Source organism: Marmota flaviventris, chromosome X (genome assembly GCF_047511675.1).
Source record: "Marmota flaviventris isolate mMarFla1 chromosome X, mMarFla1.hap1, whole genome shotgun sequence".
Taxonomy (NCBI): domain Eukaryota; kingdom Metazoa; phylum Chordata; class Mammalia; order Rodentia; family Sciuridae; genus Marmota; species Marmota flaviventris.
In genome coordinates this window covers 18049746-18193924 of record NC_092518.1, presented here as the reverse complement: position 1 = coordinate 18193924, position 144179 = coordinate 18049746, and the positions used below count along the sequence as shown (strand labels likewise).

The window sequence follows — 144179 nt, the reverse complement described above, 5'->3', positions numbered from 1 at the left end:
TTGGTGAAGCCTGTGGAGACTTTCTCAAAACAATGTTTTAAGTGTATAAAATAAAATCCATTACAAAAGAAGTGAATTACACTCACATACAACCTGAAGATATGAGTAAATACATTTATGGTAAAATGTATGTGCTCCTTTATTAATGCATAAAATAATAGAATTTGGCAGTAGGACTAATAAGTAGTCTAATTTTGAAGTAATTATGAGCATAAATGATACTTTGTGATCTCTAAAACAAATGAAATGTCTTATGAAAACATCTACAATTTCTATTTGCTACAGACTCATAGATGTTGCTAATATTACTGTGGTTTCATGTCCATATTCATACTTTTTTAAAAAATATGTTTTAGTTGTAAATGGATCTTTATTTATTTATATGTGATGCTGAAGATCGAACCCAGGGCCTCACACATGCCAAGCAAGTGCTCTACCACTGAGCCACAACTACAGCCCCCATATTCATACTTTTAAGAAATATTCCATTTCAGTTAGAAGTCAGAGAAAATTAAGGTGTAGGATTTTTTTCCTCATTAAGTTCATGGATCCTCTGAAAGTGTTCATAGACCCTAGGTTCTGAATCCTTGCTCTAATGGAAGCTCTTCCCCTAGAAACAGAATAAATAGTCAATAGCATTACTCCTAACAGTGTATGTTATATGAGCAAGTCTACAGGTGATGGTCAAGTTTGCTTACAGTGTACATAGAGGTCAAATTATTGAATGGGCGGTTAACACAGCAACTTAGAAAGGAGTTATTTACTAGGTGTGCATTAATCATTTAATCCTCAGAATGACCTCATTGGTAGCTAGTGAGGTTAACTCCTATTTTCAAATAAGGAAACAGAAGGTTAATATAATTTGCCAAGGTCATACATTTAGTAAATAGAAGGGCCAGGATTTGAAACTAGGTAGTCTGGCTCCAGAATCCATTGTCTTAATCACTAAACCTGTATAACAGTTTTAGAGAGCTAGTTAGGAAAAACTAAGGCCAAGGATACCATTTATTAATATTGTACCTTTAGGGAAATAATTACAACTAAATCCTTAGGAGATAGCCCTTCTATAGATTGGGAACTTCTCAATAGAGATCAGGGATTATTGAATTCCCTGTAGTTACCTGTTATCTGTTGTATTGAAACAGATAACAGGTAACTACAGAATTATCCCAAAATGATCTCATTCTAGGTTGCTGGAATCACAGATCAGCTCGGACTGGTGCAGAGTGGAGAACTTAGCTTCCTATGGGACCAGTGGCTCCCTTCTCCTGACTGGAGGCCACATAACTTCTTCTTCTTCTTTTTTTTTTTTTTACAGTAGGTGTGTATTTATTTATTTATTTATTACTTTTTTTAAGTTATACATGACAGTACAAAGTATTTTGACATAGCATACATACATGGAGTGTAACTTCCCATTCTTGTGGTTGTACAAGATGTGGATTTCACTGGCCATGTATTCATAAATGAACATAGGAAAGTTATGTCCAATTCATTCAAATACAGTAGTATTTCCTATTCCCATCCCTCCTCCCTTCCCTTCATTCATCTTTGTGTAATCCAGTAAACTTCTATTCTCCCCACCCTCCACTTATTGTGAGTTAGCGTCTACTTATCAGAGAGAGCATTCAGCCTTTGGTTTTTTGGAGTTAGTTTATTTCACTTAGCAATTAGATAGTCTCCAATTTCATCTATTTACTGGCAAAAGCCATAATTTCATTCTTCTTTATGGCTGAGTAATATTCTATTGTGTATATGTACCACATTTTCTTTATCCATTCATCTGTTGTAGGGCACCTAGGTTGGTTCCATAGCTTAATTATTGTGAATTGAACTACTATAAACGTTGATGTGGAGGCCACATAACTTCTAATGGATTTTGTTAAGAACTATGATGGCAACTGGATGCAGTGGTACACATCTGTGATTCCAGCTACACAGGAGGCTAAGACAAGAATTGCAAGCTCAAGGCCAGGTTCATCAACTTAGTGAGACTGTTCTCAAAATAAAAATAAATGAATAAATAAGAAGGGCTGGAAATGTAGCTCAGTTGTAGAGTGTCCCTGTATTTAACACACACACACACACACACGTGAAGGTTCTAAGATTTTACCCTATTTGCAAGCTAACACGTTAGCCTGCCACAGTTTCATGGATGCTGGCAGAAGACACAAGAATATTGGGCCAAAAACAGAGGACTTGGTTACTCACAGCACAGATGACAGCAGGAGTTTCAGATTTGCATTGCTTCCTTTGTCCCTCAAGTTCCATGGGGACATCACAGAGGTAGACCCAGGTAGATGCTGCACATGCAGTAGATGTGGGTCAAAGCTGAAGAAACCAAGTTTAGGAAACACCAATAAGGAGGTTGCAAGCAAATCTGCCCGGCTGTGTTCTCAAGGAACACAATATTTTGGTTACACTGGTCGACACACAAATTTGTTCTTGGCCCTCCAGGGAAACAGTTCTCTCTGTCTCCTAAGACTGTTCACTGTACAAGCTTCCTTGAAAAAGTTAGCCCAGATTAAAAGCTGTCAGTGTCTCTACTCACAAGATATGCAAAAGCACAAGAAACCATGGATAAGAGCTTCCCAGGAGAGTTGAGGGACTGGCATCTGGAATTCCTAAACAACTCCTTTAAACACTAGTATCTGACTCCAGACTGCCTGGAAGCTCAGCAGTTTGTATATCCCTTCAATGATAAGGTGTTTTTCTCAGACTTTGTAAGAGTAATAAAGGATGGGTCTCTCTATTGGAACATGGATACTCACTATGCATTTAGGAGGGAGCTATGGCACTGGCACACTTCTCTAATGGATAACAAGAGGAAGGGGACCTGTGCCTTCTCTTGCTACCCTGGTGTTGTAAGTTTTCCTCTCTCCCAATAATGCCTATAACTTAATTCATGCCCAGCCCTGCTGCATGGCAGCTGAGACCCATCCAGTCTTAAAACAGTGGACAAATAAAAATAACAGGACAGGGGCTGGGGATGTGGCTCAGTGGTAGAGTGCACACTTAGCATTCACAAGGCACTGGGTTCGGTCCTCAGCACCACATAAAAATAAAAAATAAAGATATTGTGTCCATCTAAAACTAAAAAAATAAATAATTTTTTTTTTAAAAAATACAAGACATCTAAGAGTTCCCAGCATCCAGAAGGAGGAAGATCAAACAGGACAGGTACTCAGAAAAACAGAATTGCTAGAGGAAATATATAACAACTAAAAAAATAATAACATTATGATTTGAAGAGATTCAGGGTTGGGGCTGTAGCTCAGTGGAAAAGCGCTTGCCTAACATGTGCGGGGCACTGGGTTCGATCCTTAGCACTTCATAAAAATAAACAAATAAAGTAAAGGCATGCTGTCAATCTACAACTAAAAAAAAAATTAAAGATTTAAAGAGATTCAAATACAGCATTCGGGACTGAGGGAGTTCCAAAGATATGAGACTCCTGTGCTAAAACTGTGATAATATAGGGCAAACTGTCCAGACCTAATCACCCTATATACTTTCTCCCATACACATACAACTTTCTGTAAGTAGATTTCATGACTTCAGATGGTTTTGGGGGAGCATTTTTTTGTTTTTTTTTTTTTTGGTTGGCTGGGTTTTTGGTACTAGGGCCTCACACATCGTAGGCAAGCACTCTACCACTGAGCTATATACCCCTAGCCCATAATGTCAAATTTTAAAATACAACAGATGAACTAAAAAAGAGGATGGCTACTAGGAAATCCAGGGTAAGTAACTCGGGTAAAGGGGGAGAAATATCTCAAAACATATTATCTCAAAAATGTGAAAGATGGAATTATGAAAACAAAGATAAGAAACTTGAAGGATAAAGCTAGGAGATATAATAAACAAACGTAGGACATCAAGGAGAGGAAACTGATGGAGGATAAGCACGATGAAGCAAGAAATAAGTTAAAATTTTCTTGAACAAAACAAAGTCCTCAGTTTACAGATTGAAAAGGTGCAGTGAGTTCCCAGTAGGTTCCATGAGAATGATAGTAGATAATCCACACACTTTAGTACGTTATGTTAGTACTCAACAAATAATGATTTCCTTCCCCTTCCCTAACATGGGTGAACAGATTGTACCTCCCTAACTCTTGACTTTGGGTTTGTTCATGGGACACACTTTGACCATTGGAATGTTAATGGATATGGTACAAGCAGAAACTTGAATTATATCTGCATAGTTGAGCTCACCACCCTGTGCTTCTGCTTTCTCCCATGAAAATAACATGCTTTGAGAGGCTCCTGATCAAAGGAAGACGAAAATACATCAAGTAAACCTGGACCCAATCTGAAGCTTAGAAGTAAGCCGAGCCTAGATTTATAGATGTGTGAGTAACAAACAAGTACATGCATATTGTTTAATGCCACTGAGATGTTTACAGTAGTTTGTTATGCAGCATTATTATGACAATAGCTGGCTGACATATACTTAGGCAGATTTTGGTAAAATTTTGAACTCTCAAAAGTGAAAAAATAAATCTTAAGCTTCCAGTCAGAAAAAATAATCTATCCACAAATTTTTAAAAAGTAAAATGAGTATTGGACACCTCATACACTATATTTGAAGTCCTAGGAAGTAGATCTTCTACTGGCAGTAAAAGATTGCAATCTAAGAATCTCATACCCAGTCAATATTTGATTTATCCATTAGGGTTAAAAAGAGATTTTTTTGAGGATTTTTAATAAATAAAAAATTAGCAGTCATATGATCTATTTGAGAAAAATATTTAAGAAATTCAAATCAAAAACAAAGGAACAGGGCTGGGGTTGTAGCTCAGTGATAGAGCGCTCGCCTAACATGTGTGAGGCCCTGGGTTCGATCCTCAACAGCACATATAAATAAATAAATAAATTAAATAAAGGTATTGTGTCCATCTACAACTAAAAATTTTTTTAAAAAAAGGAACAAAAACAGAGGCCTCAAGTACTAAAGTTTAAATAGATGATTGTATTTCTGAAAATATATAATATGTAGCTTAACCTAAATTGATCATGAGTGAATACCTTAGAACATGTGATATGAGTACTAAATAAAGATCCTTAAATTACAAGAGGTTCCTGCAAAGGAAATTTTAATAATAATCTAGAAGTAAATTATCTTTGGAAAATATAGGCATTGGGTATGGTGGAATGGAGAGGAAATATTTGAAAGTTCTCAACTAGGGCAAGAATGGGAATTGAAATAGTCTGGAAATATCATTTTATTTCAGTAAGGAGTACAAGGAAAAATAGATTGTTGTTGTGAGAAAATAGTTGGGAGCCCTGCTTTCAAATAATGGTAACAAAGTACACATTCCAGATAATAAAAAGTTGCCATTAAGATAATGGAAAAATACAACGAAATTTCCAAATTAAACCAAGGCCAAAAAACAGAATGGACAATAAAATCAACAAAAATAAGGAAAAAATATCCTGGCATGGTGGTGCATGCCTGAAATCTCAGCAACTTGGGAAACTGAAGCAGAAGGATTGCAAGTTCAAAGCCAGCCTCAGCAACTAAGCAAGACCTGTCTTTTTTTTTTTTTTTTTTTAGTACCAAGGAGTGAACTTAGGAGTGCTGGACCACTGAGCAACATCTCCAGCCCTATTTTTTATTTTATTTAGAGACAGGGTCTCACTGAGTTGCTTAGCACCTCACCATTGCTGAGACTGGTTTTGAACTCACAATCCTCCTGCCTCAGCCTCCTGAGCCACTAGGATTACAGGCATGCACCACTGTACCCAACTAGAAAGACCCTGTCTCAGAATTAAAAACTTAAAAGGGCTGGGGATGTGGGGATGTGGTTAAATACCCCTGGGTTCAATTCCTGGTACCAAAAAAAATTTTTTTAACTAAGGAAAAATTAAAAGAGGAAACATTAAAGTAAAATGGTATAGCATAAACACAATATGGAAAGCATAAAATCAAGCATATCAATCATTTGAGTTAATGTGGATGTACTGAATTCTATTGAAAGACAGAAAATATCAAAATCAGTTTTTAAAAAACAAAAACCAAATCCAGCTATACAATAATTTATAAGAAATAAAAAGACCTGGGAGTATAGCTCAGTGGCAAAGTGCTTGCTTAGCACAAGGCCCTAGATTGGATGTGTGCATGTGTGTGTGCGAGGCAGCACACATACACACACATATACACACACACACAAAAAAAAAAAACCTGGTAGGCCAGTGTCATTAAAACATACACACACCAAAAAAAAAAAAAGAAAGAAAAGAAAATTATTATTAGGAAGGGAGGAATGAAGATGAAAGAATTTACAGAGAGCCAGATCTGGTGGCATACTCCTGTAATCCCAGTGGCTCTGGAGGCTGAGGCAGGAGGATTGAGTTCAAAGCCAGCCTTAGCAATTTAGCACCCTGTCTCAAAAAAAAAAAAAAAAAAAAAAAAATTAAAGGGCTGGGGATGTGGCTCAGCGGTTAAGCACCTCTGGGTTAAATTCCCAATCCAAAAAAAAAAAAAAAAAGAATTTACAGAGACTGAAGAGGGACATTAAAAAATGATAGAAGGCCAGGCACAGTGGCACATGCCTGTAATACCAGCAGCATGGGAGGCTGAGGCAGGAGGATCGTGGGTTCAAAGTCAGCCTCAGCAACAGCGAGGTACTAAGCAACTTCAGTGAGAAATAAATAAATAAAATAAAATACATAAATAAATAAATAAAATACTGTCTCTAAATAAAATACAAAATAGGGCTAGGGATGTGGCTTAGTGGTGCCTGTGTGTTCAATCCCCAGTAATAAAAAAAAAAAATGACAGAAGGACAAGTTGAGGGTATGGTCAGTGGTAGAGCACTTGCCTAGTATGCGCAAGACCCTAGGTTCAATCCCTGCCACTGCAAAGAAAAGAATATGACAGGAGCAGGGCTGGGGGTATAGCTCAGTGATAGACTACCTACCAAGCCATGTTCCAGGCTCTAGGTCTGATCCCTAGCAGTACAAAGGGAAAAAAAAAAAAAGACAAAAGGCACAATTTAAGAAGGAACCTTGTCACAGACTTGTATGCATTGAACAGCATAAACAAAGAAGAGAGTCTAGGATCAGAATCAAATCTTGCAGGATCCCCACAGTTATACGTTGGGAAGAGAAGAGTAAACTGGAAAAAGAGTACCAAGAAATAGAAAAAGGAAAGGTGGGAAATGGTAATAGCAACCCTGTGCCCTGGGAATCCCCCAATCTACAGGTAAAAATGGCCCCCACAAGAATGCTCCAACTGACTTTCCACCCAGGGCCAGCTCTGGGTCAGAGCAAACAGGCTGTGCATGACAACACTCCCTTCCCTGTGGGGATGCTGTGGAAACACAGGATTTTGCACGCAACTCTCCATTCTCCCTGCATCTGCAATTTGTAACAGATTGTAATTTAGATGCAGTGCAGAATTCAGTTCTTTTATCTAAATGGAAGTTTCATAGTCTTGGAGTGTTGTTAAGAAAAGAACAGCTGCCCATTGTATGGGGGACATTGTGGAACATACCAGTATGGAGAAATAAAAAGATGGTGCTCCATTATTTCCCATTAAAAGATCCACTTAATTTCTCACACTTAAAAAGTCAGCCCATGTTAAGACAATGTAATGTTTCTTACCCGCTAAAAATCCCCTTTTCTCTTCTATCCACTAATTAAAAAATCTATGCTTATTGTCAAGTTTAGAAATAATTTTAGGGAAGTTTTTCTAACATCCATAAGAACTATAATACTGGTCAAATCCCATTTCTTTTTTTTAAAAAAGAATTTTTAGTGTAGGGCTGGGGTTGTAGCTCAGTGGTAGAGCTCTTTACCTCACATGCATGAGGCACTGGGTTCAATCCTCAGCACCACATAAAAATAGATACTTTTTTAAACAATTTTTAGTGTAGATGGGCACAATATTTATTTTATTTCTTTATTTTAATATGGTGCTGAGGATGGAACCCAATATCTCATATATGCTAGGCAAGCACTCTACTACTGAGCTATAACCCCAGCCCCCACATATATTTTTATACACACATAATGGGCTTTCTTCAGCCTTGGTTCCTCCAAAGACAGTGGTGCTCAGGTACCCAGGTTATTATAGCAATGTCATTTGTTACTTCTGACTCATAGGCATGCCTCTATTCCATACTCTAAGAATCTCCAAGAACTAGGTTCGTAGAATATCTCTTTAGGGAGATTTGTGTGGTACGGCATTATCATTTACTATGTCTTCTCATCCCAGCCCAAGCCCCTGAAAGATCTACTTAACATCAGACTACATGGAATAATCTTCCCTCTGAGCAACCATTCCCTAACAAAATGAGTGCACTTGGACCCCCTCTCTGGGATTAGTATAGACTGTCACTTATTCCTAATGGGGCTCACTCCTCAACAAGGAAAATAGCCACTGGCCCTTCATGGCTAGACATTGTCTTAACCAGGGCTGGGACTAGGGTGAGGCAGGTGAAGTACTCACTCTCAGGTTCATGCAAATACAGAGTCAATTTAAAAATAATAATAATAATTTATTCATTCATTTTTTAAAAAACCATTCATTATGGAATTTTTTGCCTTGTTTTTCAAAATATTTCATTATTTTTTGTCTTAATTACTGATGGGTTTTGGTTTTTTATTTTTGTTTTTGGCACTCAATTGAATTTTGCATTAGGGGCTGGAGATATGGCTCAGTTGGTAGATTGTTTGCCTAGCATGTATAAGTCCCTGGATTCAATCCCCAACACCACCAAAAAAAAAAAAAAAAAATTGCACTAGTACCTTTCTCAACCTCACTTTAGACCCAAGCCCTGGTTCTATCCATCAAATTCTTCTACCCCTTATTCATATAAAGCATTGGTATATGCCTCATGCCATGAAGCCACATCTATTATACATCCCTCCTGGACACCCAAGTTCAGCCCTGAGCTACATGTAGATGATTGCTGCCTAGTTGTAATCATGCTATTCACCATAATTATGTAGTATGTTTTATTTTTATGAACAATAGTTTCATAAACAATTTTCCTTGACATAGTGGAGAGATATTTTTAAATATTTCTACTGGAGCCAAAAAAAAAGAGCTGGGGATATATCTCAGTAGTAGAGTAATTGCCTAGCATGCACAAGGCCTTAGATTCAATTCCCAGTAATGAAAGAAAGAAAATGAGACAGAAAGGAAAGAAGAAAGCATGACATTTGAAAATGGTGCCTATTTTTTTCCTTAGCATTTTTTCTGATGCTAATCACCTGGCAACAAAGACCCATGCAGATGCCTACTGAAGAAAGTCCACCAGAAGTCCACACCAAATTAGCTTCATTTAGCAAGCTGTAGCCAGAAAGAGGACACTGCAGGGAGACTGCAGGGCATTTCAGTAAGAGGGAAAGGATTTAGGTAGGTGTCAAGGGATTCTAAGGAGAGTTTAAGGGAAGAGAGAGCATGTTCTGAGCTCCATATTATCAGAAGGCAGAGGTAATCAGTAGTTGGGAATCTCAATTTTTAATTGAGGGGTGAGAAGATTAAGACAGAGCTAGAATTCTCATTGGTAAAAGAGCATAACTGTGTCCTGGTTGGGAGGAGTGGGTGTTAATCATTTACCTGGTTGAAGAATGGCCTTTTGTCTATTTGGTTCCAAACATGGCCTTGAAGTGGACTTCTCTGACATCATTTATTTCCCATGAGTGCTATTAATGTTCAGCCAGGAATATCACAACCTCATTGCAAGCAGGGCTGTTTTTCACTTTCTTAGATCCTCCTTCGGGACAAGGACAGTCAAATTGAGCCTGTGGGACATTAATCTGAGGGGTCCAGGTTCACATGAGTCAGGGTATTCTTCCCTTGAACAGCTGCATAGGCCACCAAGGGAACAATTTTGGTTCTTCATGAATGAATGTACCAGAAGATCCTTGGAGTTTACTCTGACATTTTGGGGACACACTGTTTCTACTCTGTATCTGCTGGTGTCCTTTGATAGCATCTGCATTTCAATTATGCCTTTTCCAACATCCAGCTTTTCTGAACAGATGCAAACAATGAATCTTAACTTTATTCCTTCCAAATGCAGATCCTGAGGTGACAGCTCATACATAGGTAGTTCACATAGGATGCATCCCTTTTAGCAAGGGTAGCTCAACTGCATAGGGGGCCCAAGTGAAATTCTGTAGAAGATTCAGCCCAGAACACTCACCTAGATCCAGAAGAGTCTTTATCCACTGGCCCACCCTCCACAGTCAAGATTTCTCCCTGAGCATTAACCACATCACCTTTCCAAGAGTGTGGATATGCCATAGTGGCTAAGAGGCTCCCATTAGTTGTCCCCCACCTGGCAGATACTAAACATTTCATTAGTATTTGAGGATGAATGGATAAATGGAAAAAATATTCCAGCATTCTGCCCCTGAGACTTTTCAATGACTTCTCTGACCACCTCAAGTCCCAAAGAGGCTGTCTCACATTGACCTGACCTACATGCCTTTCCCTAGATGACTCCCTTTGCCTCTTAGCTTTTCTATGAGAAATTAGCTAGTTTCACCTGCCTCTCCCAAGGTGTAGCCCCTCGAGGCCCTTTTGTCCTTGGGGTGAGGGAAGGTGCTCAGCAAATGCATCTCCCACAAACCAGACCTACTTGCAGCCATGTCGTGAAAAGGAAATTAAAAAGAAAAAGAAATCCTGTCCCATGCTATGACATGGATGAACCTTGAGGACTCTATGCTAAATAAGTTCGTCATGGAAGGACAAACACTGTATGCTTCCATGCATATCAAATATCTAGAATAGTTAAAATCACAGAAACAGAAAGTAGGAAGGTGGTTGCCAAGGGCTGAGAGGAGGGGGAAGGAGGAATTAGTGCTTACTGGATATTGAGTTTCTGTTTTGCAAGATGAAAAAGTTCTGAAGATCAGTAGCACAACAATGAAAGTGTACTTAACAGTACAGAACTGTACATTTAGAAATGGTTCAGATGTTAAATCCTGTGTTTTTTTACTGCAATAAAACATAAATTTAAAAAGAGAGAATAAAGGGGTTGGGGATGTGGCTCAGTGGTAGAGTGCTTGCCTAGCATGCACAAGGCCCTGGGTTCAATCCCTAGCATTGCCCCGCCCCCAAGGAAAAATACAGAGAAAAGGAGAGACCAGCTTTCTTGTGCCACTGAGCAATCTGCACACTCTCTTGGAGGCTCTATCTGATCAATGTACCTTTTCTTTTTTAAATTTTTTTTTAGTTGTTGATGGACCTTTATTTTATTTATTTATTTATATACAGTGCTGTCAATGTACCTTTGCTTTTAGCACCAAAACTCTGGACAGTAAAGTTGAAGCATTCAGTAGTTTAAGAAACACAAGCCAGAATTAAAAAGGAGCCCAAAGTGTAATGGCTGAAACTAGTAATATACATAAATAGCTGGACCATTTTTTCACTTGTTCAAAATTCTCTTCTATTTGGGAGTAATTTTCTCCCACTTCAAACTCCCTCATTATATACCCTTTCATTCAAAATGTTACTTATCTCTTCTCTTGTAATTTAACCATCCACTAATTATTTCTGATATGGAAACATATATTACTAAGTGAAACTCTTTTGAAGAGCTGAATTAAACAGACAATGAGTATATTTCTCTAATTTCTTGTCTAATGGTTAATAGAATTACCAACAAAGAACTTTTTTGAAGTCTTAAAAACTATCTGTGATAACATTTTCAGTGTAAACTAAATTTAAAAAAAATTTTTTTGGAGGGCTGACATAGAGCCCTTGCTTAGCATGTGCAAATCCCTGGGTTCAATCCCCAGCAGGGCAAAAAATAAAATGAAAATGAAATAAATTTAAAATGTTTTGACTAGACAGAATTTTACATCTCAGCAAAGTGAAAAAATGACAAAAACAATACATATATATTGCCCCAATAATATTTGCAAAAATGACTTCATAGTCTACAAATATGTGATGCAATTTTCTTTTAAGTACAATGGACACTATGGAGATAGGAGTTCCAGTCTTGGGTCTTCTGATTACTACCTAAGGGACTTCTGGCAAAAAAGGAAGTGACTGAGTGGAAGTCTACATCTTCCACCAAATATGAATCTGTTTATAACACAAATGACAGAAATTGGATCAAGAAAATAAAAGCAGGGCTGGGGATGTGGCTCAAGCGGTAGCACATTCACCTGACATACGTGTGGCCCAGGTTCGATCCTCATCACCACATACAAACAAAGATGTTGTGTCTGCCGAAAACTAAAAAATAAATATTAAAAAAATTCTCTCTCTCTCTCTCTCTCTCTCTCTCTCTCTCTCTCTCTCTCTCTCTTAAAAAAAGGATCTGATCTTCAATTTAAAAAAAAAGAAAAAGAAATTTTATTTGAAAAGGAGAATATCAGTGTGATGGGACATGAAGTCATATTCTTTTCCCTGGATGGTTTTCTCTGTCATCACTGCTATCTCACCTTCCCTAGAATTCAAGGGACTGTATCATCAGAGTAATTTATGGACCACTTAACAAAAACAACCCTCTTAATGATGTCAGAAGTGAGCAAGATCAGCTAAGACTTTCCAGCGTTTGAAGTTGAAAGATAAACAGTGATTGGATCCAAATTAGACCTTATTTATAAACTTGAAACAGAACTACATATGTCAACTGTCCTTGTTGAATCCAACACCATCTTTTATTACGCTCAAGAAGAAACTTTAAAGATCTGAGGGTTGCGAGTCTCCATTCCCTCCCTGTCCTCACAAAATAAAAGCTTTCTCAGCCTATGGAATCACAGTGTGGTAAATTATATCAAAGGCCTGATTCTCCACCCTTCCCTGTATCCATACCCTTTGTCACCCTAATTTTGAAGCACTCTCTCCCTGTATGGCTCCACCAGGTGCAGGGCCAGCTGCATGATTTGTGGATCCCAGTGCAAAATAAAAATATGAGTTCCCTTACTCAAAATCAGGAACTGAGTTGCCATTATAACTATTAACATATAAAACTTCTTCCTTTCTTCCACCCTCTCTCTCTCTCCACTTCTCATGGTTTTTTGTTTACTATTTCATGTCTTTCTAAGTAAAGAAAAAATAAAAATAATAAAGAAAAATTTAAATTACCAGCATAAATCTTTACAGTTCATTTTATATTTTCCAATAAGTGACATCTGAGAGTGGGACAGCTGTGTAAAGATAAACATGCTACTGGGCTAAGAATTCCTAAAGAATGGACACAGTGGCATTTTTATCTCTAAGTCTCTAGTGTTATATATGGTGCCTCATACACAGTGGGAAAGCAAGGTAGGGAGGAAGAAAAGGAGGTTTATAATCAGTTTTGCCTGTGAGAATGTGGAGAAATAGGCACACTCATACACTGATGGTGGGAATATAAAAAAGCTGCTTCAGAAAACACTTTGACAGATCTGCCAAAAGCTACAACAGGCCTAGGTCTATAGCTCAATGATAAGAGTACTTGTCTAGGACGGGCAAGGCCCTGGGTTTGATTCTCAGCACCACACAAACAAAAGTTAAAACATAGAGTTACCATATGATCCAGAAATTCCACTACAAGGTATATACCCAAGAATGAAAACATGTTCACACAAAAATTTGTACATGGATCTTCATAGCAGCATCATTCATAATAGCCAAAAATGGAAACAACCCAAATGTCCATCAATGATGAATGGATTAAAAAGGTAGTATATCCATACAATAGAACGTTATTCTTCCATTAAAAAAAAAAGGAAGGTTTCACTAATTTGCAGACCTACCAAAAATGTAGGAGTGAGATTCCTCAAAAAACTATGAATAGAACCACCATATGACCCAGCTATCTCACTCCTTGGTACATATCCAAAAGATTTTAAATCATCATATTACAATGACACAGCCACATCAATGTTTATAGAAGCTTAATTCACAATAGCTAAGCTATAGAACCAACATAGGTACCCTTCAACAAATAAATGGATAAAGAAAATGTGGCATATATACACAATAGAATATTACTCAACCATAAAGAAGAATGAAATTATGGCATTTGCAGTAAATGGATGGATCTGAAGACTATCGTGCTAAGCAAAATAATCCAATTCCCCCAAACCAAAGGTCAAATGTTTTTGCTGAGATGTGGAAATTAATCCAAAATAAGGGTGGAGGGGTTAAAAAAAAGAATAGAAGAAAGATTAGTGGTGTTTTAGTCAGCTTTTTTTGCCACTGTGACCAAAAGACCCAACCAGCACAACTATAGAGCAGGAAAAGTTTATCTGAGGGCTCACGGTTTCAGCGGTCTCATTCCACAGACACTAGGTTCCATTCCTCAGGGCTCAAAGTAAGGCTGATCGGCAGAAGAGTGTGGCAAAGGGAAGCAGTTCACATGATAATCAGGAAGCAGAAAGAGAGAGATCTCCACTTGCCAGATACAAATATATACCCCAAAGCCACGCCCACAATGCCCAACCTCCTTCAGCCATACCCCACCTGCCTTCAGCCACCACTCAGTTAATCCCATCAGAAATCAATTCACTGATTAGGTTAAGGCTTTTGTAACCCAATCATTTCTTCTCTGAACCTTCTTTTTTTAAAACCTATCAGTTTTTTTTTTCTTCTCTGAACCTTCTTGCATTGTCTCACACATGAGCTTCTGGAGGATACCTCACATCCAAACCATAACAAGTGGAGTAGACAAAGGGGAAGGAAGGGATGGGAGGAGTGATGGGATAGGGAAAGACAGTGGAATGAATCTGACCTAACTTTCCTATGAACATATATGAATATACCACAGTGAATCTCACCATCATGGACATCCATAAGACACTAATTAAAACAAAACTATAAGTAAATAGCAGAAAAATCAGTACAGTAGAGGTAAATGAACAAGAAGAGGACGGGGGAGGGAAGGGAACAAAAGGAAAGAGAAAGGGAAAGAAAGGGGAAGTACTGGGGACTGAATTAGAACAGATTCTATCCCATAAATTTATAATTATGTCAAAATGAATTCTACTATCATGAATAACTAAAAAGAACCAATAAAAAATAAAAATATGAAAAAGAAAAAACACTGAGTTATGATTCATAATATGACATGGATGAGCATTAGAAAAATGCTAAGTGAAAGAAACCAGACACAAAGGGCTCCATATTACATAATTCTGTTTATATGAAATGTCCAGAATAGGCAAATCTATACAAACAGAAAGCAAATTAGTGGTGATGAGAAGTTGGATGGAGGAGACAATGAAGAGTGACTACCAGTGAATACAGAGCTTCATTTTAGAGTGATGAAAACATTCTGGAACTAAAGTGGTGGTGATTGCACAACTTTGTGAATATACTAAAAACCACTTCAAACTGAAAATTCTTGATATATGAATTATATCTTGATTTAAAAAATCATCCCTACCTGAATCCATTTCTTACTGGTGGTGTAACCTTTGAAAAGTTATGTGTTACAAAACAACAAATGCAAATGAAGACTTTATGAGGCCAATAGCCTTTATTTTTCATCTACAATCTAGAAAGCAGCAGAGGGACTTTACTTCCTTTACTTTAATGGCTTCCCAAAACACATGCACCAGCTCCTTCAAATCTGAGTTATGGAAATTTCTGACATGCAATATTGAATAAAATTAGGAAATATAATGAAAGCCCATGGGAGATTATTAGCCCAAGCTTTAAAGGTTCAAATATGTTTATTTTGTTTATCTGTTTGCTTATGTTGCTTATGCTTCTGTTTTAAAACTCCACAGTTAAGAATTAAACTTGCTCGAACTCAGTGGCACACACCTGTAATCCCAGCTGCTTTGGAGACTGAGGCAGGAGAATAGTGAGTTCAAAGCCAGCTTCAGCAAATTAGTGAGGTGCTAAGCAACTCAGTGAGACTCTGTCTCTAAATAAAATACAAAATAGGGCTGGGGATGTGGCTCAGTGATCAAGTGTGCCTGAGTTCAATCCCCAGTACCAAAAAAAAAAAAAAAAGAATTAAACTTGTCCAAGGGAAACTATTATTCAGTATCTCCTTCTCATAGCAGAACCATATTTAAGCACAGAATTATTTCAAGACAATTTGCCTACTCAATGTTATTATCATAATAAAAGTATATCTCAATCTTCAAAAAAAAAACAACAAATTGTCTGGGGTTGTGGCTCAGTGGTGGAATGCTTGCCTAGCACGTGTGAGGCACTGGGTTAGATCCCCAGCATTATGTTAAAAAAAATTATATATATATATATATATATATATATATATATATATATACACACACACACACACACACATATATATATATATATATATATATATATATATATATATATATATATATATATAACATAACTTGAGGGTCGGCAATGTGTTTGGCTGACTCTGCTTCAGTATTCTTTTAGGTCATTCTATTCTCTCACATACAGTTTCTGGAAATTGCAATGTTAAAGTTACCTAAACAGAGGCCAGACCAATAAAATCACAGGAAACAGAAAAGGAAAACAAAGTTATGTGTCATCTCTGGAACTTCAGTTTCTTTAACTATAAAATAGGGAGAAATAATATTTAATATATAGAACTGTGAAGATAAAATTAGATATAAATGTAAAGCAATTTGCCCTTTGCAGTCTCCCAGCTCTTTACTGTTAGCCTCTACCCTCAGTCTCAGGGAGGATGTCTTTGGGATTTGGGGAAAAGTGACATAGTGGGTCCCTCATTCTTCCTCTACTCCAGAGGAAGTTGTAGAAGAACAGGAGGAGTAAAGGGACCAAATTTCTCTTCTCTTGAGTGGATTCTCTCCCTCTCACCTCTCAGATGGAGCTGAGTATACCCTTTGCTCGGAAGAGATCAGGTAAGACCCAGGGGAAAGAAGCCAGGACACTGTCTTCCCAAGTTTAACCAGTCTCTAGGCTACAAGGGCAGAATAACAGGGGCTCTTAGGAATTTCTGCTTGGTTCATCCTCCCTCAGCACCTCAGTGTGGAATAAAATATGAATTAGTATGCATGATCACACTGGACCCAGACACATGGCAAGAATACAGTTCCAGAGAGGAGAGGGTAGTCCCAAGGTCCAGCATAGCCAAGGCCATCTAAAATAGACTTGTAGAAGCAGAGAATACAATAGTGATTGTTGGGGCTGGGAGGTGGGAGAAATGGACAGTTGCTGTTCAATGGGTATAGTTTCATTCATGAAAGATGCCTAAGTTCTAGAGATATGATATACAACAAACAGCCTATAATTAACAATATGATATCATAGTCTTAAAAAGCTATTAAGAGGGTAAATCTCATGTTAAGTGTTCTTATCACAAAACAAATGAAAACTAAGGGGCACAAAGAAACTTTGAGAGGTATTGAATAAGTCATTACCTTGATTGTGGTGATGGTATCCTAGGCATTTACAAACTCATCAAATTGTACACTTTAAATATGTGCTATTCTGGGAGCTGGGGGTATAGCTCAGTGGTGGGGCACTTGCCTGGCATGTATGAGGTCCTGGGTTCAATCCTCAGCACCACATAAAAATAAATAAATAAAAATAAAGGTATTGTATCCATCTACAACAAGAAAATAGTATTTTTTAAAATATGTGCTGTTCTGAATGTATCAATTATACTTCAAAAAAGCTGTTAAAATATCTAAGGGTACAGTTCAGGAGTGATTTCACGTTTCCACCAGAGGGTGCTATCTGCTTCCTTGGTAGCTATAACTGTGTTCTATATGAAACACACCTGGAATTAACTGGAACCATGTGACTAATTTATTACACCACCATCTCTGAATATCAAAATCATATTGTTTTCCTTCAGGCTCCATCACAAATGTTGCCACTGCCATGAAAACTTTTCTGAACTGCTTCCTTTCCTACACTCCTGCCAAATATGTCCTACCTTCTGAATTGTCAAAACACCTTTTATCCTTTAATGTGGCATTTACCCCTTTCTACCTAGTACTTAGCTATTTTGATATCAGTTGCTGCATTGGTTCCCTAGGGTTGCCATAACAAATAACCATGAACTGAGTGGCTTGATACAATAGAAATTTATTCTCTCACAGTTTTGGAAGATGGAAGTCCAAAATCAAGGTTTCCTCTGAAGGCTTCAAGGGAAAATTGATTCCCTTCCTCCCTCCTAGCCTCTGGTGGCAGCTGATAATTCTTGCCATTTCCTGGCTTGCAGATGCATAAGTTTCTCTCCCTCTATCTTCACATGGCTGTCTTTTCTCTGTGTCTCTTCATCTTCTGTATTATAAGGACACTGTTATCAAATTTACCGTCCACCCTAAATCTAGGAAGATATCTTCCTGAGATCCACCACTTGATTACATCTGCAAAGGCCATGTTTTCAAATAAAGTCATATTCATAGGTATCAGGGACTAGGTCTTGGACATAGATTTTTGGGGGGTGGGGGCATGATTCAACCCACTACTGTTGTCATTAGCCCAAGCTCCTTGAGATCAAGATCTACACCTTGCTCATATTTTTTTTTTTATCCCAGATGGCTGGTATGATGCCTTAAACACAGAAATTGCTCAATATGCTTGCTAAGTTAATGGGTGAACGGATTGATGGTGGCTGGTCAGATGAAAGATATTGTCTGAACTGTTAGATAGATACCTAATACAATCAGAATTGGGAAGTGTGTCTTAGAGATTCATGTACCTTATACCTCATTACGGGTATGGCTCAAAAAATGCAGTGCACAGCACTCGTTGAAAACCCATTGCATGACTTCATAGCCATGTAGCTTTAAATGGAAAATTTCTCCAAATCCTTGCAAATATATCCCAGATGAAGCCTCTTTGGCCTTCAGAGATTTAGGTAAACTTGGCCAAAACCCCAAGTGTCACAGACAATGAGGATCCACAGTCCTCCCTACAATTTCTGCAAATTCCTGACTCTACTTCATGGTCCTAATTTGTTGTCCTCCATGTGTTCTTGATTCCTTCCCTTGCCAAGGGTCAGACCCTTTCCCAGTTGTTGCACAAGATCCCCAACCCTCCCCATACAAGTATGCTGTGAGTTTAGAACTTTGCTAAACTTTAGGGGCTTACACAGTGTACCCCATAGTCTTTGGCCATCTTGTTCACTCCATTTTCTCTTCACTTTAACTTTTCTCTCCTCTCCTTTCCTCCCCGCTCCCCCTCCACTCCACTCCCCTCCCCACTCCCCTCTCCTCCTCCTCCTCCTCCTCCTCCTCCTCCTCCTCCTCCTCCTCCTCCTCCTCCTTCTTCTTCTTCTTCTTCTTTCTCTCTCTCTCTCTCTCTCTCTCTCTCTCTCTCTCTCTCTCTCTCTCTCATTCAAAACACAAAATTTCTTTCTTCGGTTCATCCCAGACAATTCTGCTCATACTTAGACTCCTTGCCATCTCAGATTCTACTTTAAATGGGCTTATTTGTGAAATTTTAAGGCAAGAGGAGGAGAGAGAGAGGAAGAAGAAGGGGGAGAAGAATTGAGACCTTCTAGGAGGAATTCCTATACCAACTATCAAAATAATATTTTATTTTCCTGTGTTTTATAAATATTAATAATAGATTAAGTTGACGTTCTTTGAGTAGGGAGAAAACTTTAGCAACAGCCTTTGGTCCACTTGCTGTAGATCCCTTGGCCTTCTTACCAGAGTGAAGCAATCCTCTTCTCAAGTTTACATTTAATTCTAATTACAACCATCATGATGATTAAACCTCCCCTTTTGTCATTGTCTTTTCTTGGCATGATTTTTTTGGATCCACTTGCATGCTATAGACCATGTGCAAATCACAGAGGGTCTGTGTTTTTTAACTGTGGTGAAACCATACACAGTTTTTTGTTTATTCCCAGAATCAGTTCCAAAACAGCTGTTAAATGTTTATCCTTGGATCTGTCCTCTTATTTCAGAGAATTGTAACAGCAGCATCTTCTGCTTTTCATTTTCCTAAAGAAAGAAAAAAAAGAACTCCCCAAGTTGGGGCACTGTGTGTAGGTGCTAGTTAATGACTTATTTCCTCTCATTTCCTTAATCAGGAAATTTCATACTTGAGCGGCTGCAGGGTTCCCATTAACATGCTTCTGACCTAAGCCAAGCTGTGTGGAACGCCCGACCATGAAAACAGCTGGCTTTGCAAGCCACTGAGTGTTCCAACCAGAGCCAGCCCAGGAGCTGCCATTTGACACAGTGGTGAGAAAAGCAAGTACATTTTTCACGGTCGGAGATGGTTCCAGCTCCAGTCGGCTCAATCAGCTGAAAAGTCATACATTAAGTCGTCAACCAAGTGGGTAGTTTGGACATGAGTTGGCTGGTGAGTTTTGCTTTAGGGAGATTTCCCTATGAAAAACTGGCATTGAATGATGGACACATTTAATATCTTGTGGTATGAAAAAGCACTCAAGAAAATAAAGACAAATTGTACCTTTTCTTGGTTCAAGGTATTGCTTGGTTTAGAATCATTGCTTGAAGGCTAACAGCTGATCAAAATGGCCATTATTAAATATCATGAGGTACATTTAAATTGCTTTTTACCAGTGATTTTCACACCACAGCTCTATATTGAAATAATCTGAAGAGAGCCTTGGGAAAAAAAATACTGGTAACTGAAACCAACTCCCAATTTGTTGATGCATTGGTCTGAAGTAAAGCCTGGGCAGTGATGTTTTAAAACTGCTGCCAAGCCAGGCATGGTAGTGCATGCCTGTAATCCCAGCAGCTTGGGAAGCTGAGGCAGGAGGATCAAAAGTTCAAAGCCAGCCTCAGCAATTTAGCAAGGTCCTAAGTAATTTAGCAAGACCCTGTCTGAAAATTAAAAAAAAAAATTAAAAGGGACTAGAAATGTGGCTTAGTGATTAAGTGCCCCTGGGTTCAATCTCTGGTACAAAAAAAAAAAACTGCTGTTCAAGAGGTTCCAATGTGCAGCCAGGGTTACAGCCAGGGTTAGGCTGTGATTATGAGAAACACAGCCACAGACACCCTTTGAACCCAATACGTGATGTGTGGGGTACACACATTGCACATGCAGCAAACTGACTCATTTTATAATTGCCTGCCTTTTGAGAGGAGTTTGTTCTCCTATCAGAGATAATTAACCCATAACAAATAATCTTTGGCAAGCCTCACACTTCTGCACAGTGTCTAACCACCCCACCCCACCCCTGCCAGGAACATGTAAACTTAATTTTCTGGCCACACCATCTGTTAGAAACCAAAGCCCTCCCTGGCCAGTTCAGACTGTCCTAGTGGAGTGGCTCCTGAAACATAGGCATCTCCCATTTGAGTGAATTATGGTCCTCCCTTTCTCTCTTCACCTTACATCAGGGAGATGGCACCAAAACTGTGACACAATGAAACTCTTAATATCCTGATTTTCCAAACTGGTCTTTGTCTAGCATCTTCCAGTTCAAGAGTGGCCCCCAAGGGGCTGGGGTTGTAGCTCAGTGGTAGAGCACTTGCCAAGTACATGTGAGGCCCTGGTTCAATCCTCAGCACTGCATAAAAATAAATAAATAAAATATAGATATTGTGTTCATCTACAACTATGAAAAAAAATTTTTTTTAAAAAAGAATGGTCCCCAGATCTATCCTTTTATTAAATCAATTACTTGGTCCTGTCCTTGACTCTTTCCTACCCCCCATCCTTCATGCTTAACTCCTTTCCTTCCCCTCACAGTCAATCAGCTCAATCTCCAAGACATAAATTACATTCACCCACTTTTTGCCACCTCCATGGTCACCTGCCTGTTCCATGCTACTCCCACCTCCCATGCTGATACTGCCATTGCCTCTCACCTGCATTAGCCTTCTCCCTTCTGCTTTTGCCCCATTCAAGCCATTCCACACCTGGAAGCCAGAGGGATTGTTTTATATGGTAGTTTAATGAACATTTTCCTGCTGAAAGCCTTTCAATAGCTTCTTATTTCAAGTGGCATAAAATCCAAACTCCTCATCATGGACCCCAAGGCCCTCCTGGACCTGGCTGCTACCACTTATGTCTGAAACCTGAATCATACCCCTCTCCTTTCCTCTCCCTCAGTAGGCTCCAGTCCCACTGACCATTTACTCCTATAGGGAGCATGACACCTTCTCCCCTGCTCAGTGAATTCCCTCTAGCTTCCCCCTTGGCCTGCAGCACCCTTTCTTGGGCACCTCACATAGCCTACTCCCTTTTCTCCTGCCAGTCTCACCTTAAGTGTTACTCTTCTAAGTGGCCCTCTCTGACTGTTTTATTTCTATCATAGCATACTATTTATTGCCTTTCCAGTAGCTACTTAATTTATTTGTTTTTCCTCTGGAATTGAAATTCCATGAGGAAAAGACCTTCTATTATCCTTCTATTATTAGGGGTTGTGTCCCCAACCCCTAATAACATATCTGGCACACTGTAGGAACACATCAAATATTTATCAACCCAATGAATGAATGACTGGGAAAGGAGCAGAAGGAATGGACTGGATAATCCACTTCTGAGGCAAACCTACTCTGAATGATTAGGGTTGATTGCAGCTTTGGAGGGGGAGAGGGAATGTCAGCTTTTATTGAATATGTTCACTATGTCCATTAGTTATGGCTGACATGTTTGTCACTCAAGTCACTCTTATAATGTATCAATTAGGGCTCTAGTTACAAGTAGAAGAAATCAACTTAAGCTGACTTAACCAAAATGAGAATTCATTATTGTATAAGGCTGTTGGACTTGTGACTCCTTCACAGTGAAGATTTAGAATGGGGGCCAGCCTAGCATGTGCGAGGTGCTGGTTTCAATCCTCAGCACCACATAAAATAAATAAATTAATTAAATAAAGGTATTATGTCCAACTACAACTAAAAAGAAATATATATATATATATATATATATATATATATATATATATATATATATAAAATTTTTTTTAAGATTTGGAATATGATTTAAATTAAACTTAAGTTGTTGGGAAGTTGGGGAGTAGTGTCACCCTCCCTGTCTTTCTCTGCAATTGGCATTCTGCATACCTGCTCCTCACTGTTTCTGAGCTTTAATATCTCTGCTGTCCTAGACCCCAGATGGAGTTTGAATCTCACAGAATTGAACCTCCAAATCTCCTAGGAAACAGATTCTGATTGCTGTTAAGTGTTCAACTCTGGACAATCATCCGTAGCCAATGAGATACAGATATATGTAAGAACACCCCCTCCAAAGGGAATTACTGTGCAAAAATGGGAACATGGGTAAGGGAGTTTAGAAGGTCAATTCCTGTGCATGGGGGAACCACTGGCTTTTTGCCTAGGTAGATGCCCCCAAAATATATCCACTAGGGGAGTTATCTACTGAGGAATGTTCAATCTCAGACCCTCCTGAGTATCTTTTCTGTCTGCCCCTTATAACCAGTTTACATCCAGAGGATCCCAGGATCAGAGCTGATTCTGAAATTCCTGGATGATGCCCAATGTTGAGCTGGCATCCTATGGGGAAAGAAAGAAGGGAAGAAGAGAACTGTTTTTATTGCCACAGAGAAAAGAATTAGATCAAAGAAAAAATATTTTAAGCATCAAAGCATGATACACTATTTATTTTTTAATTTTTTGTTGACACAGTATAATTACACATATTAGTAGGATTCGTTGGTATATATTCCCCAGTACCTCCCTTTTCCCCTCCTCCCCTCATCCCCCTGGTCCCCTTTCTCTACTCTATTGATGTCCTTTTGATTTTTTTAAAAAATATTATTTAGTTGTAGTTGAACATAGTACCTTTATTTGATTTATTTATTTTTATGCGGTGCTGAAGATCAAACCCAGCACCTCCCACAGCCTCACACGTGCTAGGCAAGCACTTTACTGCTGAGCCACGACCCCAGCCCCTCCCTTTGATTTTCATGAGACATTATTTATAAGAGGAGAATTAGATTAAGAAAAGAATAGGTATACGGGCTGGGGTTGTGGTTCAGCTGTAGAGCACTTGCCTAGCAAATGCAAGGCGCTGGATTTGATCCTCAGCACCACATAAAAATAAAATAAATAAAACAAAGATATTGTGTCCAACTACAACTGAAAAACAAAATATTTTTTAAAAATTAAAAAAGAAAAGAATAGTTATATATTAAGGCTGAAACCTTGATATATTATTTTAAGTTGTTGCCTTTGAATCATTTTTTAAACTAAATGACTCAGCCACCAAGAAGTTCTTTTGTTATATGATCAATCTTACTTGATTGCTAATATAGCAAGTTCAAATGATGATATATTTCTGATTAAATGTCATAGGGATGAAACAGCCTGTTTCTCTGCCCTTATGTTCAGTTTTATGGAGCATTATCCTCCAACACGGGTGCTTGAATCTATAGAAACAGATCCATCAATGTACTTGAATAAAACATAAGTGGTTGAATTGGGTGTGGATTTTTAGTTTCTGTGCAATGATGCCATACAAGATAGAACAATAGGAATATTCAAGGAAAAAACAAGATAGATAAAAACAATATGGTATATTGGTTAACAGTCTAGCTTTGTAGTCTAATGATTCAAATCCTGGTTTCTGCCTCTTAATTAGCTGCATGAACTTCAACAAAATATTTAATTTCTTATAAAATGGGAATGTTAACAGTTCTTGCCTGTGAGGAGTTGGATGAAATTTACTTGAAACAAAGGAGTGTATTGGAGATCATGCTTCATTGTGAGCAACAAATTTCTGACTAAATAATGGTTTCTGCAGACCACCAGATTATGTTTTCTCACTCACCAGAGGAAGGTAGTCTAAGCCTTGTTTAAGGAACTCAAAGATTTTAGAACTCAGGTATTTTGCAGTTCCCCTGATCTTTCTCTCATAATACCAACATAATTGCTGCAGCCTCAGCACCATGATAAAAACAATATGGGGCCAGGATATAGCTCAGAGGCAAAGCTTTTGCCTCGCATTCGCAAAGCCCTGGGTTCGATCCCCAGTTCCACAAAAGAAAAGAAAACAAAAAAGAACCCCACCAAAAACAAATAAAAAGAAGGAAAAAAATGTGGTATATTGGTTAACAGTCTGGCTTTATAGTCCAATGATTCAATCTCTGGTGTCTGCTTTTTAATTAGCTGTGTGAACTTCAACAAGAGAAGATATTGTGTTTCAATATCTAGCAATGGCAGCCACTTGTGAAAAGAGTGCTTAGCATAGTCCCGGACACTTAAAAAATGATCAGTAAACACTGACCACTGTCATTGCTACAGTTTTTCTTGTCTCTTCCAATGTAAGTTACTTACTTGGCATTCTGGTTTGTTGAGTGCTGAACCTGGAATCAGAAGACCTGGGTTCAAATCCTGACTTGGCTGCTTGCTATCTTCTCTGGACTTCAGGATGAAAAACTGGGAAGGATTTAACCTGCCTCGGAAGTCTGTTGTGTAGATTAACTGACATAACGATCTTGAATAGGCCAAAAGCATTATTTCACACATACTACATACACAGTATTAAAACTGAATCTCCAGCAGAAGCAACCCCAATGCCCATTAGTATCAGTTTCCTCAAGCTGCTATAACAAAATTCCACAGACTGGGTGACTGAAAACACGGAGATTGATTCTCTCACAGTTCTGGAGGATTTGAAGTCTGAAATAAGGGTGTAGCATGGGCATGCTCATCTGAAGACTCCTTGCTTGCCTTTACTCTGTCTGGTGGTGACTGGAGCTCTGTGGCCTACAGCTGCCTCTATCATCACCTGGCACCCTCCCTGTGTGTTTCCTGTCTCCGAACTACAATCACACATTTCTAAGGAGTTATTGTACCAAGTAATAAATCAGATGACAGTTTTTGCACATTTCTCAGAATGTCCTCTTTGCAGCCATAACTAAAAAGGAAAGAGAAATGAGAGACACCAAACCCCACCTGAACTTTCCAAAGCACGGACAATTGGATCAGTAGTACAAGTTTTGCTTTTAATTACTAAAAGGTGTGGGTTCTGGAAACCACAAATGGATGAGCTAGATATGGATCTTCAGCACAATTTTAGCATGAATTAATAGATGGTGAACCAGGGCTGGAGGTGCATTATATATTTAGCAGGCATAAGGCCCTAGGTTCAATCCCAAACACCAAAAACTAAAAAATATAGTTGACCAGTAGGGGTTCACATGAATTAATTTCTAATAGGTCCTACCTGGAGTGATGGGATTAACATTAAATAAGCAGTTGGAGGAGCCTAGATTCTAGCGCTAGTTTTTCCATTGACTTGTTACATAGACGCAGATAACTTCACTCTCTCATCCTCAGTTTCCTCACCTGTAAAACATTTAGCTTTCACTCTCTTGAAGATTTTTTGCAGCTCTAGGGTCCTAGGGTATACATTTGAAGTCACACCAGTTAATTTTCTTTGGGGGAAGCATCTCTTTTGGGGGGGGGTGCTATGTTTATTAGCCACTTTTTCTATTTTTATTGTGGTAAATAAACATAATTATAATTTTAACCATTCATAAATATACAGTTCAGTGACATTAAATACATTCAAAGGTGTATTACATAAATAGTTGTTATACTGTAAGGTAATTTTAGTGTGATCATGAAAAATCATTCAGAGAAGCTGGGCATGGGGATGCATGCCTGTAATCCCAGCGACTTGGAAAGCTGAAGCAGGAGGATCTCAAGTTTGAGGCCAGCCTCTGCAACTTAGCAAGATTCTGTCTCAAAATAAAAAAAAATAAATAAAAAGGGCTGGGGATGTAGCTCAGTAGTAAAGTGCCCCTAAGTTCAATCCCCAGTACCAAAAAATAAAAATAAAAAAATACATTCATGCCATGGTAACCATCACTACTATCTATACTCAAAACTTTTTCATCGTCCCCAATAAAAAACTCTGTACCCATTAAACAATGATTCCTCCTTCCCTCTCCCCCACCCTTAATAATTTCCATTCCACTTTCTGTCTTAATGAATATGCCTGTTCTAGGTACTCATATAAGCAAAAATCATACAATACTTATCTTTCCATATGTGGTTTATTTTGCCAATCATGACATTTTCAAGGTTCATCTGTGCAGTAATATATATCAAAATTTCATTCATTTTTTAAAATATTTTTTAAAGAGAGGAGAGAATTTTTTAATATTCATTTTTCAGTTTTTGGTGGACACAACATCTTTATTTTTTTGTGGTGTTGCGGATCGAACCCAGCACCCCACGCATGCGAGGTGAGTGTGTTACCGCTTGAGCCACATCCCCAGCCCAAAATTTCATTCTTTTTTATGGCTGAATTATATTCCATTATATGTATATACTACATTCTGTTTATGCATAATTTGTTCCTGGACCCTTGGGTTGTATCCACCTTTTTGGCTACTGTGAATAGTGCCACTATGAACATTAGTGCACAAATATCTGTTTGAGTCTCTATTTTCAATTCTTTTGAAAATATACCTAGAAGCAGAATTGCTTGATCATGTGGTAGCTCTATGTTTAACCTTTTGGGAAACTGCCAAGTTATTTTCCACAGCAGCTGCATCATTTTCCATTCCCACCAGCAAAGCACAAGAGCTCTAATTTCTTCACATCCTCACCAACACTTTTTTTTTTCTTTTTATAGCCATCCTAGCAGGTTCAAATTGGCATCTCATTGTGGTTTGTGTAAAAACATTTCTAGATTGATCAATTAGGAAAATGTTGTCTATTTTGTGTATGTGCTTCAAAAGATGTTGAGCATCTTCTTGGACAGGAGGGAGACATGATTTCTCAGTTGATTAAAGAATTTTAATCAGAGGGAGATCAAAAATGGTATGCCCCAGGTTGGCCCTAGTCAACTGTTTTATTATTTTTATCAACAACATGAATGAGGACATAAAACCTGTAAAGCTAAAATCCTGGAGGAAGACCTATTAAAGTAATTTTTTTAATCCCACAGAACTGGGTGAACTGGGCAACAGGTCAAAAGACATTGATGAAATTCACCAAAGAGAAATACAAAATTCCAATTTATGTCCAAAAGAGAATGTCCCCCAATATGCCACTCAGAACCTCAGAGTATGACTTTATCTGGAAACAGAGTCTTTGTAGATGTAATTTGTTAAAATGAGGACATACCATGTTGGGGGAATGGGGATAAATCCAGTATGACTATTGTCCTTGTAAGAAAAGGAAAGACACAGAGACGCAGACACACACACTGAAGGAGGATGGCCACAGGCAAACAGAGGCCACAACTAGAATGCTGTAGCTGCAAAACCCAGGAAGGCCAAGGGCTCTGGAAGCACCGAAAGTTGGGGGTGGAGTCAAGGAAGGGATTTTCTTCTAGAGCCTTCATCCCTACTAACAGCTTGACTTCAAACTTCTAATGGGACAGAATAAATTTCTGCTGTTTTAAGCCCAAACAACAAAAACGAAAACAAAACCTGCTCTGTGTTCCCTGTGTGTACCTCTTTATATGTCCCTCTGGATTTTTATTGATTTCACTATTTTTTCTATATGATGTTCCAAAGAAAGTTTCTCTGGGTCTCTCTTCTTCCCTCCATCTCTGTCTTTCAAGAGGTAATATTTCTTTTTTGAGGTGACCCTTTCCTGGCCCCCATCAGACCCCAAATCAGCAGGCCATTACTTCTGTTTCCAGTTGCCCCAGAGTTAAATACAAACATCTGTTACATTAACAGAAACAAAGAAGACGCAAATGGAACTGAAAGAAAGTTTGCCTAATTTGTAAAATAAAATGACTTTCGATCCCAGCAGCTTATGTATTATTCTTGTGAGGGCTGGTTTACATCGATCATCTTTTCCCTGGCAGTCAAGTGTGGAATATGGTAAAGTTAGAAATGTAATTGTGTAGACATAAAAAATTGCATCTCGATACCCATCATTGGGACACTTTTCTCAAGATGCTGTCTCCGTGTCCTTCAGAGCAATAACGATATCAATTGAGAATGTAACAGAAGCAACTTAAATGTTATGCCTCGTTTACTTTGGGTAAGCCTGATATGCCTCAGACATAAGGTTCTGTCAGAGAGGCTGGAAACACTTCAAGACCATTAAAATAAAATACCAGCCATTCCTGCTGTTCAAATATTCTTCAACTTCTAATTTAAGGCACCAACACCTAAGAATGTAATTGTGTTATTCTCTCTGATAGCTGGAATCTATCTAAGCCAAATGCCTGGGAATTATGGTCTATTGGGGCTACAGGAGTCCAGAAGACAAATGAGGTGGATAAAACGTGTTATTTTGTACTGGCACGTACTACATTTGTGCTCCCTTACCGTTTATGTGTTAAAATGTATTCAAAGACTAAAGTGCCTGAAGTGTCTTTCCTTGGCTGAATTGAAGAAGAGGTTGGGGAAATGCAGAAACCACCTCAAGATCTAAACTTCCAAATCTGAGAGAGACAGAAAGACTCACACACCTGCACTCAGAATTATTTTCCACACTAAATTTTCTCTCGAGTTGATTGTCCATTTTTGAATGAGGAAGTTGTCATCTAGATAAAGCAGTTCCTCTGAAACTCACAATTCTCTCCCTGATGAGCAAGTGAGACCACAGTTGGAAAAAAGGCACACTGGATCAGAAAAGGGCAATTTTAAAAGCAAATGCTGTGAAAGGTGAAGCTTCCCATCACACGGGGAAATTATTTCTGTTTAATGCCTGCCTCGGGAGGGGTACACTTTAGGTTCAGGGACCCCATTGGCACATCAGGGCTTTGACTGGGGCACAGTGCCAATTCAAACTGTCACAGAGTACGAGGAGGGGGGGAAAAAGCCCAAATCAGTTTCTATTCTTTAATAGAAAGCAATACTGTAGTTTAAATTAGCAAGGCGCTGCTGAACCACTATTTAAAATGCGTTTGCACTGACATCCCAAGAAAGGATTTTTTTTTCTTGTTTAATTGCACTGTCAGTGTGGAACGCTTTCACTTAAAACCATTCTGAGGTAGACCTTTTAATAGAAAGTGACAATTTAAATTGCCATGATAGCAGCGTAAATGGTGCTTAAAGTCATTACTAAACTGATGTCGCAGTTGGCTCCAGACCAGTTTGTTAAAGCTGAAGAAAAGGTGTTGGAGGAAGGGAGGAAAGTAACTAAACGGTGAATCATTAATTCCTTTTATATTCATTGTAATAACATTAGCTGTGATGAAGTCATCTGTCTCCCAATGGATGTAATGTACATTTCTATTGAATTCCACATTATTCCATTCTAACATTGCCCTGATTAATGCCTATTACTGAAGAATTGCTCCAGTCACCAGCACTTATTTCTCTGCAGTTACTTTGTTTTCTTGTCCCCACTCCCAGGGCCCAAAGAGAGATGCTGCGGCTTCCATTTGCTGGTTCAAGTTCTAAAGCACAAGTGCTAGATTTATCCAGTGCCTTTCTTTAGTCTTCCGGAAGTAAGCTACATTCTCCTGGCCGCCCTTGGAAATGACTCTCACTAGCTTTCAAGGAGTGCCATCCACAGAATGGAACACATTATGTGAGAAGAGGTCAAGGCCATATGACTGGTGTTATTGGTCAAACCTGATTAGTTTAACCAAATCAACTGGTTTGCCACACCAACGTGGAAACATCTGGGGGCCCAGTGGGTGGGGGTGGGGCACCATAAAATCTGGGCAGTACTGGATCTTTAAGTCTGGGGAGATGCTCACAGGAGAGTGAAGATTGAGTTTGGAGCACTGGGGACACTGGGAGGGATGGTGGCAAAGGCTGGAAGGGATGAGTGAGGAACAGAGAATCCCAGACATGAGTTGGGCCCAACTCAGTCACCTTTGCTGTCTCTCACTCATTTGTGTTGTTTCTGAAACTTCCCTTAAAAGTAAATCACTTGGGCTGTGGTTTTGGCCCAGTGGTAGAGCACTTGCCTAGTACATGCAAGGCGCTGAGTTCGATCCTCAGTAACACATAAAAATAAATAAATAAAATAAAGGTGTTGGCCATTTGACCCAGCTATTCCCCTTCTCGGTCTATTCCCTAAAGACCTAAAAAGAGCAGGCTACAGGGACACTGCTACATCAATGTTCATAGCAGCACAATTCACAATAGCTAGACTGTGGAACCAACCTAGATGCCCTTCAATGGATGAATGGATAAAAAAAATGTGGCATTTATACACAATGGAGTATTACTCTGCATTAAAAAATGACAAAATCATAGAATTTACAGGGAAATGGATGGCATTAGAGCAGATTATGCTAAGTGAAGCTAGCCAATCCCTAAAAAACAAATGCCAAATGTCTTCTTTGATATAAGGAGAGTAACTAAGAACAGAGTAGGGACAAAGAGCATGAGAAGAAGATTAACATTAAACAGGGATGAGAGGTGGGAGGGAAAGGGAGAGAGAAGGGAAAATGCATGGAAATGGAAGGAGACCCTCAGAGTTATACAAAAGTACATACAAGAGAAAGTGAGGGGAAGGGGAAAAATAATACAAGGGGGACAAACGAATGTCAGTAGAGGGGGCAGAGAGAGAAGAGGGGAGGGGAGGGGAGGGGAGGGGGTATAGTAGAGGATAGGAAAGACAGCAGAATACAACAGTCACTAGTATGGCAATATGTAAATCAATGGATGTGTAACTGATGTGATTCTGCAATCTGTATATGGGGTAAAAATGGGAGCTCATAACCCACTTGAATCAAATTGTGAAATATGATATATCAAGAACTATGTAATGTTTTGAACAGCCAACAATAAAAAATTAAAAAAAAAATAAAGGTGTTGGGTTCATCTACAATTTAAAAAGTATTTTTTAAAAAAAGCTAAGTCACTTGATTTTTTTAGGCACAGTAGGTAAACCAGCTTATTATAGAAACTACCATTTTAAAATACACTGCACGTTCTGTTTTACTATGTAAAAATTACTTCCAAGAGTCAACAATTGTAATTGGGCTCACAGTAGAGAAACATACTTCACATTTTAAACTTCAAATATTATTATTAAGACAGAGTTTCTGAACAGTTTCCTGAAGTCATACAATGTAAGGGCTCTAGCCGGGTGTGGTGGTGCATGTCTGTAATCCCAGTGGCTCTGGAGGCTGAGGCAGGAGGATCACGAGTTCAAAGCCAGCCTCTGCAAAAAGTGGGGTGCTAAGCAACTCAGTGAGACCCTCTCTCTACATAAAATATAAAATAGGACTGGGGATGTAGTTCAGTGGTTGAGTGCCCCTGGGTTCAATCCCTGGTACAAAAAAAAAAAAGGGCTCTGGGAATGGCTTTCCACCCCAAATTTTCCCTAAATCAGACATTACAATTTCTAAAAATTCCATAATTCAAAATCAGAAATCATAGTGATAATCTGGGTCACATCACTGGATTCTTAATTTTGGTATGGGGATGAGTTACAGAGAGACCAGGAAAACTACATATGAATTTTTATGTATATATGTAGGTGTGCACTACTAAGTAGAGAGAGCTAACTTCTTCCATCAGGATTGCAAACCCAAAATAGTTAAGAACTACCTAATCCACTCTTGCTTTACTAAAAACTAGAAAACAGAAGCTCAAAGAAGTGATTGAGTTACCAAAATCAAGCTGATAGCTATTGAACAGCCTACAGAACCCTAGTCTCTTGATTTCTGGTCCAAAATTGCCATGTAATTTTTTACAATTCTTCTTCCTTTTGCAAAACATGGATGGTACAATGCTGTGTTTTCCTGAAAGCCACTCTCCTGGCAACCTCAACTCTCTAGAACACAGCTCTCCCTGGCAGGGGCAAAAGAGGCTGTAGAGCCACTGAAATTGCTGTCGCAGAGCTCATGCACTTTGGTTCACTAAAGAAACCCCTGAGAGATTGTCAAACACACCAATCGTTTATTCATCCATTTGTTGAACAAATAGTTATTTAACTAAATAAATATTTCATAAATAATGCTTTATTCTTAATTCTGACAAATTTTGTCTAATTTCACTGAAAATAAAGAAGTTAGATGAAAGAGGATTACAAAAAGCAGAGATGTTGATCCAGAATTGCAAGATTAGATATTTGCTTACAGTCTGGCAGCACATGGAGACCATGAAGAGCCATTGTCATATAGCAATAACGTTAATCCAGGAAGCAGGCCATAAATGACTTCTCCCATGGTTTCTTTGTGAACACAGAATTGATCAGAGTGCATTTTAGAAAGTTCTTCATTTAAAGGATTAAAATATATGCCATGAGATGAAAACAGCTCTATACAAAAACTTGCATGCAAATGCTCATAGCATCATTATTCATAATAGTCAAAAGGTGAAAACAACCCAAATATCCATTGATAAATAAGTGGATAAACAAAATGCGGTATATCCTTACCAGGGAATGTTATTTGGCTACAAAAAGAAATGAAGTACTGATACATGCTACAATGTGGATGAACCTCGAAACCATCATGCCATGTGAAAGGAACCAGACACAAAGGACAATATTGTATGATGCCATTTACAGGAAATGTCTAGAATAATCAAATCAATACAGACAGAAAGTAGAATAGTGGTTGTTTAAGGCTGGGAAGGATGGGGATGGGGAGGATGAATAAAGGGTTGATAACTAAAGAATAGTGTTTCTTTTTGACATGATTCAAATGTTGTAAACGTGACTATTGTGAAGATTGTGCCCATCCATGAATATACTAAAAACCATTGAATTGTATCTTTTGAATGGGTGCTGTTATTTTTTAAATGTATCCCATGTGAGTCTTAAGCCTAAGCTTTAGCCTTGTGGAAAATTGATTTTTCCCTTTGGAGCCAAATTCTGAAACATCATTGTTCTTGGAGAAGGGATAACACATGAGGCCAATTCACAGCAGGCAGTGTCTGTTTTGTTGTAGCAAGAAAGGCCACAGGGAAATCCATGGGAGAATGCAGAGTGCCAAAGGAACTATCAAAGAATGGAGGAGAGAAAAGAGCTTAGGGGTGGGGATACACACACATACACACACACACACACACACACACACACACACACACAGAGAGAACACAATATCCTGTCAGAGGATAAACTTGGATTTTGGACTCTTGCCAGCTAGCTACCACCTTAGCCACCTTAGTAAAGGTAATTCTTGAAACAGGGAGGAGGAGAAAATGTGATATAATTAAGCTTACTGTGTTTTGAAAGGCTGAGTCATTGGACAAAACCAGGCCCTGGCATCCTGAAAATGGGGTAGGTGGTCTCATGTTTAAAGGTCAAAGAAAAGAAAGTACTTGGTTGGTTGGGTAGTATTGTGTAGCGGAGGAGATGATCTAACAGTCTTAAGAGAGGGTGTGGGAGGGTATAGCACCTCCATTGTCTTCAGAGGATATAGGATGAGATCTCTGATACTGTTGAGATCCCCAAGACTGAAAAGGGGCAGTAGCTGTGTCTCACAAAGTATGAACACTGAGGACCACCTAAGCCCAACACCTCTAGGCTTTATTCCTAATTAACATCAGTTTTGCCCCAGCTGCTTCTCTACATTAATTCAGGGTACTCACTAAATAAAGGTAAACCTGGCTCCATGTAGCTAGGCCCTCCAGCTGCCCTGAGTAAGGTAGGTTTGGCCCATGTTTCACATAAGGTGTCTCCTGCCCACATTGCTGTCATCCTGACCCAGATGACTACACATCCGACACCAATCACTTCTGAATGCAATACATTGCAGAGAAGCAGATGGAGCTGTGGATCTGTGTCCAATATTATTATTGTCTTTGTTATCTGGATTATTGGTATAGCTTTTGTGTTCCTGATTAGAGTGGCAGCTCATTGAGGTCAGGGGCCCAGTTTCATTTAAACTTTGATTCTCAACAATTTCTAGTGCCTAATAAGGGGCCAGTAAAACACTTTATGTATTTATTTTTTAATATTTTTTAGTTGTAGATGGACACAATATCTTTATTTATTTATCTTTATGTGATGCAAAGGTTTGAACCCAGGGCCTCATGCATGCTAGACGAGCACTCTACCACTGAGCCATAACCACAGTTCAAAAACACTTTAAATAAAGGCTTTTTTTTTTCTCTAAAGCACATAGTGGATGCTAAATAAATATTTGTTAATTGCCAAAAATACTACTCCATAGTCAACCCCTCATCGAAAATACAACAAAACAAAACACCAATCTCCTCAGTGCCTCTGCTCACCCTGACTCTGCCTCTGGCAGAATAACTTTCTAATGCCAGGGCATAGGTATTAAAATTCTAAATACATTGGCTGGGGAACCATAATGTGTATTTGTAAGGGTTCATCAGAGAAATAGAGTAGAAAGAGAGAGGGAGAACAAGAGAGAAAATAAGATAGAGAAGTGGAAAGAGAAAGAGAGAAGTTGAGGTAAAGAATTATCTCACATGATTGCAGTGCTGGCGAATCTAAAATCTGCAGGGCAGGTTGGCAGCCTGGAGACCCAGGAAAGAGTTAATGTTTCAGCACAGGTCTGAAGGCAGTCTTTAGCATGATTTCTTCTTCCTCAGAGGACCTCAGTTTTTTTTTTTTTTTCCTCAAGGCCTTCAACTGACTGAATGAGGCCCACTCACATTATGATGGTAATCTGCTTTGTTCAAAGTCTGCCAAGAAGGTGGTTTTTTGAGAAAAAAACATCTGCAGAATTGAGAGAGTGATCTGTGCAAACAAACATCTAGGGAAGAGAAATCAAAGTAATGAGAAGCCAGAGTGCAAAGGCCTTGAGATAAGATTGTGCCAGACAGGTTAGTAGAAGAGATCAGAATTCCAGTGGAATATGGAGGCTTGTGGGTCTTAATAAGAACTTCAGCTGGGTGTGGTAATGCACATCTGCAACCCCAGTTACTTGGGAGGCTGAGGCAGAAGGATTGCAAGTTCAAGGGTAGCCTCAGCAATTTAGCCAGATCCTGTCTCAAAATAAATAAATAAATAAGGCTGGGGATGTAGCTCAGTGGTAGAACACCCCCAGCATTCAATCTGCAGTACCAAATAACAATAATAAGGACTTGGGCATAATTCTGAACCAAATGGAGGGTATGGGTTAAACAAAGGAATGACAATAATTTTCCCCCTTTTAATACAATTATTGGCTGCTGTGTTGAGAAGCAACTGCAGCAGGGCAAGGACGGAAGCAAAGAGACCAGCTGGGAGGCTATTTCAGTAATCCAGGTGAGAGGTGACGGTGGTCTGGATCAACATGGTAGAAGTCAGGGGAAGGTAAAGGCAATGGTTAAGATAAAATTCTCTGCAATTTGAAAATAAATCAGAAAGGTTTGCTGATAGAATGGATATGTGTTCTGAGAAAAATGTGGAGGTCTTCTGCAACTAGGACAGTTTTAGTAGACAGGTGGAAACAAAACCTGATTAGGTGGTTACATGGGAGATTAGAAGCAGAAAAATTGTAAACATTGAACAGTGGCAATGATTGTAAGTATTTAATAAAGAAGAAACAACAGCAGATGTGTGTGCTGATAGGAATGGTCCAGTAAATAGGAGAAAATCAGTGATGCAGTAGAAAGGGAAGGATTAACACAGCCATGTCCTTGAGAGGCGATAGAATCTAGCACACAGGCGGAGGGACTGTTCTTGGCCAGGAGCATAAACAAGTCATTCATCTTAGTGAAGTAAGAAGCAAGGTCAAGCTCAATGGACAGAGCGCAGATAGGAGAAAAGTTGAAAGTTTGATAAGAGAGTTTTTTTTTTAAATCCAGTATTATACGAATAAAACAAAATGTGGGGGGAAAAACAAAGCACACTTAGATAATTTTTAAAAAAATAAAAATCCAACATTAAATTTTGCTTGAATTTCTTTAAGTTGAAAGTGAGCTTTTTATTCAATAGTTAGAACACAAGACATACAGAGAGCCAATAAATGAGCTAACCAAAGACTTAAGTTCAGGGTAAGATCAGTATTACAGAGAGGGGGAAGGATAAAGTGGATATGACCCCAAGATCCTAGCAAAGAGACAAGATGTATCCCAGAATGGACAAAAGGTTTATGAGGTAGGAACCAGGGGTACTAGTAATTACCATATTGGCCAGACTTGGACCCTATTGTAAAGTCTGTTAGTGCCTCCAAGTAACAATAAATGAAGGGCATTCCCTCCATCCTGCCATTTGCTCCCTCCAAATGAAAAATGCGATATAAAGGGTGAGGTAGACCAAGAAGAAACATTTGTTCATGGGGCACCCCTGAATGGCTGGTTCAATTCCTCCACTAACATGGGAGTGAGGTAGGCCTGGGGAATGCTATAAAACAGGAAAGAAAGAGCTCCTTGTATGAAAAGGTTGTGGCTCTCAAGTGTTGTCCTCCATCAACAGCATCAATTTCATCCAGAAAATTGTTAGAAATGCAGATTCTCAGGCCCCACCCCTTGAAATTTTATGTTGAACCTTAATCTCCATTATGGTGGAATTAAGAGTTGGGGCCTTTAGGAGGCAATTAGAATTAGTGCATTAAAAAGGAGGGAACTAGCTTGGAGCCTTTTTGCTCAGCAGCCTTCTGCCATGTGAGGATGCTGCTATGAGAAGATGCCATCAATGGAGCAGGTCCCCACCAGACACTGAACCTGTCAGCACCTTGATCTTAGATTTCCCAGCCTGTTTTTCAGAATTGTAAGAAATATATTTCTTTTCTTTATAAATTAGTCAATGTCAGGTAGTTTGTTATAGCAGCACTATGAAACTAAGACACTTACTAAATCAGAAACTTTGAGAGTAGGGCCCAGCAAGCTTTTTTTAACAAGGTCATTGTGATGTCCACCAAAGTTTGAGAAACACTGCTTGAAGGCAGCTTGGAAAAGTTTCCATCTGCTCTTATCCAGTACTGCCACCTATTGGGCAAGCTCTTCACAAGCTGTGAAGTTAATATAAGCATTAAAGAGAAAAGAACATTTCCTTTTTATTTTTCTATTCTAAACAACTTTACCAATCAAAAGAAAAAAAAAGTTCTTATGACCCTTTGCATTATGCAAGTACCCATTTTACAGTGACCACATTTTCCAAGGTAAACTGGAAACACCGTCTGACCAGGCATAAACAGATGACAGATGAAGACAATCTACCTAATATTTGAAATTACTACTATCTTGGGGAATCTTATAAATTTGTTATTATATCACAAATTAGTCATTCCATGGTTCTATATGCTTGAACTATTTCTACTTTTCAGTGATTATAATTAATAAAGCAAGTAGTACCTTTGTATGATAGACTTGGGAATAGTTATTTCTTTGGGATTATAATTTCTAAAATAAAATTTCTAGCCCAGAATGCATAGTATCACAGCATTATTTTAACTTCTACATTTTTAAAACATAATCCAAATGTGTTCATAAAAGAGTTGGTTGTGTTAAAGTCATCACATGTGTTATTCTGTGATCATCATAAATTATGTTTATGAAATCTTGCCAAAGTTCCTGGCTTCTCAGCATCTTTGGAACACCCTTCCTTTGTCAGTCCTACCTCCCTGATAGAATCCAGAAAACTTGCTTTCTCAGCTTCCCTTGCAGATAGTTTTCATATGACATAGAGCTCATCCATCAGATAACCCAAACTCAGACTGATTCAAAGTGAGAAATATTGAGAAGCAGGAAACATATAGATTGCACTTTCTGGTGAGAGTGGCATCAGCATCTAGCATTCAGAGGTTCTGGAACCTGCTTTTAGTCTCATCAGTACAACCTGTGAATCCATGGTCACTGGTGTTCACTGACCACTTGAGTGTGGTTTGAGGATTACTGCTCCCTGAGTAGTCATGAAGCCTAACACTCTGACCCTTTCAGAAATCTTCAAACTTTCTAATATTCTTTAATATACTCACTCCCTGCCTGCATGTTTGTTCTACTACTGTTGGTATGCAACGATCACCCTAGAATTTAGTGGATTCTGTGAATTAAAGTAGGGTTTCTCAACCTCAGCATGATAGACATTTGGGACCAGATAAGTCATTGTCATGTGTGGCTATCCTGTGTCCTGTAGGATGTTTAGCAGCATCTCTGTCTCTACGTACTACATGCTAATAGTAGCCCAGCTTTAAGTTATGACAACCAAAAATAATATCTACAGACATTGCCAAATGTCCCCTGGGGGCAAAATCTCCCAGTTGAGAACTATTGGCTGAAAACAACAATCAAGTCTTAGGGAATGCCTTGGCTAGAAGGTTCTAGGTTAGAGTGTTTTATGTAGTTGTGGTGAAATGGTGGTTAAGCTGGACTAGTGGAGACTGAAGCAGCTGGGGATTGGATAGTAATATTTTTCTTATCACATAGTATCTTAGGGCCTCTCCACATGGTCTCCTTGTACCAGTTGATTTGGGCCTCTTCTGGTGACCTTAAGTTAGTTAACTACTTATATGAAAGTTCAGTGCTCTAAGCAGTATCTCAAAAAAGTGAGTAATGCCTTTCATGACCTAGTCTCAGAAGCCACATGTTCCCACTTCCACCAGTCATAAGATTCATGGAGAGGACACAAACTTCATCTCTTGATGGGAAGAGTATCAAAGTAACATTATAAGACCATGTGGGATGAGATGTTCTTGACGCTTTCTTTGGAAAATCTGATTTGTCACAGTGATCAACAGTACTAACCATCAGGTAAATGCAAATTAAAACCAAAAGACAAGACTCCAAATCCATTAGGATGGCTAAAAATAGAAAGACTCATAATACTAGGTATTGGCAAGGATGTGAAGCAATTGCTTATAGAAATATAAATTGGCGCAACCACATGAAAATTTGCTTGACTGTATATATTAAATGTATGCCTACTCTAGGACCCTAAGTTTGTACCCAAGGTAAATGAATGCACATGTACACCAAAAGACAGAAACAAAAATGCTCATAGTTTTATTCAGTATAATTAAAAACCAGGAAAAAACCAAACACCTATCAGGAGAATGGATATATAAGTTGTGATCTATTCATCAAAGAGAATGTTACACTACAACATAAAAGGACAATTTATGACACAATAAGGAGAAATCTCATAGTCATTGTTTCAGTGAAGGAAGTTAGACACATACACATGGTATAATTCCATGTACATAATGTTCAAAAAACAGGAAAACCAATCAGTGGTGAAAGAAATCAGAGGAAATGGTTACTTCAGGTGGGTGGAGGGGATGCATACTGACAGGAAAGAGGCACAAAGAATTTCTGGAAGGCTGGGAATAATCTATACTTGATGTAGGTGGTGATTATAGAAGTGTACATGTATATAAAAGTTAATTAAGGTATATAATTGTACTAGTGCACCTTAAGTGCTTAATTTCATTCCTCAGTAAAAAGTAGAAATAAAATGCCTTTTCTGTGTAAAGTATCTGGTGGGTTCTGCCAATTACAATTAAGATCCTCACCTAAGAAAGATGGTGACCCTTGCCAGGGCAAGGGCCAGGCTCACCCTGCAGCTACAGTGCTCCTTTATGGTCAACTCCTTTTTAAAAAAAATTCTAGGCCCACTAGAAAACCATCTCTGCTCAGGATGTAACCAGGAGAATCTTCCTAGAGGAGATAAATACTCAAACACTATAACCATACCGTATTAAAAATTTAACAACAAAAAAATGTGATTCAGTGAATAGAAGATTATACACAGCTGGACGATAAACTAGGAAGCCAAAATGTTGCTTTGAGAAAATTTCCCAGAACACAGCACAAAGAGATAAAGGGATAAGAAGACTAAAAATAAAGACACATGAAGAAAAGATTCGGTAGTTAGAAGATTCCTCTAAAAGGATTTCAAGAAGGAGAATATTGAATCAATATTTGAAAAAAATAATAGTCAAGAAGTTCCCAGAACTAAACCAAAATACCCAAAATACAAGTCCTTAGATTGACAGAGACCACTGAGAGCTAATCAGGATATTTTTTAAGCCTACTTCTAGATTCTCTGGTAAAATTTCAGAACAAAAAGGATGAAGGAGATATTCAAAGATGGCGGCGAGGGGAGTGCATTGCCCCCGTGTGCTGCTTCACTGTGTGGGAGTATGACAAGTCAGGACAGCTAAAGGATATCTTGTTAGGAATTTCCAGCAATAGTGGGGTGCTCTGGAACCTGGAGGAAGGATTTCCATCACACGAGGATCGGCTACGGGGACTCAAACGCGAGAGGTTTGTCGCACGGAGGGTAACACTGCTTATTCAGCAAATCGCCCCACGGCTAGAGTCTGCAGCGCGCGCTGGGAAACGAGGAGATAGGGACTCAGGGATACAGCGCTGCAGTTTCTGCCAGCCGTGCAAGCACCGTACTCAGGGCTGAATTCTGGGTTCAAGACTGGGGAAGGAAGCAGTCCATCTCGGTTCTCCACACCGGTCAGACCACAGAGGAGGTCAGCAGCCACCATGTTGGAAAGCTGACGTCACCATCCCTGTTTTCGACTGACAGCAGCTCATTCAGCCATAGAACAGGTAATTTCAGGCTGCAATTCGCCTGCGGCTTGCAGACAGATTGCTAGGGTTCAGTGCCTGGGTGCTTCTTAGAACCTGATCTTATCGGAGCGAACACCGAGCGCGGGGCGGCCGAGTTCCGGCTCCCGGAACCGTCTCGGAACCGCCCTGGCCCAGGGCTGCGGAGCCTGCGGAGGCTGCTTCTTGGACCCTGCTCCTATCAGAGCATACACCAAGCACTAAGCGGCCGAATTCCGGCTCCCGGAACTGAGCCCGCGGGGACTGCTTCTTGGAGCCTACTCTTATAGGAGCTTACACCGAGCACGGAGCGGCCGAGTTCCGGCTCCCGGAACTTCCCTGGCCCGGGGCTAGGAGCCCGCGGAAACTGCTTCTCGGTCCGGGTCCTGCTGAGGGCCGGTCAGGACTCACCCGTTGCTTTGGTTGCCCGGCAAGGGGAACGAAATGCTGCCATTCGCATAGGATACCAACATGGCAGAGATCTGATGTCATCAGAAAGCGGCGGAGGAGAGAACTTCATCAATACCAGCGGTGACATAAACAGTTGGTCTCCTGGTAGGGGGGGTGAGGCACAGTCACCCGAGTCTCCTCAATTTGTCGTCGAGCCAGAGGGGAGGAGCCGGGCCGCCGCCAGCGCCCGGAGCAGGCCCAGCAGCTCGCCAGCGTGGTGACCACGTGACCCCAATTGGAGAGGGGGCGGAGCGGAGCCGCCACCAGCACCCGCAAGGTGGGCAGACCCGCGACCCAGTGGTACATGGGCGTGGTAGGAGGGGCAGGGCAGAGCCGCGGTTCGCGCTTGCAAGGTAAACAGAACTGTGACAGCCTGGCGGGTCAGGCCCAGTGGCCTGCCAGTGTGGTACACACGTCACCCCAACTGGAGTAGGGGCAGAGCAGATCCTTCTCCCACTCCCGGATCAGGCCCTGCCGGTGTGGTGGTCACGTGACCCCAATTGGAGTGGGGGCGGAGCGGAACCGCCACCCATGCCCACAGGGTGAGCAGACCTGTGACCAACCTGCAGATCAGGCCCAGAGGTCCGCAGGCGTGGTAGGAGGGGCAGGGCAGATCCGCCGCCCGCGCCTCCAAGGTAGGCAGACCTGCAACAGACCGGCGGATCAGGCCCAGGAGCCTGCCGGCATGGTACACACACCACCCTAATTGGAGTAGGGTCGCCGCCCGTGCCAGGAACAGGCCCAGCGTCCTGCAGGCGGGGTAGTCACGACACCCCAATTGGAGTAGGGGCAGAGCAGAGCCTCCACCCGTGCCCGAAAGGTGTGCAGATCTGCGACCGACCAGCGGGACAGGCCCAGTGGCCTGCCGGTACGACAGACACGTCACCCCATTTGGAGTAGGGGCAGAGTAGAGCCGCCGCCCGCGCCTGCAGGGTAGGCAAACCTGCAACCGACCGGCGGATCAGGCCCGGTGGCCTGCCGGCGTGGTACACTCGTCACCCCAATTGGAGTAGGGGCAGAACAGAGCCGCCGCCAGCGCCCAGAACAGGCCCAGTGACCTGCCGGCGTGGTAGCCACGACACCCCAATTGGAATAAGGAGAGAGCAGAGCCGCCGCCCGCGCCTGCAGGAAAGATACGCAAGCAGTATGAAAAGACAAGGAAAGAAAGGACCACAAGCAATGCAGGTCAACGCAACTTTAGAAGAGGTAACAACTGCAGCAGATGGAATGTCAGATAAAGAATTCAGGATATACATGCTTCAGATGATCTGGAGTATCAAGGAAGACATTAGACAGCAAAATCAGACAATGAAAGATCACTTCGACAATGAATTACGCAAACAAATCCAGGAAGCAAAGGATCAACTATACAGGGAGATAGAGGTTATAAAAAACAAACAAACAGAAATCCTAGAAATGCAGGAAGCAATAAACCAACATAAAAACTCAATGGAGAATACTACCAGCAGAGTAGAACACTTAGAAGATAGAACATCAGACAATGAAGACAAAGTATTTCAGCTGGAAAAGAACATAGACAGCTCAGCAAGACTGTTAAGAAACCATGAGCAGAACATCCAAGAAATATGGGATAACATTAAGAGACCAAACTTAAGAGTCATTGGGATACAGGAAGGTACAGAGCTCCAAACCAAAGGAATGAGCAGTCTATTCAATGAAATAATACGAGAAAACTTCCCAGACTTGAAGAATGAGACAGAATACCAAATCCTAGAAGCCTACAGGACGCCGAATGTGCAAAATCATAAGAGATCCACACCTAGACACATTATAATGAAGATGCCCAACATACAGAATAAGGAGAGAATTTTAAAAGCTACAAGAGAAAGGAAGCAGATTACATTTAGGGGTAAGCCAATCAGGATAACAGCTGATCTTTCAACACAGACTCTGAAAGCTAGAAGATCCTGGAATAACATATTTCAAACACTGAAAGAAAATGGGTTCCAACCAAGAATTGTGTATCCAGCGAAATTAAGCTTCAGGATGGAAGATGAAATTAAAACCTTCCACGATAAACAAAAGTTAAAAGAATTTGCAGCTAGAAAACCATCTCTTCAAAACATCCTTGGCAAAACATTACAGGAAGAGGAAATGGAAAATAACAATGAAAACCAACAGTGGGAGGTAGGACAGTAAAGGGGGGGGAAATAATCAAAGAGGAAAACAAACCATGTTTAGTAACAGAAATAAACAAATATGGCTGGAAGAACAACCCATATCTCAATAATAACCCTAAATGTTAATGGCTTAAACTCACCAATTAAGAGACACAGGCTAGTAGAATGGATCACAAAACAAGACCCAACAATATGCTGCCTACAGGAGACGCATTTGATAGGAAAAGACATACATAGGCTGAAGGTGAAAGGTTGGGAAAAATCATATCACTCATATGGACTTCGGAAACAAGCAGGAGTGTCCATACTCATATCAAATAAAATAGATTTCAAGCCAAAGTTAATCAAAAGGGATAAAGAGGGACACTACATACTGCTTAAGGGAACCATACACCAACAAGACATAACAATCATAAATATTTATGCCCCAAACAATGGTGCAGCTATGTTCGTCAAACAAACTCTTCTCAAGTTCAAGAGTCTAATAGACCACCATACCATAATCATGGGAGACTTCAACACACCTCTCTCGCCACTGGACAGATCTTCCAAACAAAAGTTGAATAAGGAAACTATAGAACTCAATAACACTATTAATAACCTAGACTTAATTGACATATATAGAGTATACCACCCAACATCAAGCAGTTACACTTTTTTCTCAGCAGCACATGGATCCTTCTCAAAAATAGATCATATATTATGTCACAGGGCAACTCTTAGACAATATAAAGGAGTAGAGATAATACCATGCATCTTATCTGATCATAATGGAATGAAACTGAAAATCAACGATAAAAGAAGGAAGGAAAAAGCATACATCACTTGGAGAATGAACAATAGGTTACTGAATGATCAATGAGTTATAGAAGACATCAAGGAGGAAATTAAAAAATTCTTAGAGATAAATGAAAACACAGACACAACATATCGGAATCTATGGGACACATTGAAAGCAGTTCTAAGAGGAAAATTCATTGCTTGGAGTTCATTCCTTAAAAAAAGAAAAAACCAACAAATAAATGATCTCATACTTCATCTCAAAATCCTTGAAAAAGAAGAGCAAAACAACAGCAAAAGAAGTAGAAGGCAAGAAATAATTAAAATCAGAGCTGAAATTAATGAAATCGAAACAAAAGAAACAATTGAAAAAATTGACAAAACTAAAAGTTGGTTCTTTGAAAAAATAAACAAAATCGACAGACCCTTAGCCATGCTAGCGAAGAGAAGAAGAGAGAGAACTCAAATTACTAGCATACGGGATGAAAAAGGCAATATCACAACAGACACTTCAGAAATACAGAAGATATTCAAAAACTATTTTGAATCCTTATACTCCAATAAATTAGAAGATAGTGAAGGCATAGATAAATTTCTTAAGTCATATGATCTGCCCAGATTGAGTCAGGAGGATATAGAAAACCTAAACAGACCAATATCAATTGAGGAAATAGAAGAAACCATAAAAAGACTACCAACTAAGAAAAGCCCAGGACCGGATGGGTATACAGCAGAATTTTACAAAACCTTTAAAGAAGAACTAATACCAATACTTCTCAAGCTACTTCAGGAAATAGAAAAGGAGGGAGAACTTCCAAATTCATTCTATGAGGCCAACATCACCCTGATACCTAAACCAGACAAAGACACTTCAAAGAAAGAAAACTACAGACCAATATCTCTAATGAACCTAGATGCAAAAATCCTCAATAAAATTCTGGCGAATCGGATACAAAAACATATCAAAAAAATTGTACACCATGATCAAGTAGGATTCATCCCTGGGATGCAAGGCTGGTTCAATATACGGAAATCAATAAATGCTATTCACCACATCAATAGACTTAAAAATAAGAACCATATGATCATCTCGATAGATGCGGAAAAAGCATTCGACAAAGTACAGCATCCCTTTATGTTCAAAACTCTAGAAAAACTAGGGATAACAGGAACATACCTCAATATTGTAAAAGCAATCTATGCTAAGCCTCAGGCTAGCATCATTCTGAATGGAGAAAAACTGAAGGCATTCCCTCTAAAATCTGGAACAAGACAGGGATGCCCTCTCTCACCACTTCTGTTCAACATAGTTCTCGAAACACTGGCCAGAGCAATTAGACAGACAAAAGAAATTAAAGGCATAAAAATAGGAAAAGAAGAACTTAAATTATCACTATTTGCAGATGATATGATTCTATACCTAGCAGACCCAAAAGGCTCTACAAAGAAATTATTAGAGCTAATAAATGAATTCAGCAAAGTGGCAGGATATAAAATCAACACGCATAAATCAAAGGCATTCCTGTATATCAGCGACAAATCCTCTGAAATGGAAATGAGGACAACCACTCCATTCACAATATCTTCAAAAAAAATAAAATACTTGGGAATCAACCTAACAAAAGAGGTGAAAGACTTATACAATGAAAACTACAGAACCCTAAAGAGAGAAATAGAAGAAGATCTTAGAAGATGGAAAAATATACCCTGTTCATGGATAGGCAGAACTAACATCATCAAAATGGCGATATTACCAAAAGTTCTCTATAGGTTTAATGCAATGCCAATCAAAATCCCAACGGCATTTCTTGTAGAAATAGAGAAAGCAATCATGAAATTCATATGGAAAAATAAAAGACCCAGAATAGCAAAAACAATGCTAAGCAGGAAGTGTGAATCAGGCGGTATAGCGATACCAGACTTCAAACTATACTACAGAGGAATAGTAACAAAAACAGCATGGTACTGGTACCAAAACAGGCGGGTGGACCAATGGTACAGAATAGAGGACACAGAAACCAATCCACAAAACTACAACTATCTTATATTTGATAAAGGGGCTAAAAGCATGCAATGGAGGAAGGATAGCATCTTCAACAAATGGTGCTGGGAAAACTGGAAATCCATATGCAACAAAATGAAACTGAATCCCTTTCTCTCGCCATGCACAAAAGTTAATTCAAAATGGATCAAGGAGCTTGATATCAAATCAGAGACGCGCTGTCTGATAGAAGAAAAAGTTGGCTACGATCTACAGTCGGTGGGGTCGGGCTCCAAATTCCTCAATAGGACACCCATAGCACAAAAGTTAATAACTAGAATCAACAAATGGGACTTACTCAAACTAAAAAGTTTTTTCTCATCAAAAGAAACAATAAGAGAGGTAAATAGGGAGCCTACACCCTGGGAACAAATCTTTACTCCTCACACTTCAGATAGAGCCCTAATATCCAGAGTATACAAAGAACTCAAAAAATTAGACAATAAGAGAACAAACAACCCAATCAACAAATGGGCCAAGGACCTGAACAGACAATTCTCAGAGGAGGACATACAGTCAATCAACAAGTACATGAAAAAATGCTCACCATCTCTAGCTGTCAGAGAAATGCAAATCAAAACCACCCTAAGATACCATCTCACTCCAGTAAGATTGGCAGCCATTATGAAGTCAAACAACAACAAGTGCTGGCGAGGATGTGGGGAAAGGGGTACACTTGTACATTGCTGGTGGGACTGCAGATTGGTGCAGCCAATTTGGAAAGCAGTATGGAGATTTCTTGGAAAGCTGGGAATGGAGCCACCATTTGACCCAGCTATTCCCCTTCTTGGTCTATTCCCTAAAGACCTAAAAAGAGCATGCTACAGGGACACTGCTACATCAATGTTCATAGCAGCACAGTTCACAATAGCAAGACTGTGGAACCAACCTAGATGCCCTTCAATAGACGAATGGATTAAAAAATGTGGCATTTATACACAATGGAGTATTACTCTGCATTAAAAAATGACAAAATCATAGAATTTACAGGGAAATGGATGGCATTAGAGCAGATTATGCTAAGTGAAGCTAGCCAATCCCTAAAAAACAAATGCCAAATGTCTTCTTTGATATAAGGAGAGTAACTAAGATCAGAGTAGGGACGAAGAGCAGGAGAAGAAGATTAACATTTAACAGGGATGAGAGGTGGGAGGGAAAGGGAGAGAGAAGGGAAATTGCATGGTAATGGAAGGAGACCCTCAGGGTTATACAGTGGAGGGGGTAGAGAGAGAGGAGGGGAGGGGAGGGGAGAGGTGGGGAGGGGGGAGGGTGGAGGATGGGAAAGGCAGCGGAGCACAACAGACACTAGTATGGCAATATGTAAATCAATGGATGTGTAACTGATGTGATTCTGCAATCTGTGTATGGGGTGAAGGTGGGAGTTCATAACCCACTTGAATCAAAGTGTGGAATATGATATGTCAAGAAATTTGTAGTGTTTTGAACAACCCACAATAAAAAATTTAAAAAAATAAAAATAAAAAAAAAAAGGATGAAGAGTTGGACTGGGGTTGTGGCTCAGTGGTAGAGCACTCACCTAGCATGTGTGAGGCACTGGGTTCGATCCTCAGCACCACATAAAAATAAATAAATAAAGATATATTTTTTAAAAACGATGAAGAGCTATCTAAACACTCTTCTAAAAGCAAAAAGACATGGGGAAAAATGAGAATGGCATTGTCCTGAGATTTGCCATCAGCAAGACAGATGCAAAAATGTTGACAATTACAGAAGTCAAGTAAGGGACACTTGAGGGTTCATTATTTTATTCTCTCTACTTTGCTGTATGATTTGAATTTTTCATAATAAAAGGTATTGTTTTCTGTTTGGGTTGTTATGGATACAGAAGCTAATAGAGTAATATTTGTAAAGTACTAAGGGAAATATCTTTGAACTTCAAATTATTTTTTTTAAGAGAGAGAGAGAGAAGATAGAGAATTTTTTTAAATATTTACTCTTCAGTGGACACAACATCTTCATTCTATTTTTATGTGGTGTTGAGGATCGAACTTAGCGCCACATGCATGCCAGGCGAGCACGCTACCGCCTGAGCCACATCCCCAGCCCTTGAACTTCAAATTCTGTATCCATTCTTGAATATTGTCCTTCAAGAATAATGGAAAATTGTGGCATTTTCCTATTAAAGTTCTCAGAAATTTTATCATACCAGATGCTCCAAGGGAACATGGACTAAAGAAAAAAAAACTAAAAGAAATAGTGGGATGCAAAAAGAAATGGAGAGCAAAGAAATCAATGATACATACAGTAAACTTAAATTACTATTGCTGATAAAAAAAAAAATCATACTCTTGGGCCTGGGATTGTGGCTCAGTGATAGAGTGCTTGCTTAGTATGTGTGAGGCACTGGATTCGATCCTCAGCACTGCATGAAAATAAAATAAAATAAAGGTATTGTGTCCACCTACAACTTAAAAAAATTTTTTAAATCATAGTCTTTAAAAATGCCAAACTATAACTAAAATTCAAGATATATCAACACAGAAGAGATAGGAAAAGAAAGAAGGGAAACAAAAGCTTTCTAAGGATCTTATTATGTTCAAGATGATTATACAGAAAATAATGGACCCTTAGAATAGTGTTCTCCCAATTTTAACATGTATACAAATTATCTGGGGATTTTGTTAAACAGTAGTTTCTGCATTGAAAACAAACTCCACAGACCCCACACTTTGAGTAGCAAGATTTTAGGCAATATTCTAGTTTAAATATTGTGTTGAGTCAATGTGAATCTATCCTGGACTTTTTTCACTCTGTTTCAAAAATGTAAAATGATAGACTGTTTCAGGATGTGATTTTTTTTAAATTATGGACCAGGGTTGGTGTTGTAGTTCAGTGGTAGAGCACTTGCCTAGCACTCATGAGGCACTGGGTTTGATCCTCAGCACCACATAAAAATAAATAAATAAAGTTGTTTTTTTTTTTTTAATTATGGACCAAAAACTATGTAGAAACACCAAACAGTAGGTGGAATCTGTGGGCAATCTCTATGGGCACATAGGCCCCATAGAGCCCAGGATCTTACACAAACAGTAAAGTCTAGGAATTCAATTCCAACCAAGGAAAAAGGAATCACCATACCCCCATTCACAACCGAAAAACTAATGCACTGAGCTTATGCCCTACCAGCCATATTTGAAGGCTGAAAAATTCCTCCCTATCTGTTTGTGAATACAGCCAGAAGTAAACTTCCTGCCTGTGATACAGCAAAAAACAGAAATATTTGCACATCAGCCACCAGGTGTACATTTCATTGGAATTCCTGGTCTGGAACTGTGATATGCCCCTGAGCCACTGAATTGTGTCCTCAGGACACTAGGATGAAGCAATCATGAAACCATTTTCCAGGGAGAGTGGGAAAGGAAAAAAACAAAAAGCTTCCGTGTAAGATGAGCACTCAACAGCAACAACAAAATTAAAACCGTCATAATGAAACCCAACACCATAAAAGAAAGCCAGCAAACTCAAATGTGTATGAGGAGTCACACAAAAGAAAAACAGAAATAACAGAGCAATCAGCAAAGAATTTTTAAACAAATGCAAACAAAAACAAAATGGGGGAAATTTGGACATAAAACAATGCCAGGTTAAGAATCAAACCACTGACATAATTTTTGGATAATGTATCAACCAGGGTTCAGTCAGGAAAAGAAACACCTCTCTAGAATTTTCCCAAAGAGGGAACTTTATACAAGGAATTTATTATCCAGGATAGAGGAGCTAAAAAGCTAGGAAGGGATGGTGAGGCATCCCAGAGATTAAATATAGCAGGAAGCTGCTACCACCTGTGTGGCCAATAATAGGAGGTTGTGTTACTGGAACCCAGCATTTTGAGCCATCTGATAAGAGCTAGAACCACAGCAGGAGCTGGGGCCGGCCATGGAGGCCCCAGCTATTTGGCAGGAGATAGTGGGGCACAGAAGTTACAGGATCACCTCTAGAGACACTGCCCAAAACTGACAGAGGGAGAGAAATATCTTAGTTTCTTTCTCTCCTCCCTCTTCCTGGAGTCATATGCCAAAACCCCCATTGGCCAAACCTTCCCAAAGGGATCATGGGATATGTAGTTCCTTGCCTTACATTACAGGACAAAACAGGGTAGAGAATAAGAACAGACAAATGCCCAACACAATGAGATAAACAAGAGAATGGGTCCAAAGAGTGAATTCATAATTTAGAAGATTGAGCTAAAGAAATCAGAGGCAGCACAGTGATCAAGAGATTTAAAATATGGAAAACAAATTAAGATCTAGGGGAATGATTGAGAGGCACCAAAACGTGTTTAATGAAAGTTCCAGAAGAAGAGTGGGTTGGGTATATAGCTCAGTTGGTAGTGTGCTTGCCTTGCATACAGAAGACCCTGTGTTCAATCCCCCGCACCACACACACACACACACACACACACACACACACACACACAGTTCCAGCAAAAGAAACTAGGAAGAACTAGGAGGTAGCAATATTTAAAGAGATAATATCTAAGAAAAATATTCTATAACTGAAGAAAGATGGCATCCTTAGATTGAAAAAAAAACTGTTTCCAGGAAGATGGGCTGTATTATTTATATCAATCATTCCAGTGATAACAATAAAATAAATTTTAAATCCTAAGAACATTGAAAGCCTAATGAAAAGGTGAGTAAACACCAGGTCAAAATCTAAGAGAAAGCGGGAGCCTTAAAGAAAGAAATAGGGTTTCAAAGAACAAAACCACTTTTAGCTTAAGACAATTTGTTAATAAAGAACATTTGTGCTTCAATTGTAGTGGATTAATGGAGGAAATTTGGACATAAAACAATGCCAGGGCTTGCCGAAGGTTGAGAAACAGGAAACCTTCTCCATGTTATGTTAGGATCCTACTGTCTGGGTGATATTCAGAGCAGGAAATAAAGGAAAGGAAAAAAACAGTCTTGTGACCATGAATCCGGCTTTTTTATGAATTTGTAGCTCAGATTCATTTTGTCTGGGTAATTCAAGGAAATTAGAATTATGTACCTAATTTAAAGTGGTCCCAGGGTAGGAATACTCCAACAAGAAAACCAAATACCATTGTTGGAGGAAAACAGCTCCATCTTAGAAATCTCTATAATAATCACAAACATTTTAAATCATGTCTTTTATTTGTTTAAATAAAATAAATAAGCACTTTTTTCAATTAACCTCTGTCCGAATTTTTGGCATTTTGTTTCTGTAGTCTGTTGTTTCAACTCGTTTCTACTCATGGTGCCTTGTTCTATGAGGAAATAATAATTTTCTCATACAGTGACCAATATAAAGTAAAAAATAACCAAACATAGAACCAGGCACCATGAGTAGAAACGAGTTGAAACAACAGACTACAGAAACAAAATGCCAAAAATTCGGACAGAGGTTAATTGAAAAAAGTGCTTATTTATTTTATTTTAAAAAAATAAAACACACGATTTAAAATGTTTGTAAGATAATTAAAGGAAGCACTGATCTTTGGAGAAATAGTTGATTCTAGGACTAGGGCACAAAAATCCAAGGTAATAGAACATATTCAAGCACCAGAAAGTAAAGGAGAGATCCAAAAACACACTGAAGGGGCACCAAGGATGTAGCTCAGTGGTACAGGCCTTACCTCACATGGGTTTGATCCCCAGTTCTGCCAAAAAAAAAAAATTAAAAGCCCAATCTTGGGAGTTTATGAAAGGAACATAGACGCCAAACTGAAGGAGCTACCAATGGCCAATGAAACAGTTTGGGCAAGGGGAAACCAAATCTAATGAAGTATTAAATTATAACGTAAGTGTAAAATAAATATTCATGGGTTTATATTGATGTAAACATTTTTTAAGTTAATGTGAGGGAGCAGACAAATCTTTGTAGAAGATTTTCACATAATTTATATAGATACCCCCATTCGAGACTCAAGGAGACAAAACTTAACTCCTAACCCTAAGTGTGGGTTGTACTTAGAGTTTCACTTTCAAAAAGTGTAGTACTGAAAGGGGAGAAAAAGTAGCTTTTTAGTGAAGAAAACTGTCAATCACTACCTTGGCCAGATGATCAAGGTCAACATCATCAGTGATAAGTTTCATTGATGGCATGTACTCTGGCAGAGTGCAATGAGAGACATTTCATCTTTGTAGTCTTCTTTTGCAAGACCCAGAACTCTAATCTCATCATGGGAAAAACATCAGACAGATCCCATTTGGGGATACTCTACAAAATACATGACCAGTACCTCTCAAAATGTTCAAAGGCACCAAAAATATTAAAGACTGAGAATCAAAACAGTCCAAAGAAGACAAAAAGAGATGATGAAGCCAGATGTGATGGTGCATATCTGTAATGTGAGTGCCCCGGGTGGCTGAGGCAAGAAAATCACAAGTTCGAGGCCTGCCTCAGCAACTTAGAAAGACCCTGACTCAAACTGATTTTTTTTAAAGGGCTAGAAACATAGTTCATTGGTAGAGGATCCTGAATCCAATCCCCAGTACAAAAAAAAAGACAAAATGATGACTACATCTGATATGGTATCCTGGACTGGATCCTGGAACAGAAAAAAAGACACTGGAGGAACTAATTAAGGAATTTAGTTAATAATATGGATATTGGTTCATTTAATAGCACCAAATGTATCATAATGATATAAGATATTAACAATAGGCCCTACTGAAAGCAGAGTACAGAACTCTCTGTACTAGCTTTGCAACTTTTTTACAAAGCTAAAGCTGTTCGAAAATGAAAAGATAATTTTGTTTAAAAAGGTGGTCCAAAATGTTTGCAAAAGTGCAAAACAGAACTTGTAAATACAAAACATAAACTAAGTAAGCAAAACTGGAAATGAAATGGATAAGTTTAATGGTTGACAACACAGAGATAAAGAATGAATCAATTGGAAGATGATTCAGGAAACATTATCCAGAATTTAGTATACAGATAAAAACAAAATTCCAGAGAGAAGTTAACACAAGATATGATATGATAATTTTAATATATGTTTATTGGATTTCTAGAAAAAAAGAGAAAGAATTAGTAGGGGTATATTTTTCAAGTTATATAGTTAAGATGAAATGCATTAATCCATAGATTCCAGATGCCTAATACACCCCAAGAAGTTTTTAAAAGGGTGGAAGGGGAATTTATTCCTAACACATCAGATTTTTTGCTGCACTTTCGGTTTTGGTACTATGTATTAAACTCAGGAGCACTTAACCACTGAGCCACATGCCCAGCCTTTTCTGTTTTTGTTTTTGTTGTTGTTGTTGTTGACAGGGTTTCACTCAATTGCTAAGGCTGGCCTCAAACTTGCAATCCTCCTGCCTTAGCCTCCCAAGTTGCTGGGATTACAGGTGTGTACCACAGTGCCTGGCTTTTCTTTCGTTATTATTTTGTGTATGTGTGTGTGTGGTGCTAGGGATCCAACCCAAGAACTTGTGCATGGGAAGAAAGCAGTCTACAAACTGAGCTATATCCCCAGCCCTTCTTTTTGTTATTGACATATAAAAATTCTACACATTTGAGCCAAAGGGCTGAGAAAAAATAACTGCCTATCTCAAGTTTTATATTCAATGAAAATAACCTTCAAGGGCTGGGATTGTGGCTCAGTGGTAGAGTGTTTGCCTCTCACGTGTGAAGTACTGGGTTTGATCCTCTGCACCACATAAAAAAACAATAAAAATAAAAATATTGTTTCTATATACAACTAAAACAATTTTAAAAAAAGAAAATGCTTATTTAAAAAAAAGAACCTTCACAAATGAAAGTGAAGCCCTAAGCAACTTAGTGAGACCCTGTCTCAAAATAAATAAAAAGGGATGGGGATGTGGCTCAGAAAGAAGATGAAATAATAATATTTTCAAATGAAAGATCAATGGAATTCATCACCAGCAGAATTTCCTTAAAGGAAATACTAAAAATGCTATTCAAGCAGAAGAAAAATGATACTGGATAAAAGTTTGTGCAGGAAGAAATAAAGAGCAAGTGAAATTGTAAATGTGTGGGCAGTTCTAAATTAATACTGACCATACATTACAACAATAATAATTCTTGTGAGGGGCTGGGATTGTAGCTCAGCAGTAGAGCACTTGCCTAGCAAGTGTGAGGCCCTGGTTCCAATCCTCAGCACCACATAAAAATAAATAAATAAAAAATAAAGGTATTGTGTCCAACTACAACTAAAAAATAAATATAAACAAATTAATGTCTTGTGAGAGTTGATATGCATGACTACAATGACATATAAATTGGGGGGGGGGAGTGGAACGTTCTAGGATCCCTGTATTGTCTGGAAAGTAAGCAACATGCCAATTAATGTTAGATTTTTAATAAATCAATATGTATATTGTAGTTTCTATTATAACCATGATCCAGCAATTTTTTTTTTTTTTTAATATATTTTTTTAATATTTATTTTTCAGTTTTCGGAGGACACAACATCTTTGTTTGTATGTGGTGCTGAGGATCGAACCCGGGCCGCATGCATGCCAGGCGAGCACACTACCGCTTGAGCCACATCCCAAGCCCAGTGATCCAGCAATTTTATTCCTGGGTACATGCCCAAGAAAAATATGTAAACATGTGCACCAAAAGAAAAGTGCAAGAATGCTCCTAGTATCAGTATTTGAGATAGCCCCTCAGTTGTTGATAGAGAAAAATAGATGGTAATATATTCATCCAATGGAACAAAATGGAATCAGAGCATTCCAGAGAGTCTCTGTGGCTGGAGGAGCTTGAGAATCTTTCCCAGCACTGCCTCTGGAATGAATAGGCTTGCTTTACTCCGTTTAGGATTAAAGGATTAAAAGTTCCAGAAGAGTGAGTCACCCTCGAATACTTTAGGCAACATGCTGGCACCTTGGCTCTATTGCAGAGATTAGAGGAAGAATCTGGCAGATGGTGCCTTCAGGGGCCTCTTTAGCTTCTATAGTAGGCGTTCTGCCAGATCCTGGATTTATCGTTCCACCAAGATTGCACACACCTTGGGAATTGCCCAGAAGTAATCACACATGTTGTTAGGAAGGCTGAGTGAATGTTGGATGGTATCCCCTTCCCACAAAGCAGTTCATCTCTTAGGACCTGTCTTCCCATATATTTTCTTCCAAAAATTCTGTTGCCTAAAATAATGTGATTTTCCCCCTTACAACATAAAATGTACTCACACTACCCAAAGTCTCCTCAGTTTCTACATCTAGCTCCAAGATAAAGATCTTTTTGGATCAGAACTGCTCCTCTTCTAATTCCATCACAATGTTGTAACCTATAATCTACACAGCAAGTTTATCCATCTTTATCTATACTGAGAAGAAAGGAGCCAAAGAGATGAGAAACTTTTTAAAATATATAAACAGATATATTTGGCAAAGAAGAAAATCTGAGGCTCAGCAAGAGTCTTTATTTTTGCAACTAGCTAGGAGGCTTTCCTCCTCCATCATACAATCCCCATTTCTTTTGTTTTGCTCTGAAGTGTCCCCAACTCTAATTCCTGAGGGTCTGTGATCTTCTTAGTCCTGCCTGTTTAGGTATCCAGTAGTCTTCCATACTATCTTTCACCTGAGGAACCCCCTGAATTCTAGCACTGTCCCTGACCTATTTTTCATATTGATCAGAGGCATTTAGTCAAGTCAACATCCTAGCCCTTTGTTTCGACCTTCACACAGTGGCATTGTGAAGAGGCAAGCAGTTTGTGTACTGCTTAACCCCAGTGGCTATCTCTGGATTAATGACCTTGTTGAAATCTGTGATTCTTCATCACCCCAGAGGGAGAGGCTGGATGTGATCTCAATTTCTCGCAAGCTCTCCTAGAGCTATCAGCACTGGGCAGCTGATGTTCTTAGAACTGGTATGCGACTCCCCAGAGTCCTTGGCGCCAAGGCTCAGATCTGTGCCCTGCCCCCACCCCCACACATACACACAAAACTCCTCTCATAGGAGCCCTATAAAAAGGGAGAGGAGGACCTGCCAATAAATATATAAAAAGATCTGCATAGCCAGGGAAATACAAACTAAAACAACAAGAAACAATTTTTCACCTACTAGACTGGAAAATATGACATTCTGGCAAGGTTTAAGGCTAACAGGCACTTTCTTTACTGCAGGAAGTGTAAATTGGCACAGCCATTTTGGCAAGCATTTCGCAGCGTCTCTAAGACTTAAAAATGTACATATTATATGACCCAGCATTTCCTCTTTTAGGTGTCTGCCCTAGAAAACATACTCTGGCATAGATAGGTAAATTATGTTCACCACAGCATTGTGTAGATGATAAATATCTGGAAACATCCTAAAGGCCATCAGTAGGAAAATAGAAAGTAAAATGTGGTGTTTTCATTTTATAGCTAAGAATGAACCAGATCCACATGTGTCCACAGAGATTTCAAAACCAGATGAGATAGTTAAGTAGAAAAAAAACAGAGTGAAAAAAGTGAATGATATGGCAAGAGAGTGTCATTTTGTAAAAATAAACCCATGCATGTTTATATAATTTGTTTCAGATATGCAAAGATTTATTCCAAATTCATATTAGAAGGAGAGGAGAGGTGGGAAGGAGAGGGACCTAGATCAGGTTACAGTCAAAGAGGACAAAGAGTACTTACACAAACAGTGCTCATACTTATTTTATAAGGAGAATGTGTTCATATTATATTCTTAGAACTAAAAACTAATAACAAAAATAATATGTTACTCTGGAAAGTATTTAACTAGAAAATTCTCATTTCCATAAAGACCTGCCTTTTTGTGACATCCATTTCATAGGACTACAGGCTAAGCAACACCAGAAGCTTCCCTGGAAATGCAAGCTCTAACAGGCTGAACAGGCAGGCTCAGTAGAAACTCCTTAGTGAGGTTTATTAAACCAAATTCAAACAGGAAATTTCTGGAGCTTTTGAAAATCTGTCAAAATTAGTGAACCAGCAACAGAAAATGTTCACCATCTCTAGCAATCAGGAAAATGCAAATCAAAACTGCACTAAGATTTCATCTCACTCCATTCAGAACGGCAGCCATTAAGAAGATAAATAATAATAAATGCTGACAAGGATGTGGAGAAAAACATAAACTCATACATTGCTGGTGGGACTGCAAATTAGTGCAACCACTCTGGAAAGCAGTATGGAGATTCCTCATAAAACTAGAAATGAAAGCACCATATGACCCAGCTATCCCACTCCTCAGTATTTATCCAAAAGAATTAAAATCAACATATTATAGCGATGCAACCACATCAATGTTTATAGCAGCACAATTCACAATAGACAAGTTATGGAACCAGCCCAGATACCCATCATTAGATGAATGGATTAAGAAAATGTGGTATATATACACAATGACATTTTACTCAGCCATGAAGAAGAAATTATGGCATTTGCTGGTACATGAATGAAACTGTGAAACATCATGCTGAGTGAAATAAACCAGACTCAGAGAATCAAAGGTCAAATATTTTCTCTCATGCAGAAGCTAGAGCAAAATAAGGGGGGGAAAGGGAGTTTGTAATCATAAAGATAGAGTGAAGATCAGTGGAGTAGAAGAAGGGGATTGAGAGGGAGGGAGGAGGAATGGGAAAAGGTAGGAAATGCTGAATTAATTTGATAAAATTTCACTATGTGCAATGTTTAAATATGCCACAGAGAATTCCACCTTTATGTATATCTATAAAGCACCAATTCAAATAAATAAATAAGTGAAAAGAAGATCAGTAGAGGAAGAAGAATAGGGGGAGGGAGGAGGGGAAGAAAAGTGAGGACACCAGGGACTGAAATGCAGTAAATTAAATTCTATGAATGTATGTGGGTTTTTTTTTTCAAAATCAACCCAGCTATTATGTATAACTATAATGCACTAATAATAGAAAAAAATAGTGAGTCAGCCTTGGTCCCTGAATTAGTTATCTACTGCCACATGAGAAATGATTCCATTCAGTTTCTTCTTTATGGCTGAGTAAAATGTCATGTATATAACACAATTTGGTAAATTTCATTCCATAGTTTCTCCCCTTTTTTGTCCCTCCGCCCCACTGATCTCCCTTCTATTTTTGTGGGATTCCCCATTTTTTCCCCTTATTTTGCTCTAGCTTCTGCGTATGAGAGAAAACTTTCAAGCCTTGACTTTCTGAGTCTGGCTTATTTCACTTAACTTGATGTTCTCCAGCTCCGTCCATTTACCAGAAAACGCCATAATTTCTTTCTTTTTATAGCTGAATAAAACTCCATTGTGTGGGCTGGGGTTGTGGCTCAGTGGTAGAGCGCCTCCCTAGCATGTGTGAGGCCCTGGGTTCGATCCTCAGCACCACATAAAAATAAGTTGTGTCCAACTACAACTAAAAAAAAAAAAATTTAAAAAAACTCTATTGTGCATATATACCACATTTTCCTTGTGTGTGTGTGTGTGTGTGTGTGTGTGTGTAAAGCACCAATTAAAAACAATAATAACTAGAAAGAAGACCCTAGAGGAAGGGGACCAGCAGGAAGGAGGAACAGAGGAAAAGAGAAGGCTCTGGGGGCTAAAGTGGAGCACATTATATTATATTCCATGCATGTATGATTACATCAAAATGAACCCCAATATTATGTATAACTACAATACACTAATAAAAAATTTTAAAAAAGAAATTATTCTAAAACTTAGTGGCTTAAAAAAAACACTATTTTCTTCATTTTTGTAGCTCAGGAATCAGGGTCTCTCACAGGACTGCCATCAAGATGTTAATCAGGGTTATAGTCTCATCTGAAGGCTTTACAGGGCAAGAAGGATCTGCTGCCAAGTTCCCTCACATGGTTGCTTCTCATAAACTGTTGACCAAGGGACTTGCTTCCTTTGAGAGCTTCCATTTCTCACAGGTTGATGGCCAGGGTCTGTTCTCAGTTCCTCAGCTATCAGCTGGCTTCATTCAGAACAAGCAAGCCAGAGGTACCAGAGAGAGACAATCTGTGATTAAGACAGAAGTCACAGTCTTTTGTAACCTGATCTCAGAAGGACATCCCATCACTTCTGTCATATTCTATTTATTAGAAGCAAGTTACTAATATGGCCCACACTTCAAGGAAGGTGTGCTTCATTGGGATCCAGTTCAGAAGCTGCCTGCTACAGCCCCCATGTGAATTCTGTTCTCAGTTTATGCTTTGTTGAAATGGTGCTGGTGGGATGGGGGAAAGGGAATGCCCTGAGAATGAAGGAACTATTAATATCCAAAAGAGTCCTGAAAAAGAAGTCCTGGTGCTATTAGGATATTTGTAAATCCAGAAGGTGGCCCCCATCACTGTAAGCTAGTACCTATGCCCTGGAGAATAGCACCTTCTGACACAGCAGACCCTGGGAATAAAGAGATTTAAGCAATCAGATTCTTGTTTTTAAAATATTTTTTAGATGTTGATGAACCTTTATTTTATTCATTTATTTATATGCAGTGCTGAGAATATAACCCAGTGCCTCACACATGCTAGGCAAGCACTCTACCACTGAGCCACAACCCCAGCCCTCAATCACATTCTTGTCAATAAGGAATTATCACATATTCTACACCAATGATTAATTTTCAAAAAACATATATATATAATTCTTCTCCCATTCTGAGTGATTACTATGATTTTTCTTTTCTAAATTTTGTTGCAGATTTGAACATGTACAATGGCAAATTATATCATGACAACACAAAAAGCTTTTGCCTATAAGCCAGAATCTGAGTATTGCTGACAGCAGTCATTCTAAACTAAGGGCCCTTCAAGCCACCATCACAATAGATAAATTTAAAACTATGTGGCCATTTGTGCCTAGTAAAATACAGTATCCCCATCACCACCACCAAAATTAAAAAAAAAAAAAAGCTTACCACCCATAGTGCATCAATTGCCAACATTTCTTTATAGGGTTAAAATATCTGGGTTTTTATACATATTAAGGATCATCTAACCGTGTTTTTCAGCCTATGGTATTTTGACATATTAGTGAATCAGAAAATTAACTTGGTGGATTGTGATTAAAAAATGTTTTGTATCACACCAGGTGCATGCAGTGGCACGTAATCCCAGCAGCTTGGGAGGCTGAGGCAGAAGGATTTCAAGTTCAAAGCCAGCCTCAGCAACTTAGTGAGGCCCTTGGCAACTTAGCAAGACCTATCTCAAAATAAAAATGAAATAAAAAGGGCTGGGCATGTGTCTCAGTGGTTAAGCATGCCTGGGTTGAATCCCCAGTATCCCTCCCCCCCAAAAAAGTTGTTAATCACAAATTTCATTGTGGTAAAAGACACATAAAATTCACCATTTAAATAATTTTAAGTATATATTTCAACAACATCAACTATATTTAAAGTGCTTAGCCATTACCACTACCTATATTCAGAACATTGTCATCATTCCAAACAGAAACTGTAGCTTAAGTAATAACTTCCCATTCTTCCTTCCCCTAGCTCCTGATAACCTCTGCTCTAGTTTCTGTCTCTATGAATCTGCCTATTCTAGATATTTCACATAAATGCAATAATATGCTATTTGTCCTTTTATACCTAGCTTGTTTCACTGAACATAATGTTTTCAAGGTTAACTTATTTGGTACAATGTATCAGAACTGCATTCCTTTTACCATAACAACATTCCACTATACAAATAGATCATATTTTATCCATTCACCTGTCCGTCAACATTTGAGTTGTTTCTACTTTCTTGCTATTATGAATAATGCTGCTGTTAACATTGGTGCACAATATGTTTTGAGTTCTTGTTGTCATTTCTTGTGGTGTGTACCTAACAGTGTAATCACTGGATCATATGGTAATTTTATGTTTAACTTTTTGAGAACCACCAAACTATTTTCCACAGGAGCTACATCATTTTACATTCTTACTAGCAATGCTTGAGGGTTCCAACTTCTCCACATCCTTCCCAATACTTACTATTTTCCTTTTTATTTTTATAATAATAAAAATAATTTTTATAAAAATAATTTTTATCCTGGTGGGTATGAAGTGGTATTTTATTGTGGTTTTGATTTGCATTTCCCTAATGACTAATGATGTTGAGCATTTTTTATGTGCTTGTTGGCCATTATACATATATCTTCTTTGGAGAAGCATCTAGTTAAGTCCTTTGCTTGTTTTTAAATTGAGTTTTGTTGTTGAGTTGTAGGAGTCCTTTATATATTTTGTATATTCAACCCTCATCAGATATACAATTTGTAAATATTTTCTCTCATTTTCTGGGGTGTCTTTTCAGTCTCTTGATAATGTCCTTTGACACAAAAGTTTTTAATTTTGATGAAGTCCATATGGCATGGATTATGAAGTAAAGAATCAACTTTGTGGGCTGGAGATGTAGCTCAGTGATACAGTATTGGTTTAGTATGCACAAGACCCTGGGGTTTGATCCTCAGCACAGCAAAAATAAATAAAGAAAGAAAACCAACTTTGTGCATTACTTGGCTAATGGTATGGGCATGTTACATCTCTTACCTCTCCCGTTCCCCACAAAACTTTGCTTTTTCCCAAGTAGAAAACAGAGGGGAAAGTCATAGATGGGATAGCTATTGACTGTCTCACCCCTTTTCCAACAAGGCAAGGGGTATAGGGGCTGGATGACATTTTAGATGTTATACACCATGTTTGGGTTTCAAGCTGTTTTTCTTTTTTTTTTAATTGATTTTTTAAAAAAATAAATGACCGTGGAATGCATTACAATTCTTACTACATGTATACAGCACAATTTTTCATATCTCTGGTTGTATATAAAGTATATTGACACCAATTCCTGTCTTCATACATGTACTTTGGATGATGATGTCTATCACATTCCACCATCCTTGCTAATCCCCTGCCCCCTCCCTTTCCCTCCCATTCCTCTGCCCTATCTAGAATTCATCTATTCCTCCCATGTTCCCCCTCCCTACCCTGAGTCAGCCTCCTTGTATCAGAGAAAGCATTTCACATTTGTTTTTTGGGGATTGGCTAACTTCACTTAGCATTATCTTCTCCAACACCATCCATTTACCTGAAAATGCCATGATTTTATTCTCTTTTATTGCTGAGTAATATTCCATTGTGTATATATGCCACATTTTAAAAATCTATTCATCCACTGAAAGGCATCTAGGTTGGTTCCACAGTTTAGCTATTGTGAATTGTGCTGCTATAAACATTGATGTGGCTGTGTTCCTGTAGAATGCTGTTTTTTAAGTCTTTGGGGTATAAACCAAGGAGAGGGATAGCTGGGTCAAATGGTGGTTCCATTCCAAGAAATCTCCATTCTGCTTCCCAGATTGGCTGCACCAATTTGCAGTCCCACCAGCAATGTATGAGTGTGACTTTTTCCCCACATCCTCACCAACACTTATTGTTGTTTGTATTCTTAATAGCTGCCATTCTGACTAGAGTGAGATGAAATCTTAGAGTAGTTTTGATTTGCATTTCTCTAATTGCTAGTGATGATGAACATTTTTTCATATATTTTTGTTTGATTGTATATCCTCTTCTGAGAAGTATCTGTTCAGGTCCTTGGCCCATTTTTTGATTGGGTTATTTGTTTTTTTGGTGCATAGCTTTTTTAGTTCTTTATATACCCTAGAGATTAGTGCTCTATCTGATGTGTGAAGGGTAAAAATTTGTTCCCAGAATGTAGGCTCTGTTCACCTCACAGATTGTTTCTTTTGCTGAGAAAAAAAAAAACTTTTTTTGTTTGAATTCATCCCATTTATTGATTCTTGGTTTTAATTCTTGCACTATAAGAGTCTTATTAAGGAAGTTGAGGCCTAAATCACATGATGGAGATTAGGGCCTAATTTTTCTTCTATTAGATATAGTGTCTCTGGTTGAATTCCTAGTCCTTGATCCACTTTGAGTTGAGTTTTGTGCCTGGTGAGAGATAGGGGTTTAATTTCATTTTTGTTGCATATAGATTTCTCAGTACCATTTGTTGAAGAGGCTATCTTTTCTCCAATGCATGTTTTTGGCACCTTTGTCTAATATAAGATAACTGTATTTGTGTGGGTTTGTCTCTGTGTCCTCTATTCTGTACCATTGTTCTACCAGTCTATTTTGGTGCCAATACCATGCTGTTTTTGTTACTATTGTTTGGTAATATAGTTTAAGTTCTGGTATATTGGTGCCACCTGCTTCACTCTTCCTACTAAGGATTGCTTTAGCTATTCTGGGTCTCTTATTTTTCCGGATGAATTTCATGATGGCTTTTTTAATTTTTATGAGGAATGCCATTGGGATTTTGATCGGAATTGCATTAAATCTGTATTTAAAATATTCCTCTTGGACTATCTAGGGCTAATGTCAGATCTGTCATGGCTTAGGTCTGGGCATATCCTCTTCTTTAACATCACTGTTCTGATAGTCTGACATTCATGGTGAAAATATTTTCTTCAGGTTTAACGTGAAAGTTTTAATTTGAAATACAGCTTGATAATATGAGAATTAATATTATAAGTCCAAGAGGGACATTTTAAAGTCTGAAATCAAAGTGGCAAAGTTAGGGAGAAAATGCTACAATTAGAATTGTATATACAAGAGAGAAAACCAAACATATGTGGAATTGTAAATCTACAAGTTTGAGAAAAATCTGAAGTTATAAATCAGGTGTCCTTTAAAATTTAACTTCCAGAGATGTCCAGGTTCTTAAGAATTTGAAATTATCCCTAAATGGAGACAGGGAATTTGTGACCAACATGCCTGCCTTCACTCAGGGCTCTTCTAGACTCCACCATTGCCATGAGCTCCCTGAGACTCAGCAGCCTCTCTGGGCTTATGACAATATAGGCTTACCAGAAGCACAATAATTAAGAACTAATTTTAAGGCATCAGATCAAAAGACTTTGATCTGTGATTAGAGATGGCAATGAAATGGTACAAGGATGGAAGCCCCAAGAATTGGGCATCTTTCAAGTGACTTTCATTTTAGAGTTGTTTACAGACTTTAGGTCACCAAAATTGGTTTTTGCTTTTTAGGGTTGTTTCACACCCCTAGAGAGAACAGCAAACTGGACACTGCCAATTTATCAGCACATGTTGGTGAGGAGAACAACTTGCACCATAGGCATCTATTGGGCAGAAGGTAAAAAGGTGAGAAGGGCCAGGAAAACCAGGAACAATGGTTTTCAACCTTGGCTTCATGTTAAATCACTTGGGAGTTTTTTAAAAATACTGGTGGCTAGGTCTCTCCCTTACAGATTCATGTTCAATTGAGTAATTCCTCCACAGAGGGACTTTTTAAATGAGCCTATGTGAGTCTAATATGCAGTGTAGAGAACTTCTGACCTAGATTAAGGATTTTAATCCTAATTTATAGTCAAGATGTATTCAATCATTTTAGACTTCATTATGAGCTCTATAATTTTGTTGGTACAGCTAATCTAAGGAAGAGTAAAAGGTTCTGTTCTTCAAAAGCAAGATTAAATAATAATTTGATATAAGGAGGCTGATTCATAGTGGGATGGGGAGCGGGAGCATGGGAGGAATTGATGAACTCTAGAGAGGGCAGAGGAGTTGGAGGGGAAGGGAGGGGGCATGGGGTTATTAATGGTGGAGGAATGTGATGGACATTATTATTCAAAGTACAGGTATGAAGACATGAATTGGTGTGAATATACTATGTATACAACCAGAGATATGAAAAATTGTGCTCTAAATTTGTAACAAGGATTGTAATGCATTCTGCTGTCATATATAAATTTCAAAAAATTATAAAAAGATTAAATAATAAAATTCAAAGGATTGCCCTGTGTGGTGGCACATGCCTGTAATCCCAGCAGCTCGGGAGGCTGAGGCAGGAGGATCACAAGTTCAAAGCCAGCCTCAGCAACACTGAGGTGCTAAACAACTCAGTGAGGACCTGTCTGTAAATAAAATACAAATAAAGGCTGGGGATGTGTTTCAGTGGTTGAGTGCCCTGAGTTCAATCCCGGGTACCTCTCCCCGCACACACAAAAAAATACAAATTGCAAATTAGATCCATGATGAGCAAGATCCCAGTGGTTTGGATAAGGGGGAGTATGAAGCCTGAGTTAGTGCCCCCTCCCCAGTTAGTAAGCTGCACCCACTAATTTGCTTTCCATTGAGCAGGATGAGTTATAAGTTAAGTTTCTTGGCCACTCATATTCTGGCATTTTGAAAACCCAGACAAATGTGAAATGAAACCTAAAATGCTACCTCCAAATATTGGGAGGTTCTATATGTGCTGAGCTTGCTTCAAGTTGTAAAGAAAGGTCTTTTGGCAGAAGCCTGGAAACATGAAGATACTTATTTGGTGAGCATATCTTCATTTTTACATTACACAGGGCAGAAACTATGGAATGTGTCTGCCACTCCCTAGCTATAAAATTTGTGAGAAGGAATCATGATGAATTCAATCAGGCTCAGCCTGGCAGGGTCTCCAGATGCCAAGAAAAATTATTACACTCACTCCAAAAGGATAAGGATGAAGACTGAACTGGAGGAGAAATAGTCTCCGGGTGCAGTATCAAATACTGAAATTCTATTTACAGAGACTTTCAAATACTTTGTTGGGAAAAGTGTAATAGGGACAAAAATTTTGTGGTGTGAGTATTTACAATCTTCCCTCGTTATGTTCAGTTTCTAAAGGAGAAATATTCTTCATGTTACAAATCCTGGGTTTCCTTTGTTGTGGTAAATCCACAAGAAAGAGATTTTAAAAAAGTAAATATCCTGGACATTCCAAAGTAGGAATAAAATGGGAAAAGGGTAGAGGAAAAGGATAGTAGAGTGGATTTTTTTGTAGGGCTTGACAGTAATAGTGGGAGAGATTTTCAGAGATCAACTGCCAGTGGAACGAGATGTATTGCGGAAGAAGCAGTGGGAAGAAGGAACATTTAAGATGCAAGGTAGGAATTTAAAATGCATTTCCTCTTTGGCTTTTCTCAAGGGATGAAATAAAGCTACAAATTACTTGTCATGACCTGCTGCTGACCTAGATTTCTTTGGATGGATGCCTTGCAATAAATGGATCACATAAGGCCCTGAGTCATATGAAAATTAAGAGTAGATATAGCAAATAGAAGATGACTTAACAGTAATTATAATTAGTATATGAAGAAAGATTAGAGAGGCTAGTATAAAAACAAGAATTTAGCATGATACACTGATTTTGACCCCCCCAGTGCTACAAAAAAAAACAACAAAAGAAGAAATAAAAGGATTGGCTAAGAACTGGTTAAGATTGAAAAATAAAAATTTGAATTTCAAAAAACATTAGCTGGAGAACAAGTTTTCTAAGTAATTTTCTTAGAGCACCAGGCAAAAGAGAAACAAAAGAGATTAAAACATGGGAGAAGTCTTTTAAGAGAACAAAGACGGATTCGGAAGTATCAGCATTGATCTAAGGGAAGTTCCAGGGGAGTTAAAGAAAATAAGAGGGACGGACTGGGGTTGTAGCTCAGCGGTAGAACACTTGCCCAGCACGTAGGAGGCGGCCCTGGGGTCGATCCTCAGCACCACATAAAAATAAATAAAAGACGTTGTGTCCAACTACACCTAAAAAAATAAATATTTTTTAAAAAAAGAAAAAGAAAATAAGAGGGAGAAAATAATTTTTAAGTGAAATGAAAATTCTCCAGAGTGAAAAAAAAAGTTTTCATCTTTAAAGAGTCACTAAAATCCAAGGAAGGTGATAAATTTTAAAATATATACTGGAACTATTGTAGTAAAACATCAGAATGCCAAAAATAAAGAAAAAGATCCTTGGTTTCCAAAGAAGAAAAACACATTGCTTCAAAAGAAGTAGAATAAGATTGGCCTTGAAATTCTCATCAGTATTTCTAAATGCTCTAAGAAATGGAATAATATAGCTTCAACTCAAGAGTAAGAACAGCATAAAGACATATTGAGACATGCAAAGACTTAAAAGTTTACTTCCCCAAACCCTTTTCAGAAATTTAAAGGACAGGTTCCAGCATGTAATAACTGTGCAAGCCTAGAAAGAGAAAGACATAACATCAAAGAAACAGTAAATTTAACCAGAAAAATAATAAGAAATGATTCAAACATAGCAGCTGCACAAATGGACTTGGAAAGAAATCAAGCCAGTTGAAATAGGGGAAGGAAGATTCCAGAGAAAAAGTTTTGTAACTAAAACCCAGCTAATTAAATGCTGAATCAAACTAAAGAACTCAAGGGCTAGGAGTAGCTCAGTGGTGAAGCTCTTGCCTTGAACACACAAGGCCATGGGTTCCATTCTCAGTATTACAAAAATAAAAAAGGAAGAGCCCCAAAATGGCACTGCAAATATGAAACAACTGATGGTGAGCACTGTGTCCATATAAGTTTAGAACTAACACTATACAGTTGTGGAAATGACAATTATAGAAAAGAAAGCATATTTCAAACATGTTAATGAAAAATGGAAGGTAGATTTTCTATTTACAGTAAGAGTGGACTAACTTCTTGCTTTGAAAGAATTAGCTAGCTACCAATGCACTGACTTGAAAGCCAAGAAAAAAAAGATGAGACCAAAATTCAAAGCTGTTTTTTTTCTTCAAGCCATTTACGATTTTAAAGCAGCAGCTGAAAAGCTGGGAAGCTTGGTAAAAAGTGATGACTCATAGACAGGAACTGTGCAATGTTTCTGATAGTCTCAAAGGGATAAGGAGATGCTATGGTTTGAAAGTCCTCTCCAAAATTCGTGTTGAATTTAATTGCATTTTTAAGTCATGAGGGCTGTACCCTTACCAATAGACTAACACCATGATCACAAGAGTGGGTTACTTATTGTGAGTTTGGCACTTGTATTCACTCATATTTTCTCTTTCTCTTACTCCACCCCCCTCCATGATACCCTTCACCATGTTATGACAGCAAAAAGGCCCTTATCAGATGTGGCTCCTCAATCTTATAGTTCTCAGCCTCCAGAATCATGAACGAAATAAACTTCTATTGTTTATAAATTACCCAGTCTGTGGTATTCTGTCATAGTAGTGGGAAACAGATTAAGAAAATCGGTGCTAAAAAGTGGGACTCTTGCTATAGCAAATATTTTAAGATTTTTTTGAAAACTAAAAAAAAATGAAGAGTCAAAAATTGCAAGGATATAGAGGATTTGAATAATGTAATCAACAAGTTCAATTTTATTTACAAGTGTATACATCTATAGGGTAAAATACATATTATGTGTCTATTATATCCCCCCACAAATTATCATGCTTTGTCTAAAAAGAAAACCTTAAAAATTCCATAAAATACAGAGGTTGTACAGGACATAGTTTGAACACAAACAAAAATACTAGAGATCAACATTAAAGAGATTAATAATTTCTTTTTTTTTTTTTACTATTTGGAATTTAAACACTACTGTAAAAAGGAAATCGAAACTGATATTCAAAACTATCTAGAGAGCTATAAAAAAAGAACAATTTATATGCAATGGGACAGTTAGAGTTGTGTAACAAAGGAAATATATAACTTTCAAACATTTCCTTTAAAAAGAAATTAAAATCATTGAAGTATGAAATATAAGACATTTTAATTAGAAAACAGGAAATTACTAACAATGAAGGAAAAAATTAAATAGAAAACCCAAAAATATAAAGAACAAAACTAAAAGCAGTTTCTTTGATAATACTATAAAATAGCTAAACCTCTGAAAGCCTGTTTTAAAAAAATGAGAGAAAACAAAACATACTTATGAGAAAGGGAAATATAACCAGAAATGCAAGAGAAAAAGAAAATAATAGAGACTATTATGTTCATCTCTAAGACAATAAACTATAATTCTCAATCTTGGCTACCCTTAGTTATCATCTGAGAAGCTTGAAAAATTACTCACCTCTAAGACCTGTCTCCAGAGATTCTAATTTAATTGGTCTGGGGTGTGGCCTGGGCACTGAGAAGTTCAAAACTGCCCTATGTGATTATGATGTTCAACAGAAATAAAAAACCACTGAATTCTTAAGAAAGCTTGGACCATGTGGTTGACTGACCAGCAGTATCAGCATCATCAGGGAGCTTGCAAGAAATGCAGAATCACAGGCCCTACTCCAGACCCACTGAATAAGTGGCCCCCAAAGGTCCATGTTGTTAAAGGCTTGGTACCCAGCATGGTGATATTGAGGTGGTGGAAACTTTAGGAGGTGGGGCCTATTAAGAAGTCTTAAGATGACTAGGTCATTACAGGCATCACCTTAAGGGGATAATGAAGCCTTGGTGCCTTCCTCTTCTGCTCCCTGGCCATGAAATAAATGGATTTGCTCCACAACACCTCCCACTATGATAGCTGCTTTGCCACAGGCCTAAAAGCAACAGGGCGAAACAATAATGGACTGGAACTTCCAAAATTGTGAACCAAAAAAAATAAACCTTTTCTCTTTATAAGTTGATTGTCTCAGGTATTTGTTATAGTGATAGAAGGCTGACTAATACACCCACTGAATCAGAAAGGGGCATTTTCACAATATCCTGCAGGTGAGGCATATGCACACTAATATTTGAGAAGTAATGATCTAGAGAAAATGGATGATTTCCAAAGGAAATATAGGTACCAAAATTTAGGAATAAAAGCTGACATCATAATTAATGTAGAGGAGATTAGGAAAAAGAAAAAGACCTACCATTTATTTATTTATTTATTTATTTAGTTGTAGATAGACACAATATCTTATTATTTTTATGTGGTGCTGAGGATCGAACCCAGTGCCTCACGCATGCTAGGCAAGCATTCGACCACTGAGCTACAGCCCCAGACCCACCATTTATAGAGAGGCATCAGACCCAAATGCTTTTACAACCGAGTTCTGATTAATCATTAAAAACCAGAAAATGCCTATGGCTTTTAAACTATTCCAGATTATAGAAAAGTTTCCAAGTTTTTCTTATAAAACTAAAGTTACATTAATTTTTTAAAATACCTTCTTTTAGTTGTAGATGGACACAATCTATTTATTTACTTATTTTTATGTGGTGCTGAGGATCAAACCTAGGGCCTCACACGTGTGAGGCAAGTGCTCTACCACTGAGCCACAACCCCAGCCTCCTAAAGTTACATTAATATTTGAACCTGATAACAATAGTACAAAATGAGAAAACATCAGAATTGTAAACATAGATATAAAAATTCTAAATAAAATGCTAACCCCTTTAAGCATCAGTATAAAGAACCATAAAATTTGCCTTAGTAGGGTACTTGAGTATGAGTATGGTTCAACTTTGGAAAAATCTATCAGTGTAATCCAATGTACTTATTAATTGCATCAACAGAGAAAATTATGTAATTTTATGTATAGGTGTCTAAAAGAGATTTGATAATGTTGGTCATTTCTAATAATATCTCTAAAATAACAAAGGAAGGAACCTATCTAACCTTGGTAAATGCTATTTACCAACATTACACTAAATGGTTATATATTGAAGTATTGCCACTAAAATCAGAAATACAAAAATGCCTACTATAATATGTACTTGCCAGTATTCTTTTAGAAGTTCTGATATAAGATCAAAATGGAAATCATTGACATCTTTTTTTTCTGATATGACTGCACACAAATTCAGAAGACTTTTAAAGAATAATTAGAATTGGGAAGAGAATGTGGTAGATTAACTGGATACATTAAAATATATATATAAACCAATAGCTTTCCTCTATAATCTAGCAGCATCCAGGCATCTACAAAAATTATTCTGTACTTGTGAAGAGTATATGACCTAAACGATTAAAACAATACTATTTTATGAAAGATTATAAAATAAAACTAGAATAAATGGAGAAACATGGATGTGAGAACAATATGATGAAAATGTCAAGCTCAATTTCATATTAAAAATTCATGCAATTTCAATTTAAAAATCCCAGTGAGTCTTCTAAGGGAAACTGGGTAAAATGATTTTAATGTTCTTATGAAAGAATAAATGTAAAGAAAACTATGAAAAAGAATATAACTGAGGATGGATGTGCTTTTTGATATTAAAATTCACCATAGAGTACTGTAAAACAGTATGGCATCAGCAGAATAACAACAAATAAATCGGCAAGATAAAATATATGTCAGAAATAAATCCAAGGATATACATAAAGTGTCATTTCAGCTCATGGGGGTAAAGGATGACTTACTTCATAAACAGCATTATAATAAGTGGTTCTCCATCCAAGAGAAAAGAGAAATGAGACCCCTTACCAAACAACATATACCAAAAAAAATTTAATTGTATAAAAATCCAAACAAAATTAAAATAATAAAAATATCAGAAGAAAAACTAGGCACACATTTGTAGAATCTTGGGGTAGAGACGATCTTTTTAAGCAGGACAAGAGTTATAAAGGAAAAATATAAACATATTTTAACATACCAATATTAAAGATTTTATATATCAAAAGATTATATAAACAGTAACAAGATAAATCAGACTATAAAAATGTGCAGCAAATATATTAGAAAGGCCTTACAAAAGATTCCAAATAGAAAATGGAGTACAGGATTTGAACGGTCAATTTCTCAGAGACAACACAAAGGGCTATCAGATATATAAAAGTATTAAACTGTACTCAAAGTCCAGTCAAAGCAAATTCAATGACAATATATTGTTTGTTTAACCTGTGAAATCGGCTGTAACACCCACTGTAAGGCCAAGAGGAATGGATCCTCCTATATATTTCTGGAGGAGTGTGAATTGACTTTATCCTAGAAATTTATCTTCAGCACATATCTCTATTCTAGGTGAACAGCAACAAAAAGAACAGACACAAATCTCTGCATTCCTGGAGTTAACATTTAGCAGAAAATAATTTGGTAACATCTAATAACATTTTTAAAATAGTACTTGACCTTTCATTTGGTAATCACATCCTGACAGAATCCATTCTATAGAAATCAAAGCACAAATACGCAAGGATTATATGTACAAGAATAGTCACTCCCTGCCTTCTTGTAGTGGCAGAAAACTGAAAACTACCTAAATGTACACCAAAGGAGTACTGGTTGGCTAAATTATGGTGGGTTCATATATTCCCTTACTGAAGAGAATGAGATTGAGTTTGGCCTACTGACCCAGAGGAATGAACATATTAAGTGACTTGTAAAGATGAATAATCTCATCTTTACAAAGAGGCATCAGACCCAAATGCTTTAACCAAAAGGTTAAAATCATTCAACCTTTCTTGGGGTGTCTCTTTGTACAGGTTTGTATGCGCATGAAGGGAAGATTCAAGTCTGTTAACTATGATTACCTCAAGAAAATAAGCTTGGAGGAAGTATGGGGGTGAAATAATTAAGTTTTTCTTTATATCTATTTTGTACTGTATAACATTTGTTCTAATAACACATATTCCGCAATTTAAAAATCTAACAAAATTAAAACTCACTGGGTGTAGTGGTGCATGCCTATAATTCCAGCAACTCAGGAGGCTGAGGCAGGAAGATCACAAGTTTGAGGCCAGCTTTAGCAACTTAGCAAGACCCTGTTCTCAAAATAATAAAAAGGGCTAAGGTGTAGCTCAGTGGCAAAAGCACACCTAGGTTCAATCCCCAGTACCAAAAATAAATAAGTAAAAATTTAAAACTCAGTTAAGACATTTTTTAAAGGATAGTAATGTTCCAGGTAATGGGATTAAGGGGGAAAGTATTTTACTTTCTTCTTTGTATTCTTCTGAATTTTCCATATTCTCCCCAAAAGAATATGTGTTTCAAAGAAATGTTTAAAGGCAACCAATAGATTTGGTAATACACTTAATGTTGAAAAGAAAATCGTCAAACACAGAATGGAATCAACGCTGAGGTTACAAATCGGATAAAAGATTTAAGTGTATGGACTAAGATTGAAAAAGAACAATTTCTTGAATAAAGAAGGTGGCATTGTGAAAGATCTCTTTTTTCCCCCCAACTTTTGTAACAAAAGCATGCAATAAAAATAACTTGCAAGCCTTCATCTTTGCATAGCTGTATATTTGCCCCTTCAAAAAAAAATTTTTTTTCTGAAGACCAACTAAAGTGTGCTGCCTTGGGGGAAATAGCAACTAAACCTTTGAAAATCTGTTACAACTACCACTTCAAGAGAGTGGTAAAATCAATAGGGGGTAGATGGACACAATTTAAAAAGGCTAAAGCAGGGGAGAACCTCAAATTTTGCTACTGTTCTAATGATAGAGGGCAACCTAGAATTGAACTAACCTTTATTAGTATGGCCTAAGGGAACAAACTCTTTTTCCACCTCTTCCTGTGTCACATCCTGGGATAGTTGTGAAGGATGCTCCATTTCTTTGTTAAGAGACCAAACCAGTCTCTTTTAAGCTCATGGAGGAGTGGACGGTAGAATCACTGCCTTCAAGTGACTGGCTGCTATCAGTCAAGGCCTACACTGAGGGGAAATAAATTGGAGGTAGACACTCTGGGGCTCCCAATTCAGCTTTACTAGCAAAAGTCACACATTCAACTGGTGGTTTCTTCTGTCTATTTTCAATATGGTTAGAACCCAGAGGGGAGGACAGATATTAAAACTTCCAAAACCTCAACAGATAACTTTGCAATATTTCCCCTTATTTCAAAGAATCTCAAGCAAAAGGAAATGGGTTCTGCATTTAAAGTCAATTACAAGCATGGACATTCAAAAATCAATCTCTTGGAAAGCAAAATAATACAGGTCTAGTTAACTATTGTATAATATTGGCTAATGTGCTTAGATATTTCCGTAATTCACAGCTAAATGTTACCTAAAATTCCTAAGTAGGTTTTCAGAAGCAAAGCATCCTAGTGGCTTTATGTAGCTGTGTTCATCAATGTCAGCAAGACAAGTAACATGGGAGGCAATGGAATGGGGAGAAACCAAGTAAAGGAAAACAATTCTTGATCTTGACCTCAAATTTGATGGACAAAATATTTCCATCTTGGAGGTCAGGAAATAATTTAAAAACTCAAGTAGGGACAGATACCATGCCTGATATGCAACCACAATGGTTACCTTGGTGCAAGAAGTGCTAACTACTGAAGGGCTTGCACCACTTCTACTTTGTAACAAGGATTTATTAACTGTGTGATCTGAGTCTCCTCATTTCCACATGGATGTGGTGAGTGTGTGTGTGTCCTGTCTATAGCCAACACTCCACTAGGGTAACTTAAAACAAAATAGTAATTTATTTACAACGATAGCAAAGATGTCAAAAATAACAGAACAATATATAACAAATCAAGAATTATTTTATGAAAAAGGCAAACAATATATACACGAAACAAAAGATAAAACAAGTAAAATTCATAGGGCAAACTTAATTTTGACCTTATCTAAAAAGCTGCAGAATGCAGCAAAATGAATTTTGGATATGAATTACTTAAGTAACCCTGGGCCAATTAAATACACACGCACACATACACACACAACTTTTAAAAACCTTTTGCTCTTACTTGCCAAATTTTCCTCTGAATTCAATTTATCTTTGAAGAATGCAAACTTTGGGGGAAGGGCTTAGAATATTTAGGAAATGTTGTCTATTTACATGCGCACTAAAGAATATACTTACTGGCAGCCTCACACCTTAATGGTAAACTGAAAATAGGAAACTCTGGGTCCTATTTCACCTTCACCATTCATTTCTGGTTGCTTTGTTTTTGTGATTTTCTCATCTACCACCCAAAATGTTATGCCAGCGATCCTTTAAGTTCCTCAAGTGCTCTAAAATAGTGTTTTCCAAACTTGAGTATGCAACAGAATCACATAGGGAACATGTTATAACACAGATCACTGGGCCCACACCCAGTTTCCCATTCCAAGGGGTCTGGGGTGGGGCTGAGAATTTGCATCTTTAACAAGGTCCCAAGTGAACCATTCTGCCAATGCTGCTGAGTCATACTTTAGAAGCCATTGCTCTGAAAGATAACCCCTTTTAAGGTTTTGACTGGTTATGCTTCTCCCTACATAAATCCTAGAATTTGTGGGAAATAAAGGAAATTGCTAATACTAAGATTCTCAGAGAATAGAGCAGCATATTACCTGACTAGCAAGGATCACAGTTGGGTTAGATGCCAATTTTCAGGCACTCTATTAAAACAAAGTTTTTGACAGCATGGTCTGGTTTTATTGGATTTATGGCTCTGGACAGTGATGGTCACCACATTCTCTTCATCATTTACCTCAAGTTTTGGTGTTGGTGGTTTACTGTTTCATCTATTAGGTCAACACGTTGCTCCTACAGTTGAAGAACTGCAGAATCTCATCTTTAAAATCAAAGGTGACACAAATCTTTTTTGATTTCTGAGAACTTTTACCTAACTTTTGATTTTTCCATCCCGTACTGTGTCAACATCTACTAGAGCCTTCCAAACTGGGCACAGAGGGGTAACTCAAGGGCAGGGCTTCTGTAGTGGAGTGGTTAACAGTCCCCACTGATTAAATGTGCAGTGGATTGATACTGAAATGAACTTTAAGTGCTCTCAAAACCCACTTTATGCATGGGTAATTTATCTCAGGGGAACTGGAGATGCTAATAAAACAAATCCTTTATAAAGATAAAAGAAAAAATGAATTTCAAGGACATGCTCATCAAAGGACTCACCAATCACCTCTTAACTTCTCTGAAATATTACTTGCAAATTCACAGGACTGAAATATTATCAGTATTTGCATCCGAGTCACAAAATTCAAAGCAATCAAGCATTTTGCATTCCATTGCTGCATAAAAGGGAATTAAGAAATGGGGGGATGAAAATAATCCACTGCTTTTGATGTTTATTAGGTTTACAAAAACTGTACATTTTTTTTTCCCTTAAGAAAAAGCATTAACTTAGTACTGGTATCAAATAGACTAAACATTCATTAACAGGAAAATATTCTGATTTTTATTTTTGCACGTTATTCTCAAGTACACAATTACAATAATGTCACACATCCCTATATGATTTCCTTTTTATGTATTTTACTTTTTTTACAAAGTATACAGAGGGAGGGACATACAATATTTAATAGGATATTTCTACAGAACAATAACTTATATTATGTCCTTGTAAAAATCTGTACCTCTTTAAAACATTTAACTGAAACATCCATTTTTTTTAGCTTTGCTAATCAAATTGTTTTAAGAATTAAAACTAGGTTGTAACTAATGTCAGTACATAACAGTGACTACAATTTCATTTTCTCTTTATACAGACAAATACATTTTATATTCACTTGACCAAACCCTTAAATACCTTTTAAAGGCTTCAATATTGTGCTTTAAAAAGAAAAGAAATGTGTATGAATCCAGATTATGTAAAGAGAAATATAAAGTGTGTAAAGTGTTGTGTTCTTTATCTTTCAGTTTATTTAAAAAAATATAGTTAAGTGACCCAATCATTTATATTTTCTGTAATAATTTTACAGGATGTTTTAAAATTAATAAATTTCTATTTTAAGTGTTTTACATTATTTCTGGGGAAAATAAAAATTAAGGGAGATTTTAAAGGTTCTCACAAAAAAACAGACAGAGCTTTCAAGAATAGTAGGGCAATGAATGACAGAATTGTAAGTTACTTTAAAAAAAACAAACAAACAAACAAACATACTGTGGGGGCCAAAGGGGCATAGGCATTCCCTATGGAGCCGGCTAGGGGAACCTATGCCTTGGCTTTGACTGGCATTTAGGCTGGAGTTCACATGAGCCTAAAGCACTTGATTTAGAACTAGCCTAAATCAATCTCACACTTCAGGGGCTTGCCAAACACCAAATATTTAGATTCCTAACCCTAAAAATATAACTCTTGAATACAAATATGGATGGCAAAGAGAAAGATGAAAGGTAAAAACCTAACGGCACAAAGGGGATGGAGCACCATAATGAGGCAGCAAGGCAGCTATCAAATGGGAAGAAAATTTCTAAATCTCCCATGATGTGCCAGATCCATGTGCCAACAGCCAATTCTAGCCCCCCCAAACTGTTTTCTGTTCTCCAAGAGTCATCTTAACATAACTAAATTCTAATTAACCAAATTCATTTTATAAACGTTATGACTCTGATTCAGACCTACATGTTAAAAACTGCCAACTCTCAAAGAAAAACAAAACTGAAAGACTTGGTGAAGTTCCAAATAAGGCCTCAAACTTTCCTTATGTACTTGGAACACACCTCTATCTTCTAACCTAAGCCAACTTGAGTGTTAAGTTTTTTAAAAGTTTGCTAACTTTAACTGTCTAAGAACTAACAAAGCAGGCTGAACTTGCCAAGTGTAAGTCATAATTAGCACCCGTTCTCTGGTCCATGGAGCCATCTCTTCTTCTCTGTCCCCCCCCCCCGCCCTCACTTGGTGAGACAGAGCTCTCTCTCCAGCTTCTCAGAGAGAACTGAGGGAGTCACGTCTGGATATTCATTAGCTTTTCAGAAAAATATAAAGGCATGGAGCTGAAACTGTATGAAAACATTCTATCTAAAAACATCTTAACCTCTATTTTTTCAATTATTTTTCAATTACCAAAGATATTTAAAAGAAAATACCTTTACTCTTTAAAAATACTAGTGTCCTTATTTTCCTTCTAATTCTTCACCTGAGTAATCTCTCTGAAGAGCATGACTTACAAAATGCTCTCTCATGCATCCCTGGATCTTTCATGTTATTGTAAATTTAATTAATACTTTTCATTATAGATTTTAAACAAATACTACTTGGGGTTGTGTGTATAAATATGTAAAATAAGCAATACACACAGATACATGTTATATATATGTATATATATATAATTCAGGGTACATTTACATATATAAAGTTGCAAAAGATCCTATGAGCCGCAAGTTACCTCTAGGAGATTCCAAAATGCAGTCCTCAGTAAATTTCATTTGTAGCACACAACCATTCCAAGACAAAGCAGCACAGACAGAATAATCAAAATACAACAGGAACAAGCAAAATTTTTCAATAAAGTTTTCTAAAAGTTTGCTATGCTAACAAAAGATGTAAATAGTCCAAAGAAAGCCAAAAAGAAGTATATTTTGTCTTTTAAACAAAATGAAAAGTAAACACAAACCCAGCCACTATTCTTAACTCAGCTATGCCAGGGACGCAAAAGCTCAAAAGGAAACTTTCCTTGTCATATGGTCTGAAAATACTAAACAAGACAAGTAAACACTTCCATGTTGTGATCATTAGACTTGACTATAAAATCTCCCATTCATATTCAATGTCTCTGACAATTTTATTGTGAGAAATTTATGGGGAAAAAGAAAATGAGTCAACATGAATACTTTCAGAGTTACCAATCTAAAGTTACCTTAAGTTAAAAGATCTTAGAAGAGTACCATCAAGGTAGGCAAGGTAATTATTTAAATAAATATAAAACTTCTAAGATAGAAAAATTCAGTATAGAACCAGGGATTACTTTATTAAAAGCAACTAACTTGTTGCTACTTTTCCCCATTTATTAAACAAACTGAATAGAATTCAGAACACGCTATTGAACAAAATGTTAAAAAAAAAAAAAAAGTCAACTAGAAGCAATAACTCTATTTGTACACAGCATAAATCAATATACAGTATTGTAAGTGAACAAGACTGATTGGCTTTATAATGAATTTCCTGCTTCAAGGCCAGTATCTCTACAAACGTCTGTAGATGTATCGTTAGGGCAGGCCAACTTCTTTGTGATGTCGCATTATGTGCTGGTTCTTTTCTGAAGGTCTTCGGAAACCTTTCTTGCAGTACTCACAGCGATGAGGATAGTCTTTCGTATGAATGGAAATAACGTGCCGTTTAAAGCCTGAGGCATCTGTAGTGCTATACTCACAGTACTCACACTGATACACTTTTCGGCCACTGTGTGTCTTCATATGCTTTTTAAGCTCATTCTGTTGCCTAAATCCCTTTCTACACCTCTTACACCTAAATGGAAGGTCCTTTGTGTGAACCGAAAGAATATGGCGACTTAGCACAAACGGATCTGCAATCTTAAAGTCACAATGTCTACACTGGTGCATTTTTTTACCCTTGTGGGCAGCCACATGTTTCTTGAGTTCCGAAGGCCTGTGAAAGCCTTTATCACACATGTCACACTTATGGGGGTAGTCCTTCGTGTGAACTGAAATTATGTGTCGCTTCAAATCACTTGAGTTCGAACTCTTGTGGTCACAATGCAAACACTGGTGTGTTTTGCTTTCTTGGTGGATAAGAGCATGTTGCTGCACCTCTTTGGTATCTGAGAAAGTCAGAAGACAAATGTCACACTTGAACGGCATCTCTTTACTATGCTTAGTTTTTACATGTGTTTTCAAGTTAGAAGAGTCTGCAGATCTATATTCGCAGTACTGGCATTGGTACGGCTTCTCGCCAGTATGGATTCGCATGTGCTTTTTGAGCTCTGATGGGTGCCGAAAACCTTTACCGCATTCTACACAAATATGAGGAAAGTTCTTGCTGTGGACTGCCAAAAGGTGGCGATTCAATAATCCTTGTTCAGCTGTCTCATATTCACAGAATTTACACTTGTGCATTTTGTTGGCTCCTTTTTCCTTATGCACCATTTTGTGAGTAAACAAAGCCCCAGCATGAGAGAAATGCTTGCCACACTCATCGCACTCGATGGCCTTCTCTGCCTTGCTGGTCAGCTTGTGGCTCTCCAAGTGATTGTGTAAACTTATCTTCTTGTTGGTAGTGTAATCACAGTCAGTACAGCGGTACTTCTTCTTGGCAAGATGTTCAGGATGGTTTTTCATGTGCCTTTTCAAGAAACCTCGCGACTTAAACTTCTTCCCACAAATCATGCAAGGGTAGACAGTCAAGGGATGTCCATCAGGGCCAATAATTATTGCTAAGAAAGGAAAAGAAAAGATCATAAGGAACCAAACCAAGTTCTGTTTTGGTTTCTTCAAATATTTAGTATGTGCTCTGAACACTATTGGCCATGGGCTCACTCTTGTTACACTATCTGCTACTAACATCCCTTTTATCATTTTTCAACATAAGAGATATAATGAGAACCTGGTCTGGAAACTTCACTCCGCAGAACTGTACCAACTCACTCCCTCCAGTTTAACAAAATTAATGAATAAATATGTAACCTCTATCAACCAGTGATTAAAACCATATCAATTCAGAAATCTGGGAAAAATTATTCATAAAAGTAAAGTTTTATAATCAAAATTCCTGCTTTGGTTATTAAAAAACATAATTTATGCTAATTTACAGTAAAGCTTAAATATAACCATAAAATTTTTAATATGCAAATCATTATACAAGAATAGACAGGAATGTCATATGCTTTGAAGTACTTAGCCTGCTGCTTTATGCTGATATAATTAGATTCTTTAAATATATTAATTTTTTTTTTAAAAAGTTAATGCTTGCAACATATTTGAGGAATTCCTTTTCAATTTCCACATAAAAATCATCCAAGTTTTAAGTTTTTTCATCCATGTTTGATCAATCCCGTTTCTTTTTATCCAACAAAATCATTCATGAATATCACTGAATTCTGAAAATTATATTTTCAAATTCAATACACGAAAACTACATGTAGTCTAGCAGCTAAAATGCCATCACGACACCCCTGTGGATACATTCTAGAGTTTCCTCTGAGAGCTCAGAGCTCGCTGCGCCATGGAACTCGTGCGCCCTCACCTGTTTGGTACTGCCTGGAATCAGGTCTTCTCCTTTTCTTTGGTTTTTGCTTAGCCAGTCTGCCGAGGCCAGCAGACTCATCTATGTGCAAGAGGGCACTTGCAGTGCCATTCCGGTTTTCAATTCCATCAGAATTATTACCTAACAATGCGCATTAGAAAACAAAATTATACAGTATTATAAATTATAAAGAATTAGGAATTCTTTATTAATTACGACAATGAAACGTAAGCCATGATACTCATGAATGACAGAAATGCCTCATTCTAGGTAATGGGTTTTATGAGCACATTTACTATAGTGAGACCTTAGGAAATCCCTAGCTAAATTCCAAAGCTAAAAACACATGTCAGCAGTTTCCCCACGAACTCCCTTATTTTCTCGCAAAATTATAGTCATGGGCCAGATATGATCAAGATAAAAGTATCAGCGTGAAAGCCTGTGTACTTCTTGCAGTACTTCCTTCTACATAATAAACACATTAAGGAAATTCCTGTTAAAAATAAAGACAAAAAATAGACTTTATAATCTTCCTCTACTCTTAAATCAAATAATCCTGATAGGGAACTGGTATTTCAGATTTCAGAAATCTAAGACCACAGAAACTGTTTTCCTACCATGAATTTGCAGTTCAAGAACCAACTCAGCCAATCCTCAGGGCTGCTGTGTGACTTACCGTAAGCTGCTGCCCATGCAATTGGCATGAAGGTTTTGATTTCATTGTCATCCATTTGCTGTTCATGCACAGCAGCAGCAGCTGCTGCCGCTGCCGCATCCTCCTCTCCTACGATCACTTCCATATAAACTTCATCAGCAATTTCAGCAACATCTAAATAGAAAATTATAAAAACTTTTCTGACCAGGTTTACAGAGATCACAGAAAAGATACCTGTACCTGAATTCAGTAATAAATGGAAAGAAGATCCAAGTATTATATACCAAACAACATAGCTTTCATATAGTAAGCACTCAATAAATACTTGTTGAATCAATCATTCATTTCTTGGCTTTTACCATAATTTGGTTTTAAAGCAACATTCTAAACATAGAGTCATTGATGCTTCTCTCAGAATATGGCAGTATAATAAGAACTAAAATGATGCTACTTGTTCCCTTCAAATACTGGCCATCCTTAACAGAGAGAGGGAGAGCTTGAGCTATAAAAACGTAAAATTTTCTCCCACAAAAAGGCCACCTACTTACTTAAATCTTCATCTTCTTGCTGAGAGTCATTGACAGTCATATAAACCATCTTTTCCCTGGGAACACGAATACTGCTGTTCTGATCAAGCAGTTCAACTCCATGATCATTCTCAGGCTCACTCTCCACAATGTCTACGGTTCCACCTATTGGAAAAGACAACTCCAAGAATTTATTTGAAAATTCATTTCCACTTCTTCTCTCTTTTAACATACTTTTGAAGAATTACTTTTTATATGCTGTCACTACTTTAGAATTCTTGCTTAAAAGTTATCTCCAGCTGGGCATGGTGGCACATGCCTGTAATCCCAGATCCTCCTTAGGGTGAGGCAGAAGGATCTCAAGCTCAAGGCCAGCCTAGGCAACTCAACAAGACCCTGTCACAAAATAAAAAATAAAAAGAGCTGAGGATGTATGCAGCTCAGTGGTAGAGCACCCCTGGGTTCAATTCCCAGTACTACACACAAAAAAATAAAGTTATCTTCAGAAAATATTTCAAATGCTGTCACTTTAATCCAAAAGTAATCATGTTGAATTATTTGGTCAGGATGAATAATGTGCTAAGGTTTCCTCTTACCTAAGTCATCCTCTCCAGGGTCAGCTTTAAAAATGTACACCTTGATGACTTCAGGACAAGTGCCATCCACTTTACAAGGATCAATTTCTGACTCTGCATCCATAGTCATTCCAGATGAACCGTCATGTTCTATTTTGCCAGCATCATCCACTAAATAGGCAGGAAATACACCACAATTTATAAGAGATACTTAAATAAAACATTACTGTTTTCAAAAGTCCTTTTCACAGCTGGGCAAGGTGGTATATCCCTATAATCCCAGCAACTCAGGAGGCAGAGGCAGAAAGATCATAAGTTTTCGGCCAGCCTCAGGAGCTCAGCAAGGCCCTCAGCAGTTTAGCAAGGCTCTGCTTCAAATTAAAAAATAAAAAGGCTGGGAATGCAGCTTTATGGCAAAGTGCCCCTAAGTTCTATATCCAGTACAAAAAAGAGTTCTTTCACAAATACAAACTCTAACTTGATTCACATAAAATGAATCAAGTCATTGATAGTCAAATAGTTAAGTTCACTAAATACATTTCTTTATAAAGACATTTTAAAATGGGATCAGATATTAAAGCAAACCTATTATACACAGAGAAAACTCCTGGTATTCTAGAAAACTATGTGTAACAAAAGAATACAGTTAGCCTTTGCTAAGCCATAGGTAAAGGCATTCCTACCTTATTTATTTATTTGTGCATAATACATACAGTGAACTCACTATCCATGAGCTACATCTCTGGCCCTTTTCATTTTGATGCAAGGTATGGTTAAATTGCCAAGGCTGCCCTTGAACCTGAGATCCTCCCACCTTAGCCTCCCAAGTCACCGGAATTATAGGCATATCACCACACCCAGGTAAAGATATTCTTTTAATACTTAAAATGAAGACCTTGAAAGAACGTCCTAGTAGTAAAATAAAAAGAAAGGAAGTCTTTACATAAATATTTTATAAGCACTACTTCATAGTTACTATTCTTGAATATCATTTGATCTATTTCCATCAGAATAAGACAATAAAAAAAAATCAAATATGATTGGCAGACAGGCGCACTGTAATGAGATGGCCAATGGAAATTCTGCTTAAACTTAAAACTGTACATAGTTTTATATACACATCATACACACAAATTTATTATAGTAATGAGTCTAGGTTCTTGATGGCAAATGCAGCAATAGGAGAATTCAAATATATTCTCATATACCCACTGTCCTCCCTAATGGCTATGTTATGTTGAAAAGAAAACAAACAAACAAAAAAAAAAAACGAGGTACATATAATTTCTTAGTAGCAAAGAGTCAGGATATATAACCAACATTACATTTTTTAAGGCTTCATAAAAATAGCAAAGGAAATAAGTGTGCTATTATGCATAAGACTTGGAAATAAAACACAGGACAAACAATGTCTTTAAAAAAAGACTGCGGAGGATGTAGCTCAGTGATAGAGTGCCCATGGGTTCCATTCGCAGTGCAAAAACAAAAACATAAACTAGACTCTGGATTTGAAAACTACCCCAAATATAATTCCCATATAATGTATCCTTACACTACACATCACTTCTGAGCTTCTCTAGCACAAAAGAAAGTGTGGCTAACATTAATAAAACTTAGCACCTAGGGCAATTTTTTGCAAAAATTGAATCTAACAATGCTGATACTATTAAAGAAACACTAAAGGAATGTTCTCTCTGCTCTAGGCCCAGCTAGAGACCAAACAGAAGAGAGCAGGACCAAGGTCCAGAAATGGTTCTTTTAGCTTGCCTTCAATACCCTCACAACAAGTCTTTCCATTTCCCCTTTTCCTTTTTTTTTTTTTTTTCCCCTTTCTGGTTTTCTACTGATAGACAGATCTGTTTCCTTTTGGTTGGACATTTATGTTTTATTCAATTCAGCAAACAGTGAATCACAATGGTCTATTAGATTTTCTGGTAGGTATTGGAGATACAAATATAAAAAAATGATGTACTCCAGAGGTTTACAAGTCTAGTGGGAAAAGAAACAATTAGATAATTATTTTAAAATAGAGTAATACAGCCACCACTTATTAAGTGATTAAGGATAAGTACTATTTAATACAATACATTTAATACATTTTACAATACAACAAACTAAAGTGTAGAGAAGTTGAGTTAAATTTTTTGGAGTCACACAGAATTCAAGTCTCAAGCCACATGAGTCCTAAGAATCTGTCAACTTCTGGGGTTTGGAGAATGAGATGGAAACTGGCAGAAACCATGGATTTTTGAAAAATTAATAAATAGTATAACCATCTAAAGATGCTTTCTTTTAACTGTGATATATATACACAATGGAATATTACTCAGCCTTAAAGAAGAATAAAATTATGGCATTTGCTGGTAAATGGATGGAATTAGAGAATATTATGATAAGCAAAATAAGCCAATCCCAAAGAATCAAAGGCCGAATGTTTTTTCTGATATGTAGATGATAATTCACAATAAGGGGTGTTGGGGGGAATAATGGTATTTTAGACTAAACAGAGGGGAGTGAAGGGAGGGGAGGGGGCAGAGGGGAATAGGAATGATAGAATGAATTGGACATTATTGCCCTAGGTGCATATTAATGTAATCATACCTATGTAACTCTATATCATGTACACCAGACGAATGAGAAGTTATACTCCATTTATGCATGATGTGTCAAAATGGACTCTGTCATGTATAACTAATTAGAACAAATTTTTAAAAAACTGAAAGATGCTTTCTTTTAGTGGAAATCAGAAAAATGTGCCCATGACTCAGGCAGGCAGAGCCAGTACTGCAACCAAGGCTAGGTGAATAACATTTTAAATCCATAGTCATCTCTTTTGTAATTTATACCGATTAAACCAAGACAGAACCCAGATTTTGACATCTTTGAAATGATTATTTTGCAAAGTCCTATCATATTATCAGGTCCTAAAATTATATTTATGAATTTTTATATAGAAAAATCAAGATGAGCCAGGTGCAGTGGTTCACACCTGAAATTCCAGCAGCTCAGGAGGCTGAGATAGGAGGATCATGAGTTCAAAGCCCGCCTCAGCAACTTGGCGAGGCCCTAAGCAACTCAGTGAGACCCTGTCTCTAAATAAAATACAAAATAGGGCTGGGGATGTGGCTCAGTGGTCTTGTGCCCCTGAGTTCAATCCCTAGAACAAAAAAAGAAAATCAAGATGAACGCAATATTTCCAAAGGCAACATTAAAAAGCAAAAATGTACTGGCAATTTATCAACTTGGCTTCTGACTTACTGAGAATCAAGATCATCTATAACCCAAATAAATTACTGCAGAGAGCTGCAGGCAAACAACATCCTCAAACCTTTCTTATTTGTCATTCACAAACAAAAAATTATAAAATGTAATCAGCTTGCTTCAAATGCAAAATGCCAAGAATCTCTGGGCTGAAAACAGTTGTTTTGGTCTATTTTTGACACTGTAATATCATTAAATAGCAAACCACATTTTAATATATATTTGATTTAAAACCAAACACGTCACTTTAAAATGCACTTGATAAATCATACTTTTCCTTACATAATTCAAAGTAAGTTAAAAATGAAAGTTACTTGGCTGGGGGATGTAACTCAGTGGTAGAGCACATGCCCAACATTGCACATGGCCCTGGGTTCCATCCCCAGCACTAGGGGAAGGGAAAAAATGAAGGTCACAGAGAAAAAGCAAAACCTTGTTTACATACATTTGCATTTACACATATTACAAGATGATACTGAAGTTGAACTGTCATGAAATCTTTAATAACTGATACAGAACACAAAAGAGGATTAGTCATAAGATTGGCAAATGCTGCACTGTACATTGATGGCTGCCATGGAAACAAAAAAAGGATATATCACTCAGGCTAAGAAACACTTATTTCAGGTAAAGGCAGAGACACAAAGGTAGAGTGACAAGAAGTGGCATGATGTTAATGGAACACAACCTTCAGCACTGCTAGGATGGAGAATAAAGCAGGTCAGAAAGCATGGTGGGAAACATAGGAGACTTCTAAACCTATGCCAGGTCACGGAGGACCTCACATACCTGGCAGAGAAGCTCACATCTGATTCTGGTAGGCTGGACTTCTCAATCTAATCAGGCATCAAAATCTTTTGGGGAACTTAAAAACGTAGGCTCCCATCTCGCAATTCTACAAAATTAGAATGTGCAGGGATGGGGCCTGACATATATAGACAGATTTAGAGGTACTCCCTACCCTTAGGATTCTGATCAGAGGTTTGGAAATATCTGCTATGACAATGGGAAACTTTTAAATATGAATGACAAGGTCTGATGCCCATTTTTGCTATACCATTCTGCTGGCCTTGAAAAGGTGAATGCAAAGGGATCAAGACGTGAAGCAGGGAGACCACTGGTGAGTCTACTACAATAATATAGGCAACAGGTAAGAGATGATGCCGACTTGAATCAGGACAGAGGTAGTATAAATCGGGAAGAGGACTGGACTTCATGCCTATCTTGGGACTAAAATGAGCAGGACTTGGTGCGTTCCTGAAAACTTAACGTGACACAGGAGCCAAGGAGTATAACTAGGGTTTTTTATTTAGGAGAGTAAATGACTGGGTAAGAAATGTAAGAAAAAAAGGAAAGGGAGTTCTCTTCCTAAATGGTTAATTACTTTACCATCCCAAGGATAATATCCCCCAAAGCCCTCAGAGTCAGTGCTTGTCCCTACTCTTGTGCTACAAACACCCCTTGCTTGCTTCTCTCAGAGTACATGATTCCCTGCGTTATCACATTTGCATCATCCCCTACCACCTTTCCCAACTGATAACTGCAAAACCTATATTTTCATGACTTGGTCTTTTAAGAGTGTGGTGATAGCAGATACTCAGAAAATTGATGAATCAATAGTTCCATGAATGACTGAAATGTAAAGTCAGCTCCTAAATATTTGAGTCTGAAAGCTAAATACTGGCACACAAATTGGGAGCCATCAGCTATGTTAACTAAATCTTGTGATCATACAGTGAGAATCCAGAGTGTGGAGAAGTAGGGAGCTAAGGACAGAGTTTTGGGGAATGCCATACTTTACAAGGGGACAGGAAGGGCTCCCAAAGAAATCTGTGAAAGAAAAACAGGACAGAATAATGAAGCAAATGAAGAAAACCAGGGAGTAAAAGTGACAGGAATCCTAACAAAGCTCAGGGCAGTAATACAGTAGGCATACAAGCCCAGGAGGAACGCTTGCTCTGGCTGTGGTAACCCAATGTCACTGATGTTCTCGGTGAAAGCAGTGCAGTGAAGGCCACAGTGGGGTCACTGCAGTAGGCTGAAGAGAGTCAAGGGAAAATCTGGCACAGTGGTGCACGCCTATAATTCTAACAACTCAGGAGGCTGAGGCAGGAGGATCACAAGTTTGAGGCTAGCCTCAGCAATTTAGTGAGCCATTCAGCAACTTACCAAGACTCTGTTTCAAACTGAAAATATAAGAAGGGTTGGGGGCATAACTCAGTGGTAAAGCACCCCTGAGTTCAAACTCCAGTGCCAAGAAAAAAAAAAAAAAAAAAGAGTGAGAGTAAATGAAGGTATCAATTTTTTCAAGCCTTGTTTATAAAAGGAAAGCAATGGGCAACAACTAGAATACATGGCAGGGTAAAGAACTCTTCAATTCAACTTAGAAAAAAAATATTCAAGCCTGTTCAATCTGGGAAAGAAAACAGAATAGAAAGTGCTGAAGCCAGAGAACACGGAGAAATTTCTGAATCCAGCTCTCAAAGGAAAAGGGATATAGGAAACAGCAAAAATGAACACATATTTCTTAAATAGGAGAAACACCTTATCCTTCTGAAACCTGAGGACATATATGTGGATGAGAATGTAGCTCCATTGTATTCAGAAAAGGAGGAAGGCTGTAATGTGCCAAGTTGGAGAAGCCCATGGCTGGTGGCTTCAATCACAGATAGGCAATGGGAGCCAAGGACTTAGATAAATGGTAAGAGAGCGGCAGCCTGGGTTAAGAGGCTGAGGAGCTAGAGAAAATGAGCTGATCCAGGACACCTGATCCACTGAACCTGAATGAAAAGGTTCAAGGAGACTACCTGGTTAAACTATTTGCCGTTAAAAACAAAACAAAACAAAAAATAAATAAATAAAAACAAAGATTCTCTGAACTCTGAATATAACTTAAAGTATTATGACTTGCTTTATAAAAATGTCTGGGGTACAGGGGGAGTGGGCATTATTTTCTTATTTCTGACCCAGTGTCTACTTACAATTTTTCAAAGCTAAACATTTGAGACGTTCTTCGCCGAGAGTCGCCGCGGTTTCCTGCTTCAACAGTGCTTGGACGGAACCCGGCGCTCGACCCCCACCCCGGCCGCCGCTCAGAGCCAGCAGCCCTTCGCCACCTCTTCACAGAGCCCTCGGACCGCCCCAGGCCTCTGCCTCCGCTCCAGCGCCGCGCCTCTCCTCAGCCGCCCACCATGGCTACCACGTCCCCCTCGCAGGTGCGCCAGAACTACCACCAGGACTTGGAGGCCGCCATCAACCGCCAGATCAACCTGGAGCTCTACGCCTCCTATGTCTACCTGTCCATGTCTTACTACTTTGACCGTGATGATGTGGCTTTGAAGAACTTTGCCAAATATTTTCTTCACCAATCTCATGAGAGGGAACATGCTGAGAAACTGATGAAGCTGCAGAACCAACGAGGTGGCCGACTCTTCCTTCAGGATATCAAGAAACCAGACCGTGATGACTGGGAGAGTGGGCTCAATGCCATGGAATGTGCTTTGCACTTGCAGAAAAGTGTGAACCAGTCACTTCTGGAACTGCACAAACTGGCCACTGACAAAAATGCCCCCCACTTGTGTGACTTCATTGAGACTCATTACCTGAATGAGCAGGTGAAATCCATCAAAGAATTGGGTGACCATGTAACCAACTTGCGCAAGATGGGAGCCTCAGAATCTGCCATGGCAGAGTATCTCTTTGACAAGCACACTCTGGGAGACAGTGATAACGAGAGCTAAACCTCAGCCTGACTTTCCCATAGCCGTGCAAGTGACTTCCCTGGTCACCAAGGCAGTGCATGCATGTTGGGGTTACCTTTACCTTTTCTATAAGTTGTACCAAAACATCCACTTATGTTCTTTAATTTGTACCATTCCTTCAAATAAAGAAATTTGGTACCCCAAAAAAAAAAAAAAAAAGCTAAACATTTTTATGACATACCCAGCTAATTATAATTAAGCCAAGGTTATTTTGGAATTTCAAACTGAACATAGCATTAAAAGGAAGCTCACCAAACTAGGTATAAAAGTTCAAAATAAATCAGTAACATCTTCAGATAATTCATCTGTGAACAGTCTGACATTGATGAATCTGGCCTAAACCTTGGCAAGGTTTATCAAACTGATTCTAACAGGTACTAGGAAATCAAACATCCTTATGTTTTGCTCTCATAAATGTATAGGAAAACACATTTCAAATATACCAACTTACCTGATAGTGAAACTATTGTATTATTTTTCTAAAAGTAGAATTCACCTTCAGATTTTCACCTTGAGAACTTGCCCCACTAATTTCAACCTATGAAATTATTCTGAATATGAAATATTAAAAGTGATTTAAAAAAAAAAAACACTTTGATGGTCCTGTTAAGTACTCAGATTTTCACTGTGATTTTAAAGCTACCATTAAAAATGAATTTCTAAAAAACAGACAAAGAAGGCTTCGATAAAAGTGAGTCATCATACATATGATTTCTGCATAAGTGCCTTCTTCTAATGTAGTAATGAAGGGCTACAGCTTTAGAATAAGGCCTCTCCAAAATAGAAGAGCATAATTTCTGGAAATTAAGACTACTTCTAATAATAACTACCATTTACATGGCATTTTGCAATTTCCTTAGCGCTTCTATATAGTTTTTTATTTCATTTGATTCTCAACTTTTCCGGATAAAGAAATAAAGACTCTACGACGGTATGTACTTGCCCAAAGTCAGTGAGCTACTGAGGGGTGAGGCAAAGGAGGAGGACATGCCTGTCTTTAGAACTCAAACGTTCATTTTTTACTTCTGATTTTTTTTAAAAAATGTATGTTCATTGTTTAAAATTTAGTACTGAAAAACCAAATAACCAATAACCCCATCAACCAGAAATTCCATCATTATATTGGTAAGTTTCTCATCTCTATTCTTTTAAAAAGTTAAACTGGCAGCCTTACATCCAGCATTTTAAACTTAAAAACTGAAGTAAAACTTTGACTTAACAATAATGTTATTAGTAATAACAAGATATAGATTCCTATTATATTGCTTCAAGGAAGCTTCAATAAAACCCCCTGAAGACTGAAAATTAGGATGATTCTTTGCAATGCTAATAGATACTGTGGTATCTAAAAATATAGTTCATTAAGATTTCAGCAAACCCAGTAGTTTCTGGTAAAGAAAACTTAATGGGGGAGGGCATGGAGGACAGGGGAGATATACTTCAAATAAATTATTAAAGGAATGTTGATCTAATTTAAAAAAAAATAATTGGCAGAACTGAGATGGTTCCTACATGAAAAACAGCATATCACAGAGAATTTATATAATAAAAAATGATGGCAGTTGTGATGTATGATGACAAACATTTACTGACTGCATACCCCAGTCCTAGCGTGATGCTAAGGCCTTAAAGAAGTGTACCATTTACTCTTAACAACCTTATGAAGTAAGAAATATTTTGTTATTGTCAACTCTCTAAGCTTCTAGATTAATTTCATTATAATTTTGCCAAGATTATACACATACATACACACAATGTTATAGTATATGTAGAGCGAGGGGGGGAGAATACATATTTGATTTGCACTGGAATTGCATTTTGTCTAAATTAACATCATAAAGAGATAGCTTTACCATTCTCAGTCTTTCCATGAAAGTTCTTGGTTGTCTCTCCAGTTACTCAAAATTGCCTCATCTCTCAAGATCAGGTTGTAAAAAGTTTATTTACTTTCTCCAAGAACAAATGAACTGCCTTTTAGTTGATCTCCAGTTCCCTAGGTTTCCCACCAAATGCCCCTGGACACTGCCCCCCAGTCAGTCTTCCTAAATCAAAGATCCAGTCACCTTAATCTCTAACACAGAAGGGAACCCATTTCCTACCAAATAAAAGACACACTACTTATTATAGCAATCCACCTCTGACCACACTGCTTCTCCCTTCAGTCCTGTCTCCCCTGGAAGCAGCCCATGTGCCTTCAACTTAAGCAAGATATTATTTCCATTCCTTTATGCTTCCTCAACCTTGCTTTTATTTTATTTTTATTTTTTGGTACCAGGGATTGGACCCTGGGCACTTAACCACTGAGCCACATTCCCAGTTTTTTTTTTTTTTTTTTTTTTGAGACAGTGTCTCTTAGATACCCTAAGTTGCTTAGGGCTTCACTAAATTGCTGAGGCTGGCTTTGAACTTGTGGTCCTCCTGCCTCAGCCTCCCAAGCTGCCAGGATTACAGGTGTGCAGCACCGCACCCAGTCCAACTTTGCTTTTTTAAAAAAGATTGCCTATTGTAGTAATGATGCAGCTTATTATTTAACAAAAGTATTTAAGAAGTAGACTACACAATCTAAGAAATAAAGAGATATAAGTCCTCAAATATTACAATCATACTTTTAACAGGTTTATCTCTTGCATTACATAAGGCATAAATATCATCAAGACAAGTAACAACTCTTGGTATCAATAAATGTGTGGCGTATTTGGAAGGCTACAACAGACTCACTATTAGCATTTCTAAGTCTTGACTCTTGAAAACACTTAAATTTCATGTAAGAATACTCCCTAAAACAGATATGGAAACATCTATAATATTCAGAATCAAGGAAACAGAACTTATTGTGATAAACAAACAAAAAAAAAGTATTTAAGAAGTATTAAAGGTAATTAAAATGTGCTCGAAATTCTACCATCTCTCCCCCCAGGAACTATCAATAGAACTTTTAGATCATTAGACATTTCTTTTCACAAATTTACATATAAAAGAATGTTAGAACAGAGACTTTTTATGAAGATTGGATATTATACGTACTATTTAACTTATCTATCTATCTATTTGGTGCTGAGGACTGAACCCAGTGCCTCATGCATGCAAGGCAAGCACGTAACCGCTGAGCCATAACCCCAGCCCCTATACATACTATTTTTTAAATTTTATTTTTTACTCTAATTTGTTATATATACATACTATCTTTAAATGAAAATATTAAATTAGAATTTACTTGAACTCAAAAACAAAACAACTTTAACTCTGCAGTCTATCTCATTCCCTAGCAAACACTCTTGATAACTTGCCTCTTTGCCTCTGGACCATGTAGCTAAATCCAGTTGGAAACAAAGAAATCTGGACCTTTGTTGCTACTTTTCCCTTTTCCTCTTTTCCAGATTCTCCTCCACCCCCAAATCTCTAATGCTACCTCCCCATCCCCGCTGTTGCTGACTCCTCTTCTTCACTGAGAACAAGCGAAATAATCAGAAGATTCACTGAATACCCTCCTACCAAAAACTAAACCCTCAAATGTTTCCCCACCTGTTACCACAAACCATCTGTGTTTCTCCGTAACACTTTGCCCCTTCTTTGCTGCTCCAAACCCCACTCTCCCTCTTCCCTGCCCTCTCTTGCTCATAATCATTTATCTTTCAAAGGACAAGGTGATGGCCGATTCTGTCTAGGTCTCAGCAGATAAACAGTAAATATTAACCACAAGGCCAGTCTGGAGCTCCAATTGCTTCTAGTGCTTTCAAAACATAGACCTTTCTCCAATCTTCTTGGTGGAGGGGAGGAAAAACCTAAAACATTTTTTTCCTTACCTGCTTTATTCTTGATATGAATCTAACCAAAACCCAGACTAAGCATTGTACTGAAAACTAATTCATTAATTTTGGTATTGACTTCTAAACAAATTTCAAAATGCTCACACAATATTTTTCCATGTTGTAACAAACATCTTCAGTTTATCAGAGCAAACTTAAAAGAGATGTTCAAGGTGACAATAGTAATAATAATGTACTTATACTTGAAAACCACTAAGAAAGTAGATTTTAAGTGTTCCCACCACATTAAAAAAAAAGTATGTGGAGTAATGCATGTTAATTAGCTCAATATAGCTATTCAACAATGTAAACATATTTCAAAACATCCTGTTCTACATCACAAATGAATACAACTTTTATTTGTTAACTAAGAAGTTTAATAATATAAATAGATGTTCAACACAACCTCTCTAAAATATCCTTAGTTTATGGTTTTCCTCACATTTCAGAAATATTCCCATTTTTAAATTCCAAAATTTTATTTGTTGCTTTACCACACACATCCAATAATTAAACCACAGAAAAAAAATGAATAAATATTTTACTATTTCTGCTGTGCTAATGGCCCCAAGAATCAATAAACTTTTAGATTTGTTGATTTTCAGAGTGAATGCATTAAATGTAGATGTTTAGTTACATAATTCATTCCCTAAAATACAGATTACTACTCTGACCAAAGTCATAATCAGAAGCTAATCTCAGACCAACTGGACCAAAACACCTAAAGTGGATGGCCAGGACCACCACATACTCCATGTGCAGGCATCCATTTACACTGTAGTTGTATAGTGGACGAGTGTACTCGGTAACCCTGCAGAGGAGATCTTTAGCATGTCCAAATGTGCTTCTTTTCTAGTAATAGTTTTGCCATCTGCTCAGCTGCACAAAGCCAGAAACCAGGGAGTGAGCTTCAAATATTCCCTCTTCCTCAATCCAATCCAAATTCTACTTCCTAAATATGTCAAGAATTAGGTTCTGCCAAACTCTATTGATAAACCTTATTTCACACTATTATCATCTGTTCCTTAACTGGACTAAATAACCTCCCCAAATGTACTCTTTTTTTAAAATACCTTCATTTTACTTTATTTTTATGTAGTGCTGAGATTGAACCCAGTGCCTCATAGGTGCAAGGCAAGCGCTCTACCACTGAGCTACAACCCCAAGTCCCCAAATGTGCTTGTGTTTCTCATTTCAACATTGCCATTACTTTCTTAAACTATAAATCTAAACATGTTATTAGTAACCTGCTTAAAACCGTTTAATAAGTCTTCACATGGAATATATTCAAGGGCTTTTATGTTTTGGGCCTTGCCCATTTTGCCAATTTTATTTCTCACCACAGGCATTATTTGCACCCCAAAGAATAAGTCTCTGAACATTTTCACATCTCCCTGCCTTTCCTCTTTCCTCAGCCACCTACTGAACATTTTATTCATCCTTCAAATTGAGTTCATCCCAAATTATTTATTTTTTAAAGTTGTGATAATGGTATGGTTTTTTCAAAAAGTCTTTGTCTTTGAGAAATAAATACTGAAATATTTATGAAAGAAATGATGTGAAATTTACTTCAAAGTAATATAGGAAGGAGAGATATTGATAAGAATAGAGATGAAATAAATTTAGCCACATCTTCAACTGAACTTCCAAAGAACTGTAGTTTATAAAAATTTTGTAGCATTTCTCTCACTCCAGTGTACCAAAAATGTTCCACCTTTCCTCCATTAGCTCTTCCAAAATACTCCGTACATCTGTTTAAATACCTTTTTTAAAATTACTTTTTTAGTTGTCAATGGACCTTTACTTTATTTTTATATGCAATACTGAGGATCGAACCTAGTGCCTCACACATGCTAAGCAAGTGCTCCTGCCACTGAGCCACAACCCCAGCCCTATTTATATACCTTTTTACACTCAACCGTAACTGCCTGTTTCTGTCTTCCCAAGATTATGAACTCTTAAAAAGCCAGGGACTTTACTATTTTTCTCTAACACCTAGTGAGGTCCATAGTTCATTGTGGAGTTCATTTCATCAATAAATGTTTTTGAATGAATGAAAGCACTCAAAAGTAAACACGGGCAAGAGTAAAAATAATAGTTTATATATGATTCTTTTTTCTCAAACACATTTGAAGAAAATTAACTTTTTTTTGGGGGGGGGACAATGGGATAGGATCATAGGCTTACCTGAGTGCCTTCTACTAGAATAAGCTGATTAAGTGTTTAAGCTCCCCTCAACTTCCTGATGTTGCTAAAATTCGATCACATTATAATTTTTAGTAATCAGTAGAATTCTACTTGCCTCCCCCATGTACCAATAAACAATATTTATCCCAAACTCTACTGTTCTGTAGTATTAGCACACATTCATACAAACATAAACTAAGAGAGTGGATACTCTGGAATAAAATACACTTGATTTCAAATCTTCTCCTAATACTACCTGGATGCATAACCCTGGACAAGTTACTGAAACTGAATGAACCTCAGGTGCTCAATCTGCCAAACAACTGTAATACCATTATAAGGCTAAGAAAAATAATACGTATTAAATTCTGACACATGGATACCATTGAAGGTTCATTATTACCTATTTTTATGGTTATCAACTTGTTACAAATCTCCAACAGAATAATCTTTCTGGGATCAAAAAAAGGCTTAAATTTTTAAAAATTAAAAATAAACTTCATGTTGATTTGATAACAAAATACAAGTACAATCCTAAACATTTTACCTCACAAGAGGAGGGCTTTTTCTTAAGAAACCAATTGCTTTTGGTTTTCTGCTATCACTGCCAAGTGAATCAAGGGTCAATGGAAGATGGGACTGATGGTCTAAAAGTATCCTGCAGACAATGAGCACCTCAGCTCTTCCTGGTAAAAGTAATTCAAATTACAAATGCTACAGACCAAAATCGTTTAACCAGAGCTAGTAAGAACCAATCTAATAATTAATATTCAGTTTTTATACAAGCTGTTGTATATTCTAGGAAATAGTGTTTTGAATACTATTTTAATTTAATACACAAAAACAATAAAATGGAGTGGATACAGCTACATTATTCCACAGTTTCATCAAAGATTTCATTAAATTTATGTCTACATACAGTAAAGTTTCAAAAGTTTATAACATTTCAAAAATGGTGCTAATTTTTTTAAAAAATATCTTTTTAGTTGTAGTTGAACACAAAACCTTTGTTTTATTTATTTATTTTTATGTGGTGCTGAGGATCGAACCTAGCGTATTGAACGTGCTAGGTGAGTGCACTACTGCTGAGCCACAACCCCAGCCCCAATGGTGCTAATTTTTAAATTAGCATTTTTATGCTAATTTAAAGGGTTCTGTGCTTAAATTGTTCACTGTAAGTTTTCTTCATCTATTTAAATAAGTGAAAATATATATTTTATCTAATTGTATCAGAATGAAGCATCCTACAGATTTATGGAAGGATAGAAACCATCTGGCCAAGTGTTCTTTCTGCCATTGGCAAGAGGACCTCAGGCTCCAGAACTAAATGAGTTCTTTCCTTTGCTGTTACTATATACCAGCACACACTACCTAAGCACCTTTGTTTTCTTAAGAACCAATTATGGGGCTGGGGTTGTGGCTCAACGGTAGAGCATGCACCTAGCAGATGCGAGGCCCTGGGTTCGATCCTCAGCACCACATAAAAATAAATTTAAAAAAAAAATTTAAAAAGAACCAATTATGCTGCCAAAAATAATTAATTTTGCTGAACCTTTTTGAAAAATATTTATTTTTTAGTTGTAGTTGGACACAATACCTTTATTTTACTTATTTATTTTTATGTGGTGCTGAGGATTGAACCCAGGGCCTCACCTGTACTAGGCAGGTGCTCTACCGCTGAGCCATAACCCCAGCCCTTGCTGAACCTTTCTACTGAATTGTGTATTTGGGGCTGGACTTTAATATTTAAATTAGTAAAATTTTGCAAATTTGCTACCCATTCCTGGCAGTATGTCTTAATCTTACATTCTACCCAATGTAAAAATTACAGAAAACAGATTAAGATACTTTTTAATCATGATATGTCCACATCACCTAAGAATCTCCTTCTTAGTAGACTACAATTTAATCCCGCTGATAGTCTGGGTGGGAAGGAGTCAATATTCCATATTCTACAGCAAAGAGTTGAGCCATGGGAAAAACAGATAATATGTATTTAGCAGCAAACATTTATAATGTACTACTGTAAGAACTACATTTTTTTTATCTCAGTTAAGCCTCCTGAAGGTTTATTATCATCATCTCCAGGTTACAGGAAAAAAAAAGCAAACCACAGGAAGGTTGAGTAAATTGCACAAGATTACACAGCCAAGTAAATGGTGGAACTAAGACTTGAACACAGGCAGCCTGACACCAGAACCTGAACTTTTAACCACCATGTTATACTGCTTTCTGGGAACATCATCACAACACCACTGGCACTGGAGAGAATAAGACACTTATTGACTTCTGATAGCCCACCTCACTTTTCCTTCTCGATAGGCTGTTTCCATGGGAACCAGGCCACAAAAAATCATGAGGGACAGACAGGATATGTCACAGACAGATGTCCCTATGGGACTTAGGAGTAGACTTTTTAAAGTAGACTCTTATTGTGGGCCAACAGCAAATCTGTCCTTCTATTCAAGCAGCTCTGAAAAGGGTAGGCATATAAATCAATGGAACAGAATCAAAATTCCAAAAATAAACCCTTACATTTACAGTGAATTGATTTTCAACAACAGTGCCAAGAATATCCAATGAAGAAAGAATGGTCTTTTCAGCAAATGGTGCTGGGACAACTGAATATTCACATGCCAAAGAATAAAGTTAGATCCTTATTTCACACCATATATAAAAATAAACTCAAAATGGATATGAGGCCAAATTAAGAGCTAAAACTATAAAAACTCAGAGGAAACATAGGTGTAAATCTTTATGATCTTGGATTAGGCAGCAGTCACTTAAATGTGATGCCAAAGCACAACCAACAAAAAATATAAACTGAACTCCACCAAAATTTTAAACTTTGTGCATCAAAGGACACTATGCAAAAAGTGAAGGCAATCGACAGAATGGGAGAGAGTATTTCCCTTATCTCTTATAAGGACCTCGTAGCTGGAATATATAAAAAACTCTTTCAACTCAATAATAAAAAGACCAATAACTCAATTCAAAAACAGGCAAAGGATCCAGGCACAGTGGTGTAAGCCTGTAATCCCAGCAGCTGGGGAGGCTGAGACAGGAGGATCATGAACTCAAAACCAGCCTCAGCAAAGGCGGGGCACTAACCAACTCAGTGAGACCCTGTCTCTAAATAAATACAAAATAGGGCTGGGGATGTGGCTCAGTGGTCAAGTGCCCCCACCCCTCCCTACCCACCCCCTTCAATCCATAGTACCAAAAAAAAAAAAAAAAAAAAGGCAAAGGATCTGAATAAATGTTTCTTTCATAAATATACTTAATGGCCAATAAGCACATGAAAAGATGTTCAACATCACTGGCTATCAGGGAAATGCATATACAAACCATAATGAGATACCACTTCATATCCACTAAGATGGCTATAATCAAAAACAACAATTTACAACAAGTGCTATACAGGATGTGAAGTAACTAGAACCCCCATATACTGTGGGAATATAAAACAGGATGGCCACTTTGGGAAACAATCTGATGATGACTTAATTCTACCGATTCAACTCCCATAAAATACCCAAAATTCCACTCTCATAAAATACCTAAAAGAAATGTACATGGTGGCTGGAGATGGAACTCAGTAGAACTTGCCTAGCTTTGAGTTCAATCCCCAGCAACCCCCCCACACACACACACACACACAGAGTACCAAATGTTCAAAATGTCCAAAAAGTGAAAACAACCCACATGTCTATCAACTGATGGACTAAAATGCAATATACTCAATGGAATATTATTCTGTAATAAAAAGAATGAAGTCCATGCTACAAGGGTGAACCTTGAAAACATCATGCTGTGAAAGAAGCCAATCACAAAAGACCGCAGATTATAGCACTTATTTTTTGGTTTGTTTTTGTTTTTGTTTTTTTGTACCAGGGATTGAACCCAGAGGCACTTTACCACTGGGCTACATTCCCAGCCCTTTTTATTTATTTATTTTGAGATAGGGTCTTGCTCAGGCTGGTCTCAAACTTGCACTCTTCCTGCCTCAGACACCTGAGTCACTGGGATTATAGATGTTCATCCCCTGCACCTGGCCATAGCATTCCATTTATATGAAATGTTCAGAATAAGAAAATCTATCAAGTCAAAAGTAGATTAGTGGTTGTTTAGGTATGAAGGGGTCACAGAAGGTTAGTGGGAATGATAGCTAAAGGGTATAGAGTTTCTCCTTGGAGTGATGAAAAATTTCTAAAACTGATGGCACTGATAGGTACATAATTTTGTGAATTTAGTAAAAACAACTGCACATTTTAAATGAGTGTATTGTATGGTATGTAAATTACATCTAGATAAAGCTGTTATCAAAAAATTTTTTAACACTTGGTTGAACCTAGGATTAGAAAGGAATGCCTAACTCATACCACTCTTCTAGGTAGCTGTATTAATTTTAAAAACATGGGAGATGTCAATAAGACCTAAAGACTGACAGACATCTCATTGATCATGTTAATATCAGAGATATCCAAAGAATATTTTGTTGCCTACAGCTACTGAAAGGCAGTCCCTGACTCATCATCACCAGATTTTCTCCGGTTTTCCCTGTTGCGCAAACTGATGTTTCACAAAATGGCATCTTTTGACTATCCAGCTGTAAAGTGAAACTCCAGGTGGCTGAAGTCCACTTGCAAAGAGATTAAGGACAATCTGGCAGGTGCTTCATATTGAAAGCGAACTAAGAAGCAACCTGAGTAACAAGGAGATGACTCAAATACTCCACCTCACAGACAGCCAGAAAACTCAGAAGGGCCATGAAGCAGAACCACCATATCTAGCCTGACCAGAATCAAGTAGGAGCCAATGGCTACTGGTATGGAAGAAACATACTGCTAAAAGCTCAGATGAGAAATAATGATGACAGGCTTTCAACTGTAACATTCATATGTTCATTTATTCAACAAATACCCATTTTACTTCTAATAATCTTATGATCTGATGGGGAAAATACATAAGCAGCTAAGATGCACTGGGAAGTTCCTGTCCTCAAGAAATATAAAATCAATTCAGAAGTAACATTTAGTCTGCAAAGACTAAAGAGATCACCTGGACCTCAAAGGCAGCTCTCTTGGGACAATGAGTATTTATTTCTACATATACTACCTTGACACTTTAAAGAATGAGGACTGCTTCATCTTCACTTTAAATGAGACCTTCAAAAGGAAAAAAATCTGCCCCCCCAAGATGGACACTAAAGATATTATAAAAGCTGTTGATTAGGCTCTTAGATCCATTGACTTACTGAAATTTTTAAAGTAAATAGAGTATTTAGACACCTGTTTATGTTCTTTGGCTCTCAGACTATTGAATAAATATAACAGTAATTCAGAGATACATCTCTCATATCATGACACGTATTAAAGCTGACTGCTAATAATGGCATCTTAGCATTCTCCCATCATGGATGAACTCAGGCCATAGTCCCTCCATACACTTAGCATAAAATGCTCATTAGTCCTAAACTTCTGAAGTTAATGTAGGTTTTAAGTTAAAAAGCATCATTAAAAAAAGGCTAGGGATATAGCTCAGTTGGTAGAGTGCTTGCCTAGCATGCACAAGGCCCTGGATTCAATCCCCAGCACCACCAAAAGGTGGGGGGACATCATAAATCATAAAAGAAGTATCTGGTCAGGTGTGGTGATACACACCTGTAATCCCAGTGACTCAGGAGGCTGAAGCAAGAGGATTCCAAGTTTCGAGGCCAGCCTTAGCAACTTAAGTGCAGCCCTAAGTGACTAAGCAAGACCCTGTCTCAAAAAAAAAAGAGTTAGGGATTTAGCTCAGTGGATGGAGAAATAAGATAAATGCTAATTAATTCCAAAGAATTCCACTGGTTTGATTTAAAAGCCAATGGTAAATCAGATTATTTGATATGACCATGAGTTTGAAGGGAAGATGGACGATGATGGGGAGGGAAGAGAAAGAGTTCAAAAGTGCCTGTATAATGGAGAAGACAAAAGACACTACCAAAAGTCACTATCTCTAAATTCAGTTTAAAACCAATTCAACCAGCTGGACGTGATGATGCATACCTGTAACCCCAGCAGCTAGGGAGGCCGAGTTATGAGAATCATGAGTTCAAAGCCTGCCTCAGCAACTTAGCAAGACTCTGTCTCTAAATAAAATATAAAAAGAGCTGGGGGTGGTGGGTTCAGTGGTTAAGCACCCCTGAGTTCAATCTCCAGTACCAGGCCCCGCCAAAATATCCAACCATTTCATTACAGTAAAATAGGAGAATAAGTATGTGTAAGTGCATCTACTGTATCTTTACATTCTCTGAGCTTAGATGAAACATTTTCTTGTAAAAGGAATATTTTAAAAAAGAAACTATCATATTAAATATAATATACACTGAAATATATTAAAACACACAATAGCAGTCTATGCCCATCAGTATTTACTTTATCAGGAATATTAAAATCTATTTAAGTTAGCAAAAACCCAGGGCCTAAAAGAAAGATGAGTGTAAGATTTTCAATGAAAATTTTGTAAGTCTGGATTCTGTAATACAATACAAAAACTAGGTACACTATGTCAATCATTACCAAATCAACTCCCCATTTTTCCTTTTTTTTAATATTTATATTTTAGTTTTAGGTGGACACAATATCTTTATTTTATTTTTATGTGGTATTGAGGATCGAACCCAGGCTGCACGCATGCCAGGCAAGCACGCTACCACTGAGCCACAACCCCAGCCCCATTTTTCCTTTTTTAATGACTTCTTTGGAGGGTTGAACTTCCTAAAAGAATAATAAAGGCAAAAGGTAAGTTAAAGGTCAAGACAAAGCCATGCATTTTACTCCTCAGCAAATACATTTAGGAAGACAGAAAGGACAAAAAACATGAAGTCAAGGAAAAGCAAGAGTGCTTTCTCCTTTTCAGCATTTCACCAGATCATCTTTCCTTCCTAAATTGACCGGGATGAATCCAATTTTGTTTCCTCTACCTTAGCCCCAGGTTGCTAGTCTTATCTGGCAGAGGTATTTAAAAGTAGTATTTTCATACTAAATAGAATCTTAACTTATAAACTTAATTAAAACTCCTGATGCCAGCTGGCCACTAGATGTAGTTCAGCAATCTACCTCATAAACCCTAGCTTCCTTCTCTGGTCCATCCCCAGACTAAAACTTTCCAAACCTTTACCACCATCCTTCAGCTTTCCACCCAGCCTCTGCAGTCCTTCTATATTGGCAGATGCACACTCCTTTGACCTCCTGACCTAGAGGGAGGGGGGCCTCACTCTCCCTCTCCAAGACTCAAAAAGCCATCTACTGCTGCCCTGGACCACAATCCCTTTCCCTTCTCTGCAACCTGCTCTGTTTGTTAGCCCTACCTTTCTCTATCTTCAGGATCACCTTTTGGGGGGGGAGGGTCCAGGGGGGATGCGGTGGGCAAATCGCCGGTGACTGAACTCAGGGGCACTCAACCACTGAGCCACAACCTCAGCCCTATTTTGTATTTTTGTTTAGATACAAGAGTCTCACTGAGTTGCTTAGTGTCTCACTTTTGCTGAGGCTGGCTTTGAACTCGAGACCCTCCTATTTCAGCCTCCAGAGCCGCTGAGATTACAGGTGTGCAACACTGCACCCAGCTCTTCAGGCTCACTTTTCCCAGTAGCTTGTTTCTTTCACCATCCAGCCATCCAGCAAAAACTGTACTCTTGGGGCTGGGGTTGTGGCTCAGAGGTACAGCACTCTCCTAGCATGGGTGAGGCCCTGGGTTCGATCCTCAGCACCACATAAAAGTAAATAAGTAAAATAAAGATATTGCGTCCAACTAACAAAAAATAAATATATAAAAAAAAAACTGTACTCTTTCCTCTTCTGTACATTTACTGACCAAGATGGCAATTTATATGAACTGCTTCATCTAACTCTACTTCCATTATTTTCACAATCTATTACAGCCCATCTCTTCCATCTTCTATCCACTCACCTATGGTTTATTGAAACTATTATAATTTCAATACAAATAATCTTCTAAATGCCCTACCAAAGAAAGCCTTCTTTCAGCAGGGCACAGTAGCACATGCCTGTAATTCTTGGAGACTGGGGCAAGAAATCAAAACTTTGAGGGCAGCCTCAACAATTTGGCAAGACCTGTCTCAAAATAACATATTTAAAAAGGGCTGAAGATATAGCTCAGTGGTAAAGCATTGCTGGGTTCAATATCCAGTACCAAACCACCAAAAACAAAAATTATGTAAGCAAATACTCTTGTAATTTTATAGTTCTTATTTGAAGTTAGTTCCTTAAGGCATCAGAATTTGTACATTTGGTTGGAACTGTGTTCTATCACCAGGTGTGGTGGCGCATGCCTATAATCCCAGCAGCACGGGAGGTTGAGACAGGAGGATCGTGAGTTCAAAGCCAGCCTCAGCAAAGACAAGGCCCTAAGCAACTCAGTGAGACCCCGTCTCTAAATAAAATACAAAAGGGCTGGGGATGTGGCTCAGTGGTTGAGTGCCTCCGAGTTCAATCCCCCATACCAAAGAAAAGAAAAAAAAAAAAAAAAACTATGGTCCATCGGATCTAGAATTTTATCTCTGCACATTGTGTGGGGGAACAATGTAATCCCAGTGGTTCAGGAGGCCGAGACAGGAGGATTGCTAGTTCAAAGCCAGCCTCAGCAACTTAGCGAGACCCTGTCTCTAAAAAAGGGCTGGGGATGTGGCTCAGTGGTTAAGCACTGCTGGGTTCAATCCCTAGTACAAAAAAAAAAAAAAAAAAAAAACCAAAACACATTATAAGACACAGCTGCCCTCCCAGATGTCAAATAAAACATTTACATGTATGTTCCCAAAACACCTCACTTTTCTTCAATAACCTAATAAGAATCCCACACTTGAAATCACGTCTCAGAATCATGAGTTCTTTCCCGTGCTGTTATATAAACAGTATTTTACATATAATTAGAGTAAATACATTAAGTATTACATTAGCAATACTGTGCATCCAAGAGCAGAAGTGCATATTTCGGGCTTTCTCTGACCAATGGTTTGTTTCTTGTACCTATCAGCATAAAAGAATATAAGCAGTCTGGTTATGCATTTTTCCAAGATGAACTCCTTTCAAGTTTCAAGTTTCAAGTTTCAAGAGGACTCCAAACTCTAATAGAAGCTGATAACAGTCTAATGACATCCTACATGATTTCACAAAGTTCAGTTCCATTCAGCCTGTGTCTTTCTAGACTGAAGAAATCACGAGTAATCTTATAGGCTCCAAACTAAAACAATAATGCAGGTAGATCTATAAAATTTATTTTTTAATTTTACAGATGTGTAAGTTAAGAGCAATCTCACCCCAAATCCCAGATTTAACTTAGGAAAAGCAGCCTTCAAAAACACCTCTGACAATCACCATACCCCAAGACTTACAGGAAATCATAAGGTAGTCCTCACAGTTGCTTTTGTCATCATCTTGCTGGTCCACAGGGATCCCGTTGGCATCTATGACTGCTTCGGAGGCACAGTCTGCTACCAATACTTCTTCTGAAACTACATCGGTGGTCAGAGGATCAGTGACTATTTCTGCTTCTACAACACTATCATGAACCACATGTTCAACATGCCCAACGTCAGACACATGTATAGATTCACTTGTCAAGACGTGTTCTGGCATAGACATTGAGGCTGAAGTAATGTCAGAAGCTAAAACATCATCTGGAACTGTGCAATGTGCTAAAGAAACTTCTTCAGTTACATCTGAGTCCAGCACTTGCTCAGGAATGATGACGGTTTCTGATACATCTGCTTCTTCCATGATATCTGGGCATTGAACATCTTCTATAACAACGTCCTCAATAACATCTTGAATTACAACTGAGTCAGGGTCATCAGGAACAAAGTTATGCACAGTTATGTCTGAATCCACAACATCTGACACAAAAACAGTTTCTTGTACTTCCACAACAATTTGATCACCATCCATGTGTGTTGCATCAGCTCCTTAAAAAATAAATAAATAAAATGACGAATTTCAGGTCAGTGTGTGACTATCACAACTGAGTAAATGTTACTTAACTCCTACCAGGACAACAGACTAGTTCCTCAGTTTTCTCAACATTAAGATAGACTAAAGAAATAAAAGAGGGAATCTATTTTTTAATCATATTGGAAAGATACTTTTAAACACAACAAATTTCATACACTTAAATCAATGGATAAACACTAGGAGAACAAAGCAATTGAGGCAGTCACAGAAGAAATATATTTAGGAAAGTAAAATTCTAGATACTCTAAAATTAAACTCATATTCATAGTTACTTTAGGGATGATTATAAAAATTATGTAATGTCACTTCAGGTGGCAAATATACCATTTTCCTTCGGTATATGTGTTTTTTAATTTATTTTCCTTCTTGCTCCATCTCACCCTCTTCAACTCATGTTTTATCTCCTTTCCATCTCTCCCATGTGTTTCTTTTACTTCCCTTCCATTTTCCCCCTTTCTTCCTTTACATCCTATGTTCTAATAGACCACCAACATCCTCTATCTACGACTATGGAAAATTAGATATTAATATCTGAATATGACATAAAAGGATCAGGGCATGAATCAAAATAGGGATAAGAAGGTCACAGTTTAGGAGGAAAGACAATTGGTCAAGGATATCTATCCCTGTGGATAGATAAAGAACAAAAGCAGAGCTGCGCTAGGGCAGTACAGGATGAGGGTAGTTAGAGTGGCCCTACCCCAACTTCACCAGAGTACTCCTCCTCCGTAGAGCCTCCTCCCTGCCCCAGGACCCCAACCCCCAAGGCAGTTCCTCACAATATAGGAAACTTTAATCTTGTCCATTTTACAGTTAAGGAATCAAGGTAGAGGATTGAATCAGTTGTAGCCCAATGAGATTAAATGACTTAACCAAGATCACACAGTTGTTTACACAGCATATGGTGCTCAGTAAATATTACTCCAAATGAATGCCATAAATGAGAAGAGAAATTATACATCCTTACCAAAAATATAAAATAAAATTAAATTAAAACCAATATCATGGCTGCTGGGGTTCAGAGGAAAAGCAAAGAGAGTTTTATATGTCTTACCAAAAAAAGCTATTAGTACTTCTGGTTGAGACTCAGACCAGCCTGAGTCCAAGCAGATGCCTAACTCAATGACTCCGTGTCACTGGCCAGGTCCTCAGAGAAACATATGGCTTTGTCAACAAACACAAATGAGCAAAAGCCAAAGAATATTAAAAATTACAGAAAGTCTTTAAAAAGTAATAATCATTTTAATTACTTCTAGAAATCAAGAATATTCAACTTTATCTTCAATATTATTGTCAAGTGATAAATCTCCATTTGGCAGACATGAAGAGAAATGCATTTAGTGGCACTGGTTACAAAATCTAAATCAGAGAGGAGGATTATACACTTAATAGTTTTGTGACCTTGGGCAAGTCATTTAACCTCTGAGTTTCAGTTTCCTCATCAGTAAAATGAGGACAATAGTATCTGCCATGCATACCTCACAGGACTGTGGTGATGATCAAATGGGAATGTATGGGAAGTAGTCTGAAAAACTGTAATGAGAGGTTTCATTATTATTACGACATTGGAAAACGGAGGCCCTGGCAGATTAAGTGACTTGCTCAAAGATAAACAAATACCATAAGTGTTAATTCAATCTACCACTTAGTCCACAACCCAGGTTTGCTTATGGCAAGATTAACAAATACTGTGCATTTTTCTCCAAAGAGCCTGGCCTCTCTTTCAAGCACACGTTAATTATACTTCTTGTTCCAATTAAGAATTATAAATTTGGCATTTATCACGATCAAACAGAAATTACCAAACATCAAAGACTATTCCAAGTTATTAAGAAAAACATACAACCTCCCCCAACTAAAGTTAAGAAAAATTCAAAAACTGAAAGTCACTAATATTTAATTTTCTGATAAAGTTAATTGTTATTTCTTTAATTTCTTGCAATCTGATCATTTCAAGTCTAATGAAAAACTCATTAACATCTTACTTATAAGGATAGCTAGGCTAGTGTGATATAAAACCATGTTACATTATAAAACCAACTATAATCACGTTACAATGTTACATAATTAGAACACTGGATACTCCCAAAATAATGAAACTTTTTTCCCCCATTTCAAAACTTCATGAATACAATCTTCCTTGTACACTCAGGGAGGGAACTAAGATCATCTTCCCGAAGCAGACTGCTCTTTGGGGGAACTTTTGAGATAGAACACTATGAAAGTAGGACAGGGTCAGGATGTAGAGGACCTTGGATTTATAGTTTATCTGCTGGGTAACAGAGAACAAAGAAATGACATGATCCACTGTTATGATCAGTAGGCTAGATAAATGAGATTTAGGGTACGAAAAATAACTCAAAAGTTATTACAAACTAAGAATGAAATGATAGAGCCTATCTATGTGACAGACTATAATGAAGAGGAGATGTAAGCAAGGAACATTTTCACAGGGACAACCAACAGAATTCAGTGGGATAACTGAGCAAGATGAGAATAACTGAAGATAACACTAAGGTTTTGATATTGCTATTGTTACAAGTTGAGTATACTTTATCCAAAATGCTTAGAACCAGAAGTTTTTGTTTTTGTTTTTTCAGATATTGAAAAAGGTCGCACATAAAAAATGAGTTATCTCGGGGAATAGAACCAAAGCGTAACCATGAAATTAATTTGTTTCATATACACCCTATATTCATAGCCTGAAGGTAATCTTATACAATATTTTTGGTTTGCCTGTGTTTTGACAACCCATTACATGAGATCAGGTGTGGAATTTTCTACTTGTGGCTTCATTTTTTGTTTTGGATTTTGGAGTATTTTGAATTTTTATATTAGGGATATTAAACCTATACTGACAAGAATATTAGGGTAGGTTGTGAAGGAGCCAAATTTTTCAGAAGGAGAATAATAATATGCTCACTTTCACATTCATAGATCCTGACAGGATTAACAAAATACTTAAGTGTGAATATCAGTCAACGTGAGAGTCTAGCAATTCATTCACATGAAAACCAACTCTAAATGTGGTAGATACAAAGTGGAACAACCCAAGTAGTTATACCTGTTGCATCAAAAAATGAGTTTGGCTCTTGTGGTTGTAATTCAAGTCCATCTTCATCCATGGCCTTTAATTCTCATCAGTCACAGCTCCTAAATCAAGGAAAAAGGTAAACCAAACATTAATGTTTTATATCATGTATTAAAAATGTCATATTTTCATTTCAGACACTCAAAATTATATCACAGATGAACATCTATGAAAAACATAACAAATAAATCAAAAGATCACTTTCACTTAGACTTCATTTTAAACTGAGGTACTGCTTACATATATCAAGTACATACACCTTGATGAATTTTTTATATTTATTTTTTAGTTGTAGTTGGACACAATCTTTTTTTTTTTATTTATTTTTATGTGGTGCTGAGGATCGAACCCAGGGCTTTGCACATGCTAGGCGAACACCCTGAGCCACAACCCAGTCCCCATCTTGATGAATTTAACATATACATAAACCTTCATAACATTGCCCAGATCAAGATATAGAATATTTCCATGACTCTAGCATTATTGCCTCAGTCTATATACCTCACACTCCCAAGGTTAAATGGTTTTGTTAAAGTTCAACTTAAACACATTTTAAAGCTTACTGGGGGAAATTCCTGCACAATTTTCATATAACTTCTCTAAGTTTAATATAGTCTTCTTTCAATCAATATATTGAACAATGGTAAAAAAATTATAATGCATAATCGTAGTGAACACCCTTTGGGATTTCTGCTAAACTTATTACATGTCCTCTCTTTTAAATAACCCTCTGATTAATTCCCACAGTGTACCGACACTCTCCTGGCCTAGGTGATTGGTACTAGCTATAAAATGGTAAAAAATAAATTCATCTTTGAGCACAATGAAATCAAAGTCCTATTCCTAAGAACCTGAAACCATGGGCAAGAATCAATACCTTTCCCTCTCTGTCTCTGTCCTTCTTTTACTCTCTTTTGCTCACCCTCCCACTCTCCCCCTGTTCTGGTGACTGGAACACTGGAGATGAGGAAGGTCATTTTCCAACTTTGGCTTAGATTAGTGAGATAAAGTTTACAAACAAAAAGTAAGAAGAACTGTGTGAATACCCTGAGAAACTGAATGGATAAAACAGGGAAGAGAGAATTATTAACAGCTTTGTGGCTCCTGGTTCTAGAAATTTCTGGGGCCCACCAATATTTCTGCCTTAGGTTTTTCAAGACATCCCAATGACCTTAATTATCCCTTTTCTACTTAAGCCAAAAACTTTTTAAAAGAACCTTAGCCAATAAAATAATGTACTTCTTAATATAATGTAATTACTGTTTCAAAAGTGCAGACATCAGAGATTGTGTTTGCTCACTTTTAAGTACTACCTAAAACCTCCCTATCTCTATTTTCACCACCTCCCCCACATACCCTACCAGGGACTGAACCCAGAGATGCTTTATCATTAAGCTACAATCCCCAGTCCTTGGTCTCGCTAAGTTGCCAAGGCTAGCCTTGAAATCTGTAACCCTCCTGTGCTTTAACCTCCCAAGTGGCTGGGATTATAGGCTTAAACTTACCTGGTTTTATTTTATTTTATTTTTCTAATCCAACCTAAACAGAGCATCTTTCTTTTTTGCTGATGACATTTCTTATTAAAATTTTAAAAAACAGAAATACAACTCAATATCTAAAGCATCAGCTATGTGACATCATTCCTTTATTCAAAAATGCTAATGGATCTCTGCTGCTTCCAAATAAAGTACAAGCTCCTGCCATTTCCTAAGCTCTGGCTCCAACCTACCTTTCCTGGCTCCTCTAACTTTCCTTTAAGCACCTCCCATACAACCATGCATGGGCCCACATACACTTCAGCAAAAACAAAAACATTCAAGTTCCTGAAAGACCCCCAACTCTGCATCTAGCTCAGGGTCCCTTCTGCCTGGAATACTTTACCCTTATCATCTCTGCTTTGGAAATAATTTCTCCATTTGAATTACCATAGCATTTTATCCTTCTTCTCTTACTGTATTTGTTTGCCATATATTATGTTTTTTATGTCTTATTTTTAGATACTAAATTACACACATGTAGTCCTTGAAATATTCATGAGAAGCTCAACATTTGTATAATAAACAAATGAATTTTCAACACGTCAGCTATGAGACATTCTATTCGTCTTGAAGAAATAGCTTGTTTCATGTTATTCAAACTGCTTCAAATTAAAGCAAATAATGGCTAGATTAATAAACAAAACAAAAAAATTGTTCAACCATGAAAACCAAAATGTACAAGCTCTGAATAAGTCTTCCCTGCCCTCTCCTTGCCAAAATCACCTCTGGCCATAAAATTCTTTTCCCCTTTAAAAATGTAATTATAAAATGATAAGTGCAAGTTAATCTTCTAAGCCTAATGAAATATTACAAGAAATTAAGCCAATTAAGAAGGCAATAAAGGGGCTGGGATTGTGGCTCAGCAATAGAGCTCTTGCTAGCACGTGTAAGGCGCTGGGTTTGATCCTCAGCACCACATAAAAATAATTAAAATAAAGGTGTTGTGTCCAACTATAACTAAAAATTTAAAAAAAAGAAGGCAATAAAGGGGATTCGTTAAGGTACTTAAGCCCATTTCCCTATATAAACCCAATCCCATCACCAGCTCTAAAAATTCTCCACCTGCAAAACAATTCTGTCTCTTGGCTTTCCTCCTCCTTGGTTTTCTATTAGAGTGTGACAGATAATCAATTCCCTTGATTTTGAAGTTCAGTCCTTCCTCTGTTTCTGCTAGCCACCAAGCCACCCCTCACCCCTTACCACGGCCTTGCCCAGACGAGTGCACTCAGCCCTCTTCTGCTTTCTATTCTCGTGGTTCAACTACCATTTGCACAAAGATGAGTCACAAAATCCACATACTCAAGGTAGGTAGGACCTAACATCACCAGACTGAGTATATTCATCTGGATAAAACCTATCTTTCTCCTCACAAAACCACTATGGCCTTTTACTTTCTTCCCACTTACATTCAGTCAGGTTGCCAATCTTGTCAATTACTTCTCCAGGACTTCTCAGGAATCTGTCCCTGTTATTATCCCCTTCACCACTCCCCCTCAGTTTCGTATTTCCGGATCCCTGAGGCATGAAAATAGCCTCTCAAGTGGCCTTGCTTCTTTCTGCCACTCCCACAACAAATGACCAGGAACCCTATAAGGGCTGGTGCCAAGGACTGAGGCTTCCTGCAATCTGCAAATTAATCCTCCTGACACACTGCTTTGATCATGGCGCTGCCCTGCTCAGAATACTCCCAATATTCAGGGGGCTTGACAATATTAACCTAACATACCATGATGGATTTATTTGCTGTTATTCCCAAACTTTTAACATCATATGCACTTCCTAACAGATATTTATTCTGGTCTACATGGTAGGGGCCCACTTACCTCATCTTGACTTAGATAAGCAATAAACCATTCAGATTATTTTCCCTTCTGTTTTGTCATTATAAAAACACAAACAGGGGCTGGGGTTGTGACTCAATGGTAGAGCGCTTGCCTAGCATGTGCGAGGCCCTGGGTTCGATCCTCAGCACCGCACAAAAATAAATAAAATAAAGCTATTTGTGTCCATCTACAAATGAAAAAAAATTAAGAAAAAAAACTCAAAACAGGGAAAAAATACATTTTGTACTTACAAGCAGAAATGCTGATACCTCAACTTTGTAACCCCTCAGCAGTTAGAACTGATAATTCCCTCTGACAAAATGAAACCATGTTCTTAGAATGGTAACTACTCAGAAGGGTTCTCAGGATTGTGAAAAAGGGTAGAAGAGAGTGGATTGCTGATGAGACAAAAATAAGAAAGGTTCAAAGAACCAAAAACCAAAGGATACAGGTGAACAAGTACTAACATTTATCAAATGCCCTCAAAATATTTTTGGGACTCCACTATCACTTCAAATTCAGTAAAGTATTCCTTTCCTGCTCCTAAGAGTCACAATCCTGAAAATAATTTTGAAAACATTCACAAGGGGAAAATGAAATTTTAAGGGAAATAACGGATTGGAAGAGAAACCCAGAAAATTCTCAAAAACTTCCTTACACCAATTCTTTAAATTAAAGCAATAAAAATACCCTAGCAAGTTAACAGGTATAGGGGCTGGGGTTATGGTTCAGTGGTAGAGCGCTCACCTCACACGTGCAAGGCCCTGGGTTCAATCCTCAGCACCACATACAAATAATAAATAAATAAATAATAAAGTTTTTTAAAAAAGTTAACAGATATAACAGAGGCATATTATCTACCTTAAATTAGGAACTGTCAATACAATTTATCGGTTTTATATTTCTTTATACCTAAACACTTCTGTGCTCTCTCTTGGGCAAATTAATAAAATTATTATATATATATATATATATATATATATTATATGTGTGTGTGTGTGTGTGTATACACACACACACACACTTACTTTGCTTTTTTTTTTTGTAAATGTGCATACAAAAATCACTTTTCCACTTGTGGCTTCCTGAAAACTCATTGTCTTTTAATTCTATGACTCATTTCTAATTTATCTCCGTAAGTCACGCTCAAAGAACCCAATTTTATTATAAGTGGTACATGGAACTGCTCAAGCTGCAGGAATAGCAAACAAAAGCAAATCTGTCTACAGAATTTTTCTGGAGGAAATTGGAACTGATGAAATTTAAAGCCTAATTAAGGGCTGGAGATGCAGCTCAGCGGTAGAGCCTTGCCTGGCATGGATGAGGCCCTGGGCTCCATCCAAAGTGCCACCCCAAAATAAACAAATGAATAAATCCTAATTAATTAATAAGTTACAATCTTTTTGTCTCAGCCTCCCAAACAGTTGGGATTACAAGTGTGTGCTACAGTCCCTGGCTTTATTCACCTTTTTTTATTTTTGGTATCAGGGATTGAACCCAAGGGCACTTTATCACTAAGCAATATCCCCAGCCCTTTTTATTATTTGAGACAAGTCTCCCTTAGTTGCTTAGGGCCTCCCGAATTTGCCGAGGCTGGCCTTGAACTTGAGATCCTCCGGCCTCAGCTTCCTGAGTTGGTAGAATTACAGGCATGTGCCACTGCACCCAGCTCTATTCTTTCTTATTATAGGATATAAGGACCCATAATTCTGGCCTGTCACTTTAACTTTTTCCTCTATCTTTGCCTTTGTATTAATTATTCTAAGCTAATTTGATCTTCACCCCATCTACTAAATTTTTATTTAAAAGACCTTGTTTTAACTTCAAAATGAACAGTTTCTTCTTTACAGCAATCTTTATACCCCTCCCCTGGACATATTTTCCCAAATATTTCCGAGATTTTAATGTTTAGACTGAACCCTATATTTAACTGTCTACTCTGGTGTTTCATTATTTAGTTGGTTGAATTTGGTAACTCTCTTTCAAACTGGTGGGGTCCTGGGCTAGGGTTGTAGCTCAGTAGTAGAACGCTCACCTAGCACATATGAAGCACTGGGTTCAATCCTCAGCATCACATAAAAAAATAAATAAAGGTATCGTGTCTATCTACAACTAAAATTTTAAAAAAAAAAAAAAGGTCCTTTTGGTTGTCCACTCATTTGTAGGTGAGGGTCTAGATTAGAGTTACATGCTGAGAGCTGGCATGAACTTCCTCAGCCCAGTCTAACTGCTTCAACCAGAAATTCACTGTATTCTGATAATGAATACAAGCCTCTGGTTTTATTGTTTCTCTGAATTTATATTTCTCCTCAAATTGATTTTGGGAGAAAAAAAAGTGAATATGTGTGTTTTCTTGTCTGTGGAATTTGAAGTCATTGAGTTTTTTATATGCCGCATGGAAATATAGATTTTTGAATCTGAGAACACAGGAAAAAAAAAAAAATCAACACTAGTAGGGTACAACTCTTTCAACACTTGACAGATCAAATATCTGGAAAGATGTATACAAATAATAATATTAATCTAATAGCTATAACTCAAATCTCATTCCCTAAGAACAGAATATTTAATTCTAAATCTTACCTACCCCCTGTGTCAAAAGGAAAAAAAAAAAAAAAAATGTCCGCTGTTATAAATATCAGAGCCCTGTCCTTCCTTGCCCTGTCCCACTTGGAACTTCTGTATGCTTCACTTCAATGCCAAGGTTTTGTTACGGATTGGTTTTTCCATAAAACCATTTTGGGCCAATTGGTAATTTCAAGGTTTTGTTTGTTTAAAGTCTAAGAGTCCAAACTTTCACAATCTATTAAAATCTGGCCCTAAAATGACAAACCTAAAAGCCTTATTTTTCTAAAGCCAGTATTCCTTCTCAGATTGAGTTGCCAAAATACCCTCTGAACTTAGCTGTACTGATGAGCTAAGAATACTATGCTGTTTTAAATACCTTTGTCTTTAAGACTAGTTTGATACAAATACTTTTTTTCAGATACATAAAGCAATAAAGCCTCATTAATAAAATATTGTCTTTTAAATGCATGTAATAATTGATCAATCCATGTTCATTACACTACATTCTACTGTATATCATAATGTAATGAGTATAACTAGGCTCTTTGGATCACTCTGATTTCATAGTGAAATTTTTAAAAAATAGCTTTTGCTGAGACTGTGAACAGAAATCCTATCCACGTTTTCTCTAATGAAGTATTCTGCCTTCAGTTGCAGGTGTGCTAAAACAGAGTATGTGAAACAGTTGATGTGATCAAAGGATGAAGACAGTATTTTGACATACTATAAAGTTGAGATTAGACTACATTGTACATAGAATAAATGAAATAAAACTGTCACATAAATTTTTTTTAGATTTACTTCTGTCAAATGCAGTACATAATAAAGAAAGGTGAGTATTATCAGAAAGCATTTTCTTATGCTTTTTGTTTTTCTTACACCTGCCATGTTTTCCAAAATTGGGCATTTAATTCATCTCTTAACTGGTCATTCCCATAATTGTTAGCTTAGTCAGTGCTTTTCTTATCAAACCCCTTTTCAATGAGTAATATGTCCCCTTGTATTGAGCTATCTTTCTGATAATGCATTAGAATCTGGGGTGTTTTATTTTTTGCTTTGTTTAGTATATTTTCACGTTCATGTTACTTTATTCAAGTTAATAAGTGCTCGCCTTAGTTTTCTGGTTACTTGGTGTAAAAATCATCCCTTGTAGCTTTATGGTTTTTAAAAAACATGTTAAGTATTTATGAACTATGAGCCTTCATAATGTCACTGTCTTGCCAGATCAGACACTATAACTTGACTAATACTGTACTGACCCTACTCTACCTCACCTACATGAACACATGACTCCTATTATTAATTTTCCTAAATACTTTGGGTCTACAAGATTCTGTAAATGCAGTGCTAACACTAACAATGGTCTCTGTACATTGGCAATAGCGGCAAGAATGTTAATACTGGGCCTTTCAACAACTAAAACAATTTTTTCAAATTGGCAGTTGCAGAATTGTGGAGTGTTTTCACACAGATCTTTGGCTAATGCAATTAGCAATGTTTTGCATGTACTACTTAATAAATCTTTAATCATTAGAAACAAAAAAGGAAAAGCTGGGCAATACAGGGGTTGGTTTGCAATACACTTGCTTCTCATAGTCAACCTGGAGCAAGCCCATTAATGGTCCTATCAACAAACATTTTTAAAATTCCATAATCATTCTCTGGAGCAAAGCCCAGGGAGCCAGCTAATTTTTACTAGGATAAATAAACAAACAAACAAACAACAACAACAAAAAAACCTGGCCTCCCTGCCCCCAGAAGAGGAGATAATAAAATACTACTACTAAACTAAGAAACTGAAGGAAAACATAAACATAAATGAAAAAAACACAAAGATACTGAAAAATGAAAAAAAAACTTATAAGAAAATTGTCTGTAATTCTATGCTAGCACATTGACAGAAAGTACAAATTACCAGCATTAACTCAGTAAGGATGGAAAACCCAATCACCATGAAATTTTTAAAAAGTGAGGGGTGGGGGATTTCTAATGTTACCCTTTCAAAAAGCTCCAGGCATGGGCTGGTGGTACAACACTTACCTAGCATGTACACAAGCCTGCATACAATCCCCTGCACTAGCACAAAAAAAAAAAAAAAAAAAACCTCAGGCTTTTCCATAGGCCGGACCACAAAGAAAGAAAGCTTTCTCAATTCCTTTTACAAAAGTAATTCACTATTTAAAACAAAACTTCACAAAGATGATTTAAGCAGACTACAAAACTGGTTAATTATGAATCCTATGTCAAATATTTATAAATATGATCCATCACTTAAAAAATAACAGTGATACCCACCCAGGTACACACAGAGAAAGAGATTCTAGAGTTTAGATGTCAAAATCCTGAAATTCAACACTTATTTTCTATTTAAAATAAACTGTTTAAATTGGAATACTTTTGTTAACAGTTAAAAAAAAATACAAACAGGATCGGACATTATTACCCTATAGTATTATTCTACATCTCGTACAACCAGAAAAATGATAAAGTATACTCCATTTATATGTGTCAAAATGCATTTTACTGTGTATATAACTAATTAGTTAGTTCTAATTAGAACAAATTTTAAAATATATTAAAGAAAACTAAAAAAAAAAAAAAAAATACAAATAGGAACAAGGCACTAATACATGCACAACATGGATGACTCTTAAAAACATGCTACCGTGAAAGAAGCCAGACCCAAAAGACCACACATTATAGGATTTCACTTATATGAAATGTTAAGAATAAGCAAATCTCAGTGACTTAGGAGGTTGAGACAGGAGGATTGCAAATTCAAGGGCAGCCTAGGTCATTTAGACCCTGCCTCAAAATAAGTAAAAAGGACTGAGGGTACAATTCACTGGTAGAGTACCCCTGGGGTCGGAGCCCCACTATGGCAACAAAAAAGAATAAGCAAATCTACCCAGACAGAAAGTAGATTAGTGGTTTCTAGAGGCTGAGGGGCAGGCAAAGGGGGTAGTGATTGCTAATGGATAGTGTTTCTTTTGGGGATAATGAAAATGTTCTAAAATTAGTGGTGATGGTTGCACAACTATTAATCTAATAAAAACCACTAAATTGTACATTTTAAAGGGCAAATTTAATAACAGCTTTATCTCAATAAATCTGTTTTTAAAATGCATAAGTATATGCAATCTTAAACCAGGTCATGTTAGAACATGTGTTCTGGGATATGGGAATTCTGTCATTACACTTTATAACAAAAAGACATTAAACACTATGGTAAAACACTAGAAGTAGTCCCTCCAAAGTAAAAATTAAGAAGAATACCATTATTATTTAAGATTGTATGAGAACTTTCCGGGCATGGTAGGACATGACTGTAATCCCAGCTAAGGCAGGCAGATCCCTAGTTCGAGGCCTGGGCAACTCGGTAAGACCCTGTCTCAAAATAAAAAACAAAAGAGGTGTGGCTCAGTGACTGTGTGCTTGCAGGGCAAGTGTGAGGCACTGGGTTCCATCCCCAGCACTATAAAACAAAACAAAATAGAACAAAAATTAAAAGGACTGAAGGTGTGGCTCAGTGGTAGAGTGACCCTGGATCCAATCCCCAGTGCTGGAGCAGAGGGATTGTATGAGAACTGATAACCAAAGCAATTAAGGTAAGGAAATAAAATGCAAGACATAATTATCATTGGAAAGAAATTACACTTATTTACATATATCTAGGAAATCCAAAACAACTGAAAAACATCAATATGAATTCACAAAACATGCTAATACAAAATTAATATACTTGGCTGGGCACAGTGGCACACACCTGTAATACCAGCAGCTAGAGAGGCTGGAGGATCTCGAGTTCAAAGCCAGCCTCAGCAGAAGCGAAGGGCTAAGCAAGCAACTCAGTGAGAAAGTGCCCCCGAAATCAATCCCTGGGACCAAAAAAATAATAATATACTTGAAGATAGAAGTTTTCTTATATAATATTTAAGAATGAAAAATCCCTCTGCTGAGAATAATATATAAAGAAACCAAGCTTGCTTTTGAATATGTTGGATCAATAGTATTCATTTTCTCTTTCTCTTTTTTTTTTTTTTTTTGGTCCTGGAGATTGACCCTAGGGGCACTCAACCACTGAGCCACATCCCCAGCCTTATTTTGTATTTTATTTAGAGACAGGGTCTCACTGAGTTGCTTAGTGCCTCGCTAAATTGCTAAGGCTGGCTTTGAACTCTTGATCCTTCTGCCTCAGCCTCCTAAACTTCTGGATTACAAGTATGCACCACCGCACATGGCTTATTTTAATTAACCTCTATCAAAACCTACATACATTTTTATTATAAATTAACTGACCTTACATATATAGAAATGCTTTCAGACTTCATTCTATTCCATTTGTCAATATGGCTTTGTACCTGTTGTTTTAATAAGCTTTGATAAACAGAAGTGTAAGTCTTCCAACATTTGTTTCAGGATTGCCTTTGACATATTTGGCCCTGTGCATTTCCACCTAAATTTGAGAACTGGTCTATCCAAGAAAAGAAAAAAAAAAAAAAAAGAGAGAGAGAGAGAGAGAGAGAAGTGAAGAAAAGGAAAGGCAGTACCTGCTATCCTGTTGGGATTTTGATTGGAACTGCAAAGAATCTCTCTATCAACTCAGGGAGAATTTACATTTTTTTTTAATATTTATTTTTTAGTTGTAGTTGGACACAATACCTTTATTTTATTCATTTTTATGTGGTGCTGAGGATCAACCCAGGGCCTCGCACATGCTAGATAAGTGCTCTCTACCACCCCAAGAACTGACATCTTTACACCAGTGACATTTCTAGTCCACGAGCATCATCTCTGTTCCCATTAACTGAGGTCTTGTTTCCTTTCCCTTAGTAACATTTTTATTAAAAGTCCTGGTATGCTTTGTTGGATTCATATCAGAGAAATTCTTTGACCTTATTATAAATTTTACTAGTTTGTAAATTTGATTTTCAAATTGTCTGTTATTAGTAAAAATACAATTGATTTTTGCCTATCAGTATTTTTAAATGTACATAGCACAAAAATACAGATTAAATAATTAATGAAATAAGCCTTTTTTTTTGGGGGGGGGGGGACAATTCTAGGGATTGAACTCAGGAATGCTCTACCACTGAGCTATATCCCAGTCCTTTTTATTTTTTATTTAAGAAAGGGTCTCACTAAACTGCTGGGTCTGGCCTCAAACATGTGATCCTCCTGCCTCAACCTCCCAAGTCACAGAGATTACAGGTGTGGGCTACCACACCTAGCCACACTTTTTAAATGTCAGAATAAATTTAAATGAAGCAGAAGGAAATAAGTTTTAACCATAAGAGCAGAAATACAAAGAACCAATAAAAAGAACTATTTGAAAAATATAATAAATACAGGCAATTACTGGCAATATTAATCAGAAAAAATGAACAAATTAATGAAATTAAATTTTTAAAATTTCATCAAGGAAACCTATAGTTTATACCAATATCCTTGAAATTGCATAATTTTCTAGGAAATTGTTCACTCTGTATAAATGACCAAAAAAAAAAAAACACAAAAAAAGCCATAAAGATATCCCATGGAAGCAAAAAAAAAATTATCAATAAATCAAAACCAAAAATATCTACTCACAAAAAAGAAACCAAGTATAAACAGTATCACAGATGAGTTCTATCTAATGTTCAATAAACAGATTATCTGTATTAAATGGACCTGTTTCAGAAAAGAGGGAATACCTCCCAATTCATCTATGAGATTAGCTGAGCACAGTGGCATGTATCTGTAGTCCCAGCTACTAGAGAGGCTAAGGCAGGAGGATCAATTAAACCCAGGTGTTTGGGGCCAGCAAAGACAACATAGTGAGCCCCCATCTCAAAAAAAAAAAAAGACTCATAAGATTAACAATATAACCTTGTTATCAAAACCAACACAAAGAAGCCAGCACAGTGGTGCACACCTATAATCCTACTTACTTGGGAGGATGAGACAGGAGCACCGCAAGTTCAAGGCCAGTCTGGGCAATTTAGATCCTGTCTCAAAATTTTAAAAAATAATAATAAAAAATTAAAAGCTGAGGGTGTACCTCAGTGGTAGAATACCCCTGAGTTCAATCCCCAGTATGGGCACCAAAAAAAAAAGAACCCCACAAAGACTACATGAAAAAGGAAAAGTATATGCAATAACCAAAGTATGCAAATATTCAGGGAATCCAAAGATAGTTTAAAATAGAAAATCTATTAATATACTTCATCATAACAATAGATTAAAAGCTTTAGAAAAGTTCAACTACTGTTCATGATAAAACTTTAAAATGCTAAACAGAAGAGAACCTGACTTTAAAAAATATATATTTCTACCCTCCCAAAAAAAAATAAGTTCACTATAATATCATATGTAATGACAAAACATTAGAAGCATCCCTAAGCAAGGATGCTCATTATCAATGCTCTACTTAACACTTTATTTAAGGTGTTAGTCAATAAACAAGAAATGGGAGACAAAAAGGAATGGGAAAGAAAAAATAAAACTATTATTCACAGATATAACTACATAGAAAATACAAAAGAATTATAATTGATATTACTCCCACATTTCACTGAATCTAAAGATACCACCAACTGTAAAATAAGCCCTTATATTTTACACAACTAAGGAAAAAACATTAATTTTTCTGATACTATTGTTCCCTTATTATCTAGGATTTTCATTTTAGACATATCAAGACAATTCAAATTTAAACAGAATTTATCATACCTTGTACATATATAAAAGAAAAGTATAAGCCAAAGAAATTTGTAGGGTATTCCTAAAACTTCACATTCAGCATCCTAGAATGGATTACTTTCTACTCAAAGCTCTCCAACTGTTCCTAACAAAACTGTCCTCTGCCAACCAGAGTGTTAGGGGATGAAGCATTTCTTAAAATGCTCCATTATATCTATGGGATTTTCTCTCAAGGCAGACACCCACTTAGCAATTTCATCTGTCTTCAGTTGTATTGTTTGGCATGAAATAAAACGCGACAATGGGCATACTCTAAATTTAAAGTGATGACAAAATTAAGAGCCCTAACCAAGTGCATGCCCAAATAATGATAACTGCTGCCTGGATAACAGTGACTACAGGGCACCATCAACTGGAGATTTGATTTCAGAGATATTAAAATGTAGGGAGGAAAGTGTATCTATGAAACATGGTCATGGGAGTTCAGCAACATTAAATGATCGATACACAGTGTCCCTTATACATCAGCAAAAATTGAATAGAAATTACAGGGCTGGGGTGCAGCTCAGTGAAACAGCATGTACAAGACCCTGGGTTCAATCCCCAACACTAAAAGAAACTCTTATTCACAAAGATAACCAAAATTACATAGTACCTAGCAAAAAAAATCTATTGAGAGTTGAGCAAGAACTCTATGAAAACAACACATGTCCAGATATAAACATCAACTCTACTACTTAATATATCCATATGAATTTATATATTTATCCTATAAATTTGATGCAAATGCAATAAAAATCCAACCATTTTTCATAGAAACTAAAAAAACAACCCTAAATAAGCAAAGGGAGGAAAATAGCCTAAATAATCCTGAAAAAAATTAAGATTTAATTATAAAGCTACCATTATTAAATCAGGGTGGTATAGAGATAGCCAAACAGATCAATGAAACCAGAAGAGATAAACTAAAAACAGATGTGTATATGTGAGAATACAGTACATCGTAGGAGTTGGGAAGAAAGACTAAACTACACGATAAATCCATATGAAAAAGACAAAATTAGATCCCTATACCACACAATAGAGAAAAAACTCCAGAAGAATTAATGACCTAAATATTAAAAGGCACAGTATCATTATTACCTTGGAGTAAGAATTCCTTGAAGACACTGGAAAACACAAGCCACAAATGATTTTAAAAAAAAAAAAGTTGTTTTTGTTCTACATAAAAAGCATTCCTTAAACAAAACTAAAAGATAAGCCACAGACTCGGAAGATATTTTCAGTGTATAACTGTGAATCATTAGTATCCAGAATATCTACAAATCAGTAAGAAAAAGCAACAATCCAATAGAAAAATGAACCAAGGATACACACGAGCAATTCACAGAACACTCAAATGGCCAATAAACGTGGAGGAAAAAAGGTCAACCTCAATAGTAATCTAAGAAATACAAAATGAAAACAGCAAAAAGATAGCATTTATACCCAACAGATGGGGAAAAAATTGCAAAATCTAATCTTTTGGCAGTGATCTGGAGAAACAGGCTCATACACAGCTGGTGGGAGTGTCAAATGGAATAAAATTTGGCATTCTGGCAAGTCCCAGTAAAGTTGACAATGCACAGACTTCTTCAATGTAGCAATTCTACTTCTAATACAATCCCAAGAGAGAACCCCGTATAAGGATATTCACCACAGCACTGTTTGAAATTGCTGAAAACTGCAAACAGCCTAATGTTCCCCTTATAGAAAGACAAATAAACCCCAGTAAGTAATATCAATGTACTAGATCAGTAATTTTCAAAGCTGTCTTGTGTCTTGTCTCAGAACCCCTTTAAGCTCTTTAAAATTAAGGACCACAGTAATGTATCATGTAGTTCATCTCTATAGAGATTTATTATGTTAGAAATTTAAACAGAAATATAGAAAACTAATTGACAAAATAAACATACTATATGTAAACATGAAAGTATTTATTTAAAAATTTAACTATTTTTCAAAACAAAAAATATATTTAGAAACAAAGTAGTTTTTTTTTTGCAAATCTCTTTAATGTGTGGCTTAATAGAGAACAGATGGATCACCATAACTTTTTCTGCATTCAATCTATTGATCATGTGTCATGTAGCCTCTGCACAGTACTTGTATGATGTACAGGAGAATGTGGGTAAAAAAATCAAATAATACTATTATAAAAAATACTTTGATCTCCTGGACCTTCTGTAAGACTGTTAAAAGAGCTTCAAAAATCCCTGGAGCACATTTTGAGAACCAATAAACTAGATCCACATATAACATGGATACATCTCAAAAACACTCTTCAGTGAAAATAATACATAAAATGAGGCACACAATATGATACAGCTTACATAAAGTTAATACACACAAAAGCAATAACTTGTTTGGGTACATACATTTTAGGACAGTGGTTATTTCTGGCAAAGACAGGAATGGGATAAAGATGTGTGAAATTTTATTCCATTAAACTAAAACAAAATATGAAGCAAACACACCACAAAATATATTAAGATTTGTTAAATCTGGTGACATTTGCTTTACAATAATTTTTAAGTGTTTCATAATTCAAAACTTTTAAAACATTTTTAAAAAGCCTAATGACGGTATATTTCAAAGCTATCCAGTTTCCTTATATTTCCCTTTGATTACAATACAGTTATAAAATAACCAAATTTTATAAAATGTTGTTTGGAAAAACAATTTGACAAGAATAAGAAGAGGCTGGCCATATTCCAATCCGACAAGGAGTGAGGATGGGGTTACACAGCTCCTGGTTTTGACCTGTTATCCTAACAACATAGGTGTGCCTTAATATGAATACCTTTGGTCAAAGAACACATTGACTAGATAATTTATTTTGAATAAATTATTCAACTACATAAAATTTTCTGCACCCAATAATTGAGATAATTGTTTTGGGAGACAGTGATCATATTCCAGGAACCATTTATGGACAAAGATAAATGAGAAGCTGTCTATATTCACAGTTTAGGAAAAAATATAAACACACAGGTAAAATACATTAGATTAAATGCTAAACTAAAGATGTCCACATTGTTCTTGAGACAGAGAAGAAAGACTGAGCCTCGAAAAATAATGGTGCCATTAACAGAAAGAAAACAACAAACAGGTGTTTTAGGGGCTCCATGTGGAAAAAATATTTTTTTCTATCAATAATATTGGGCATCTACTATGTGCCAAATAAATTTGGATTCATCCCTGTTGAGACAGTTTAGACACCTGTGTGGATATAGTCAGTAAGCAACTGCAATTTCAGATGAAAAACTAGGAGAAAAGGTGGGCATGGTAAGGGACACTGAAACTAGGGGAGAAGATTTCAGAGAAAAATGGGTGGAGAATTGACCTTGAGGGAAATACCACCATAGAAGACAGAGAAGGCACAGAGTTTGTGAAACATAACATTTTTATATGACAGTCATTAAGATGCTGTGCAAGGGCTGGGTTTGTGGCTCAGCAGTAGAACACTTGCCCAGCATGTATGAGGCCCTGGGTTCGATCCTCTGCACCACATAAAACATAAATTAAAAAAAAAAAAAAAAGTCTAACTACAACTAAAAAATAAATGTTTAAAAAAAAGATGCTGTGCAAATTTCCTAATTTGGGAAATACTGGATTTAGGAATAAGTGGGGTGAAAACAAATGAAAGTACTGGTGAAAGAAAAAAAAAAAAGACAGGTGAGGGTTTTGCAAGTATGAGCAAATTTAGGAATATTTATAAAGAGAGGGAAAGGCTCCCGCAGAGTTAAGAGGGTAAAGATGCAAGAGAGCACTATTGACAGAGAACATCCCAAATGAGGCAGGCCAGGGTGGGGGCAGCACAGCAGGGCTCCAGGAAGAGCTGTTCTTCCCGAGGCAAAAGAAAAGGAGGAAAGCCTAGGTAGAGATAGAGGAGAAGCATCAAGTGGAAGGAAGGGAAACAACTGTTTACATCAGATAGCCATTTATCGTTCTCAGTTAAGTAAAAGATTAGGTAATCTTTGCTGAGGGTAAAGGATTTCAAGAGCCATACTGAAGAGTTTAAGGGGGGGGGGGGGGGGAGTAGTAATAGTAGTAGTAGTTTGGAATTGCCAGTGTGCACAAATAATACAAGATAATCAGTGACAATACACATGTAAATGGGTTTGGAGAGTAAGCATTTACAAAAAGTAGGGGAAAAAGTTTTTGAAAGCATGCGTAAGCACATCTTTTGAAATAGGAAATTGGCATCTATCTGGGAAAAAAATTAAAAACGAACATCACATTTATCTAAGATGGTTGGTTAAAAAGGTGTTCCATAGTCGGTTTTCCAGATTATCAAGGTTTGCCCTTTAAGGTAGAAAGAATTTTACTTTTAACCATTTCTGATGGAAACTAAACTATACACTCATTTGTCGTCTTAATAATACAAAGTGAGTCTAATTTAATCTTAAGCAGGAACATTCACTATTGTACTGTCTAGCTTTACAAAGAACTGATTCTTTAAAGCTTTTTTAAAGAACTTTTTTATAGGTCGTCTCTGCCTTTCCCACTTAAGACATAAAAGCCATTGGTTTTCTAAGTTTAAGTTTACCTTTAGCACCTCAACAACCACAGCCCACCTTAGCAACCTGCTTCTTAGTCAGCCTCATGCCATGCACTCTCCCTCAGGCTTCTAAACCATGGTCCTTATGATAAACTGGAGACTCTGGGTCCTTCCACTCCTCTCATGGAGCATCACTACTCTCACCTGTTGCAATCTAGGAAAATGGAAAAACTCAAAGTGAATTCCTAGGCTACTTATAGGTCTACAAAAAATTCTAGTAAACATATTCCCCACCTGTGCATGTGGGTTAGTCAAATATTAATCAAAACACAAGCAGGAAGGCTTGGCTCAGCGAACAGCCTTAGTTACCCTCTGAAACAAAACAGCGGTCACTTTCACGGGGGGGGGGGGGGGGGGGGGGGGGCAGACTGCAAAAAGATCTCTTCGGGGCTGGGATTGTAGCTCAGTGGTAGAGCACTCGCTTCGCATGTGGAAGGCACTGGGTTCGATCCTCAGCACCACATAAAAATAAAATAAAGGTATTGTGTCCATCTACAACTAAAAAAATATTTTTTAAAAAAAGGTATCTGGAAGTCCACTATCTTTTTTATTTTTTTATTTATTTAATTTTCCACCGTCTTTTTAATAACCACTTTTTCAACCTACTTTTTTCAAAAGCGTCTTAAAATTTTTATCGTTAAGAACACTTACAGGGTCATTTCTCATTTCGGCCAAAGTAACTCAACAGCGCTAGTCCTGTAATTTTCAACCATGGTAAATGAAATGGTAGAACCTCCTCTTTGTTTTTCACAGAAATTCTAACAACTGAGCAAAAGGTTTCTCGGGGTGAGAGATTAGGATAGAAAGAAAGATCACTCAAAAAGTGACAAAATCTGCTTAACTCCTGAACATCCCTGCAGTCGTCCTGATAGTGAAAACATTGATCGACTTAACACTGGTTATTTCTCAACTTTGAAACGTGTCCTAGTCCAACGGACTATAGAGCGCAGCTCCAGTGTGTCATCACTGAACTAGTTGAGGGCTCCTCCGCCGCGTCCCCCACTGAGCCTAAGTCCTGCCACCTGGCAAGCAAGCGCCCCCGCAATCTACCTTTTCTAGCCCGATTCCTACCAACTCCCCTATCTACGCCATCCACTTCAGTCAAACTGTAAAAGCCGTTTTCTGAGGCAGATTCAACCTTGAAACGCCCTTTCTCCACCCCCTCGGCTACCTAACAAAGTTCTACCTTTGTTACCTCAAAATGCCACCTACTTTAGGAACCCTTCCCTGCCTGACGCTCCAAATAGAAACCTTGCGTTCTCTTCAAGTCCAGGAATCAATCGAATATGCCTTCCCCGCAGCACTTAGTACATTTCACCTAGTGTCATCTGCCTCTGAACCACGAACTTCTTGCAGCCACCGTGTACAAGAAAAAATTTAAATTTTTTCTTAGCAACTAGCACAGTGTACACGGGGTTCTGAGTTTACCAGGAAAGTTGTACACTGCGCAATCAAAAGTACTTCAGGGGATAGAACATCATCAAACTTTGCAACTAAAGAAATCTAAATATCTTGACGGGAAATTAAATACTACACCACATTATGCTGTCCTTCAATAAGAAAAAACCTTCTGCCCTTATTCTTCAACTTGAAAAAATACTACAAACATCACTAATAGCTTAAATGCAGCTTTTCAAGAAAACTGTTTCCACAGAAATGAATACAAAAGATTCCTTCAAAATCTTACTCTTCCTCTTTCGTGCTCTGCACTTTTTCACTATTGGTCAAGAGTGGTGAGAACTTTCCCATCAATTTATAATTTCTTTATTCACATACTCGAGAAGGCAATGATTTAGCGTGAACAACCGCATCGAAGTCACCTTCTCAGCCTTGTATGACTTGACTTAGCCAAAACAAAATTTCCTGGAGTCCTAAGGCAGCCAACCACACCGGCAGCCCTCAGGTAGATAAAAGAGCCATGTTTGGGGCCAGGGGCGAAGAGAGAGAGATGGCTCCGGAGCCCGGGCAATGGCCGCCTGCAGCAGCTCAGCTAAAATGCAGCGGAAACAGCAGCCAGTCACGGGGCTGAGGGAAGCAGGGCAGGAAGGTGGCGCTGCGGCGGAGCGCCTGGAACCCGAGCGCCCATCATGGCGGCGAGGGCAATGGCCGCCGTAGGGAGCGAGCACGCCCCTCCGCGCGCACACGCCGCCGCACCCGGCCTCCGGTGCCCGTCACCGGCACCGCGGCCTCCGCCGCCCGCTCTCCCACCCCCCCTCACGGGCTATAGCGGAATTTTCTCTCCAGATACCGCTTTCAAGATGGCGGCTCCCCCTCCCGACAACCCCCTCAGTCGTTCCCTGCAGCAGGCGCCGAGCCGCCGCCATCTTGTCCCCCGTCCCTCCCCCCCTCGCCGATATTTACATAGCGAAAATCGGCCCGGCCGGCCTGCGGCCTTCACCTCACGCCTGCAGCCTTCGCCTCCTCGCCAGGCCTCGCCCCCGTGCGGTGCCCCGGGTCGGCCGCGGCGCCCACCCGAGACCCCTCAGCCGCCTCCCGGACCTCCGGGCAAACCTCCCCCAACCCCGGCCCGCTTACGGAGAGCGTCTCCGCCGCCGCTCGGGGCATCCGGGCTCCTCCCCGGGCCTAACTGCGGCCTCCTCGGGGCCTGCTCGGCGCCGCGCGCCACGCCGCCCGGCCTAGCGCGGGAGGGCGCCTTGCGGGCCGCCGACCAGGCCGAGACCAGGCCGCCGCGCGCGTACTAGGCCCCACGGCCGCGGCGGCGCCCGGGACTCACCGGACGGGCGTGCGGGCGGTCGGCGACGGTGGCGGGTGCTGCAGGCCGGCCTTTCTCTGGAGCACTGGGCCGGGCTCCGGCTGGTGGGGCGGGCGGAGGGAGGGAGGAGGGGCCGAGCTCGGAGCTGACAAAAAGCGGCCCAGCTCCCCGGCACGGGCCCGCCGTCAGCACGTCACGTCACCGCCCGGGAGAGAGACCCAGGAAAATGCGGAAGGGTAGATAGGCCCCCTCCTCCGCCCGGTGGGTCCCCCTGGCGCCCCGGGTCGGCGCCGCTTACGCCCCGCAACCGGGGAGAACAGTGGCCTCGCTGCGCGGGGTCTCCTGCGGCCTGAGTCTCCGTGACAGCGCCCCCCTTCTTTCCACCTCCTCCGCGCTCCCGCCCGCCGCCGCCAAACACGCGCCGCAGCCGCTGCCTTGGCCGTAAAGCCCGCGCGGGGCCGCGGTCCGCCGAACCCGCGGTGAGGCAGGCGGCCCGGGCCGCCCCCCACCTTGTTCGTGGGCCGCGGCCGCCCCCCGGGGGCCTCCCGGGAGACCTACCGCCTCTCCGCGCTGGTCCTGGCCGAGGCGCCAGCTCGAGTTGTTTGCAGGCCCTCAGACCCCCGCCCGCAGTAAATGTGTTTTCTTCATCCCCGCGGCTGGGGAAGAAGATAAATTTAGCAACCCCCGACGTCCCCTGCCTTCCCTTTAAAAAAAAGAAGGAAAGAAAATCTTTGAAATAAAATGAAAATGGACTTGCCAGTCTAAAATGGGTGTGCGGGCACGAGGGGGAAGAAGGGTTACCCTAGAGCAACTACCAAGCTCTTTAATTTTTTAGTAAATAAGCATTCAATCAGAGAGCCAAACTGAATTTTATTAGGTGTGTGGGGGGGTGAGGAATAGGTTACATTTTGAAACGGGTTTCGCACATCGCAAAAAGTAGGAATTTTTAATGGTATATTTTATATATACCTGTGTTTCAAGAGTTTAGGAACCTATGAAATGCAATTCTGGTATCATTGTTTCATAAATAATGCATTTTCCACATTCTTCCATATATATCTAGGAAGTGGCAGAATAGGGTAGGGATTTCTTTTTAACTCCTTAAACAAGCCTTTTAAAAGTTTAAAGAGATGGGCGGGAGATAAAATGTATGTGATTGAACAAAGTATTGTCAACTTTAAAAAATGTGTCGAGTTTTCCCCAGTTTAAAATTTTTATACTGTTTCTATACTGAACTAGGGACTCAGAGACTATGTTTAAATGTTACCAAGAAAAAGTGTAGTCTGTGTTAATCTGGAATCCCTCATGCTGTTACAGCGCTAAATGCTAAAGGCATTTTTATACAATAAAGAATACAAAATTAGAAAGCAAGTAACATGCTGACGTGAAATCTCTTTAAATTCAGAGAAGGCTTGAATTTTAGTGGCCTGTCACAAGGCTTTTTAAAAAACTCCCAGGGTGCAAATAGTCCCTTCTCTCAGATACTTTACAGTCATACAATGCTTTCAAAAAGGAAAAACAAAAGAAGCATAAGAAGAAATCTCTGGGAATGGTCATTTTTTCCTCTCAGGGATTGAGTGAGGGTTTTTTTAGTGATCAAATTTCCTTTCAGATGTGATAAATGATAACATATCTTCCTAACTGTAGGAAATTCCTTCAGGCTGCAATAGTCTGTAGTTACAGAAAGGTAAATAAAACTAAGTAACACTGTTTCAAGTAAAATAAGAAAGCCGGGTGAGGTGCACGTGCCTGTAGTCCCATCTAGGCGGAAAGCTGAGGCAGGAGGATCACTAGAGTGCAGGATTTGGAGGTAGCCTGGGGCAACACAACGAATCCCTGTCTGGTCTCAAAACACTCGGGTCAGGGGCGTGTTTGGGAATCTAAATCAGCCTGGGGTCAATCAGCACCGCCAAAAGAAATACACATGGGCATGTGCGCAAGCGCACACGCGTTCAGAGATTAGATCTCATTGTGTTGACCAAGCTGGTCTTGAACTCTTGGGCTCTAGAGATCCTTCCTCATCAACCTCCCCAGTAGCTGGAACCACGGGCTTGTGCCATGCCAGACTGTGATCACTTTTTATACAAAAGGAGAGTATAAGTAGGCAAGTGCCCTGGGTTAAATTAAGGGGAAAAAATGTTTTGTTTTTTTTTAAAGTGAACGTTTGCCATTGTGGTGTTGCATGCCTGTAATCCCAGTGGCTCAGGAGGCTGAGGCAGGAGGATTGCAAATTCAAAGCCAGGCTCAGCAACTTAGGGGGACCCTGTATCAAAATAAAAACTAAGGGCTGGGGATGTGGCTCAGTGGTAAACTGCTCCTTAGTTCAATCCCCAGTACAAAAACAAAACAAAAAGTGAATGACTGAGGGAGTAGCTCAGTGGCAGAGCACTTGCCTAGCATGTGCAAGGCCCTGGGTTTGATTCCCAGCACCCTACACAAAAAGGGGTGGGGTGGGGAATAATTTGTACTTCAAATCCATTTATGGAAGACAGTAAAGAGCATTGTTAAACAGAGTGTTAAAAGAACTGTGATTTTAAAAAATTTACTGGAAGTACACTTAATATTATGATAAAGTGAAAATGCAAAGGCAGTGTGAACAACAGAAATCATTTGGTACTATAATTTATACAGTTTATGAAAGTACAGTTGGACCTTGAGGCCACCTAAGATCACTGAAAGTATTTGGCAATCAAGCACCAACTGATTAAGCTCAGACATCTTACAGTTTACCTGGGTCTAGATACTTTCTATCATGGTTTCAGTATTAGGGACCTACAGAGTCCCTGGGGGTAGGCAATAAATAACAAAGCCTCAGTGCATGCCTTTGGGGTACTTGAATAAGGAGGCTGTATGGCAGAATAACAACATTCTTAAGTGCTTTCATTTTCTCACTTAAATAAACACACAATAAAAGGAAAATTTAGCTAGGGATATTGAGAGCAGAACGGTTCAAAAGCATATGCTATGAATACAAAATAGCTGGTTTCAAAGCAGTCAAAAGAATTTTGATGGTGTGCTAAAATTTATTTGTTCCTTCAGAGCTGTTAATGTATATCACATAGTTAAAAGCATCTACTCAAGGTTTTGACAGTGTTTTAATAACTTAACTAAAAATCTCTGACATATTTATAGGTGCTTGAGCCAGAAGCAACACAAGACTTTTCAATCATTTTTCCAAAGAAAGATTAGTCAGAAAAGAAGCTGTCGATTTGCAATCCCCATCACTCAGTGATGGGAATCCAAATAGGAAACAATAAGTTATTGGTCTATGAGAAAATACAGACCCTGAATAAAATTATGATAATGCATTATTTTATTTTTTGTTTTGTTTTTGTTTTGGCACTGGGGATTGAACCCAGGGCATTTCACCACTGAAGTACATCCCCAGCCCTTTTTTATTTTCTATTTTTATTCAGGGTCTCACGAAAAAAAGTGCTGAGGTAATACGTTATTTTATATCCCAAAGGTTAAAAAATATTTACTTTCCCCTAGAAAGGCTCTATTTCTATTGATCTAAACATGCCCTATAAAAATTAACTATATCTGATACCTAAATTTTATTTAACATGAGCAAGTTGTATCTTCTGTTGGAATTCAATTGGCTATAATTAATGCTAAGTAAGAATTTTTAATCTGAGTCTTTAAGCTGTACACCTTCCCCAAGGAATGTAATTTTAAAATAAATAATGACTGACAATTAGGTGATTTTCAAGCAGTATTTTTCATATGACTCATTAACTAAATAAGACATTGTTTAATTCCTGAGTATCACGAATGGCCAAATTCTACCTCAGGGATTATAAATCACAGGACACAGCAAACAGACTAGCTCTGGTAAAGAAATAAACATCAATACTGAGGTCTAGAAATAATGAGCAGCAGCAGGGAACACCCCTGGTGCCCAGATGGGGGCCTCTACAATTTTCCATTGAAGGAACCAGGGCTCCTTGGAGAAATTACATGAGTCCTGGGCTGGAACAAGAAAGTACAAGATGAGCCAGGAACATCTCATACCAGAAAGCAAGGGAAAAAAAAGTCAAAGCTTACTAGGAATGTGTCAAAAGGTCTCAGGAGCCAGTTTAAAGACTCCAGCTGGCTAACATTGAGAAAATTTGAATGTCAAAAGAACAATAATTGCTGTGGATTTAAAGAATGGATATGTTCATGAATTTATGAGACTTCAAAAAATGATCAACTAGTGATAGTTGCACAACTTTTTAAATGTACTAGAAACTAGTGGCTTGTATGTATACTTTATTTTTTTTTAAAGAGAGAGAGAGACAGAGAGAGGGGGAGAGAGAGAGAGAACTTTAACATTTTATTTTTCAGTTATTGGCGGACACAACATCTTTGTTTGTACATGGTGCTGAGGATCGAACCCCAGCCGCACGCACGCCAGGCGAGCGCGCTACCGCTTGAGCCACATCCCCAGCCCTTGTATGTATACTTTAAAATGTTATTTTGATGGTATGTGAATTATATTTCAAATTTTTAAAATTATCACCTTTGGGGAGTGCTAGGAAACCCACTCATTACTTTGAAAACTGGTAACGGAAAAGATGAAGCACTTAATCCTATAAGAACTATTCGTCACACTAACCACATCATTCACAAAGGAAAACTTTCTTGTAATAGTATTCTGATACTTGAAGAAGGCCTGATAGAATTAGAAAATCACCATTTTGCAACCACTAAATGAATTAATAATAGATCTTGGCAACAATAATCAATGGCTGCTAAGCAGAAAGGCATTCAGATATATCCTCATGACAGAAATACACAATGCCACTAGCCAAGAATGAAACAAACCCAAGCTAGATCAACACTCTCGCTCTACCAATTTACAGGAAATATAGGGGACAGAGAAATATATTAATGAAATCCATAGGGATGTGAATCACAAAATCCAGTTGGGAAATTATAGGGCAAATGACCTACTTTCTTTCACAAAGAAATTATAAGAAAAAAACTGATGGGAAAACCAATAGATTAGAAAAACCTTAAAAGATATGTCAATTAATTGCAATGCAGGAACTTCATTTCAATTTTAATTCAAACAGGCAACTTTAAAAATTGATGAGACAATCTCAGGGATGTGAGATTGTCACATGTGGATGTGGATTGTTGTCAACACTGACTGTATATAGGTTGATATAAACAAATTATTAATTCATTAGGTGTAGTAATGATGTTTTGATTATATCTAAAAATAAGTCCTTATCTTAAAGATATAAGAACAAAATATTTGTGGATAAAATGATACAATATCCAAAATAGCCTTCAAAATAACACGAGGTTGGGCTGGGGATATAGTTCAATTGGTGGAGTGTTTGCCTCGCATGCACAAGGCCCTGGGTTCAATCCCCAGCACCTTAATAATAATAATAATAATAATAATAATAATAATAATAATAAATAACAACATGAGGTGGAAGAGAACGGAACAGGGGAAGAGAATAAAGTAGGTAGGGCATATAAATGAAACAAGATGAGCCATAAACAGACATAGTAGAGACTAGATGATAGGCATATGAAGATTTGTTATATTATTTTCCTTCTGTATATATCTGAAATTTTCCACGGTAAATTTAAATATATATGTTACACACACACACACACACACACACAGAGAGAGAGAGAGAGAGAAAGAGAGAGATTACCTTCAAATTTCAAAGAATCTTTGAAGTAGACAGAGCATTGCAGATATTGGTGCTTCCTTTCTCACTTTTCTGTGGATCATACAATACTACTTATTTTCAAAAATTTAGCATAGTCAAGCAATAAATAAATAAAACTAGACCATATTTTTTTTTCTAATTTTGAGACAGGTTCCTGCTAAATTACCCAGACTTGTCTCAAATTTGCAATCCTCCTCCCTCAGCCTCCAGAGTCATTGGGATTACGGGCATATATCACCACGCCCAGCTAAAACTAGACCCCTTACAATTAAGAAAACAGCCATGTTTTCCAAATTTGCAAGGGAACAACACCTTGCTAAAGATGAAGGTTCACAGGCCCCAACTCCTAGAAATTCTGATCTGGTAAGTATGATGGTTAATTTTAATGTGTCAACTTGATTGAGCTAAAGGATGAGCAGATAAAACATATTTTGGAGGTGTGTCTGTTGTCTGTGAGGACATTTCTGGAAGAGATTAGCATTTGAATTAGTAACTAAATAAAGAAGACCCACCTTCACCAATGTGGGTGGGCATCATGCAACCTGTTGAGGCAGAAATAGAACCAAAATTTAGAGGAAAGGCAAATCATCTCTCTTCTTCTTGAGCTAGGACATCTATCTTCTCCTGTGCTCACACATCAGAGTTCATAATTCTCAAGCATATGAACCCAGACTGAATTAAACCACCGGTTTTTCTTGTCCTCCCACTTATAGATGGCAGATCATGGGACTTCATGGCCTCTCTGAGCACTGTTTTTCTATCAAGAAAATTCCCCTAATAAATCTCCTCTTATATAGCTTTTGCATATAGTATTGGCTGTTTCTCTGGAAAATCCTAATACAGTGGAATGGGATAGGGCCAAGGAATATGTAATCTAATCGGAAGCTCAGGTGATACTCAGACAAGTGGTCCATATACCAATGACACTTCAAGAAATATTAATACATCCTAGGGGCTTTGGGTATAGTTCAGTAGTAGAGTGCTTGCCTAGCATGCAGGAGACCCTGTGTTCAATCCCAACCACACACACAAAAAAGAAAATATTAATGCAGCCTTGTAAAAAATATTAAAACATCCTTATAAATGCCTCTTTGCCCATATCTATAAGAATTTCTCTTGTAAGTATAAAAAAAGTAAAATTAGCTAGGTGTGGTGACATACACCTATAATCCAGTCACTCAAGAGGCCAAAGCAAGGAGATCACAAATTCAAGGCCAGCCTCAGCAAATTAGTGAGGCCCTCAGCAATTTAGCAAGATCCTGTCTCAAAATAAATAATAAAAAGGTCTGGAAATATGGCTCAGTGATTAAGTACATCTGGGTTCAATCCCCGGTACCAAAAAAAAAAAAAAAAAGTAAAATTGCTATTTATGGCACATTTTCAATATTACTCTCCAAAAGTACTATACTAATATATGTTCCCTCTAGCAGAATAAGAGAATTCCCAATTCCCCATTCCTTGGTCAACTCTTAACAGGCTCATACTTTAATTTTTGCTAATCTGATAAGTGAGAAATGGTGAAATCATTTTTCTTTACATTTCCTTGGTAACAAAGTTCATGATATCTTTGAATCCTTGCTATGAAAATCCTTTCCTCATCAGAGAATTGCCTTGGAATACCTTTGTCTGTTTTTCTATCAAGTTGTCTTTTTTTATTCATTTGTAAGAACTACTTTATATATTCTTGAATATTAATCCTTGGCTTGTTACAAATATCACTTCCTGGTTTGCTGCTTGTCTTTTAACTGATTTTGGCTAGAATAGTTTTTCAACTTGCACATCACCAAGTTAATTAAAATAACCTAGGGAACTTTTAAAAAATACCATTGTCTGGGTCCTACTTCCAGAGATTCTAATTTTCTCTGGGTGAAATCTTAGCATTGATATTTTTTTTCAAAAGTTCTCCAAGTTATATATTTTTTAAAAAAATTATTTAGTTGTAGATGAACACACAGTATCTTGATTTATTTTTATGTGGTGCTGGGGATTGAACCTAGTACCTCACATATGTGAGGCAAGCACTTTTATCACTGAGCTATAATCTCAGCCCCAAGTTATATTAATGCATGTCAAGCTTCAGAACCATGAATTTGGTGTATTACCACTAGAATAGGCTAAAGAAAGTAGAGTACATCATCACAAGTAGTAAGAATATTTTTTGGTGAAGTTGTTTTATTTTATATACATAGAACTATAACAGGTCATAGTGTAAATTTTCTTTTTTACTACGGGTAGGGGTCAAACTTTTTAAAAGTCTTTGGTGCAAAAAGGTCAGTCATAGCTGTGCCCACATGCCTTACAGGCCTCCAGGAGGATTAAAGACCATCTCCACAGTCGGGCATAGTGACACATGTCTGTAATCTCAGCGACTTGGGAGGCTGAGGTAAAAGGATCAAAAATTCAAGGCCGGCCTCAGCAATTTAGTGAGGCCCTGTCTCAAAATAAAAATAAAAGACTGGGGATATAGCTCGATGCTAAAGTGCCTCTGGGTTCAATTGAAAAAAAGAAAGAAAGGAAGAAAGAAGGAAAGAAAAATGTCTCCAACATCTTCGTTAGATTTATTTCTGTGTACCTCATAGGTTTGTTGTAAATGAGAGATTTTGTTCTACAATAGTTTCTAACTGGTACTGCTAATGTATAGGAACAACCATAATCCCTTATCCAAAACCCTTAGGCCAGATATGTTTCCAAGATCAGATTTTTCAAATTTTATAAAACATTAAACTTAAAAAAATAAAAAATTGAAAAAAATTAATATTTAAAAAAATTTTAAATACAGTGCATTTGTTGCATATTGTGTAATACTGTCAGATTCTGGGGCAGCACCCAAGAATCAAAATACATTAATATTTCTATAATGAATATTATAAGCATTTTATTAAGCAGAATCAATTAAGACTGTAGATAGACTAAGAGTCTTACTGCCAAAGGAATATCGGCACACACAAAAAAATTGGTTTCCAGAGTTTTTTTAATTTTAGAATTGTAATTAAGAAATTGTGGGCTGGGGTTGTGGCTCAGTGGTAGAGCGTTCACCTAGCATGTGCGAGGCCCTGGGTTCGATCCTCAACTCCACATAAAATTAAATAAACAAAATAAAGGTATTGTGTCTAACCAAAAAATAAATATTAAAAAAAGAAATTGTGAGCCTGCAAATTGATGCTGTATTCTGTAGCCTTGCTGTTTTTTTCTTATTAGTTGCAAAGTTTGAACATTCCCTCCAATTTTATGAAAATAACCATATTCCCTAAAAGTAATAGCAATTTTAACTTTTCATTAGCTATTTCACTGTGACTTTTCTAATGTATTTCTATAAAGTGGTTCATAATATTCTTTAGCAAGTTTGGAACCTTTACTGTTTCTTTCAGTGTCGCTATTTTCATTCCTATTATTGCCTATTATGCCTCCTATTTTCTCAACTAATCTTCCAAGTGATTAGCTCATTTTTATTCTTTTAAATTAATATTTAATTTTTGTTGGTTTTTTTTAACATTATACATTCATATTTACTATTTTCTCCCTTCAATTTTCTTTGAGTTTATTAATGTTGCTTATGGAAGATTGGTAATTATCCCCCAATATCTTTCTCTCTTTCCTTCATTATAACGGAATTTTAATTGGACACAGAGCTTCACAGCTAATATTCACATTTCCTGGTCCCCTTTGCCACTAGCTGTCACTGTATGACCAAGTTAGTTCTCACTCCCATAATGGGGAAAGAGGTGTTGCATGCCTCTTCAGGGTCTTGTATTTTTAAAATTATGCATGCACTCCCAGGCTCTTTCCCACTGTTTGATTGCAAAGTGATGAAAACATGATAGTGCTGCTTGGGACATGCAAATGAAAGGCTTATGTTGAGTTTTGCACAGATGCTTGCCAACCCTGGACCTTCCACCAACCACAGGATTAGTTCATAAGAAGGAAATACAGTTATGTCTTATTTAAGTTTCTAGACTTTGGGGGTCCCATTGATAAAAGTACTGAATCTATACCCTTTTATCTTTCTTTTCTAAACACTTACATCATTAGTTATAAATACCTTTTCTCCTCAAATAAATGCATTTTATTTTATAAATGCACTTTAATCTTTTTCTAAGTACCACTTTAGCTGTATCACATAAGCACTGATAAATTCTGCTTTGCTACTATTACATTTTAAATATTTTTAAATTTTCATTTTAATTTCTTTTTTAACCCAGTTATTATTTTTAAAATATTTTAAATATCCCTGCAAAGGCAGATGTGATGTTGTATGCCTGTAGTCCCAGCTACTCAGGAGGTTTAGGCAAGAAGATCGCTTGAGCCCAGAAGTTTGAGGTCAGCCTGAGCAACAGAGTGAGACCCTGTCTCAAAAAAAAAAAAAAAAAAAAAAAAAGCCGGTACTACTGAAGCAGGAAAAGGTTGTGTTTTCATATTATTTATATCAAAATTTGATTTTTTGAAACCAGAGAATGTGCTTGAAATCAGTGCTGCTCAAACGATCTGCAGTGAAAACCAAACTTTTTATTTTTTTCTTAGTTAATTTATGAACTTTATTGATATTTTCCATTTCTTTTTGCAATCAGCTCTTCTTGGTCCTGACATTTTAATCAAATTTAATTAAACTTACTTCTAAGGATTATTTTCAGATTCTCAAGCTGCATCTGAGAAGGTGAACTTCTTGTAAAAAGGAACAACAAAGAAACATCATAGTGCATTTTTCTACCCACCTATGTGCTGCCTATAAAACCATATCTTACAGTTAAAGTAAAAACTCAGTAAAAATAGTCAACATTAGTATAGTGTTTAACAATATAATAATATTACAGCAGCCTGCCATTATCATCAGGGGATACTTTTCCAAGATTGTCCAGTAAATCTCTGAAGCCATAGATAATTCCAAATCATATATTACATATATGTATATATATATTGTTTTTCCTGTACTTATTGCACACCATGGCCATAACTTTTACAGTTTGAGGTACAACAGCAAAATTAAGACTAGCTTTTAAAAATTTTTCCAATCTACTGTACACTGGTATTTCTTTCTGTATACAAAACATAATTAAAATAAGTTATTAGAAAAACAAAATTTTAAAATGACATACAAAATACGAAGCTAAATTTTTTACTAATAAAGACAGCAGACATAAAATCATTCATTCAAATGTTATAAAGTTTTCTAAACACATTCTCTCAATTTCTATATTTATCTTTGTCACAAACGAGTAACAAAGAGTTCATTGACTGGTATCACTCCACAAATCATATTTGTAATAACATAGGCTTACATAATATGTATAACATAAAATATTATAAATAACTAACTTACATAATGACCCTTCAGTTAACAACTTTTGCCAAAGTACCTCTTGAAAATTATACCACCTTTTGAACAAAGGTTCCTTTTTTATCCCATAATGACTCCCCCCCCAAAAAAAAATTAATATACTAAAAGAACTTGTAATTCAACATTACACTTTAAGGCAAAAATATACTCACCAATAACAGGACATACGAATTCCTAGTCAGAGAATATCATATGGAACACATTTGGATTGTGCCCTGTGCTTGAATGAACCACAAATGTTTTCTGCTTATTTATTTCTTTTAGCACACAGACATCAAGCAAAAGAAATAAACACCCCAAATTGAGAACAAAACAGGAAGAAGCAGCTGGCAGAACTGTGGAAAGTTTTGTAATTCTCGCAAAGGTGAGGCAAGCCAAGGACACAGCAGGAGTCTGACTGAGTAAAATTAAAGTTTCAGTGTAGTCTGAATTGTGCATACAAGATTTCTAGGTGCCTGGCAACAGAGCCCCCACTTTTGGTGATATCATCATATAAGGGAAAATTCACATGAAAATGAAGTTAGTAATAAAGAGAGAGTGTTACAAGATCTGATCTGGTGAGGAGTTTGGGTTTTTTTTACTGTAAAGAATGACTTGGTGGGTAGAAAAAAATGGACTGTGAATCAAAGGGTTAAACCGAGCCTGTGCTCTGGAGCAGAGCTTCTCAAACTTTGATGTGCATACAAATCTCCTGGGGATGCAGTGCAAATGCTTATTCCGATTCAGTGGGTTCAGGACAAGGACTGAGAGTCTCTCACGTGATACTGTTGGACGCTGCTCGTCTGAGCAGAGGGGGTTCTGGGATTCTGCAGAGCTTTGCTTCTCCAGCCAGCTTTGCAGAGTCTGAGTCACTGGTAAGTCACACACTGCATGTCCTTGCCAGCACTGCTGCTAGGGAGACAACAGGGGCTGGGAAATGGCAGAAACCCGTTCCCTCAGGTGGCCTGTAGGAAGGGGCTGGGCTTTTGGAGGCCAATGGCTAAGATTCCTCCCCTGTGCCTGATATGGCCCAGGAAGGTTGGGAGCAGCACAAGGAGTCAACTTCTCTTAGGATTACAACTTTTGCCCAAGGTCAGCCCCCAGGAGCTCCAACATTCAGAGGTGGGGGAGAGAAAATTCTGAGATGAGATATCCAGAGAGCAGAGAATGCAGAGAATGAAGCACCCGGTGCACAGATAACAGTACTTGCTGTTCCAGCCAAGGGAGACAACAGTGACATGTTTTAGAAAAAAGATTTTCCCAAGCTTGAGAAAGATCTTTATCTGCAAACTGAAAGAAGAACTTACCACATTTCAGGGAGAATTAACTCCCTACACCTAGACACGTTCAGCAACAAGTTTTTACTACAAAAGGAAAAACTCCTACAATGATTAAGACGAGAAAATCATCCTTTCCTAAGCGCTGGCCTTGGGTTTGGCACACTGCTGGGTGCTTCCTGGGAATTCTCATTCAATCCCCCCAGCAGCCCAACAAAAAGGCAGTGCTGGCCAGTTGTCTTCATACTATGTGCTCACACTTGTTGGCCACCGGGCTATGATTGGAAATGCCACCAGAATTAAAAGGTTGGAATGAGAAACAAACAAAAGGGAGAAAGGATGGTTTGGGCAACAAACGCAAAGGGTGCATGACAGAGAGGGCCCGTGAGTTGCCCCCACATTACACATGATGACAGTAAAGATTAGAAGTCAAGTAGTTTGCCCAAGGTCACATATCCAGTAGGTGGGGGAGCCAGGGTACAAACTCCACCGCCCTTAACTGATCCTCTGTAAACGAACAGAGCCAGTTTGCTTTCAGAATTCTCTGCAACATTAGCTTTTTTTTTTTTTTTTAAGAGATCCACATGAAAGTTTATTTGTCAAAGCTAACTGATAAAGACCATCTCTCTATAGAGAGAAGAGAGAGGCTGCAACATTAGCTTTAAGAAGAAAATTAGCAACAGCTAGGCTCAGTGGCACACACCTGTAATCCCAACAACTCAAGAGGCTAAGGCAGGAGGATTGCAAGTTTCAGGCCAGTCTCAGCAACTTAGTGAAACCCTAAGTAAATTAGCAAGATCCCGTCTCAAAATAAAATAGGTGGGACTAGGGATGTAGCTCAGTGGTAAAGTACCCCTGGGGTTCAATCCCCAACACCAAAAAAGAAAATGGAGCAACAGCTGGACTTGATGGAGAAAAAGAAGGGGCTGGGGTTGAAGTTCAGTGGTAGAGAGCTTGCCTTGTACATGTGAGGCACTGGGTTCAATCCTCAGCACCACAAAAACATAAATACATAAAACAAAAATACTGTGTCCATTTACAACTAAAAAAATATTTTAAATAAAAAAGATTGTAACTCAAGATTAATACATTCTGACAAATTGTCTTTCACTGTTTCACAGTAGCTAACCAGTATTAAACATAGATACAACAGGCACTGTTCTAAGTGATTTATACATACATTGTCATTCATTTACAAAATAAAAAAGAATTTCTATTGTCCTTATTTTATAGATGAGAAAATTGAAGTCCAGAAAGGTTTAATAACTTATCTAAGAGCCAGGATAGAGCCTAGGCAGCTTGATCTCCTGAGTTTGTGCTGTGAATGGTTCTGATTCCAGAAGATGGGTAATCTTTTCATGTACTTGAGTCTTTTTTAATTTCTTTCAACATTGTTTTGATATATATATATATATATATATATATATATATATATGGTTGTAGGTGGACATAATACCTTTATTTTACTGTTATGTGGTGCTGAGGATCAAACCCAGAGCCTCACGGATGTCAGAGCCTCACAGATGTCAGGCAAGTGCTCTACCACCGAGCCCCTGTTTGGGGGGTTTTAACCATTCTTTCTTCAAAGATTTTTTCTTCTCCTTTCTCTAATTCTCTCTTCCTGGTATTGCAATTATATATAATGGGATCCCACATTTCTGTGAAGCTGTTAACTTTTTCATCATACTTTTTTCACTCTGTTCTTAAGATTGCATAATCTCTATTGACATTCAGGTTCACTGATTCTTTCTTCTGCCAGCTCGGAATATCAGCTTGCAATACCAAAGATCAAACCCAGGGTCCCTTGCATGCTAGACAAGCATGCCACCACTGTACTACGTTCCCAGTTGCTTTTTTTTTTTTTTTTTTTTGAGGGGGAGGATTTAACCTAGGGGCATAACTAAGCTACATCCCTAGCCCTTTTTATTTTTATTTTGAGACAGGGCCTCACTAAATTGCTAATACTGGTTTCAAACATGCAATCATCCTGCCTCAGCCTCCTGAGGTGCTGGAATTACAGGTATGTGCCACCACACCTAACTGTAACTTTTTGTTGAAAACTGAACATTTGGGGCTGGGATTGTGGTTCAGTGGTAGAGTGCTTGCCTAGCATGCACGAGGCACTGGGTTCAATCCTCAGCACCAAATAAATGTAAAAATAAAGATATTGTATCCACCTAAAACTAAAAAATAAATATTAAAAAAAAGAAAACTGGAAATTTTAGAGACTAGATTGTAGTAAATCTAGAGATTGACTCCCCCACACACACCTCTAGGACTTATTTGCTTATCGTTTGTTTAATAACTGAACTGGACTAAGTTAGTAAAGTCTGGGTTCCCACAAAATGTGGAGCCTCTGATGTCTTCCTCAGAGGACACAACCTTGGACACATATATCATCTCCATGACTTTCAGGGTCTTGATAGTGGTTATAGCTGGGCTCTCTTTGACTATTTTGCTGTTAAGCTTCTATCTGGTTTACCTCTAATGGTGTCATATCCAGCCATTAGCATCTACTAAATCTAGCTGATTGTTCTATATTTTTTTAAATATTTTTTTAGTTGCAGACGGACACAATACCTTTATTTATTTATTTTTATGTGGTGCTGAGGATTGAACTCAGGGCCTCACATGTACTAGGCAAGCACTCTACAACTGAGCTACAACCCCAGCTCCTGCTCTATGTTGTTGATGTTGCCACAGTACATAAATTACTTCACAGTATAATTCAATTAAAATCAGGCCCCTTTAATTCAATTAAAGAAAGTTGCCAATCTTTGAAACTTGTTCATTGCAGCTGGAGTGTCACTGCAGAGCTAGGAAATACATGTACATATGCTAACTTATTAGATATACATATCTATGTTCCCATATCTATCTCCCAACTAGAGGATGGTGTTTATGTGCACTTGTTTTTGTCCGTAGTCTTTTTTAAAAACTCTTTTTAGTTGTAGATGGACACAATATCTTTATTTTATTTATTTATTCATTTTTTTAATGTGGTGCTGAGAATTGAACCCAGTGCCTTGCACATGCTATGTGAGCGCTCTATCACTAAGCCACAACCCCAATCCTTGTCTGTAGTCTTATACTA

General features: G+C 37.8%; 1 protein-coding gene, 1 non-coding gene and 1 pseudogene across 10 annotated transcripts; 2 read left to right on the top strand and 1 right to left on the bottom strand.

Moving 5' to 3' along the window:
• The first annotated feature begins 10999 nt into the window (after positions 1-10999).
• Positions 11000-11071, top strand: Trnaa-agc (transfer RNA alanine (anticodon AGC)). Its single transcript has one exon. It is a non-coding gene; the product is annotated as a tRNA-Ala (tRNA).
• A 60720-nt stretch (positions 11072-71791) lies between these two features.
• Positions 71792-140056, bottom strand: Zfx (zinc finger protein X-linked). Of its 9 annotated transcripts, none has more exons than XM_071606687.1 (8): positions 139982-140056; positions 108867-108955; positions 105187-105756; positions 82799-82948; positions 82224-82367; positions 81697-81849; positions 81021-81161; positions 71792-80211 (listed from the first exon to the last, which is right to left on the bottom strand). In XM_071606687.1, exons 2-8 carry the CDS (start codon positions 108925-108927, stop codon positions 79028-79030), a joined length of 2403 nt encoding a protein of 800 aa, XP_071462788.1. In that variant the 5' UTR covers positions 108928-108955; positions 139982-140056; the 3' UTR covers positions 71792-79027. The 9 variants fall into 9 exon arrangements, with proteins under 9 accessions (XP_071462788.1, XP_027783131.1, XP_071462789.1 ...); XM_027927330.3 differs by lacking the exon at positions 139982-140056 and adding an exon at positions 128841-129153; XM_071606688.1 differs by lacking the exon at positions 139982-140056 and adding an exon at positions 128642-128699.
• On the top strand, positions 89215-89957 carry LOC114086069 (ferritin heavy chain pseudogene; annotated as a pseudogene).
• Positions 140057-144179: the final 4123 nt, after the last annotated feature.

Coding starts and splice junctions, on each gene's coding strand:
- Zfx (XM_071606687.1), bottom strand. CDS start 108,927: ATGGATGAAGATGGACTTGAATTACAACCACAAGAGCCAAACTCATTT. Junction 81,850..82,223: donor GCAAGAAGATGAAGATTTAA/GTAAGTAGGTGG, acceptor TTTTCTATTTAG/ATGTTGCTGAAATTGCTGAT. Junction 80,212..81,020: donor TTCCAGGCAGTACCAAACAG/GTGAGGGCGCAC, acceptor TTCCTTTCTTAG/CAATAATTATTGGCCCTGAT.